The sequence below is a fragment of the Helianthus annuus genome, chromosome 8 (assembly GCF_002127325.2).
Source record: "Helianthus annuus cultivar XRQ/B chromosome 8, HanXRQr2.0-SUNRISE, whole genome shotgun sequence".
Taxonomy (NCBI): domain Eukaryota; kingdom Viridiplantae; phylum Streptophyta; class Magnoliopsida; order Asterales; family Asteraceae; genus Helianthus; species Helianthus annuus.
Window position 1 is genome coordinate 148,249,717 of NC_035440.2, and position 144,179 is coordinate 148,393,895.

A 144,179-nucleotide genomic window follows, 5' to 3' on the forward strand; every position below is an offset into this window, starting at 1 on the left:
GGAAATTTTCAACTCCAATGAAATGGTAAAAATGATCTGTCAACTCCCAAGTAGCCGAGTGGCAAGGTTCAGTGCGTTGAATATTTTGATTGGCGAGAATACACCGAATGAATACAAACGAATCTGGTGTATTCTTGCTTTGATTTGTAGTTGCATCAGGAATATGTAAATGACAAGTCAACAAAAGTTTATGTATTTTGCGTGGAACGGTTGTCCATGATTAGCACAAGCTACAAGTTTGTAATGACACCACCAGGTGTCGCAATGACATAATTTCATAATAGTGGTGATTGAACGAATTCACCGTGTTTGAGATCAGATGAAGGTGTATCGAAACAATATGAAGATTTGACTTATGCCATGTTACAGAGTTTCCAATTAAATACGGAATATCAAAGAACCACTGTTTCCAATCGAAGATGAAATGTAATAAGCATCGCAAGGCATTTGATTGACAACGAAGAAATCGTTAGGAGGTACATTGTGCTTATGGAATGAATATATGTACCATTGTCTTAACACACAATTGTGTTGAGGCCGCTTTGATTGTGAAGATCGCAAATGGATTGTTAACAACTTCATAGGGAATTGAATTCTTATACGAAGTGAGTAACCAAATTAGCGCAAGCTTCAATTTTGTGAAAATATCACCGCAAGGTATCGAAATAGATCAAACGTTTTAGTGGAGTCGTAGACCAACCAAATCTACTACGACTCGAAACAAAAGAATCTTTGCCAGAGTATTAGAATATGATGCTCTCAATACATCATATGGCGCCTTAAATCAAATATATGAACTGGATAAGTTCAAGCAATTGAACTTGGTTTCAACGTAACTCGACAATAAACATATGTATCAACAAGGGAATCTTGGCAGGGTAGTAAACATGTAACTTGAAGGAAAACGGTTTCGAGAACATGTGTTGACTTGATAACAAAAGAGTCAACAATGACAAGAATGTAGCTCATTCGAATCACAAACCAGTGTTTAGATTTAGGTACGTAATATCGGAGCTTTAATGAAACGTTTATTCGAAATGGAACCGCATGCGTAGCAAAAGGTGCATGTGTGGCAAATAAGTTTCCAAGAAAATGGAGCAATGTGTGTTTGCTATATTGAAGAAACGACCAAGTATTCGAAACAAACATGTGTTCGCTCTCAGCGAAAGAAATCAACGTGATGCAACTACTTTGAGAGGAGCAGAAACGCAATATCTACTCGTTAGGAGTAAGAGTGAAGACTTCAACGGAAGCAAATTTAAGTACGAAATGACAAGTTTGTCAAGTTGGTAACGTTTGATTGAGTTGACAGATATGGTTCCTAGATTGTAAGGCCTCTAGTTCCTCCGGATTCCGCACCATGTGTGGATCCGACTTATACATTGTGTAGGAGGCAGCATTTTGTTTATGTCTAAGCACAATCATTGTCCCACAATTTCATCCTGGTATATTCCCTGAATTTCTCTGCTGACGATGTTTGATCGTCGATCAGTCGTATAGTAGTAGTTGGATCATCATAGTCAGTTGTGTAAGAAGTTCATTAGTCTTCAGCAAAAGCCATCGACTCTGGTATGTTAGCCCGTTCGGCTCCTGATCATTTGGAAGTTACTCGTCCTTTCTTTTGGCGAGCAGAACTGCGGTTATCCAAAACAAAAGTTTTGGTCTGTTATCTTCCTTCTCTATCAACCACTGAGGTTGCACTGTCAATCCTTGCATCTCCGAAGGTGTTAGTCGCTCGAGGTGCCTTGGGCTACAGGCACGTGGCCTGGAAATCAGATTTATGCAAAAATTCGACTTGTCGTCGAGGAGATTACTCTGGCAAGTCCTCGAGGAAGACTTCAGGGTATACTCCGATCACGGGGGTATCGTTAAGTTTTAGTTCTTCGGCTCCCTTGTCCCCGACATGAGCCAGGAAGTAACACATCCTTCCCACAACAACTTTCTTGCCATATGTAATTCGTGATCGGTGGTGGCGTATCCTGCTTCGTGTGTCACAATCATTCCTTCATCCGTCCTCGAGGTGCGGATATCAACCTCCGCTCGATCGTTTGCCAACTAATACCTCCATTTACCACGTTGAAGCTTCCCAACTCAACTGGCATTAGATCTAGCGTAAACTTACGCCCTCCAGGTTCTATTGTGCCGATTCCAGTTACTGCATTGGCTTCCACTAGCTTCCCCTAAGCTAGCTCTAATGGGTACTGGAATAACTACTCACTTGCTACTTAAACCAATTATACTCTCAAACTCTAGAAGTGTGAATCGTACAATTTGTTACAGTATCAAGTAGTACAGACGCATAACGTTGGGTACTATGGAACGTACCGATTTCCATGCTTGAATCCCTGGCGTGTCTCCCTAGCTTCGGTGGGGAGCTTTTCACCCGTGTGCCTGATTGTTTTTAGGGCAATATTTTCTTAAATGCTTTTTGCTTCCACAGTTAAAACAACCTTGAGTACGTTTCGGTTTATCGCTCATTCTACTTTGACAATTGCCATTGTCGTTGTCTTCTTCGTAATCCTCACTACCGTCTTGGTCCCCATTACTATGTTCAGCATTTTGCCAACAAGTCTCCTTGACATGTCCCACCTTGCCACAGTTACCACAATTTCCATATTTGCATCGCCCGACATGATAACGTAAACAATTGTCGCACTTAGGTAGGATACCCTTGTAATCCTTTCCCTTTTTGGCCTTCTTCTTGTTACTCACCTAAGTAACCATCTTAAAATTTGCGAACTTCCTCTTGTTATCCCCAGATGCCTTTATAGTAGTCTCCTTTTTCTCCTCCGTAGTGGAAAACTCTCCTCGTCTAACTGCTTCTTCTGTGAGTGCTATGCTTATGTTGATAGCCTCGGTGATCGTTGACGATTTTGATGCTGTTACCAGGCTTAGAATCTGAGGCGCCAATCCCCTTATGAATTGTTCAATTCTCTTAAACTCTGGTGTCCCCAGGAGTAAGGCAACTTGTGATAATTCGTTAAATCTCTGCACATACTCCGCTATCTTTGGTCCTTCCACTTTCAAGTTCCACAGTTCTGTCTCCAATCTCTGGACTTCTACCCTCGAGCAATATCTTTCACGCATCAGACTCTTCAGTTCATCCCACGTCACAGCATACGCAGCGGTCTCGCCCATTGTTCGAATTTGATGGTTCCACCATGACAGAGCCTCATCCAACAACAGTCCAGTTATGTACTTGACTTGATGTTCGTGGTCACATTTGCTTAATCGTAGAACTGAATCTGTCTTTTCAACCCAGCGTACGAAGGCTAAGGCACCCCCGGTGCCGTCAAACTCTCGAGGTTTGTGGTCCAAGAACTGCTTGTAGGTGCAGCCGTTGGGGGGGTTATTTCCTGAGGTACCTCCACTGCAATCGGAGCGATGGGCCTCGTACCGTGCGATGGCCTGTAAGAGGTGCTCTCGCATTTCCGCCTCTGTTGTAGGTAGAGGGTGGTTGATATTGGTGTTTCCTTGAGTCGACATCTTCCTAGAAGAAGGTCGGTTAGGTCAGGTCTTGTGAAGGATGCGAGCACATTGGTCTTTATTCAACGAATAAGACCTTCTAGGTGTATTACATATACGTATATACGCAGTCGTGATACATTCAGCCACATATTATCTTATGTATTGTACATCTTGTAAATAGGAAGGTAGCAAGTAAGCATGTAGCATTATAGTTATCGCACAAATACGTAGATCAACAGCGTGCTTAGTGGGGACATAGCGGCGGAGTTTTCGTTAGTCATTAGTCATAAGTATTGCCGCGTGTTTAAAGATGATCGGCTTTTATTATCCTCCGGCCATAATCATAGTGTCTTTTAAGGCGCATCACAGCAGAAAGCACACAGGGTCACCCTACCCTTGTCCAGCAAGTATATTAGTGCATCAAAATTACATAGTCAGAAGTGGTACCCAAAAGCCTCCAAAATCCCGGCTTATCATTAGCGTATTTACTCAAGTGTAATGCAATTTGCATAATCCAGAAACCAACTATACTGGTTACTGAGGTGGAGGAGGAAAGAAAAATAAATTGTCGTCATGCGTGAATCCCTCCTCGAGCTAGGTTATACGTTAAAGTAACTAGCTGATCTGTTGCTTGATAGTAAGGAAACGAGCTTCGGCATCCCGGGAACGATGTACTAGTAACGGTCAAGTGCGCAAAAGGGGATCTTGAGGTATGTGGCGGATCAGTGCATGCTGGCGAAAGGCAGAGTGGAGGACGTGGTGTTTCACTGAAACTTTTTGGACAATATGCTGTCTTGTGATGTAGACGCTTAACTCCTGTTTTTGGTTATGTTATGTTTTGTATCTGTAGTTGCCGATCGTGGTGTCAGCTCACGTTCCAACATTCTGCGGTTCATATCCTTAAACTGTAGCTGATGTTACAGGAGCAACTTATCCAGTGTGTGTTCTTCATAATGCGAGAAATGGTAAGGGTTTATAGTTAGCATAGTACGTTTATAGGGACCACTGAATCGGCTTATCAAGCGTTGTAGGGGTGAATGTAGCAAGCGGTGCGGCCTGGAGCATCTCTACGAGGCGCGGGTATATCCTGACGGGAAGTGTTAGGCATGATGGCGCAACGGGTGTTGATCCTCACAAGGGAAAACGAACCTCTTCACAAATGAGGGGGGGCTGCCTGATGCAGGTAGTTATAAGGGGTGCAATGTCTGGCAGTCTAAAAAGAAACAGGATCGTGATCACGTAAAGGTGTAGGTTCAGCGGGTGCAACATCAACTGACTCCAATGGTGTAGTAACTGGCTTGGGTGCAGGCTCCGGGCCATGTGACGGTGTGGCGAGCATCAGTGGTGAGTGTGGGAACAAAAAGTGCATCCATAGGAACTGAAACAGGGGCTGAAACAGGAGTCACAGGAAACTCGAAAGGTAACCATTGTCATCGACTATCCACCCACTTCGGGTGTGCGCGTATCGAGGATCAACTTGGGTTGCAAGAGGCGCATGATTGAACTGTGCAGGCACAGAGTCAGGAAAAGGGGCAATAACAGGATTAGCAGGAATATCAGCAATGTGAAGGGCATTAATATGAGCATCAACAGCATGCTCATCCTCCAACAGTGGAGCAAGAATAGGATGATCATCGATAGTTACATCATTAATCGAGGATCAGCAGCGGGTACGTCAGCATGAATAGGGTCATGCTCAAATACGGGGTCTGGAGCAACTACTGGCTCGGGGTCATCGAACGCCGTCTTAAATCAAATGCATGGTCAATGGGATCAACTGGGCCGACTGGGCCAATCGGGTACTCCATAGGCTGATCCAGTGGTATAAACTCGATCTCCTGATCTGGGTCGAATCCTGGGGGAAAGACAGGATCGGAATTCTCCTCAACATCGTGATCGAAAGCAAAGCTAGGAGCAAGGGCAACAGAGGATGCTCTATCAGGATCTGATTCATGAGAAAAATGCTGCGCACTCTGAGTGTGGGATGATACGGAGGCCACAGACTCGAAAGAGTCCGGGACGGGTGAGTGAGCAGGTGACTCCTCAGTGGGAGCATCTGCGAGCAACAAAAGATCACCAGCAGCTAGAAGGGCCTCGCCCTGAACATCATTCTTTAGGGGCTCGTCATCAAACAGATCGACGTCGTCATCAGTGTCGGCGACGAGAAGTATATCGTAAGCAGGATAAACGGCCAAAGGTATGGGGGCAGGGATTTCTACGGGTGGTCTGTCCACGGCCAAAGGGCAATCAGCGAGCTCGGCGGCAGCACTGGGTAGCGAGAGGAGCTGGAAATCATCCGCATCCGTGCTGGTGGTATCCGAAGTGTGCACCTCACTTTCTGTTATAATCTCATCGTTCTTCACGATTGCTAAAGGATCCAAGGTGTCCGTTACTTCAGTATCTGAAGACGAGGCTGTGCCGTCTTGTAACACAAACACACACACATGCACAAATAATCAATCACATAGTCAAATATACGTATTAGTCACCAGTTAAACATTCAAATAATTCTCCTAGTCCCACTAGCCTCCCAGTCTCCTAGACTGATATTCCTAGTCCCACTAGCTTCCCAGACTCCTAGACTGATACTCCTAGTCCCACTAGCCAAATTCTCCCAGCCTTTAAGACTGCTCTATCATCTACCCCGATCTCTTAGATTGAGCCTCGGCCTCCAAGACCGAGCCTCAGCCTCCAAGACTGAGCCTGCTCTTCCTAGTCTCACTAACCATCTACCTCGATCTCTTAGATCGAGCCTCGGCCTCCAAGACCGAGCCTCAGCCTCCAAGACTGAGCCTACTCTTCCTAGTCTCACTAGCCACCTACCTCGATCTCTTAGATCGAGCCTCGACCTCCAAGACCGAGCCTCAGCCTCCAAGACTGACCCTAAAATAAAATAAATAAAATGTGCTCAACATTTGTTTGTAAAAACGTTTTGGATCTGGACTTAAGTGGTATGCAGTAAAAATGTTTTCGTGAGAGCCCTAGTGATCATAGTCTAGACTCGAGAAGGAATCCTAGTTCGCTATGATCAGGGCTCTGATACCAAGCTGTCACACCCTGGCTTTGCGGAAGCGTGATTAAGTTGGTGTGACTTCTTAATACCATAGCTTAACCATAACAAGCTATATGAATTTAAAAACCATGCAAGATCATCCATAAATTAAGTTTGAAAAGTAAAATACCATAACATTGTCTCAACGGAAACACATCCTAACAACATAAACAATGTTCAACAGACACGAACATCAACATGACATAAACACAGTTTAAGAACTGTGACTCGTCCAGGAAAAAGTCACATCCCTTAAACTTGGATGACCTCGTAACTAGTGCAGCGGGAAAACGTGCCATACCATGCCAGATCTTTTAATTCTCTGAAATACATGTAAGTTGAAAAATCAACAATAATGTTGAGCGAGTTCATGCGTAAGTGAGTAAATAAACCTTTGTGTGTATAAAAAAATCCTGGTATGTAGCAAATAAGGAAAAAGAGATCACCAATGGTTTGCAAGGCCATTGACATATGTGAAGTGCAAGTAGGAAGACTCAAACCTAGTAGAATTTGCGATGGGTACACAGTCACCACCTGGTCCATTAGGCGGGCTCAGGGGTTGGGCTCGCTACACCCAGATAGATCTACCGCTACTGTCCCTTGGTCCTACCTTGAGGATTAATGGCCTCAAGTTTCCGCCTACCCAATTCACATGATCTAAATAATAACCCTCCTTACGCTAACCATACCATGTATAAAGTATTCGTAATCAAAGTAACATGTATTTCACCCCCGTAGTTTAGAAAACTGAAAACAGTTAAGAGAAAAGGGGGGCATGAACTCACAGCGGTGCGTCTCTACCAAGTATGTCTCCAAGTCAAGCAGCTGTGCAACGACCTACATGTACTAACTCTATTAGACGGACGGCCGTGCCTTAGCTTTATGGTTTCAGTTTTGGGAAATAGTTAGACAACTATTTCGTGTTTACATTCTGTGCATACTTGGTAATTATTTTCCTTCCCAAGGATGGGGGATTTAATACATGTGCGTTCAAAATATATTATTAAGTCTCACTTAATATATATTTATCTCTAATTCCAAAATATAAATATTTTTCTCAAAAATATTATATTTTCTATTATATAAGATTTTCCCAAAACAATACCTTAACAAAAATACGTGTTCATAAATATTTCTGTAAAATGCGTAAGTTACGTTTTAACGATCGAGTGGTAATAATAATTACCGGTCTCGAGTAATACATATTGATTTCGAGTTATCTTCACAACCGGTTTCAAGTCATCTTCATTCACGGTTTCGAGTCCACTCCACTTATCGCAATCACGGTTTCGACTTCACAAAGGTCTCGACTCACGGCTCAATTGGTCTCGAGTCATCAACATTTGATCTTCATCTCGAGTCATTCGCAGTCACGTTTTCAAGTCGCAACCATCGGTTTTGAGTCCCATATCCTCTGATTTCGTGTTTCAACCACGTTCCGACTCGCAACCTCGTTCCGACTGGCAACCATCCCCACTGCTCATCATCAACATCATCAGTTCACCGTTCACCTTTTCATCCTGTTCAACCGTCAACCTGTTACTCGTACACCATAGTCTCCATTAAAACCTGCAACAACCGAGTTCCGACTAACCTCCATTCACCGATCAGTACGTTCACTCTCGTCGGATCACGATATTGAGTTCGGGTTTTCTACACCGCACAACCGTCATCGTCTTCATTACAGGTTTCGAGTTTACATAAAGGTTTCGAGTTGCAGGTTATGTTAGAAATAACCCGTTGATGTGGCCTTACGGATCATTTAGTAACATTACCAATGTGACATAACTAGTCCCCGACAATTACTTGATGGTAGTAATTGTTATTATTGATTAGTTTAAGTGGCAATTATGATTTCCCTTTAGGTACTTTTAATAGAGAATGTAAAGAGTTTTCATAACCGATCACTATTCATGATCATCATTCATTTTGATATTATATATATATTTGATCATAAGAGATGAATAACTCTATAAGAACACCAATACTAAAATTCTCTCTAAGGTGATCCATCAACCCAAGGTACCATAACGGGAATCATGACCTTATCTTCGTCTTCAAAGATGACCACTCCCACAAGTAAGTGTCTCTAACTTGGTATCTATATTTACGTTATGATTGAATAAACATGATTAGGTTATATATTAAATGATGATCCGAGCTACCACAACATAGATCGGGTCCAAATATTTCGATTAATATATAACCTAGTCATGTTTATTCAATCATAACGTAAATATAGATACCAAGATAGAGACACTTACTTGTGGGAGTGGTCATCTTTGAAGACGAAGATAAGGTCATGATTCCCGTTATGGTACCTTGGGTTGATGGATCACCTTAGAGAGAATTTTAGTATTGGTGTTTTTATAGAGTTATTCATCTCTTATGATCAAATATATATATAATATCAAAATGAATGATGATCATGAATAGTGATCGGTTATGAAAACTCTTTACATTCTCTATTAAAGGTACCTAAAGAGAAATCATAATTGCCACTTAAACTAATCAATAATAACAATTACTACCATCAAGTAATTGTCGGGGACTAGTTATGTCACATTGGTAATGTTACTAAATGATCCGTAAGGCCACATCAACGGGTTATTTCTAACATAACCTGCAACTCGAAACCTTTATGTAAACTCGAAACCTGTAATGAAGACGATGACGGTTGTGCGGTGTAGAAAACCCGAACTCAATATCGTGATCCGACGAGAGTGAACGTACTGATCGGTGAATGGAGGTTAGTCGGAACTCGGTTGTTGCAGGTTTTAATGGAGACTATGGTGTGCGAGTAACAGGTTGACGGTTGAACAGGATGAAAAGGTGAACGGTGAACTGATGATGTTGATGATGAGCAGTGGAGATGGTTGCCAGTCGGAACGAGGTTGCGAGTCGGAACGTGGTTGAAACACGAAATCAGAGGATATGGGACTCGAAACCAATGGTTGCGACTTGAAAACGTGACTGCGAATGACTCGAGATGAAGATCAAATGTTGATGACTCGAGACCAATTGAGCCGTGAGTCGAGACCTTTGTGAAGTCGAAACCATGATTGCGATAAGTGGAGTGGACTCGAAACCGTGAATGAAGATGACTCGAAACCTATTGTGTCGAAACCGGTTGTGAAGATAACTCGAAATCAATATGTATTACTCGAGACCGGTTATGATGATGGAGGTTGCGACTGGTACTGTTTCCTTCCAAAGTGATGATTGAAGAGTCGAGACCTCAATTGTAAAGTTGTGAGATGATGACGTTAAACAATCAGATCATTTAGATAATGATGAATAAGGAAGAGTTGTTGTATATTATAATAATTTTATGGAAAGTTTCAATAACTCAACAACTCTCCACTGAAAACTTTGGAAAATTTTGAAAATCAAGATATTTTCGGGAAAACAAAAAGATTACGTCCATTCTTTAAACAACCTTTTTCCAAATTTAAACACCAAAATATACTAATTTTCAAGAAAACCAGATGAATACGATGAAGAACGCGAAGAACACAATGAACAAAAATTTCAAATCTTGAATATTTAATATCACACCGAGCCTAGAAAAAAGGTTCTAATGGCTCTGATACCACTTGTAAGTCCCGTATAACCGGATCTTTCAATGATATCAAACCTAATCTTGTGAGAGTGCGGAATCCAATCACAAGATGATTCAAGATAAACTGAAAACGATAAATAACAACACCAAAATCACTTTTTAACTCACACACGTTTCTATTACTTGAACAAGCAAAAACGTCTGGTATGAGTACACCACTACAAATCGCCTCCCCTTCTCTGATTCTCTAGAATTGTGTAACTGAGGCTCCAAAGGTTCTACAAGTTCAAACCTAAAAACAAGTTAGAAACTTGTTTATATACTAACTCAAGCCCAATTCCCTACATGGGCTCCCCTTGGGCCTGCTTGGCCCACATGGCCTAAAGCTTGGCCCAAGTGACCTATAAAGGTCCAAAACCTAATATAAACTAACCCGGTAAGGCCCAGTTCGAAACCATAACCCGTTGTGTTAATTTGATGCGTCAGTCTCACACTTTAGGGCCTAACACCATTCGCACCCCCGCCATCCAATACCAGTGGGTATTGAAGGAGGTCCTAGTAAGCTTGACCCAGGTCCTTGCAGGATCTATACACTGAACAAGGCAAGAACCTTACCAAACCATTCCCTTAACCCCCGACCAGGTAGCCAACATATCTCCATATAGACCGTGGAGATATGAATGGTGTAAATCTTTTATTTTATATAGACAGTAAAATAACGCCAAGACACCACAGACAAATGACAATGAAGTTTCTCCTTCAACATAAGAAACTAGTTATTAAAGTCATTAATACATAACCAATAAAAAGTGCGAAAAGATTAAAAATAAAAAGTATTTCACTAAATGCTTGTCTTCACCAAGTGATATAAAAGACTTAGGCAAACATGGCCTTTGATTGTCAAGAAATCTTACTATCAATCTTGGATCCCGAGACTACTACACACACTCTATGATGGATGATGGATGATGGTGGTGGATGATGGTGTTGTGGTGGTGGTGGAGTGTGGGTGAAGTGGGAGAGAGGTGGTTTGTCAAGGGATGCCTTTGAAGTGAACCAAGCACCCCTATTTATAGCATGCACAGAAGCCCGGACACAACCCCATGTCCATTGGGCACGGCCCCGTGTCCACCCACTTTCTCTTTGTTCATTAATTGCAGTTTGTCCGCATTAGTTGACCACACCCCCGTATCCGCTGGGCATGACCCCGTGTGCAGAAGCGTATCTGTACTATCAAGATTTGCTTGGATTCTGTGAATCTTAGCGTTGACCACAGCCCCGTGTCCGCTGCGCACGCCCCCGTATAGGGAAATAGAAGCATCTACAACTTTGTCTTTTCTGCGGATACTTGGGCACGCCCCCCGTGTCCATTGGGCACGAGGCGTGTTCAGCCTTCTGAAGTTTTGTTTTGCTTGGAAAGATGCTGTCGAGGGGTCGGGCATGCCACCTTTATTCCTTTTCTTGTATTTATGCTAGATTTTGCTGTGTTTTTGCTTCTTTTGTTCATTTAAGCTCTTTTAACCCTGAAAATACAAAAGGAAGACAAAAGCACACTTTTTCCAACATTAGTACTAAAAAGGGTTAGTTTTATGCCTCATTTGATGTAATTTATAATAGTAGGCATTAACCCTTATATGTATACATTCTATACATTAAAATGGTTTTGACACTGCTGAGCTTACTGCTGATTTGCTCAAATATGAAGAAGAAGGCTGGATCAAGGTGTTTGCTTTCAATAATACTCGTGTAGTTGATTATGTAGATAGGCGCCAAAGGACTAATATAATTGAAAACAACAAGTGGCTGATAACAAGCATTTGGGGGGGGGGATATGGTTGAAGTTGATCTGAGCAATAAAGTTTTGAAATACCTAAAATTAGTTATGTTTTTCGAGTACTGAACAACGAAACACAAAGACTGACGGATTCAAAAGATTATGGTTATCAAAACACCTCCATTCACCGGTAATTATTATTACCACTCTTACTCGTACACCATAGTCTCCATTAAAACCTGCAACAACCGAGTTCCGACTAACCTCCATTCACCGATCAGTACGTTCACTCTCGTTGGATCACGATATTGAGTTCGGGTTTTCTACACCGCACAACCGTCATCGTCTTCATTACAGGTTTCGAGTTTACATAAAGGTTTCGAGTTGCAGGTTATGTTAGAAATAACCTGTTGATGTGGCCTTACGGATCATTTAGTAACATTACCAATGTGACACAACTAGTCCCCGACAATTACTATGCATTAACAGTACCAGTCGCAACCTCCATCATCATAACCGGTCTCGAGTAATACATATTGATTTCGAGTTATCTTCACAACCGGTTTCGACACAATAGGTTTCGAGTCATCTTCATTCACGGTTTTGAGTCCACACCACTTATCGCAATCACGGTTTTGATAAAACCTGCAACAACCGAGTTCCGACTAACCTCCATTCACCGATCAGTACGTTCACTCTAAAATTAGTAAAAATAAAATAAATAATGTTAGGTTGCTTTTGTACTTTGAAAACAAAAAACTTTGAAGATGATTGAGTAGATGGATGAAGGCGGTAATGATGAAAGCAGATTCCCAACGTAAGGCAAAAATATTTATTTTATATACCCAATGAAGGCGGTAATGATTAAATAGATGGTGAGACTAACTTACTGTTAAAGAATATGATGCGACGATGATTAGGCTTTTAATGCAAAACATTTCAAAAATAAGTTTTCATGTGAAAACTACAAAATTAAATATCAATAAACCCAAAGGACAAATTTTAAACCTAAAAAAAAACAGGTTATCATAATTACAATTAACCTCTTCATTTACCATAAGACACATTTTAAACACTATAAATGATTATTTACCATTATCCGCATCTCAAAACTTCAACAATTGTCTTTTAAAATGGTTCAAAACCATTTTAATGTATAGAATGTATACATTGAAAGCAAACACCTTGATCCACCTCTTCAACTTTATGTATTAAAAGATGCATAAAGTTTGGAATTTTGATGTATAGAATGTATACATATAAGATGCATACACTTCTGCAGACTCCGATGATTTGAAGCAGCACTTTATCAAGCAAGTTGAGGATTAAGTATATGAGGATAGGGCTACTCTTCAAAAGCTGAAGAGGTGTTTTGATGGACTGCATCTTGGTCTATTCACGAGAGACCAGGTTTCCAGAAACCTGATGGTGATGCCTTCAACTTCCATGGAGTTAATGGCAATGCTCAAAGATATACATCGAGAGGTTCAGTACTCGATGGAGTTGAAGCTAAAATTTCTTAATTTTTGCTGTTAGATTCTTAAATTTCTTGGTGTTGTTGTTAGATTTTAAAGTTTCGTTGTTCAGTACTCGATGTAATTGTTGATCTTTTAATGTCATAAATAAACTTTAATCCTATTAATCTTTGTGGAGCATTTTATTTTTACTAATTTTAGGGTGCATAAATATCAGTGTAACACAACGAAACACAACGAAACACGAAGACGATGATTGTGGTTAAGAGTCGTGTTTTTCGTTATGTAATGACTGACGGATGTGTCTAGTCTTGTTTGCTTTTGTTTGTTGGTGTAACTCTAGAATGGCATGTCATTCTAGAGAACATGGGATTGCTCTTTTCCTCACTTGTTTTATTGGTTTGCTGATATAAAATTCACCGGGGTAACCCTTTACCCAAAAAAAACATGAACACAGGGCGCATTCGTTCATTTATGTTCGTGAACGTTTAGTAAGATGTTCGTTTGTGTTCGATAGTTTGTTAGTGTTTTTAGCTTTTATATTTTATTTAAATACTTCAAAATTCCAATAAATAAAATATTTAATAAGTGTCATTGTATTATATATTTTGTTCATGAACGTTTGTTTGTGTTCGTTTGTTACCGTTTGTGTTCATGAACATTAGTTTATGCTTATTTATGTTCATCATCGTTCGTTTCCATTTGTTGCCTAAAATTAACAAAACAAACACAAACGAACATGAACAAGTTCATTTCCTTAACAAACAAACATGAACATAAAATCTCGTTCGGTAAGCGTTCATAAACAGTTCATGAACACATATATTTCTTAACAAACGAACACGAACAAGGACTTGTTCGTGTTCGTTCGGTTCGTTTGTGTGCCACCTGTGTCACTACAACCATCATACAAATACCAAACCAATGAAACATTGTAATTCATATTTGGGATTTGTATAAATATGTGTATCATTTGCACATATCAATTCTCGTTCGATTTCGAGCTCTAAATCGCTTTCTAGAAAGTTATACGTGAACTAATGCGTAAACGTAATCGGTTTAACGCGACAAACACTCCGGAACAGTGATATATGCTTAACATACCTTAAATAACCTTTACATAACTTAGAAATAAGTTTTAAAGGCTTTGGTATGGCAAAATCAAGTTTATTCGCTTACAGGGACTAATTTTGGCAAACTGCGAAAGTATGCCGATTCGTACTGAACGGACATTCCGGAACTTGATCATAAGTTATTGAATACCCTAAATATCCTTTACATAGCTTAGAAATAGGCTTCGAGGGGTTCGGTATGCTAAAATAAACTTTTAGATCAAACAGGAACTAAAAGCGTCAAAAAGTGCATAAGTTTGCATTTTCGCGCATATCTTACGTTCTGAACATATCCAGACGTCCAAAAATTTATCTAATCATTAAAATATTTTATTTTAGTGATTGGCATGATAAAATTCCATTCATCGCGTAATTTGGATCGTTTTTCGCGTTCGTTCGTGTTTCGTCGTAATTAACCGAACAACGAAACCGTACGACCAAACGAACCGACATCCGACACATTTTCAAGCATGTTTCATGTCCCTTATTCTTAGGAATCATTGTAGAGCCTTGAAAATGGCTTAACGGGCCTTAAACGTGCCAAAAATGCATCGAAAAGCAAGTTTTGAACCTGTAGGGACCTAAACTGTAAATCTGCCAAACTTGGCTTACACGGGGCGCGTAAGCTGAAGCCTCTGCTTCCCCGGGGCGCGTGAGAACAGCAGATCAGCAAAACTCAGTTTTCAAAACAGCAGCTGGTATCCAAGCTTTTGCACATGGTTTATTCAATCTATGGGCTTGTTTTGGACACCCATAGTATTCCAAATCAGTGGGTACACATGGAGGGCTAAGATTGAAGCTCGTTTTACGAGAAACGCTAACGGTGGCCTGAAATCTATAAATACACACCTCCATTCATTCCAATCCTCACACTTTGATCTGAATTCACTTTAAGTTGGGGTTCAAAACCTCATACCTGAGTATATTTAGATCAAATCTCCATTGCTTGGACCTCTTGTAAGTATTCTTTCGTGTTTTTATGCGTTTTTAAGCACGAAAGTCAAACTGCGTTTGACTTTCTGCTTTGACCAGTCTTTGGTCAACACGAAGTTCGTTTGAACTTCGCAACGTGAGCGTAATCATGATGATTATAGTCCTAGCAACTATACCTACTGATTACCACGTTGATTAGGTGTAGTGACGAGTCATAGTTTCGGTCAAAATGCGTATTTATGCGTATTTTGTAACCAAACTATTCTTGGGTATCAAAACCGTTTGTTTTGATATCAAAACCTGTTTCTAACTTAGTTAAACATGTTTCAACATGTTTAGCTCGTCACTTTTAGTTTAGTGCTTGTATAGAGTCGTAAGTCAAGCGGTCTAAACACCCGCTTAGACTTTCGAACTCGACCCGTTTGGTCGATCATTAGGATCCGAGCAAGCATGTTTAGTGACCATAGATGTATAGGGAATAACCTTCCGAGGTTATACCTTATGGTCACTTAGGTTTAATTAGTTGTATGATAGGTAGTTTATATGCCTTAGGTAAATGACCAAAATGCCCTTTTTATGCATAATTGGTATTTAAGCATATGTAACCCAAACTTTTGTCACTTAACTGATTATGCAACATATTTAAACACGTTTAGGCATATCATACTTGTCATAGGACTAGTTAGGCGTTCCGAACACGTTTTACGCAAACGACGCGTTAAAGTAGCGTAAGCTACCTAAACGAGTCGTAATGGGTCGTAAGCACTTAGGATAGGTTTCGTTTTAGAATGTAGGCTTTGTTAAACCATATTACATGAGTTCTTATGCTCTTTTGGTTTACGAAACCTCATTTTATCCGATCTTCCGATTTAGGTCCGGTTTATTTACATAGTAACCTATATTAGGTGCCGTTTGATTCCGTGATCCCTCTAGCTTTGCTTGGTTGTTGTTCAAGACTTCTAAGCATCCTCAAGTGAGTACATAGTCCCCTCTTTTACTATTTTCTAATGTTTTGGGGTGAAACATGTGTGCTTAATTGTTATTTTCATGATTTCAAAGTATAAATTGATTATACATGCTAGTACATATCTTTTGACAAATTGTATGATTATCTATGGTTTAAACACAAATTTTCAAAGATTATAAAATTAATTGTTGGGTTGTACTTATTTTATACATTCACTAAACCGATTGGTAGTATGATATAGCGCTATAGGATTAGACACCCCATTCCTGTTGTATGGAATGTCAGAAACCAAATTTTATCCAAATAGAAGTTGCCTTTGTGGTATTTCTATAGTCTCTAAGGTGTAGTTTGATACACTAAGGTTTGAATGAATTCTAAATCACATTTTCTTTTGTATATTTTGATATACTTCCAAAGTATAGTTTGATATGCTCCCATATGTGATATTATTTACCAAAGTATAATTTGATATACTATGTACAAATCCAACATATTTTTTGTTATTTACTATAACATAGTTGATATGTTATTTATAAAACCAAAGCATAGTCAGATATGTTATTTACAAAACCAAAGTATACTTATGATATACTACCTAAAACTATTATTTTAACAACTAAAGTATATTTGATATACTATCTGTTTAACTATTTTGGAACTAAAATATATTTTAATATATTACCTATCTGACTTTCTTAAAACCAAAGTATATTTTTATATACTACAAACCTTTTTATCAAAACATTGTTTTACAAACAACATATTTTATACAAACTCATTTTTACTTGATTATTCATTTCATTATGCATTATTCATTTATATCATCTGATTTCTTATCACTTTTTGTATGAAATATAAAAGAAAATATTTTAAGGCTCATGACTACTTTTGTTAAACTTTTTCTTTAAACTTATAAGTCATGAATCCTGTTTAAATTAAACATATGTATCTAACAGGCATTTTATGCTGACGTACCTATTTTCATATGTGTTTCAGGTGCTGCTATGTGATGATTATTTGATGCATGCTATACATAGGATGGACTCGTGCCTTAGCGACTTTAAAACTTGAAAGACAATATTTGTATTTATCTGATTTGTAATAAAACAATGAGTTCAATAATTCAATAAAACGAAACTATTTAATCCATGGTTGTGAAACAATGATTCTGTTACGACACTCCCTGACGTTTCCGCCATGATTTGTTGTATTACGTGGTCGGGGTGTGACAGTTTGCAGCCCTAGTCTCGATAAATAAAGCTCCTTTCGGACCATTGTAGTTGTCAACATGTTAGAGGTATTTCAAAACTTTATTGCTCAGATCAACTTCAACCATATCCCCCCCAAATGCTTGTTATCAGCCACTTGTTGTTTTCAATTATATTAGTCCTTTGGCGCCTATCTACATAATCAACTACACGAGTATTATTGAAAGCAAACACCTTGATCCAGCCTTCTTCTTCATATTTGAGCAAATCAGCAGTAAGCTCAGCAGACTTTCCAACAACAATCAAGTGCAGCTTCTTTGTGATGGTCAAAAAATGCCCTTGGCAAGGATTGACTCCGATACTCTCGGGAAAATGAAGCATTCTGAAAGTCTCAGAAAGAACATCGAAAGCAACTATGTTCCTCTCACCTGGTGGATACCAATAATTTGAAACCATGAAATATATGGTTTTACCGGAATAAATTCCGGGAGACCATGAATAAGTTGCTTGAACCATAATTATTTATGCTCAAGAAATTTATTGTTCTCCATGACTCACGACGTCGTGAGTAAACACGAGAAGTAACCACATTACGGTAAAATCTGATGTGAAGCACTTTCAGATCATTGGATTCATCAAAATACATTCCACTTGTATCAGAGTTTCGATCGTGACTATTAATAAAGTAGTCGTCAGACAAAAACTTATAGCGCCTGGTTGTTGGATTCCAAAGGATCAGCTCACAGCAAATCCGTTCATTGCAAACTAACAACAACCCATTAAATGACGATAGAATACGTAAGAAGGTAGGGTGGACACTGTTAGGAAAACTTATGGTTTTGCTTGTAACGACATCCAAATTACCAGCTACTATGTTGTCAACGACAATTGATGTGTCTTTAAAGGAGAGTAGTTTCTTTTATGGTGAATTTCCAATTCGGCGAGAATGCATCATCTCAAATGAATGACTTGACAGTTCCCTATGAAAATTTTTGGAAAGACATTTCAAACGACCAATAACTTCTGTAGGAGCCTTGTGAAAATTTCATCAACGATCATTTGAAACCCAATGTTTTCCATTTTATGATCTATACGTTTTACAATAAAAAATACAACAAATAAAATATAATTGTATATGTAAATGTTTATAAATAAGAAATAAGAACATTACTATATATAAATATACAAAAAATTTAAAAAGCAAACATCATATTTGCAACTACAAAACCGATCATAATTTTGATGAACAGAGTAACTACAATGAGAGTTAAAACAAAGAATTTTAGGATTAGATAACATACATTTTTGTGGAAGTAAAATTTTAATAAATATTCTGGATTAACTTTAGGATTCATAATTTGATTTTAAAATCTCAAGAGAATCATAAAAAAGAGACATTTTTACAGATGTCAAGTGAGACTAACTTACTGTTAAAGAATATAATGCGACGATGCTTCGGTTTGTGTCTTGATTTTGCGGTGAACAAATGTGTGTTTGAAAGCCTAAGTAATGATATTGATAAACAAAAAACTTTGAAGATGATTGAGTAGATGGATGAAGGCGGTAATGATGAAAGCAGATTCCCAACGTAAGGCAAAAATATTTATTTTATATACCCAATGAAGGCGGTAATGATTAAATAGATGGTGAGACTAACTTACTGTTAAAGAATATGATGCGACGATGGTTAGGCTTTTAATGCAAAACATTTCAAAAATAAGTTTTCATGTGAAAACTACAAAATTAAATATCAATAAACCCAAAGGACAAATTTTAAACCTTAAAAAAAAAAACAGGTTATCATAATTACAATTAACCTCTTCATTTACCATAAGACGCATTTTAAACACTATAAATGATTATTTACCATTATCCGCATCTCAAAACTTCAACAATTGTCTTTTAAAATTTTCACATTTGTTGACTTACGAAACATCTGTTCAGGCACAATTCAACATCCACATAATCTAAATCAAACTCAGAGACAATGAGAAGAATGCTTTCATTATCATGCTTTTATAAAGATTGCAATTACATCTAATAGCCTAACAAACTCCCTACATCTACTATTAGCCTAAGCACTATTACATTGAAAACCTCTGTTGAGCAGCATCTACTGAATATCATCTACTGTTCTTTAACATCTGTTGACCCATAGCAGACCTTTGCTTCTTTAAACTCTCTTTAGACTTTGTCTTCATCAACGGGTGATCACTTCAAATAGATGTTCTCTTTGGGCAAAATTTACCTTTGACAAACACTTAGAGTAGCAGATATTGAGTATTTGTAATTGACGGGAGGAAATTCTTCAAAAAACTATTGACTTACCAAACATCTGTTCAGACATAATCTAAATCAATGATATTATTTAGTGAAATATCTTATAGCCCGAATGTCAGATTTCAATTCACTGTAGGTTAAACAATCTAGCAGGAAAAAACGTGGACGTTTTAACATAAACTTGTAAAATTATATTTAAAAACAACAACTTTTAATGCAAAACATCTAATAGCCTAACAAACTCCCTACATCTGCTATTAGCCTAAGCATTATTACGTTAAAAACCTCTGTTGAGCAGGATCTACTGAATATCATCTGTTGTTCTTTAAGATCTATTGACCCATAGCAGACCTTTGCTTCTTCAAACTTTCTTCAGACTATGTCTTCATCAGCAGAGGATCACCTCAAACAGATGTTCTCTTTGGGCAGAGTTTACCTCTGACAGACATTTAGAAGAGCAGATATTGTGTATTTTTAATTGAGAGGAAATTCTTCAAAAAACTATTGACTTACCAAATAATAAAAAAATAATAAAATTTCAAACCTATGGCATAAAAAAATAATTAAAAAATCTCTTCATTTAAAGACCAACAATATTCTACACAGTAAACACATTTCTCTACAACTTCAGCAGACATGGATGGTGGGAACCTCTATTAGGCAACAACAGATGTTGGCAACAGTAGCAAGTCAACGGCCGTTAGATTAGCAGAGGATCACTTCAAACAGATGTTCTCTTTGAGCAGACTTTACCTTTGACAGACATTTAAAGTAATAGATGTTGAGTATTTGTAATTGAGAGGAGGAAATTCTTCAAAAAACTGTTGACTTACCAAATAATAAGAAAATAATAAAATTTCAAACCTCTGGCATAAAAAAAATCTCTTCATTTAAAGACCAACAATACTCTACATGGCAAACACATACTTCTACCACTTCAGCGGACACGGATGTTGGGAACCTATGTTAGGCAACAACAGATGTTGGCAACAGTGGCAAGTCAACAGTCGTTAGATTAAACAGAACTTATGAGAACAGACAACACCCTTCAGCAGTGGATGACTTTTTAGCCAAACAGAGGTTTAAAAAACAGATAGATATCAACAGACCTTTTAGCTGCTTTTTAAGAATGGACTTTTGATGTTTTGAATACATTATAATGCTTTCATCATCAACAGATGATGATTTCGAGCAGATGTTCTCTTTTGGCTAACTTTAACTTTGACAGATCTATACAGTAACAGAAATTGATTCTTCGTAATTCTTCAAAAAATTTTTCAAGCACAATTCAACATCAACATAATCTAAATCAAACTCAGAGACAATTTCACATCTACACCAATATCGATCTGCAATACTCAGATGAAAAATCACATAATAATACTTATGCACCCTAAAATTAGTAAAAATAAAATGCTCCACAAAGATTAATAGGATTAAAGTTTATTTATGACATTAAAAGATCAACAATTACATCGAGTACTGAACAACGAAACTTTAAAATCTAACAACAACACCAAGAAATTTAAGAATCTAACAGCAAAAATTAAGAAATTTTAGCTTCAACTCCATCGAGTACTGAACCTCTCGATGTATATCTTTGAGCATCGCCATTAACTCCACGGAAGTTGAAGGCATCACCATCAGGTTTCTGGAAACCTGGTCTCTCGTGAATAGACCAAGATGCAGTCCATCAAAACACCTCTTCAGCTTTTGAAGAGTAGCCCTATCCTCATATACTTAATCCTCAACTTGCTTGATAAAGTGCTGCTTCAAATCATCGGAGTCTGCAGAAGTGTATGCACTTTATATGTATACATTCTATACATCAAAATTCCAAACTTTATGCATCTTTTAATACAAAAAAGGCAAGAAAAACAAACTGAATCTACTTATATATCTTATTAAATAAAATCTTATCTTACAGTAGAAGCAGGTACTTTCTTGCGTTTAGTAGGAACCACTGTAGATTCTACATCATCATCATCTGCCCAAATCATTCATAATCATCATTTAGTCATAACTCAGATTAATTTCACTGTACATTTAATAATATTTCTTTATATTTAATTTATATTAAGTGTTTAAACTTTCTTTGTATTTAATTTAATACCATCAATATCCATATTAACATATTCTAAAACCATTTGGCTCCACAAATGCTTCTACCACTGGTCGCTCGAAGAAAACAGAGCTGAAATATATCAACAATTTAAAATAAAAATTATCAACATTATCAACAGTTTAAAAAAATCCACAAACCTAAAATAACCCGCAGATGATTGTATGAATTTCAAACAACTGTGATTAGACTGAAATATAAAGCGAGAATTAGAGTAGATCAGTTCAAAATTTAAAATTTCAAAATTACAAAAAAAAACATACTTTCAACGATGTTGGAACAATGATGCTGGAACAATTATGTGAAGCACAAAGATCTATAATCGGAGAGTTTCTTGCAGCAGAAGCAGAGAGTTTCTTACATTTGGTAGGAACAAATGTAGAACAATCATCATCATCATCTGCTCAAATCATTCACAATCATTATTTAGTCATAACTCAGATAAAAAACAATTACGAAAAATCAAAAACAAAAACAAAAAAAAAATTATATTACATTACCATCATCAAGGCAAACGACATATCCCCAAAATTTGTTCTGAAAGTGGGTCACAGAGAGCTTCGGTTTTATCTTTTTCTTTATGAACAAATGTCGTGTATTGAGAAGACGGAATTTGAGGGAGAGATATATTGGAAGTGTGGTTTGTAAATACAAAAGCAGAGAACATGAGAGTTTAAATATGAAGAGGGAAATGAGAAAAAAAACCTTTATATAAGAAGATGATTGACAGAAGTGAGTGAGTGACATGCATTAATTGCAAATTACGTATTCCCAGGCATTTTGAATTTGAAATTACCGGCAATTTCAAAACATCTGCTGATATGTGCGCATCCCAAAGGACCTTCAACCTCTGTTGGCTTTAAAGTATAGATATGGGCAGAGGTTTTGGATGGCAGGCGTTTATATAGATTTTAAATGATTTTATATATTAAGACTTATGATGCAGTAATGACATAAGAAAAAAACATTGTTGGACAGCATCTCTGGCTGCCACATCAGCTTTTCTTATGTCACTCAGATTTCTCCTTTTATAGAAAGTATAGATAGATTATAATAAATACGAATTTTTCATCTCTTTATTTATAGATAGACTCCTAAATTGAGGGTAATTTGGTCTTTTAAATACTATTTATTTTTAGCCCTTAAATATATTACATTTAAATCCCTGAGTTTTAACATAAGAAAAGCTGAGGTGGCAGCCATAGAGGCTGTCCAACAATGTCTTTCTTATGTTATCATTGCATCATAAATTTTAATATATAAAATCACTTTAAAATACATTTAAACCTCTGCCCATATTCATCTATACAAAATTCAAACTTCTGCCATCAAAACCTCTGCCCAGATTCAAAATTCAAAATTCTGGCTCCAGATTCAAAATTCAAACCATATACATATATAACATACATGATTCTAGCTTCACATTCAAATTTCAATTCATCTCTCTCACTCATATCCACGAGCAATCTCTCACTCTCTCTCAAATGCAGAGCTCCCATGATTCTGCCGGTTAATCTCCGATTACAGATCTTTGTTCGAACATTTTCTAATTCTGTTTACATATCATCGTTCCAACATCGTCGTTCCAACGAAGCTTCCAATCACACATCAACATTTCAACATCGTTGTTGCAACATAATTGTTCCAACATCGTTGAAAGTTGCATGTGCTACCTTCTTTGATGGGAGAGTTGCATGTTAGGTTTGTGGCTTATTTTTTTATCTGTAGTTATACTTATTTAATTTGATTATGAAGAAACAAGTGTTGATAATGTTGATATTTTTTATTAACACTCATAATTTAGAATATGTTAATATGGATATTGATAGTATCTATACTTTCTATAAAAGGAGAAATCCCGATGACATAAGAAAAACTAATGTGGCACCCATAGAGGCTGTCCAATAATGTTTTTCTTATGTCATTATTGCATCATAAAGCTTAATATTAAAACACTTTAAAATTCAAAGATCTGGCCCACATTCAATTTCAAAGGTCTGCCCACATACAAAAGCGTAAAGGTCTGCCAACATACAACTTTTAAAACTCTGCTCCACATTCAAAATTCAACATCTGCCATCACCTTAAAATACATTCCTTCAGTAGAGGTTTCATTGAAATGGAGGGTAATTTGAAATTTAAAATTTATAGGGATATGTAATTTGCATTTAATGCGATCAGAGCTTCAATTCTTTTCTCTCAAATATCTAGAGAGTCCCATCTTTCAAAATTCAAATCCAAACCCAAACTCTTCATTCCTCCCAAAATCTGATTGTCTTGAATCTATTCAACTACGATTTAGTTCCTCGATTTTGTACTAATGATGATGAATTATGTGTAAATTCAGGTTTATGGTGCTCGAGATCACTTCTATAATTAACTCCAACAAGATCGAAGACCATCATTCTCATCCTCCACTACAAAACTGAGAGACTAAATGAGAGAGAAACCTTGTGTTAGGTTTATAACAAATCCCCAAATTAGGGTTCCAAGTTTCTCGACAAATCTATTCAATTACCTTCATATCTCTCTTCTAATCCTCTAAATTTTATCTTTGCAGGTTCACTTCTCAATGTCGCCCGTTAAAGGTTCGAATCATCATCCAATCCAACAGAGCACAGGTACTGGCTTCAATAATCAGTAAGCTCAAATTCTCTAAACAATCAAATAGGCCGACTCAGCTTTTGACTCTTCGACTTACCTCTGTTTTCTCTCTATCTTCCGATCGATTTTGAGTAATTTACAGGTCACAAAGTCTTCTAGTGAAATCGAAGGCATGATTCTGAGTCTTCTCAACAATTATCACCAATCAGAAAACTATTTGGTTCTTGCTGCTATTCTTCCGTGAGTAATGTAACAATTCTCACTAAAATTAATACTTAGTAGGTTAATTATCTATTAAGGAAACCCTAATTGAGAAACCCAAGCAATTCTGCATAAACCCTAAAATTTTCATAACAATCGGAATCAGGATCAGGGCCCCTAAAACTCAGGGGGGGTAAAACCCGGCTGATAATTATCACAAAATTCGTTGTCGAAATTTCAAATTCACAAACAGTTAACTCAGCAAAGCTACTGGACACGAAACCAACCTAGGCTAGGATGTAGACCCGTCGCGCCACGCGACGCGCGCAAGGGAACCTTTCGCGTGGCGCGAAGGGGGGCATTTTTCAGATATAAATAGGGGATGTTGGCACTTGAAGTTTGCTGTTAGTTCGACGTCCAAACTCAATTTCTATGTTGCGTTAAAACAGAAACAATACACAACACACAATTCACGAATCACTGTTGCAAAACAGGGTAATAACTCGATCGCTATTACGATACAATGTCCGATCGATTGAAACTATCCAACGATTGTTTGAGTGCTGCTCAAATTGGGTTTATACTTTATCATTCATCGTGATTTCGACTTGAATGTTTGAGTGTTGTCCGAATTCGGGCTATACTCTGTCATTCGTTGTGAATCTGTTGAATTGTTAAGTATCGCAATTGTAAATCGTTGTGAGGGTTTAATCTCGTGAATTGTCGTAACTGCTGTATTAGTTACTAACCCCGTTTGTGTGCATTGTTGTTTAAATTAGGTTAAACAAAGGCTAATCAGTAGGCTTATACTCTGCTTGTTAAATCTGCAATGTGAGTCATTCTCTTTTTATCAACTGTTTTACAAAACTCCAAATTATTTTCAAAATTATAATTACAGGGATTGAGTCTATGTAATCACCAAATTTTAGCCGGTATGTGGGGTTTTGTATACATTATTTATTTCCCGTCACCATTGGACAACGTGTTAGCCAAGGGGTGATCTGACCACAGTCACAGACACCATTTGCACAACGAGATAGCCAATGGGTAGTCGAGTGACAAATACTATGGGTAGTTGGTTGATATCAGAAACGTTGTAATCACCCTTAATACTGTAAATTATAACAAATGTGTCGTTTTCAGTAAACTGAATGATTCCCTCAGTATTTCCCTGCTGACAAAACATTTTTCAAACATGTTTCAGGTGATCTATTGTGATCTAAGGAAAGTGCCGTGAAGCACTACAAGCTTAGAGATGTGGCTCAATGTAAATTAATAAAAGAAACATGTTTTGTAAAAATAAAGATTTCCCAGTGAAATCACCTTATTGTAAATTATGGGGTTTTACCCCTAAATTATATAAATGGGCAGTTTTAATATCAAAAGATCCTTTATTAAAAAGACTTCCGATGTCGCCTAAATTAAATACCACGGGATTTCCTGCCTCGCGGCTCTGGACCGGGTCAAACCGGGGCCGAGGGTCGTGACAGGAAAAGGTGGTATCAGAGCCACTGATTTAAGCTTACTACTGATTTTAGCCTATTAAAGTAATTGAGAAATACTTAGGAATTTCTAAATTGCCATTTTGTGAATATGTGTTTTATTAATTGATTAATTGTTACAGTATGGGTAAACAAAGACTTTCTGCCATCTACCACAAATTAGATACTGCACCCAAAGAAAAAGGAACCTCTTCCTCCAAATACCCAGCAAATCTGGAAGAAGGGATTTTTGTCCGTAAGGCACAATATGAGAATCCTCTTACCCCAGAGAAAAGAAATTCGATTATTAGGAAAAGTCAGAAACCCCAACTCAAGAAAGTGAGGTTTAATCCAGAAATTCAGGAAATAAGCACTAATCCACCTTGGGAAGACAAATTAGATGAAAAATGGGCAAATCTTTATATGCTAGCTACCGTAGTAGAGAATGCAAACCTCTAAATTACCAATAAGTCTGATCTAGCATTAGCACTCCTATTTAGAACCCTACTCCTCTGTAAATAAACAAATAAATCCTAGTGTATTTTAAATTTTCTGTTATCCTTTGTAAAACTAGTCTTTCGATATGCAATAAAACTAAATGTTTGTTTAGATTTCCTTATAAGATTTTAACTTAGCATTTTTGTGCATTCTGCATATATGCTAAATGGCATGAGTGAGCTATCTGAAGCATTTCAGATTCTCAATCTATACCCAGTACCAATCGAAGTCTCTCACGATTTTACTGGTTATTTTGCTGACGTGGAGGAACCCCTGGAATTTCAAGCTCCACCTCCAGAAAAAGCAAAGCCTAAGAAAAGAAGAAGATATGTAGGATGGAGGAAGTACGCAGAAGGAGGCCAGCCACTAGGAAACTCCCCAAAGTAGAAAACCCTATAGACAAAGGAAAAGGAATCGAAACTAGAGAGAGTTCTAAGCCAGCAGAGATAGAAATCAGGGAAAATTCTAAACAAAAAGGAATAGAAATTGGAGAGAGTTCTAAACAGACTGAAGAAATCACATTTCAAGACGAAATAGACCGTCTACTGGCAAATTGTGATGTCATTAGCCCTATCAACAATAATCTGTACCCTTATCCGGCCGAAATCCAACTTCCAGTAAATCTGGAACCAGCTATTCCGGACCCTCTAATCCACACTCGACCTTTAGGCGAAATGGAAGAGTGGTGGACGAATGACTGGCAATTTCAAAACATGATCAATAGTCCTTATACCTTCCTTCCTCAATTTGATCCAAAACCTATCCCCAATCCTCCAATAAGCAACGAAAACTTAGCCGAACTTCGTCAGTTCGGAGAAGAGCTGATAGGTACAGGGAATAGGATCCGGGAAATGGGGGAACAAATCTCCTGGAAATACGACGAAAGGGAGCGTCGTTACTAAACTGCCAGTTGACCAAAGAATAGTGGGGTTGGGAAGTATGTCTGTATCATAACAGTAATAGTAAAATATAACTCTGTAAAATGGGAAATAAAACATTGTAAGATAAACAGTGTATATGGATGCCTATATAATCTATAAAACAAAATTAAAGTCAAGACATCGATGATTTTGGTTATATATGTGTTGTAAGATTTTATGTGTTTATGTGTAATTGTTTTGTTATATCTAACTATTAAGTATTTGACACTAATAATTTACACTTATACTAATTACCAGATGGAAAACGTGAATAACGAACCAGTTAATGAAGTAAATCAATCTGAGCAAAATCAGGAAAACCAATATATGACTAGGCAAGATATCGAGAATATAGTTGCTCAAGGGATAGCCAATGCTATTCCAGCAATTATGGCTGCTGCTCAGAAACCTGTTGAACCACAACAAATTATTCCTAGTAAGCGTACTCCGGAAGATAATGACAGTAACAGCATAAATGGAGGAGGCAATCATAACGATAATAATCCACAACAGGCTCCACTTCCTAAGAAAATGAAAGCTGCAACGCCTGGTTGCACTTACAAAGAATTTCTTGCTTGTAAACCCATTGAATTTGCAGGCAATGAAGGAGCAACTGCAGTACTGCGTTGATTAGAGAAAATCGAAGCAGTAATAGCAATAAGTAAGTGTGCCGAAGAAGATCAGGTCATGTATGCGTCAAATTTGTTCAAAGAAGGGGCGCTAGAGTGGTGGAACACAGTATTACAAGCAAAAGGAAGAAGGATGGCCTATGCTATGAACTGGGAAGAGTTTAAGAATCTTGTAGAAAGAAAATATTGTCCTGAATATGAAAATGAACAAATGGCGAATAAGTTCCTAAGCCATCGTATGGTGGGCGTAGAGTGTCGTGGTTATACTTCGACATTCTTTGAATATGCTAGAGTGGTACCAACGCTGGCTTCGCCAGAACCGGTACTCATTTCTCGTTATATTTGGGGACTAATTAGTGAAATCCGTAACATCGTTAAGGCTGCAAGACCACGCACTATTGACGATGCTGTGGAATTAGCTAACACCCTAACCGATGAATTGGTACGCACAAGAGATGAAACTAGGAAGAAGGAATTAGCTCAGAAAATTACCCAAGGATTTCGTATGGGTAATAACAACAAGTTCAAGAAAAGGGGTATCGGGCAATCTTCCACTCCGCCTTTCTGCAGGAATTGCAGAAAGAAACATTTTGGAAAATGCCATGAAATTTGTAATTTTTGCAAGGCTATAGGGCATCGTGAGGAAGATTGTAGGAGAAAGACCAAAATCTGCTATAGCTGCGGGGAAGCTGGGCATTTCAAACCCGAATGCCCTAAATTGGTTCAACCAGCAGATAACAAAGGTAAACCAGCTGACGGAGCTACTAAGAAGAATGCCAGAGCATTCCAGCTGACCACCCAAGAAGAAAAACTCATCCCAGATGTGATAGCTGGTACGTTCTTAGTTCATGATGTGTTTGCAAAAGTATTATTTGACTCTGGTGCAAACCAAAGTTTTATCAATACTTCATTCTGCCAAGCTCTTAATTTACCCTTAACCACCCTTAGGCAGATTTTTACAGTCGAAATAGCAGATGGGAATTCTGTTAACGTAAATAAGGTTTTGCAAGAAGGAAAGATAGAACTATTAGGCCATAAGTTTTCTGCAAACCTGTTACCTATGAAATTAGCCGGATTTGATGTGGTATTAGGAATGGATTGGTTGGTAGCCAATCATGCTCGAATCCTATGTGATAAGAATTCCGTACCCCCACAGGAGAGGAAATTTTAGGAGATAGACCTCGAAAGCCACTGAAATTCATTTCAGTAATGAAGTTGGCTAGTTATTCAAGAAAACAAGAAATGGTGTATATGATTTCCATAATCATTAACACTAAAAGTAAGGAACTTCAGGACATCCCTGTAGTCTCAGAATACCCAGATGTCTTTCCAGAAGAATTACCTGGGTTACCACCCGATAGAGAAGTAGAGTTTAGAATTCATCTAATTCCTGGTACTACACCAATAGCCAAGGCACCTTATCAATTAGCACCCACCGAAATGCTAGAACTGAAAAAGCAGCTAGATGAATTACTAATCAAAGGATTTATACAACCTAGTTCATCCCCTTGGGGAGCACCAGTGTTGTTTGTGAAAAAGAAAGATGGATCGATGAGGATATGTATCGATTATAGGGAACTAAATAAGGTTACAATTAAGAATCGATACCCATTACCTAGGATTGACGATCTTTTTGATCAACTTCAAGGCGCTAGGTATTTTTCTAAGATAGACCTAAGATCCGGATATCACCAGCTGAAAGTACAAGAAGAAGACATACCTAAAACTGCTTTCAGAACTAGGTATGGCCATTATGAGTTTACAGTCATGCCCTTTGGACTAACAAATGCTCCAGCAGCATTTATGGACATGATGAATCGGATCTGTAAACCATACTTGGATAAATTTGTAATCGTTTTCATCGACGATATACTTATTTACTCCAAAAGTCAGGAAGAACATTGTAAGCACCTGCATGCACTCCTAACTTTGTTAAGAAAGGAAAAGCTTTACGCCAAATTCGCAAAATGTGAATTTTGGTTGCAAGAAGTGGTCTTAGGACACATGGTGAATCACAAAGGAATTCACGTAGATCCTGCTAAAATAGAAGCAATCACCAAATGGAAGGTCCCGCAAACAGCTATGGAAATTAGAAGTTTTCTAGGCTTAGTTGGATACTATAGACGATTTATTAAGGATTTCTCTAAGATAGCTATACCTTTAACTAAGTTGACCTGTAAGGCCGTTAAGTTTGAATGGGGACCTAGACAAGAAGAAGCTTTTAAGATTTTAAAGCACAGATTGACGAATGCTCCAATTTTAGTCTTACCCAAAGGAACAGAAGATTTTGAAGTATATTGTGATGCTTCAAAATTTGGATTCAGATGTGTGTTGATGCAACGCAAAAAGGTAATTGCGTATGCCTCCAGGCAATTGAAAAAGCACGAAGAGAATTATACTACTCGTGACTTAGAATTAGGAGCCATAATTTTTGCCCTTAAGATCTGGAGACATTATCTGTATGGAAGTAAGTTTACTGTTTATACAGATCATAAAAGTTTAAAGTACATATTTGGGCAAAAAGAATTAAATATGAGGCAAAGAAGATGGATGGAAATCCTAAGTGATTACGACTGTGATATTCAATATCACGAAGGAAAGGCAAACGTAGTAGCAGATGCCTTAAGTCGTAAATATCATGAAAAGTCAAAGCGAGTCGATGCTCTTAGATTAAATCTACAAGTAGATTTAATGGAACAATTGAAGAAAGTTCAGGAAACAGCAATCAAGGACGATGCTGAAGGAATGAAAGGTTACATAAAAGAACTAGAGCAAGGAAATGATGGAATTTGGAGATTCCACAAGAAACGAATTTGGGTACCGAAGTAGGGAGAATTAAGAAATAAGATTTTAGAAGAAGCTCATAAATCTAGATATACCCTGCACCCAGGAAACAATAAGATGTACCAAGATTTAAGAAATAATTTCTGGTGGATAGGAATGAAAAAAGATATAGCTGAATACGTATCTAAATGTCTTACTTGTTCACAAGTTAAGGTAGAACATCAGAAACCTTCAGGATTATTACAACAATTAGAAATGCCTGTATGGAAATGGGAACTCATAACAATGGATTTTGTTACTAAGTTACCCAAAACCAGAAAAGGTAATGATGCGATTTGGGTAATTGTGGATCGATTAACCAAATCAGCTCATTTTCTACCAATAAAGGAAACCTTTAGCATGGAAAGGCTAGCCAAGCTGTACGTAGATGAAGTAGTATCTTTACATGGAGTCCCACTCTCCATTGTATCGGATAGGGATAGTCGTTTCACTTCCCATTTCTGGACTAGTTTCCAGGAAGCAATGGGAATCCGACTCAATTTAAGTACTGCATATCATCCTCAAACAGACGGACAAAGTGAAAGGACGATACAAACCCTGGAAGACATGCTCCGAGCATGTGTAATCGATTTTGGTGGTAATTGGGATAACCACTTACCCTTAATTGAATTCTCCTATAACAATAGTTATCATTCAAGCATCTAAGCTGCCCCATTCGAAGCACTGTATAGACGCAAGTGCAGAACTCCAGTTTGTTGGGCAGAAATAGGAGAAAGTCAATTATCAGGTCCAGAAATTGTACAAGAAACCACATACAAGATAACTCAAATCAAAGAAAGACTGAAGACTGCTAGAGATCGCCAGAAAAGCTATGCAGACAATCGCCGCAAGCCACTGGAATTTCAAGTTGGAGACAAAGTACTTTTGAAAGTCTCTCCTTGGAAAGGAGTGGTACGATTTGGTAAGAAAGGAAAACTGAGTCCAAGATACGTAGGACCATTTCCAGTAATGCAATGAATAGGACCAGTTGCTTATCGATTACAACTACCAGAAGGGCTAGCTGGAGCACATGATGTGTTTCATGTATCCAATCTCAAGAAATGTTTATCAGACGAATCCCTGGTAGTACCTCTTCAAGATGTAGAGGTAAATGAAAAGTTAAAATTTGTAGAGAAACCACTACAGATAGAAGATAGAAAAGTCAAGTTTCTCAAACACAAGCGACTAGTGCTAGTCAAAGTCAAATGGGATTCAAAGAGAGGACCAGAATATACTTGGGAGCTGGAATCAGAAATGAAGCGGAAATATCCTCACTTATTCCAGTAAATCTCGAGGACGAGATTTTTCTTAAGGTGGGGAGGATGTAATAACTCTCACTAAAATTAATACTTAGTAAGTTAATCATCTATTAAGGAAACCCTAATTGAGAAACCCAAGCAATTCTGCATAAACCCTAAAATTTTCATAAAAATCGGAATCAGGATCAGGGCCCCTAAAACTCAGGGGGGGGGGGTAAAACCTAGCTGATAATTATCACAATAATTCGTTGTCTAAATTTCAAATTCACAAACAGTTAACTCAGCAAAGCTACTGGACACGAAACCAACCTAGGCTAGGAAGTAGACCCGTCGCGCCACACGACGCGCGCAAGGGAACCTTTCGCGTGGCGCGAAGGGGGGCATTTTTCAGATATAAATAGGGGATGTTGGCACTTGAAGTTTGCTGTTAGTTCGACGTCCAAACTCAATTTCTACGTTGAGTTATAACAGAAATAGTACACAACACACAATTCACGAATCACTGCTGCCGCAAAACAGGGTAATAACTCGATCGCTATTACGATACAACGTCCGATCGATTGAAACTATCCAACGATTGTTTGAGTGCTGCTCAAATTGGGTTTATACTTTATCATTCATCGTGATTTCGACTTAAATATTTGAGTGCTGTCTGAATTCGGGCTATACTCTGTCATTCGTTGTGAATCCCCTGAATTGTTAAGTATCGTACTTGTAAATCGTTGTGAGGGTTTAATCTCGTGAATTGTCGTAACTGTTGTATTAGTTACTAACCCCGTTTGTGTGCATTGTTGTTTAAATTAGGTTAAACAAAGGCTAATCAGTAGGCTTATACTCTGCTCGTTAAATCTGCAATGTGAGTCATTCTCTTTTTATCAACTGTTACAAAACTCCAAATTATTTTCAAAGTTATAATTACAGGGATTGAGTCTATGTAATCACCAAATTACAGCCGGTATGTGGGGTTTTGTATACATTACTTATTTCCCGTCACCATTGGACAACGTGTTAGCCAAGGGGTGATCTGACCACAGTCACAGACACCATTTGGACAACGAGATAGCCAATGGGTAGTCGAGTGACAAATACTGTGGGTAGTTGGTTGATATCAGAAACATTGTAATCACCCTTAATACTGTAAATTATAACAAATGTGTCGTTTTCAGTAAACTGAATGATTCACTCAGTATTTCCCTGCTGATAAAACCTTTTTCAAACATGTTTCAGGTGATCTATTGTGATCCAAGGAAAGTGCCGTGAAGCACTACAAGCTTAGAGATGTGGCTCAATGTAAATTAATAAACGAAACATGTTTTGTAAAAAATAAAGATTTCCCAGTGAAATCACCTTATTGTAAATTATGGGGTTTTACCCCTAAATTATATAAATGGGCAGTTTTAATATCAAAAAATCCTTTATTAAAAAGACTTCCGCTGTTGCCTAAATTAAATACCACGGGATTTCCTGCCTCGTGGCTCTGGACCGGGTCAAACCGGGGCCGAGGGTCGTGACAAGTAATTTGTTTTCCAGCACTCTTAATTTGAATTTAATTGTTATTTGATACATCTCATGAAGGTTTTAATTTTGTAGTATTATGTTGCTGTTATGATAATAATTATGAATCAAGGGAGCTAGGGTGTGTGTTTTGTGGATTATGAATAATTATTACTTTAGGTTATGATTTACTGATACACTTTACAGTTAGTTTTAAGATTTGATGGATGGATAGAATATTTTGGAGTGTTAAAATTAAAGTTAATGACAGGAATCAACTGCAGCTATCGTTTCATCTTCTGCAGGTTCGATCATCATTTCTCTACCTGCAATCTAATTCTGGTTATTCCTTAATGTAGCAATCTGCTATTCAAACGTTGCATCAAGGCGTTCAGCCTCACCATCTGTTATCGTGATTGGTGGTGGCTTTGCTGGCATATCTGCTGCTCGTGCACTTCATGATGCTTCATTTCAGGTACACTAAACTCTAAAGAACATACTTACTTCAGTAATTCTGATAATAGTATTTTTAGTGTCATAAGAATAAAAAATAACCACCTATTTTCATTGATGTCATGCCTTTTCAGGTTGTTGTACTTGAATCGCGTAACAGAATTGGCGGTCGCATTCGTACCGATTACTCATTTGGTTTTCCCGTGGACTTAGGTGCAACATGGTGAGAATTATTTGACTGATTGATGCAGTACAAAAGTATATAAAATCTCCTTACATGTTTATATCAACTCTCATACTCTTCTACGACATCAATGGGAGATGGAATCACAACCAACCATGTAAGAACTTCTGGTGCCGCACTTGAGTCTCTTATGATCTGAACAACATCCATATCAATTATTATTTCGTACTCCTTCAGTTCCAGTTTTATCATCCAAGTTACGATTTTTTATGTTCTGAAATAACTGTTTAGCTGGTTTTGTTGAACTTTTTGGGCCAAACCGCTAACTACTGTTTCAAACACAAACAAAATCAAACCAGCTAGGCTGGTTGCTGGGAAGCTTGACGATTTGAATTTTTTTTTTGGTTTTTTTAAATAATTAGGTGTAACACCCCGAAAATATAAATGGTATATTATAAATTAAAAGTCGGTAGTGGCCACAACTAGAAATAATTAACCTAGTCGGTCATGAAATCTAAAAATAATGAGGAAATTAGTATTCAAACCCTTTATAAAAACTTGAGGAAAGTTGAGGGGCTAAACATGAAAAACTGGAAACTTGTTTTAATTAAATAAAACATTTCACCAAAACACACACACTAAGTGTGTGTTCTGGTCGAGACGTCCACAGGAGCCAAGGAGCTCTCTTACTCAAAACCCTAACTTGCTCAAATTGATCAAATCAAGAAAGCAATTCAAGTTTAAATAAAAAACCGAGCTCAAATTAGTGATCACCCGAGTGAAGGGATCACAAGGTATGTCGAATTTCATCTTCTAGTTACATCTAGAGTTCTTGATGAACATATGAAATCGAGAATTGAACTTGAATGTTTGATGTTTGGGTAAAACTAGGATGAGACCATGATTAGGAACGAACCCTAGTCGATACATTGATGAATTGGGGTTCATAATAATGAAAATCATAATCACCTACCTAGATGTTAAATGGGTTTTGTAGGGTGAAGATGAACACTAGAATTTCAATTATAAAGTGAGTAATATTGATTTCCATGAAGTAAATCTATATGTTATTATGCATGCTAGGCATAAAGAACTTGAAAATTTTGTTTAATCTTGGCCAAATAGTTAGTCATGAACTTGATGGCGGATTTTGTAAAACGATGCCCATTAGGTGTTTGTTAAAATGCCTAAAAGAAAGTTAAAATATTAAATTTCGAACAAAAACGCATATTCGAATGTTATGGCGAATTATGCGTTATATGATATGGTTAGAGTTCTAAACGAGTCGTTGGTTAAACTCTATAGGCAAAAGGAGTTGAATCCTCAAGCGGACAAGTCGGAGTGGATACGCGCTTTTAGGAGAAGCACTAAAGGTACGTAACTATGGTTTCGTTACATTATGCTTGAACATTGATCGTAGTTTAGTTGACTTCGAATTAGCATTATATGTGAATGTGGTATGTTGTTGAAGTGAAGAAACTCACTAGACAAACAAACGGGTCAAATTTATGTTATAAAATGGTTGTGCTAAAAGTGACTTGAATGTCACATTATGAATGAGTATTATGAAAGCGTAAGCGTATAAACGGACACGCAAAATCTGATGTAAATGACCCCTTGGTATTGGGTCAAAAGTTCAAAACTTTAACTTGGAAATGGTTTAAAAATGCATGCTTGAATCATTGAAATTAAGTATGGCGTTCATTACGTGCGCAAACCGTAGTTTGGGAGTGAAACGCTAATGAATTATAAGCCCGAGAATGGGTAAAAATGTTTAAAATCAATTGTGTATAGCAAACATGTAGTATACTTAGATACTAAACGGGTCGAATAATCAAAAAAGTGCATTATAGGATTTTAGTCTATAAATTTGATTTTGATGCAAGCAATATGATAAACGGATCTGTATTTTAATTACGGACGTGTAGGAAAAAGAATCACTTAAAACAGACTGGTAGATAAAAAGTTATGGCCTTTGAAAGTTTGATTTTGGTTAAAAATTGGAGCTGGGCAGAATATGCAGGTCCAGATAAGAACCTACTGGAAATTGATCTCCCCCGCGGCACGCGAAGGGAAACCCACATCCGGGCGCGACACGCGGGCGCTGTCGCGGCCCGCGAAATATTTAAGGTAGTCTCTCGCGGGGCGCGAGAGACGTAAAACCGTAAAATTATTTTTATTTTTGTTTATTTGATGTTGGAACTTATTTATACTTGTTTCTATGCTATTAAAACTAACTTTTAAGTTGGTTTTGATATTAGGTGATGATAGTATGCTTCCGGATGGCGATCAAGCAACGGACAAGAACCGAACACACATCCGAACAAAGCTTCCGCGTTAATTCATTTTGTTTTAGTTAAATGTGAAACATGTAAACACCTGATGCTACATTTTGAATGTTTTAAACTAGTACGGATGTTAACTCGAATACTTTAATCATGAATGAACGTTAACTTAACAAAGTTTTTGCAAGGTCGTATTTTTATATAAAATGCGTATTTAGTATTAAAATCGTGTTAATTTGAGACGGGCCTTACATTAGGTTGCATAAAAGGTCTTAAAATGATAAAGATGTTTCATGAATATAATGCATGTTCCAAAACTATGAAAGAAAAACAATAGCTAAACGGCCAGTTCAGCTTTAGATGACCAGTTCCAAGTTGCAACTATCGGTCAGACCAATAACTGTGAACTGAGCCTACTTGCTTATTAAACTTTTTGTGGAGTTAACAAGTATAATAAGTTAATTATGTCGGTGCGAGTATGGGTTGGTGTTTATAACAACTTACTAGAATCTCTTCATCAAGATAAGAAATCATTAACATCCTCTCAAAAGCCCCATCTGCAAAATCAGACATAATGCATTAAAAACTCACTTAAAGGAATAGTGAGACCACTAGAAAGAGTAGTAGAAACAGCATCCTTAACTGGGCCCAGAAGTTATTGCATGGTATTAACCGCCTGGCCCAAAACACCTTTTAGCTGCTGCGGGATCGACCCTTCATCTAAGTTAGGGTTTCAAGCACTCCTTCGGTATATTCTTCCTTAATTCTAAGTGGTTAACTATGCATTATAAGTTAACAAGCTGCTCAAGACTCTTCAACCAAGTCTCCCAGATCAGTTTCGCTTGCTTTCGTGGTTTCTTATCTCTATCTTGTTAAAAAATGGTTCCAAAAGTGATTGTTTTTTATCGATAATACAGCTCCCAAAAAGGAAGCTTTGCAACCAAACATGCAAACTCAAAATTCAAAAGCCCACCAGCCATGACTAAAGCTGGTGAGGTCCAGTCGAGCTTAGGAACAGAGCATCCAAGCTGTATAAAGATGGTCAAAGGACTTACTGACACAACATATTGGATGGTAACGTTATATTGTTATTGTATTCTTAACAACTTGTAGAGTTGCAGCTTTTTAGCTAAAAAAAAGTTTTATAATTGATCTGTTTTGGATGGCAGGGTTTTCCACTGTGGTTTGGGAAGTTGTTTTTACCAAAAGTTGATTCTAAAATGGTGATTGAAGATGAATACGGGGAGATTCATCATGTTAAATACAATGCTAAGAAGAGCGGGATGAGTGCAGGATGGAATAAGTTTGCAGCTGGATATAGCTTGCTTGATGGAAATGTTTTGGTCTTTCATTTGGTCGAACCTTACATATTCAAGGTACTTTTTTTCTATGGTTGTGTTCACATGATGAACATAAATAACACCAGTTCTTATTAGCAGCGTGTACGTTATTCTCATATAAATACGGATAATCTAACAAGCTGAACTGTTTCTGTTGCTAAAGGCATACATATGTAATTCTAAATTTCTAATTTGTAGGTCTATATAGTTAGGGAAAATGATCCGAAGAGAGAAGATGAGACTATTGCACGTTTAAATTTGGAGGTGCACACTGAACAAACGACTACAGGTCTGTTTTAGATGGTGCTATGATTGTTGATCCGTTTATAATTATTTCTTATTTTTTAAAATCATACAGAAACCGATACACCATCTCCTACAACAAATTTTGAACTTTGGAAATCAGATTTGGTTCAGGCTTAAAATGCCAGTTGAAACGGCTTTAAAGGATGCAAATCTTTCGCTTAAAGATATTGTTGTTGTTTATAGTGAAGGTAGGTTTACCGGAGTTTTTAAACGGAATTGGTAACGGAGTGGAGACATATGCAGAAAAGTTTGACGCTGAATTTGGAGATATGAAGAATTTGTTGGTTGCTCGATCTATGAAACTAAAGAAGCTCAATGTTGGAGCCGATCCGAAAGTTTGCAAACATGTAAGTGAATATGTTATATGTTATCAGTTTCGTGATTTGAAATGTAGATTTGATGTTTGTATCGGTTTGGTGTGTTTTCGGTTTCGGTATACCACTGTTTTGGGTTAAAAAGATGTTAGAAACAATGTTTTGGGTGCAAACAAATGTTAGACAATAAAACAGTGTTTGAAACCACTGTTGGGTTAAAACAATGTTTTGTGGAGAAAAAATGAAACCACTGTTTTGGGTTAAAACAGATATTAGAAACAATGCTTTGGGTTAAAACATATGTTAGAAAATAAAACAGTGTATGAAACCACTGTTGGGTTAAAACAGTGTTTTGAAACCACTTTTGAACCACTAAAAGAGTGGTTTACTCTTTTAAACAGATTCGTTCATTCTGATCAACAATTTCTATGGAAACATAATTTCACAGATTCCGTTCAATTCAAACACATTAACCAAAATGATCATCGTTTAATGTTGAGGAATCATTGGACTGCTACAGGAAGCAAGATTACGACTGCTGCAACTCACAATGTTAAGGTTTTTTAATTATTTATACTTATCCCTTTTCCTTTTCCTATTAATAATAAAAAGAACCATGTTAGAGTTGAAATTTAAGGGTTAACTGTGAATTAAACTCTTTTACATCGTTCTTATGGACTTATGCTATGTTTGTTTGTCAGCCTGTTACACTTGAGCTCGGTGGAAATAGTCCAATAGTTGTGTTTAACGATGTTGACATTGATAAAGGTGTGTTTAATTGATTTATACATCATAAATTTTGATTATCATGCCTTTCACATTTTTAATATTGCATTTAATGGAGAACACATATGATAATAACTTTTTTGTCTTCTGTTAAAATAGTTGTAGTGCAACTTCTCACAAGAAACATGTTGATAAATAGGAACAGTTTTTTTAGAGCTATGGAAGCTGAGCCTCTGCCTGATGAGAAAAAGAACAAGTGGAGAAGAGAGATGGATTGGTTACTTTCTCCAACTAACTACATGGTTCAGTTAGTTCCAGCTAAGCAATGCATGCCCGATGGCCGGACAATAGAAATAATGACACAAAAGGCTCGCGAAGATGTGCATCTCAATCTTCCAGCATTACAAAAGTTAGACGCCATGCTTCTTGTAGGTGATCTCATCACTCGCATTATAATTATTCTAAATTTTTAACAAAATGGTAGTGTTGGTCTAAAGTTATTTAGTGTAAATAAACAAAACCTTGACAGGAAACACTGAATTCAATGATGGAGATGGAGTTTTCGTATGATGAAGGTGGCAGCCGAGTAGAAGGAAGAAGCAAAAGATGGTGGCTTCCAACCCCACAAGTGTCGGTTAGTGGTCTTTCGGATGGTCAACGGAAGAAACTGCTTACCAAGCCAAATTGGTTCTTCAGAATTTTTAAGCCGCGAAATCGGTTAATGAGGCTATCTAGCTTGAAATGCCGATACCAAAAGCCATCAATGACGTGTTTCCTAAGGTAAAGCCTTATACAACGCTACGTGTGTTGGTGTTTTTTCTCCATTAAACGTTATTCATTGTTTTCGCTTCTACAGGAAAGGAAAGCCTTGGTGAGGATATGTATAGGATACTGAACAGAGCCTCCACAACATCATGTGACATGTGCGACTCACTGAGTTTAAAATCTGAAAACAGTGCCCAGGATGCCATTAACAGATTAGATGCAGCAATATATGCATGGAGAGACAAGATTGAGGAACATGACAGGGGTAAATCACCAGCAAGAACATCATGGTCATGCCAGGATCATGTTGCCGAACTCGACAAGATCGAGTTGTTAATAAGCAGAGCCGAAAGCCTTGCACAGGAAATTAAAATCCGATATCCAGACCTCCCTCAAAAGTTTCTAGATATCATGAAAATCCAAAATGCCAGATTGAGAAAAATTTTAAATTCTCATATCGTATGCATGTAACACCCCGTGTTTCGAAAGTCAAAGTTAAAGTCAAGATTGAAGTCAAAGGAAGAAAAGATTGCTAATTGCGATCTATCACCCCTTGCTCAATCCCTCTTTTGACTTCTTTGACTTAAAGTAGTCTAGTTTATCGTTTACGTTAGTTGTATTATGTGGAGTATCTATTAATAATCGAAGTTTATTCGCTATTTATCACATGATTAATCGCTTTATCGCTTATCGCAATCGCGCTCGCAACTCGAAATACGCATATTGGTTACTATTATACGTGTGTGTGTGCCTTACGTCTTACTTATGCATGTTTATTTATGTTATGTGTGGAAATCAATCGAATCGCAAATCGAAACGCAATCGAACTCAATCGAAATCGAATTATGATAATTAGTGGAGAAGAGATAGCTCAAGATATGAATAGTTGGGATTAAAAGTAATTTGAATAGGAAACTCTATCGCATTCGCATCGCTCGAAATCGAAAACAAAATATCAAAAATCGTCGCGCCGCATACTCGAACCAGATGCCAGCCGGCCGGATTGCCATCCGACCGGGCTGCCATCCGGTCGAGATGCCATCCGACTGGGCTGTCACCCGGGTGAGATGTCATCCGACCGACCCACCCTTTCCTCTTTTGGAATCCTATAAATACCCATGTCACTTTCATCCTTTCTACTTTTGGAAACTCTCTGACCGAATAACCCGTGCTCCTCACCTTTTCTTTGATTTCTCTCGATTCCGGTAAGATCTCGTCCTAAATTTTGTACTTTCTTAATCTACACGCACTCCTACACCTTTCTATCTTTTAAATCTTAACTTTTAACCGTGAAATCACTAGATTTGAGGTGTTCTAGGATGATGTCATCATGGTGTTCTTATGAACTTCATGTTTTGGCTTCAAACCACCAAGAACAACTTAGATCCAACCGATTTTCACACAAATAAACAAAGATCTTGCATCGATCTGAACATATTCATGGTGAAAAAGGATTGAAAGATGGTTTCTAACCTTCTTTCAACTCCTTTACACTCAATGCACTCAAAACCGATAGAATCGGATCTCATTCTAACCTCTACTCGTTCTTAGTGATGTGTTGGCTCAAGATCTGGATTCTATCCACGAGACCACCGATTTCGGGATAATCAAGAACGACCATCTTGAACCGGTTAACTGGTTGAACTTGGGTGATTCCTGTTCGGTCAGGTTACCGGGTTCGAGATGGGGTTCTATTGGTTACCACGTTGTCAAAGCGTCTCGATAAAACTACAAGCAATCAAAACGACCAAGTGAAAGATGAACTGAACGACCAGCACGGAGTGCTATCCGACCAGACAGCCATCCGAGCGACTGGCCATCCGAACGGCTGACACTTTAGGTCCCACACTTAACCAACTTTTTTTAAAGTTTGAGTATTGAACGAATTGATGTCCGATCGGACTACCATCCGACCGGATTACTCTTCGGATCATGAGATACTTGACTTTAACATTTAATCTATTTTTCAAACATGTTCAAAATAAGGATGCCACCCGACCGGACTGCTGTCCGATCGAGTGACGACCAGCTGTGGACTTGTTCTCACTAAAGTGTCAACCTGTCGGATTGCCGACCGGTCGGACGACCGTCCGATCGACCGACCGACCGACCTGAAGGGTAGAGATACTTCAATGTTTTCGAATGCTACAACAAAAACTTCAAAAGTCAAACCATCATACACAAACACATCCTTCTCAAAGGAAGAAACAATCCACTCGAACAGTCATCCGATCGGACTACGGTCCGACCGGACAACTGTCCGACCGGATTGTCACTACACGACCAGCTGTCTGATCGGATTACCATCCGACCGAACAACTATAAGACCCACAAACACATGTAACGTTTTACGCGTTTCTTATCGTTATGCTATCGTTCTAATCAGGCTAACCCCACTCTCAAGCACTCCCTTCAATCCATCAACCGTTGTGAGTATACTCGATCCCTTTTTGCTTTCGCACTTTTAGGTGTTACATACGTTACTTATACTAAATCACAATCGATCACACTACGCGATACTTTAAACGCTAACTGTTATCGCATGTTATACGTGACTTATTGAATGCTTATTTGTTATGTTTACACATGGAATGCTGTCTCCCTGCCTTAGCACCGATAGTACTATAGTTTGGACTCAGCACCCGTTCGCACGGGGGTTGTTAAAGACAATTATTTACATGGATTATAGTGGTGATCATGTATTACGAACGGCCTCGGGCAGTCAACCCGCAGTCATTGGTATCGATAGGTTCATGTCGATAACTAACATGCTTCGTTTCACTCAGTGTACGTGCTGGTTATGCGTAAACTATTTCGAACTGTATATGCTATTATCAAACTTGTATACTCGCCATTACACTATGTGTATTGACTTTTATTTTAACATATGTGACATGTGCTTAAGGTGTCTATTTGCTTGGAAATCAAGGCTAGGAAAGAGTCTTAGTTACCAACAAATAGTTGTCTGTACTTATTTAAATCTGAGTGGTCGGAACATGTTTATTGTTTTGGAGATATCGAAGTCTGTAATAACTTTGTTACTTGATGGGTTACGGTATGGGACGTGATAATTAAACTATCTGGTAAATTAGTTGTTATGGAATTTCTCTTAAACAATCTGTTTCGCTCAGTGTCGCGCCCCGATGTTTCCGCCATCTGTTGGGGTGTGACAGATTGGTATCAGAGCCATAACTATAGGGAATTAGGTAAGACTCGACCTAGTCCGGGCCGATGTCTTAGAGACCTAGTCTATAGTTAGGAACCAACAGACCGACTTGTACAAACCCTTAAAGGTTTGGTACAAGCTTATGCGATATATCTCGCCATTCTCGCTTACACTACACTATCACCGCACAATTATTCAAAACCAACGAGTAATTTGATCGAGATTAGGTGTGAAAACCGCAAACTCTCAATTAAATTGCTTATCGATCTGTATTTATCTATAAACGCGAGAATTCGCGTTGAATCAGGAGTGACATCCATACTTTAACGCAGAATTTCGTCGCTATTTTAACAAAAATCAGGAACCAGGTTGTTAAGCCAGGGTTGAAACCCGAACCTTGACGACCTATTCCGCTCCATTTTGCTTTACAAAACTCTCACCAAAGTCTCGACGGACTCCAACGACCTGAAGTCACTAAATGACCAAAGGAATGCGTGCCGAACGCCCAAGAATCGAGGCAGAAGCACGATCCTAAAAGTCATAATGTGTACAACAAGCCCTTGAGAATAGTCAAATCACTTTGGATAGTCAATGTCTAATAGCCGCAGACAATCTATTTCTTGATTTTTAGGTGTTTCGATTCTGAGCCCGCAACTGCTGACTCTGATAATTCGTCGATTTTATGTGTTTTTATGTGTATTTACCTGCTTATGTGCTTAAATTTTGGAGAATCATTCGATTTTTGCTTCTGCTTCGATCGATGCGCACGACTCGCACTGCACTTCTATCCCAAAACGCTGACAAGTCGCTACAATATGGACGAACTTATGCTATGCTATACTATACTACTCGATATGTTACGCGCGATCGCTATATTCGAACGACCCGCGAACTTTGAATGATAGGCTTCTGTATTCTAACTGCCTCTGTGATTACAGGTGTATGTGCTTTTGTGTTTCTGTGTTCTATGTGCTTATGTGTATATGTGCATACGTGCCTCTATGTGAATCTGTGATTATGTGCCAATGTGTTTATGTGATACATGTCTTATTGTGCTCTTAAGCTTTAGATAGAAGTAGACGTGTGATGTGAGATTCGGTTATGATGTGTCTGAGACCTATGACGATGTCTGTTGCAGACAATGTCAAATGGACCATCATCAGGACCTCGATTCGCGCGACTCACTCGCCAAGAAAAGAGGGACAAACGTCTTGCTGCCATCCTCGCTAAACAAGTGGCCAAGGCTGTGAGTGAAATTTACAAGAACGTTAGCAAATCGTCTGAGGAGTCTAGAACTGACGCTCCTAAAGTTGCTCCCAAGACTGCTTTCAGCTTCAAGCAATTCAAGGCATACGGACCGAAGGAATTCACAGGAGAAGATGGCCCAACAGCTATGTTCCAATGGTTCGATTCCATCGAAGTCACTCTTCGCCAGAGCGAATGTCCTGAAAATCTTCGTACCCTAAACGCTACCGGCGTCTTCCAGTCCCACGCATTAGACTGGTGGACGGCCGAGAGAAACAAACGCGGAAATGATACAGCTTATGAGCTGACTTGGGAAGAGTTGAAGGCCATCATGATGGATGAATTCTTCCCTCCCCATGAACGCCAAAAGCTGGAGGACGAGTTCTGGAATATCAAACAGAAAGAAGGTGACAACGCTGTCCTGACTGCTCGCTTTAAGCAGCTCAGCATCATCTGCCCCGATCAAGTCAAGACGCCAGACATGGCAATCAAGAAGTACATCCGAGCTTTACCCGACTGTGTTGCAGATTTTGTGCACGCCGCGAAAACAGCATCGATCGAAGAAACTTACTTGCTTGCCGCCGAAATCAACAACAAGCGAGTAAAAGCTGGTTTTTGGGATAAGCCTTCAAAGTCTCTGCATCAAGTTACCACCGCACCAACCGCCAAAACCGCCACCGCTCAACCGTCAAAGTCCTCACGCCGCAGGAAGAAGAACAACAACATCAGCTCCAGCAACAAGAACTGTGCTGTCACTACCAATGCTGCTCCACTGCAAGCCGTACCGGCTCAGCAGCAGTCTCATCACCGTCCAGCACTAGTTACATATGCGCCGCCAGCAAAGCGTGAATACACAGGCCCCCACCCTGCTTGCCCGACATGCTCATATCATCATCCGGTGGGTCTTGCCTGTCGTTTCTGCGCTCACTGCAATATGTACGGTCATGTTACTGCTAACTGCCGTACTGGTCCTTGTCAAGCCCCAGCTCAAGCCACTGCTCATCAAGCTCTGCTCCCAGCCCCGCAAGGCCAACAAGCGGCTCAGGCACCCGCGATCAATGCCCGAGTCTGCTTCGCATGTGGTGATCCTAACCACTTTGCGAACATGTGCCTGAACAGGGTTGTGAAACAAGAACCCCAGCAGCAGCAGCAACAAGCCGCACGCGCCAGAACCTTCAACATCAATGCGCGCCAAGCCCAGACTGACAACAACGTGGTCAATGGTACGTTCCTTGTGAATGGTATTTATGCTTCGTTTTGTTTGATACTGGAGCCGATAACTGCTTTGTATCGTTTGAATTCGAGAAGCTCCTTAGTCGTAAGCGCTCCCAACTCTCATCGACGTTCGATGTTGAAGTCGCTACCGAAAGAACTGTCGTCGTTAATTCTGTTCTCCGTGATTGTACTCTTGAGCTCAACAATCACATCTTCCCAATCGACCTTATTCCGATGCAACTCGGAAGTTTTGACATCATAGTAGGCATGGACTTTCTTCGCGAAAACTATGCTGAAGTTGTGTGCTTCGATAAGATGATTCGATTTTCGCTCGCGAATGGTGATTTATTATGTGTATATGGTGAAACTGCTTCGAAAGGCCTCAAGCTCATGTCGTGTGTCCAAGCTAGCAAGTATCTCCGCAAGGAATACAGAGCTTTCTTGGCTAACATTGTAGTAGCGGAGAAGGAAAAGAAAGGAAAGACAGAAGTGAAAGACGTTCCTGTGGTTCGTGAATTTCCTGATGTGTTCCCTGACGACCTTCCCGGTTTGCCGCCAAGTCGTGATATCGAATTTCGAATCGACCTCATTCCTGGATCCAACCCTGTTGCCAAATTGCGCCGTTCGAAATGAGTGAACTCTCAAACCAACTCCAGGAATTACTTGAGAAAGGCTTTATTCGCCCGAGCACCTCTCCTTGGGGCGCGCCAGTCCTCTTCATTAAAAAGAAGGATGGGTCGTTCAGGATGTGCATCGACTATCGGGGGTTGAATAAGTTAACTATCAAGAACCGCTACCCCCTGCCCTGAATTGACGATTTGTTTGATCAACTGCAAGGTGCTACGTGTTTCTCGAAGATCGATCTACGCTCAGGCTATCATCAACTACTCATTCAGGAGGAAGATATACCCAAAACCGCTTTTCGCACTCGTTACGGCCACTATGAGTTCGTTGTTATGCCTTTTGGTCTAACCAACGCACCCATGGTTTTCATGGATCTGATGAATCGCGTGTGTAAGCCATTTCTAGACCGTTTCGTCATCGTGTTCATCGACGATGTCTTGATCTATTCCAAATCGAAAGCCGAACACGCGCAACATCTACGTTTGGTTCTCGAGCTACTCCAGGGGAATCAACTCTATGCCAAGTTCTCCAAGTGTGAATTCTGGCTAGAGGAGGTTCAGTTTCTGGGTCACATCGTCAATAGTCAAGGTATTCATGTCGATCCCACGAAGATTGAAGCAGTTAAGAGTTGGATTACGCCGAACAACCCGTCTGAAGTCCGTTTTTTTCTCGGATTAGCAGGCTATTATCGACGATTTATCGAAGGATTCTCTAAAATCGCTGTGTCGCTTACCGCTTTTACGCATAAAGACAAGCCTTTTGTTTGGGGAACCGAACAAGAGTCTGCTTTCCAAACCCTCAAGCACATGCTTTTCAATGCTCCTGTTCTCACATTGCCCGACGGAAACGATGACTTCATTGTCTACTGTGATGCTTCCAACCTTGGCCTTGGTTGTGTTCTTATGCAACGAGACAAGGTTATAGCTTACGCATCTTGTCAGCTCAAAATCCACGAGAAGAACTATACAACCCATGATCTCGAGCTAGGCACGGTTGTCTTTGCGTTAAAGATTTGGCGACACTACCTGTATGGTACCAAGTGCACGATCTTCACCGATCACAGGAGTCAACAACACATCTTTGATCAGAAAGAACTTAATACGCGTCAACGCCGATGGGTAGAACTTCTCAACAATTACGACTATGAGATTCGTTACCACCCAGGCAAAGCAAATGTCGTAGCCGACGCTCTCAGCAGACGGAGTTATTTGCTCAGCATTCGTAATATCCAAGCCCAGCACGATCTCGAAACCCTCATCCGCGAAGCCCAGCACGCCTGTTTCAATGAACGCACTCTGAAGAAGGAAAGAATCTATCATGATGGAGCTCAACTTGTAAGTAAATCGAACGGGATCTTCCATTTTCTGAACCGAATTTGGCTCCCTAAGTGGACCGAATTTCGACAGATTTTGATGGACGAAGCCCACAAATCCCGATACTCTATTCATCCCGGTGCCGACAAAATGTACCGGGATCTTCGCTACAAGTACTGGAGGCCGGGCATGAAAAGGGATATTGCTCTCTACGTTGGGAAATGCCTGACCTATGCAAGGGTCAAGGCTGAACATCAAAGACCCTCTGGCTTACTCGAACAACCACCGATCCCTATGTGGAAGTGGGAGAGTATAGCTATGGACTTCATAACAAAGCTTCCGCACACGTCATCAGGTCACGATAGCATTTGGGTTGTTGTTGATCATTTGACCAAATCTGCTCACTTTTTGCCAATACGGGAAGACTACAAGTGTGACAACCCGAAACCTAGAACCTTCGTTGTGTCTTGATGCGATATACTTGTACGTTATGTGATTAGTTGAATGATTAAACTTAATGATAACGTGAACTTTTATGTGCTTTGTTTTGTGTGCATTGTATGTATATATGTATGTGTGTTATTGTGAACCGAGAACCCGACACGAAACAACAAGGACCCGACTCGAGACCATGTGGTCTCGAGTGAACCATAACCATTAGGCCGGTTTGGGCCTTTGGCCGGTTGGGCCATTGGGCCGAAAACCCTTAGCCGAAACCCATAGGGTGCACACACTTGGAACTTTGACTATAAATACACTACCTTAGTTAGTGTTACCATTTTGTTGAACATTACAACACACACTCTCCTACTTCTCTCTCTCACCTAAACTCTAGAACACAAACACACTCCATCATTCTTGGATCTTTGGACTTGGATCGGCTCACACACACACCCGGTTGGAAGCTTTTCACACACCCTCGAAACCCATAACCGGTTAGTGTTCTTAATGCTTTGTTGAATGTTAGTGTGTTCATGTTATGTTTGTAAGATGAGATTATGTGACAATATGTTAAGATGAGTTATACATAATGTTTTGAAAAGAAATCGGTTCATGAATGTTTCTTGAACTATACATAAATATTTGATGATGAAAATGGGTTCATTGTATGTTAAAAAGGGTGAATGATGATATTGGTTGCACTTGGATTAGATCCGAAAAGTTTGGGTGTTTATACTAAGAAAATCGGCTAATGAATATGTTTGTCAAGTAGGATGCATGCTAGTAAAATTGTATCTTGATAGTTGTTCATGATTTTGGGTGAATAAGTGGTTAATATGTTATGAACTTGTTGAATATGTGTTTGAATATGTGAAGAACACTTTGAATGATAGTTAAGAATGTGAAAACCCTTGTGATTTTGATCCATCTTTGACTAGTAACCTGATTAGGAAAACTGTTAGTGGAATGCTATTGGTAGTTTCCTGATTTGGGCCTGATTATAATGTACCATTAATCTGACCATATCTGCATCAACACGTGAACTTGACAACGACAGCTTACCGACTCGCAATCACCCGTTGCGACTCGCAACCACAGCGTTACAACTCGAGACTACGCGGTTGCGACTCGCAACCATAACAGGACAAGCCGAAACCACAGGTTACGAGTCCCGTTGCGACTCGAGACCTTAGCATGATGAACCGAGACTATGGTTGCGACACCGGTTGCGACTCGCAACCATCCATGATCAACACACAGCATGACTCGAGACTATGCTTGCGAGTCCGGTTGCGACTCACTTTTGGGCCTAAGTTAGTGGGCCGAATTTATGTGCTACTGTTGATGTGTTACTTGGGCCTGTTATCACAAGCCCAACTGTTTGGGCCTTACACTTAGACTGTGGATTGTGTTTGAATGTTAACTGTGAACTGTTACTGATTATACGTGATTGCCAAACGTACTGAACATTTGTGCACTACTTGGTTCGACTCTGATTATACGTGATAACCGTGATAGGACGTTATTGAATACTTGCGACTTGATTGACTTTCTGTGATTAACTGCCGAGCAAACCGAGGTGAGTTCACACCCTTTACAAAGCATGGGATTCCCTGGGTTGGGAACGGGGTTAAGGAACGTGGGTTCCTCGTCTACCTCGGGTAGGACGTCAGTGGTTCAGGAATGTGATTCCTCGTCCGGATGGACGGATAAACGTACTAGACTAAAACTCTATCACGAAGTCCCTCCTTTTTGTATCGACTAATCGCCGGGCCAATGGCGAGCGGGTCATTAGTTAGATAGCGCTATTTAGGTCTGACAAGCCTCACACCGTGCCGCAGAGGACGGGCGTGAACTAATGGATCTGGGGCACGTCAATGATGATAGACATTGATGTTTTCAGGGCACATAAACATGACTACAGTCAGCAATCGATACGGTAACGAGTCTAGTATACACATGGGGTAGCCCCCACGGCTGGAGAGCCAGATGATGTACATGGGGTAGCCCCCACGGCCGGAGTGCCGGAGTAACTGGGAATGAACTGGTCACGTTTTTAAAACTATGGGGTAACCCCCACGGCAGGATGCCAGATAAAGTAAACTGTTTTCGAAAACAACTAAAACGAACGCCCACCCGTGAACTCACTCAACTAGTTGTTGACTCGTTACTACATGCTTTGCAGGACCATAGGTACTCAGTGGGAGCTTGCATGGAGGAGGATCGTTGTGGGACAGGGATTGCTACAAGACTATGTTAAACTTGAAACTTTTGGAACTTATGTTATAACTTTAAACTTATGCTTCCGCTTGCAACTTAAACTTATTTGTTTTGGAACACCAATCGTGATGGTTAAACTTTTATAACTACTTATATGCTTGTTCAGTATGATTGGTGGCTGGATCCTGGTCAGTCACGCCTCTAGGCGGTAGTACTCCGCAGGTGGGATTTTGGGGGTGTGACAGATTGGTATCAGAGCCATTGGTTATAGTGAACTTGGTTTTAATAAAGGAGAAACGTTTTTGTTAAAACCAGACTATAACCGGTATAGCGCTCGACGGTCCACAACGACACTTCGCTCCTCATGCAAGGCTCGACGTTCTAGGTAATATGATGTATGTATATTGCCTACTTGTTAGTTGCGTAGTACACTGCTCATGGTATGCTTGATTAGTATAGCTACTGTTGTTTGAACACGTGCGTGCTTACTCTGTCCTACTATCGTGCTTTCGCGAACCTCTCTCACACGTGTTACTCTTGTTATGAAGAACCATGTCTGGACGCGTTAACATGACACAAGCCCAGTTGACGGCTTTGATCAACGAACGAGTTGCCGCAGCGCTCGCAGCTGCACACGCAGGAGGTATATCCTGCAGTCCGAAATTGTTCTAGGATCATTTGGATCCTACTCTCGTGAACCAACCTTTGTGTTAAACTCTGTCTTTTCTTTCACCTACCTTAGGTCAGGCACCGGTGTGCACTTTTAAGACCTTTATGGACTGTCGACCCACGACTTTTAGCGGCACTGAAGGAGCAGTAGGTCTCCTACACTGGTTTGAGAAACTGGAGTCTGTGTTCGAAATGTGCGAATGCCCTGAAGCGCGCAGGGTGAAGTATGCTACTGGTACTCTCGAGGGTTTGGCCCTCACGTGGTGGAATGCTCAGGTGCAGATGTTAGGGTTGGTTGCTGCCAACGCCACCCCATGGGAAACTTTCAAGGAAATGATCAGGGAGGAATACTGCAGTCGTGACGACATTCACAAACTGGAAGATGAGTTCTACAATCTTAAGATGTCGGGGTCAGAAATTGAGGCATACACTAAGAGATCGCATGAGCTTGCTTTGTTGTGTCCTACTATGGTGGATCCTCCCTACAAGCGAATTGAACTCTATCTCAAGGGCTTGGTGCCAGAGATCCAAAGTCATGTGACTTCAGCGAGGTTGACTACTATCCAGCAGGTTGTACAGTTGGCTCACCGTCTTACTGACCAAGCGGTGGAGCAGAACAAGTTACCGAAGCGTATAGGTGCTGCAACTACTTCTGGTGCTTCTAGTGGGGATAAACGGAAATGGGATGGAACTTCAAGCAGGGGTTCAACTTCAGTGCAAACCCAGTCTCAGCAGAGAAAGACGGATGATCACAAGAGCCCCGGTCAGCAGTCATCTAGTGGTCAAAGTCATGGTGGATACAAGGGGAATCACCCCAAGTGCAATCGTTGTAGCCTACACCACAGTGGGCCATGCACCAGGGGCAACTGTCATCGATGCAACAAGCCTGGTCATGTTGCAAAGGATTGCAGAAGCGCATACCCCGTCAACCAGAATCGTCAGCAACCTCAGCAGAACCAGCGACAGCAGCAGGGTAACAACAAAGGGTGCTTTCAGTGTGGAGCTGAAGGCCACTTCAAGAAGGATTGTCCCCAACTGAACCAGAACAACAACAATCAGGGGAATGGTAACAATGGGAACAACAACAACAATGGTGCTAGGGGACGTGTGTTCGTGATTGGTCAAGGTGAAGCAAGGAATGATCCCAACGTGGTGACGGGTAAGTTCCTTCTCGACGACTTTTATGTTACAGTCTTATTTGATTCGGGTGCCGATACTAGCTATGTGTCACTAGAAGTTAGTAAGATGCTTAAGCGTATTCCTACACCCCTGAGCGACAAGCACACCGTAGAGCTAGCTAATGGTAAGAGTTTGGAAGCCTCGCACGTAGTCAAGGGTTGCCAGCTTATTCTCGCTAATCAGACCTTCGCTATCGATCTTATTCCTATTGTCTTGGGTAGTTTCGACGTTGTCATTGGGATGGATTGGTTATCCCAACACCGAGCAGAGATTCTTTGCAACGAGAAGATCGTTCGTATTCCTGGTCTAGGTAATGAACCTCTCATGATTCGTGGCGACAAGAGAAGTGCTGTTGAGAACATTATCTCTCTTCTTAAAGCCCAGAAATGCTTACGAAAGGGCCACACTGCGATTTTGGCTCTAGTTACTGACACCACAGAAAAAGAGAAGAAGCTAGAGGATTTTCCGGTTGTACGCGACTATCCTGAGGTATTCCCTGAGGAATTACCTGGTCTTCCGCCCCATCGCCAAGTCGAGTTTCAGATTGATCTAGCTCCTGGAGCCGCGCCTGTAGCCCGTGCACCTTATCGTTTAGCGCCATCAGAGTTGGAAGAACTCTCCACGCAACTACAAGAACTCTTGGATAAGGGTTTTATTCGTCCTAGCTCATCGCCTTGGGGAGCTCCAGTGTTATTTGTGAAGAAGAAGGATGGTACCTTCAGAATGTGTATCGACTATCGCGAACTCAACAAGGTGACTGTGAAGAATCGTTATCCTCTACCGCGTATTGACGACTTGTTCGACCAGTTGCAGGGGTCGAGCTACTACTCAAAGATCGATTTGAGATCGGGATATCACCAGCTGAGAGTTCGGGAAGAGGATGTCTCTAAGACGGCCTTTAGGACTCGATATGGGCACTATGAGTTTTTGGTCATGCCGTTTGGGCTGACGAACGCACCGGCAGTTTTTATGGATTTGATGAATCGAGTGTGCAAACCGTACCTGGACAAGTTTGTTATAGTCTTCATCGACGACATCCTGATCTATTCTAAGAGTAAAGAAGAGCACGAACAGCATCTACGACTTATTTTGGAACTCCTTCGGAAGGAACAGCTTTACGCAAAATTCTCGAAATGCGACTTCTGGCTTCGTGAAGTCCATTTCCTAGGGCATGTGGTGAACAAGGATGGGATTCACGTTGATCCATCCAAAGTGGAATCTATTAAGAACTGGCCTGCGCCTCGCACACCAAAGGAAATTCGCCAATTTTTGGGATTGGCAGGATATTACAGGAGATTCATTAAGGATTTTTCTAAGATCGCGCAGCCTCTCACCTTACTAACGCAGAAAGGCGTTGTTTATCATTGGGGAAATGCACAAGAGTTAGCTTTTCAGCATCTAAAGGATAGACTTTGCAGTGCACCTATCCTTTCACTGCCAGAAGGCACAGACGATTTTGTGGTTTACTGTGATGCATCAATTCAAGGTCTTGGTTGTGTATTGATGCAACGAGATAAAGTCATAGCTTACGCCTCACGACAACTTAAAGTTCACGAGAAGAACTACACGACACATGATTTAGAGCTGGGAGCGGTTGTTTTCGCACTTAAGTTATGGCGGCATTACCTTTACGGAACCAAGTGCGCCATCTACACCGACCACAGAAGTTTAGAACACATATTCAAACAGAAGGAACTGAATATGCGGCAGCGACGATGGGTCGAGCTGCTGAATGATTACGAGTGCTCTATCAGGTATCACCCGGGCAAGGCCAATGTAGTGGCGGACGCCCTGAGTCGAAAGGACACTACGCCTAAGCGTGTAAGAGCTTTACAACTCACGATACATTCTAGTCTACCTTCGCAAATACGAGCTGCTCAGATAGAAGCACTGAAACCAGAAAACGTTAGAGCAGAAGCTCTACGCGGGTCAAGGCAACGCTTAGAACAGAAGGAAGACGGTGCTTATTATGTAACAGGACGCATTTGGGTCCCGCACTATGGCGATTTACGGGAACTTGTGATGGATGAAGCGCACAAATCTCGCTACTCGGTACACCCTGGTTCGGACAAGATGTACCACGATATTAAAACTACGTATTGGTGGCCTAGCATGAAGGCCCACATAGCAACTTACGTCAGCAAGTGTTTGACTTGTGCGCGAGTCAAGACGGAATATCAGAAACCTTCAGGCCTACTTCAGCAACCAGAGATACCACAATGGAAATGGGAGCAAATTTCCATGGATTTCGTTACTGGCCTACCTAGATCCCAGCGCGGAAACGATACTATCTGGGTGATCGTGGATCGACTCACGAAATCCGCACATTTCTTGGCAATCAAGGAGACGGATAAGTTCTCCACTCTGGCGGAAATATACCTCAAGGAAGTTGTTTCGAGGCACGGGGTGCCCACTTCTATTATCTCTGATCGAGATGCACGTTTTACTTCGGAACTGTGGCAGGCAATGCACAAGTCTTTTGGCTCACGTCTAGATATGAGCACAGCGTATCACCCACAGACGGACGGGCAGTCCGAGCGAACTATTCAGACCTTAGAAGACATGCTTCGTGCATGTGTAATCGACTTTGGCAACAGCTGGGAAAGGCATCTGCCACTCGTGGAATTCTCGTATAATAACAGCTACCACACCAGCATTAAAGCTGCTCCGTTTGAGGCATTGTACGGACGTAAATGCCGGTCACCCCTCTGTTGGGCAGAGGTGGGGGATAGTCAGATCACTGGTCCAGAACATGTGGTAGACACTACTGAGCGGATTGCTCAAATACGACAACGCATGGCGGCCGCTCGTGACCGTCAGAAGGCATACGCCGATAAGGGCAGGAAACCACTTGAGCTCCAGGTTGGGGAGCGGGTATTACTCAAAGTTTCACCCTGGAAGGGTGTGGTTCGTTTTGGTAAACGAGGGAAACTCAACCCACGGTACGTTGGACCTTTTGAGATTCTTGAGAAAATAGGCAAGGTGGCCTACCGACTGAAATTACCAACAGAACTCGGTGCAGTTCACAACGTTTTCCATGTGTCGAATCTGAAGAAGTGTCTGTCAGATGAGACGCACGTAGTTCCTCTGAAGGAACTTACGATCGACGAACAGTTGAAATTCGTCGAAGAACCTGTCGAGATCACGGACCGGGATGTTAAGGTCCTCAAGAACACTAGAATACCTCTTGTTCGAGTTCGTTGGAACTCACGTCGCGGCCCAGAGTTTACCTGGGAGCGCGAAGATCGGATGAAACAAAAGTATCCCCAACTGTTTGAGAACAGTACAAACGCTACTGAGGCTGAAGCTACGGAATTTCGGGACGAAATTCCAGATCAACGGGGGGTGGATGTGACACCCCAGGATAACCGGGAAAACCTTGCAACCTAACTAGCTTCCTCAGTGAGTGCCGTCAAATTTCGGGACGAAATTTCTTTCAACTTGGGGATGATGTGACAACCCGAAACCTAGAACCTTCGTTGTGTCTTGATGCGATATACTTGTACGTTATGTGATTAGTTGAATGATTAAACTTAATGATAACGTGAACTTTTATGTGCTTTGTTTTGTGTGCATTGTATGTATATATGTATGTGTGTTATTGTGAACCGAGAACCCGACACGAAACAACAAGGACCCGACTCGAGACCATGTGGTCTCGAGTGAACCATAACCATTAGGCCGGTTTGGGCCTTTGGCCGGTTGGGCCATTGGGCCGAAAACCCTTAGCCGAAACCCATAGGGTGCACACACTTGGAACTTTGACTATAAATACACTACCTTAGTTAGTGTTACCATTTTGTTGAACATTACAACACACACTCTCCTACTTCTCTCTCTCACCTAAACTCTAGAACACAAACACACTCCATCATTCTTGGATCTTTGGACTTGGATCGGCTCACACACACACCCGGTTGGAAGCTTTTCACACACCCTCGAAACCCATAACCGGTTAGTGTTCTTAATGCTTTGTTGAATGTTAGTGTGTTCATGTTATGTTTGTAAGATGAGATTATGTGACAATATGTTAAGATGAGTTATACATAATGTTTTGAAAAGAAATCGGTTCATGAATGTTTCTTGAACTATACATAAATATTTGATGATGAAAATGGGTTCATTGTATGTTAAAAAGGGTGAATGATGATATTGGTTGCACTTGGATTAGATCCGAAAAGTTTGGGTGTTTATACTAAGAAAATCGGCTAATGAATATGTTTGTCAAGTAGGATGCATGCTAGTAAAATTGTATCTTGATAGTTGTTCATGATTTTGGGTGAATAAGTGGTTAATATGTTATGAACTTGTTGAATATGTGTTTGAATATGTGAAGAACACTTTGAATGATAGTTAAGAATGTGAAAACCCTTGTGATTTTGATCCATCTTTGACTAGTAACCTGATTAGGAAAACTGTTAGTGGAATGCTATTGGTAGTTTCCTGATTTGGGCCTGATTATAATGTACCATTAATCTGACCATATCTGCATCAACACGTGAACTTGACAACGACAGCTTACCGACTCGCAATCACCCGTTGCGACTCGCAACCACAGCGTTACAACTCGAGACTACGCGGTTGCGACTCGCAACCATAACAGGACAAGCCGAAACCACAGGTTACGAGTCCCGTTGCGACTCGAGACCTTAGCATGATGAACCGAGACTATGGTTGCGACACCGGTTGCGACTCGCAACCATCCATGATCAACACACAGCATGACTCGAGACTATGCTTGCGAGTCCGGTTGCGACTCACTTTTGGGCCTAAGTTAGTGGGCCGAATTTATGTGCTACTGTTGATGTGTTACTTGGGCCTGTTATCACAAGCCCAACTGTTTGGGCCTTACACTTAGACTGTGGATTGTGTTTGAATGTTAACTGTGAACTGTTACTGATTATACGTGATTGCCAAACGTACTGAACATTTGTGCACTACTTGGTTCGACTCTGATTATACGTGATAACCGTGATAGGACGTTATTGAATACTTGCGACTTGATTGACTTTCTGTGATTAACTGCCGAGCAAACCGAGGTGAGTTCACACCCTTTACAAAGCATGGGATTCCCTGGGTTGGGAACGGGGTTAAGGAACGTGGGTTCCTCGTCTACCTCGGGTAGGACGTCAGTGGTTCAGGAATGTGATTCCTCGTCCGGATGGACGGATAAACGTACTAGACTAAAACTCTATCACGAAGTCCCTCCTTTTTGTATCGACTAATCGCCGGGCCAATGGCGAGCGGGTCATTAGTTAGATAGCGCTATTTAGGTCTGACAAGCCTCACACCGTGCCGCAGAGGACGGGCGTGAACTAATGGATCTGGGGCACGTCAATGATGATAGACATTGATGTTTTCAGGGCACATAAACATGACTACAGTCAGCAATCGATACGGTAACGAGTCTAGTATACACATGGGGTAGCCCCCACGGCTGGAGAGCCAGATGATGTACATGGGGTAGCCCCCACGGCCGGAGTGCCGGAGTAACTGGGAATGAACTGGTCACGTTTTTAAAACTATGGGGTAACCCCCACGGCAGGATGCCAGATAAAGTAAACTGTTTTCGAAAACAACTAAAACGAACGCCCACCCGTGAACTCACTCAACTAGTTGTTGACTCGTTACTACATGCTTTGCAGGACCATAGGTACTCAGTGGGAGCTTGCATGGAGGAGGATCGTTGTGGGACAGGGATTGCTACAAGACTATGTTAAACTTGAAACTTTTGGAACTTATGTTATAACTTTAAACTTATGCTTCCGCTTGCAACTTAAACTTATTTGTTTTGGAACACCAATCGTGATGGTTAAACTTTTATAACTACTTATATGCTTGTTCAGTATGATTGGTGGCTGGATCCTGGTCAGTCACGCCTCTAGGCGGTAGTACTCCGCAGGTGGGATTTTGGGGGTGTGACAACAAGGTAGAACGATTAACCCGAATCTACACTGATAAGATCATTTGTAATCATGGTACGCCTCGCGACATCATCTCTGACCGTGACGCTCGGTTTACCTCGCGATTGTGGGAAACGTTTCAAGCGGCTCTCGGTACTACGCTTAACCTAAGTACCGCATTCCATCCTCAAATCGACGGCCAGACTGAAAGAACGATCCGTACTCTTGAAGACATGCTCCGTTCGTGTGTCATAGACTTCGGTGGTAATTGGGATAAATACCTGCCGTTAGTCGAATTCTCGTATAACAACAGTTATTGTCACACCCCCAAAAATCCACACGCGGAGTACCACCGCTTGGAGGCGTGACATGACCAGGATCAAGCCACCAATCATATCGAACATGTAATTAATGTCAAGTATAATAAATGTAAACCAATCATTCAATACGATTGATGTTCCAACAAAACATAGTTTAAGTAGCGGAAGCGTAACAATGAGAATCCAATGTATGTAAATAGTTCAAGTGTTGTAAGTGTAACATAACATCCACGATCCAAGCTCCACAACGACCTGCTCCTCCCTGTGCAAGCTCCATATGTACCTAATGTCCTGCAAGGCATGCAGCAGAGAGTCAACAACTAGTTGAGCGAGTTCACAGTTAACAGTTCAGTAATAGTATAGTGTGAGTAGTAGTATGTTCGTTCGTTATGTCATGTATCGTATTAGATTCCATCGCGGCCTCCCAGGCAGGTATGCGAAGATATTAGGGGATGTTCCTCCCAAGTGCTCTAGACTAGGTTTATCTGTATCGCGGCCTCCCAGGCAGGTGTGCGAAGATTTGTAAATTTCAGTTCGCGGCCTTCCAAAGGCAGGTGTGCGAAGTCAGTCTTAATATCGCGGCCAACCCTTGGCAGGTGTGCGAAGATCAGTTCAATAAGTGTTACTAGTCTAGTCGTAGTTCTATCGTTAGGTTCTATCAACTGAGTATGTACAATAAAGTAATCCAATCCCATTCCCACCCTGGGAACCCCATGCCTTGGCTGTGTGAACTCACCTTGGTTTGCTCGGTATGCTAAAGGAATACACACGCTCACAGTTAATCAATCACGACCTATAGTACGCACGTATGTATAATCAGTTAACTCGTAAAGATTCACATGCCATTTATGTCACGAAGTGTGTCTAAGCAATTATCATGTATTACATAAGCAATTAATCAAAACCATGCAAATCCATGCATCACACGAGGGCTGTCTCAGTTTATTCGAATGATATTAACCATTAGCATGTCTAACGACGTTTAACAGGTTTAACGAGGTTCCACACTTGACGAGATATACGCACTTAGCATAGAGAACACGCGCAACAGAATCACTCAGAATTAATTAGCGTTATCACACATACATAACATAATTACATTGTTTAATAGTGTTAGCAAATTAACATATTTGTCAAGTTAACAGAGTTAATAAATTTTCACAAAGTTACTGGGCCATAATACAAAACTAAACTACATGTGCCGAATACCCATGTTAATAAAGTTCAGTCATTATATCACATGTAAATGGTTGGGCAACATCACTAAGCCCAAAACTCGGACAGGCTTGACGGCCCAATACTCGGACAACACCACCAAAAGTCGGACCAAGGGCTTGTTCCTCTTAAAACTCGGACAAGGGTGTGGAGGGCATAAAACTCGGACCACATGACAATCCATAAAGATCGAACTGTGGTTTATATGAAAAAGTCGGATTATGCTTATCATGTATAAAGGTCGGACTCCCCTATATTTCATTAAAGCAAAAGTCGGACCAATGGTCCCCCTTTAAAACTCGGACCCCCCCTAAATAATAAGCCACCGCCAAACCTTATTGGCCCAACCAATGGCACATAATAATTTGGTCATCATGTGCGGCCCTCTCACAAATCTTAGTAGTTACCTCATGAAATTTACTTTGACAAAAAAAAGAATTTCTTAATCACCCTACATGTCCTCATGTATGCTACTGACATTGTTCTTGTAACCTGTGCACCCCTAGATACCTTTACTAAGCCGCCAATTTACATGCAATACTCCATGAAATCTCATGCAATTCAAAGCATACTGGCCGACAAATTATTAACCACCTCATGATGTTATTGGACCAAATAGTTTGATGGGTTTGACTAAAGTTATGATGAATAAAGTTATGATCTGTGAACTCATTGTACTTATAAAATCATGTGTACTTCATAGGGAAATAAATATTCACCATCATTATGTCTAGGGTTTTCACAAGTTACAACCATTCCTATGATCCTACAGCAACAATATTCATATTCAATTCAAAACAAATGAATGTTAACTATAGACTAACCGATTCAAAGGATGGTCCAAGGATTGTGTGTGCGGCGATAAAGCTTCAGGAGGTGGAACTGCCGTCGGTTACACAAGATATCGAGAGAGATAGGAGGTGTGATTAGGGTTTATGTCGAATACTCAATACGCGTGCAGGTTATAACTAAACTCTATGTAATCGATACTGGGCCAAGCCCACTGTTATTTTCGTTGGCCTCATGGTGGACAAAAACACATAAAGTGTTTTCATCCAAAAGTGTTTTCGTGAGGAGAGGGATTTCGTTAACTAACTTTATGACACATATAATTTTAGAATAGTAGGTGGGTGTTTCGGGTATTAGACAAAGTTCCATTTTGTTAATTATACAACCATATCGATACAAAACATATATTAACGTACTCACTTATAAGTTACATCGTATATATATCATAACAACCACAATACGATTTAACATATTATAAACGTGTACCGTTGTGAAACAAACAAGCCGTTTAAACAAACAACATAAACAATTACGTGCAATTAAATGCGAAGATGTAAACTCCGAAACTCGAGTTGTCACATTATCCCCAACTTGAAAGAAATTTCGTCCCGAAATTTAGCATGCGGTTACTGAGGAAGCTAGTTAAGTTGTATCGTTTACTGATTTCCTGGGGTGTCACATCATCCCCCCGTTGATTTGGAATTTCGTCCCGAAATTCAGTAGTAGTAGCTTCAGCCTCAGTAGTGGTTGCATTGGTTTCGAATAACTGGGGGTACTTTTCTGTCATCTGGTCTTCGCGTTCCCAGGTGTACTCTGGGCCACGTCGGGAGTTCCAACGAACTTGAACAAGAGGGATTCTCTTGCTTTTGAGGACCTTAACGTCCCGGTCCGTGATTTCAACTGGTTCCTCGACGAACTGCAACCGCTCGTCGATAGTGAGTTCCTTAAAAGGAATTATGAGGGTCTCATCTGACAGGCACTTCTTCAGATTCGACACGTGAAATACATTGTGAACTGCACCGAGTTCAGCTGGTAGGTTTAGTCTGTAGGCTACTAGGCCTATTCTTTCAGTGATTTCGAACGGTCCAACATACCGTGGATTAAGTTTGCCTCGTTTACCAAATCGAACCACACCCTTCCAGGGTGAGACTTTAAGTAAGACCCGGTCCCCGACCTGAAATTCCAATGGCTTCTTACGCTTATCCGCGTAGGCTTTCTGACGGTCGCGTGCTGCCGCCATGCGTTGTCGTATCTGTGCAAATCTTTTCTGTGGCGTCCACTACAATCTCTGGACCCGTAATCTGACTATCCCCCACCTCTGCCCAACAGAGAGGTGACCGGCATTTACGTCCGTACAATGCCTCGAATGGAGCGGCTTGTATGCTGGTGTGATAACTGTTATTATACGAAAATCCCACCAAAGGGAGATGTTTTTCCCAGCCGTTGCCGAAATCGATAACACATGCCCGAAGCATGTCTTCAAGAGTCTGGATCGTTCGCTCAGACTGCCCATCCGTCTGAGGATGATATGCTGTGCTCATGTCTAACCTTGAGCCGAAAGATTTGTGCATTGCTTGCCACAGCTCTGACGTGAATCGTGCATCCCGATCCGAAATGATGGATATGGGCACCCCGTGCCTTGAAACAACTTCTTTAAGATAGATATCTGCGAGAGTGGAGAACTTATCCGTTTCCTTTATAGCCAGGAAGTGTGCAGACTTGGTGAGTCGATCCACGATCACCCATATCGTATCGTTCCCACGCTGGGATCTAGGTAAGCCCGTAACAAAATCCATGGAAATTTCTTCCCATTTCCACTGTGGTATCCTGGGTTGTTGAAGTAGACCTGTGGGTTTCTGATATTCAACCTTGACTCTCGCACAGGTCAAACACTTGCCGACGTAAGTGGCGATGTGGGCCTTCATGCTTGGCCACCAATAAGTAGTTCTGATGTCGTGGTACATTTTGTCCGACCCTGGATGTACCGAGTAGCGAGACTTGTGTGCCTCGTCCATCACAAGCTCTCGTAAACCGCCATAAAGTGGGACCCAAATACGCCCCGTTACATAGTAGGCGCCGTCTTCCTTTTGTTCCATTCGTTGCCTTGGACCGCGTAAGGCTTCAGCCATGACGTTTTCGGGTTTCAATGCTTCTATCTGAGCAGCTCGTATCTGTGCAGGAAGACTGGACTGAATAGTAAGCTGTAGCGCTCGCACGCGCTTAGGTAGGGTGTCCTTTCGACTGAGGGCGTCAGCCACAACATTGGCCTTGCCTGGATGATACTTGATGGTGCATTCATAGTCGTTCAGTAGTTCAACCCATCTCCGTTGACGCATGTTCAAATCCTTTTGCTTAAGAATATGCTCGAGACTCCTGTGATCGGTGTAAATCGTGCACCTGGTACCATACAGGTAGTGCCGCCATATCTTAAGCGCGAAAACAACAGCTCCCAGCTCTAAATCGTGCGTCGTGTAGTTCCGTTCATGAATCTTGAGTTGCCGCGAAGCGTAAGCAATAACCTTATCCCGTTGCATCAATACGCAACCAAGACCCTGTATCGATGCGTCACAATAAACCACGAAGTCATCTGTGCCCTCCGGCAATGAGAGAATAGGTGCACTGCAAAGCCTATCCTTTAGGTACTGGAAAGCGGTCTCTTGGGAATCTCCCCAACGGTAGGTGACACCTTTCTGTGTCAGCATAGTAAGCGGCTGCGTGATCTTCGAAAAGTCTTTAATGAATCGTCTGTAATACCCCGCCAAACCCAAGAATTGGCGTATTTCCGTTGGTGTACGCGGTGCAGGCCAGTTCCTGATCGAATCTACCTTGGATGGATCGACATGGATCCCATCCCTGTTCACCACATGGCCTAGAAAGTGGACTTCACGAAGCCAGAAGTCGCATTTAGAAAACTTTGCGTGCAGTTGCTCCCTTCGAAGGAGTTCCAAGATAAGGCGTAAGTGCTGCTCGTGTTCCTCCTGACTCTTGGAGTAGATCAGAATGTCGTCGATGAAGACAATGACGAACTTGTCAAGATAGGGTTTGCACACCTTGTTCATAAGATCCATGAAAACTGCAGGCGCGTTCGTAAGCCCGAATGGCATGACAAGAAACTCGTAGTGACCGTAGCGAGTTCTGAATGCTGTCTTGGAGACGTCCTCATCCCGGACTCTCAGCTGATGGTAACCTGACCTTAGATCAATCTTGGAGTAGTAACTCGACCCTTGCAACTGGTCGAATAAGTTGTCAACGCGTGGAAGCGGATAACGGTTCTTCACTTTGACCTCGTTCAGTTCACGGTAATCAATTTCACATCCTGAAGGTGCCATTCTTCTTTTTCACCGATAATTGGTATCCAATAGTTCTTGTAGCTCCCCAAGGTGAAGAGATAGGTCGGATAAATCCCTTATCCAAGATTTCTTATAGCTGCGTCGATAGTTCTTCCGATTCTGATGGAGCTAAGCGATACGGTGCTCGAGCTATGGGTGCTGCTCCTGGAGCGAGCTCGATTTGAAATTCGTCCTGACGATGAGGCGGTAGACCAGGTAAATCTTTAGGAAACACCTGAGGAAAGTCGCGTACTACTGGTATATCTTCTAATCCTTTCTCTCGTTGATACGTCAGTAACGAGAGCCAAAATTGCGGTGTGACTCTTCCGTAAACATTTCTGAGCCTTCAAGAAAGAGGTGATGCCAACCACAGCACCACACTTGTCGCCTTGAACTTCGAGAGGTTCTTGACCAGAACGAGGAATGCGAACAATCTTCCCTTTGCATAGGATTTCTGCTTGCTGTTGCTGCTGGCGATTCCGATTTGCAGGCCGTGGGCTCCTAAGTCCTTAGCTTCATGGCCCATCTTGAGACACCTCTGGCAACGTCCCTCGTTGCACTAACCACCGCGGTGTCTGTTGCATTAGTTACACATTGGGTGAATTCCCCGATATCCACCCTGCTCCTGACCACCAGAAGTTGGCTGACTCGGCTCTGGTGATCAATATTCTTGCGCTGCTGCTGTGTTTGAGACCGAACGGTAGCTGAATCCTTGCTGGAAAACCCATCCCATGTCCGCTTGTTGTCACTAGGAGTAGCGGGAGTAGCAGAAGTGGTAGCGGTAGTAATAGCGCTGATACAACTAGGCAGCCTGTTCTGTTCCACTGCCTGATCCATGAGGTGATGAGCAAGACGCTGAATGTCTTGGATATTGTCGCGGTTAGCCGATGTAGCATGGCTCTGAGTCTCTGAGGCTAGACCCTTGAGGTACAATTCAATACGCTTGCTTGAAGGGTCCACCATGGTTGGACACAAGATGGCCAGTTCGTTCGACCGTTACGTATAAGCTTCAATCGCTGACCCCGTCATTTTCAAATGGTAAAGCTCCACTTCCAACTTGTGGATGTCATCACACGTGCAGTATTCCCTTTTAATGTGTTCTTTGAATTCGTTCTAGGGAGTGGCATTAGCAGCTGCCAACCCTAGTATCTGTACCTGTGCGTTCCACCAGGTTAGCGCGATTACTTCCAAAGTACCAGTGGCGTACTTAACCCTGCGAGCCTCAGGGCATTCATACATCTCGAATACTGACTCGAGCTTCCCAAATCAATGGAGTAGTCCCACTGCTCCTTCTGTGCCACTGAATGTGCTTGGACGATGGTCCATGAAGTTCTTGAATGTGCAGACAGGTTGCTGTGCGCTCTGACCCGTTGCGCGAGAAAGATAGGTCAAGGTTAAGCGCGAGAGTTGGGTCACGAGAGTAGGATCTAACATCCTAGAATAGGTTTGGAATAGCAGGTTATACCTCCTGCTTGTGCGGCTGCAAGCGCCGCAGAAACTTGTTCGCTAATGAGAGCCGTCAACCGGGCTTGAGTCATGTTAACACGTCCAGACATGATCGAGCAGTAAAGGTAGCATAAGTATGAATGGCTCGCGAGTAGTGCGATGACAGAAAAGTGTAGGCACATAGGTGTTCTTAAGCAGTAACAAGTAGTGAGCAAAGTAATGTAAGCATACTACGAGAAAAGTTCTATGCAATTCTAGCATGTAGGCAATAAACATAAACCTTATTACCTAGGATGTTGAGTCTTGCACGTGGAGCGAAGCGTCGTTGTGGATCGTTGAGAGCACTGTTCTGGTTATAGTCTGGTTTTAATAAAACGTTTTCCCATATTAAAACCGAGTTCTCTATAACCAATGGCTCTGATACCAATCTGTCACACCCCCAAAAATCCACACGCGGAGTACCACCGCTTGGAGGCGTGACATGACCAGGATCAAGCCACCAATCATATCGAACATGTAATTAATGTCAAGTATAATAAATGTAAACCAATCATTCAATACGATTGATGTTCCAACAAAACATAGTTTAAGTAGCGGAAGCGTAACAATGAGAATCCAATGTATGTAAATAGTTCAAGTGTTGTAAGTGTAACATAACATCCACGATCCAAGCTCCACAACGACCTGCTCCTCCCTGTGCAAGCTCCATATGTACCTAATGTCCTGCAAGGCATGCAGCAGAGAGTCAACAACTAGTTGAGCGAGTTCACAGTTAACAGTTCAGTAATAGTATAGTGTGAGTAGTAGTATGTTCGTTCGTTATGTCATGTATCGTATTAGTTTCCATCGCGGCCTCCCAGGCAGGTATGCGAAGATATTAGGGGATGTTCCTCCCAAGTGCTCTAGACTAGGTTTATCTGTATCGCGGCCTCCCAGGCAGGTGTACGAAGATTTGTAAATTTCAGTTCGCGGCCTTCCAAAGGCAGGTGAGCGAAGTCAGTCTTAATATCACGGCCAACCCTTGGCAGGTGTGCGAAGATCAGTTCAATAAGTGTTACTAGTCTAGTCGTAGTTCTATCGTTAGGTTCTATCAACTGAGTATGTACAATAAAGTAATCCAATCCCATTCCCACCCTGGGAACCCCATGCCTTGGCTGTGTGAACTCACCTTGGTTTGCTCGGTATGCTAAAGGAATACACACGCTCACAGTTAATCAATCACGACCTATAGTACGCACGTATGTATAATCAGTTAACTCGTAAAGATTCACATGCCATTTATGTCACGAAGTGTGTCTAAGCAATTATCATGTATTACATAAGCAATTAATCAAAACCATGCAAATCCATGCATCACACGAGGGCTGTCTCAGTTTATTCGAATGATATTAACCATTAGCATGTCTAACGACGTTTAACAGGTTTAACGAGGTTCCACACTTGACGAGATATACGCACTTAGCATAGAGAACACGCGCAACAGAATCACTCAGAATTAATTAGCGTTATCACACATACATAACATAATTACATTGTTTAATAGTGTTAGCAAATTAACATATTTGTCAAGTTAACAGAGTTAATAAATTTTCACAAAGTTACTGGGCCATAATACAAAACTAAACTACATGTGCCGAATACCCATGTTAATAAAGTTCAGTCATTATATCACATGTAAATGGTTGGGCAACATCACTAAGCCCAAAACTCGGACAGGCTTGACGGCCCAATACTCGGACAACACCACCAAAAGTCGGACCAAGGGCTTGTTCCTCTTAAAACTCGGACAAGGGTGTGGAGGGCATAAAACTCGGACCACATGACAATCCATAAAGATCGAACTGTGGTTTATATGAAAAAGTCGGATTATGCTTATCATGTATAAAGGTCGGACTCCCCTATATTTCATTAAAGCAAAAGTCGGACCAATGGTCCCCCTTTAAAACTCGGACCCCCCCCCCTAAATAATAAGCCACCGCCAAACCTTATTGGCCCAACCAATGGCACATAATAATTTGGTCATCATGTGCGGCCCTCTCACAAATCTTAGTAGTTACCTCATGAAATTTACTTTGACAAAAAAAAGAATTTCTTAATCACCCTACATGTCCTCATGTATGCTACTGACATTGTTCTTGTAACCTGTGCACCCCTAGATACCTTTACTAAGCCGCCAATTTACATGCAATACTCCATGAAATCTCATGCAATTCAAAGCATACTGGCCGACAAATTATTAACCACCTCATGATGTTATTGGACCAAATAGTTTGATGGGTTTGACTAAAGTTATGATGAATAAAGTTATGATTTGTGAACTCATTGTACTTATAAAATCATGTGTACTTCATAGGGAAATAAATATTCACCATCATTATGTCTAGGGTTTTCACAAGTTACAACCATTCCTATGATCCTACAGCAACAATATTCATATTCAATTCAAAACAAATAAATGTTAACTATAGACTAACCGATTCAAAGGATGGTCCAAGGATTGTGTGTGCGGCGATAAAGCTTCAGGAGGTGGAACTGCCGTCGGTTACACAAGATATCGAGAGAGATAGGAGGTGTGATTAGGGTTTATGTCGAATACTCAATACGCGTGCAGGTTATAACTAAACTCTATGTAATCGATACTGGGCCAAGCCCACTGTTATTTTCGTTGGCCTCATGGTGGACAAAAACACATAAAGTGTTTTCATCCAAAAGTGTTTTCGTGAGGAGAGGGATTTCGTTAACTAACTTTATGACACATATAATTTTAGAATAGTAGGTGGGTGTTTCGGGTATTAGACAAAGTTCCATTTTGTTAATTATACAACCATATCGATACAAAACATATATTAACGTACTCACTTATAAGTTACATCGTATATATATCATAACAACTACAATACGATTTAACGTATTATAAACGTGTACCGTTGTGAAATAAACAAGCCGTTTAAACAAACAACATAAACAATTACGTGCAATTAAATGCGAAGATGTAAACTCGGAAACTCGAGTTGTCACAGTTATCATACCAGCATACAAATGGCACCCTTCGAGGCTTTATACGGAAGAAGATGTCGATCGCCTATTGTATGGCATGAAATCGGTCACTCGCAATTAACCGGTCCTGAGCTATTACAAGAAACGACTGACAAAGTCCTCCAAATTCGAGACAACTTGTTGAAAGCTCGAAGTCGACAGAAAAGTTACGCCGATAGACGACGCAAACCCCTTGAATTTGACGTTGGCAACTACGTACTCCTAAAGGTATCACCTTGGAAGGGTGTGGTCAGATTCGGCAAGAAAGGGAAACTAGCGCCTCGATATGTTGGACCTTTTAAGATTCTAGAAAGGATCGGAAAAGTCGCCTACAGACTCGAAATACCAGAGGAACTTAGTAATGTCTACCCGACTTTCCATGTGAAAGTCCGATGGGAAGGCAAACGAGGCGCAGAGTTCACTTGGGAACTCGAAAGCGACATGAAGGCGAAGTACCCGCAGTTGTTTGTTACGGCTTCGGCCTAATTTCGGGACGAAATTCCCTAAACAAGGGGAGGCTGTAACACCCCGTGTTTCGAAAGTCAAAGTCAAAGTCAAGATTGAAGTCAAAGGAAGAAAAGATTGCTAATTGCGATCTGTCACTCCTTGCTCAATCCCTGTTTTGACTTCTTTGACTTAAAGTAGTCTAGTTTATCGTTTACGTTAGTTGTATTATGTGGAGTATCTATTAATAATCGAAGTTTATTCGCTATTTATCGCATGATTAATTGCTTTATCGTTTATCGCAATCGCGCTCGCAACTCGAAATACGCATATTGGTTACTGTTATACGGGTGTGTGTGCCTTACGTGTTACTTGTGCATGTTTATTTATGTTATGTGTGGACATCAATCTAATCGCAAATCAAAACGCAATTGAACTCAATCGAAATCGAATTATGATAATTAGTGGAGAAGAGATAGCGCAAGATATGAATAGTTGGGATTAAAAGTAATTTGAATAGGAAACTCTATCGCATTCGCATCGCTCGAAATCGAAATCAAAATATCAAAAATCGTCGCGCCGCATACTCGAACCAGATGCCAGCCGGCCGGATTGCCATCCGGTTGAGATGCCATCCGACCGGGCTGTCACCCGGGTGAGATGTCATCCGACCGACCCACCCTTTCCTCTTTTGGAATCCTATCAATACCCATGTCACTTTCATCCTTTCTACTTTTGGAAACTCTCTGACCGAACAGCCCGTGCTCCTCACATTTTCTTCGATTTCTCACAATTCCGGTAAGATCTCATCCTAAATCTTGTACTTTCTTAATCTACACGCACTCCTACACCTTTCTATCTTTTAAATCTTAACTTTTAACCGTGAAATCACTAGATTTGAGGTGTTCTCGGATGATGTCATCATGGTGTTCTTATGAACTTCATGTTTTGGCTTCAAACCACCAAGAACAACTTAGATCCAACCGATTTTCACACAAACAAATAAAGATCTTGCATAGATCTGAACATATTCATGGTGAAAAAGGATTGAAAGATGGTTTCTAACCTTCTTTCAACTCCTTTACACTCAATGCACTCAAAACCGATAGAATCGGATCTCATTCTAACCTCTACTCGTTCTTAGTGATGTGTTGGCTCAAGATCTGGATCCTATCCACGAGACCACCGATTTCGGGATAATCAAGAACGACCGTCTTGAACCGGTTAACTGGTTGAACTTGGGTGATTCCTGTTCGGTCAGGTTACCGGGGTCGAGATGGGGTTCTATTGGTTACCACGTTGTCAAAGCGTCTCGATAAAACTACAAGCAATCAAAACGGCCAAGTGAAAGACGAACGGAACGACCAGCACGGAGTGCTATCCGACCGGACTACTGTCCGACCGGACGGCCATCAGAGCGACTGGCCATCCGAACGGCTGACACTTTGGGTCCCACACTTAACCAACTTTATTTAAAGTTTGAGTATTGAACGAATTGCTATCCGATCGGACTACCATCCGACCGGATTACTCTTCGGATCATGAGATACTTGACTTTAACATTTAATCGATTTTTCAAACATGTTTAATAAGGATGCCACCCGATCAGACTGTTGTCCGATCGAGTGACGACCAGCTGTGGACTTGTTCTCACTAAAGTGTCAACCTGTCGGATTGCCGACCGATCGGACGACCGTGCGATCGACCGACCTGAAGGGTAGGGAAACTTCAATGTTTTCAAATGCTACAACAAAAACTTCAAAAGTCAAACCATCATACACAACACATCCTTCTCAAAGGAAGAAACAATCCACTCGAACAGTCATCCGATCGGACTACCGTCCGACCGGACCACTGTCCGACCGGATTGTCACTACACGACCGGCTGTCCGATTGTCCGATCGGATTACCATCCGACCGAACAGCTATCCGACCCACAAACACATGTAACGTTTTACGCGTTTCTTATCGTTGTGCTATCGTTCTAATCAGGCTAACCCTACACTCAAGCGCTCCCTTCAATCCATCAACCGTTGTGAGTATACTCGATCCCTTTTTGCTTTCGCACTTTTGGGTGTTACATACGTTACTTATACTAAATCACAATGGATCACACTACGCAATACTTTAAACGCTAACCATTATCGCATGTTATACTTGACTTAATGAATGCTTGTTTGTTATGTTTACACATGAAATGTTGTCTACCTGCCTTAACAATGATAGTACTATAGTTTGGACTCAGCACCTGTTCGCACGGGGGTTGTTAAGGACAATTATTTGCATGGCTTACAGTGGTGATCATGTATTACGAACTGCCTTGGGCAGTCAACCCGCAGTCATTGGTATCGATAGGTTCATGTCGATAACTAACATGCTTCGTTTCACTCAGTGTACGTGTTGGTTATGCGTAAACTATTTCGAACTCTATATGCTATTATCAAACTTGTATACTCGCCTTTACACTATGTGTATTGACTTTTATTTTAACGTATGTGACAGGTGCTTAAGGTGTCTATTTGCTTGGAAATCAAGGCTAGGAAAGAGTCTTAGTTACCAACAAATAGTTGTTTGTACTTATTTAAATCTGAGTGGTCGGAACATGTTTATTGTTTTTGAGATATCGAAGTCTGTAATAACTTTGTTACTTGATGGGTTACGGTATGGGACGTGATAATTAAACTATCTGGTAAATTAGTTGTTATGGAATTTCTCTTGAACAATCTGTTTCGCTCAGTGCCACGCCCCGATGTTTCCGCCATCGGTTGGGGTGTGACAATGCATTTTGATTCAAACGAAAAAACAGTTAAGGAACTTATTTTTATTTCAGGATGTCACTCATGCAATCATAGAAGCTTATTCTTGTGTTCTCGGAAACTTGGCATTCAGCATACTAACAAGGATCGGGGACATCTCTCAAGAGGACGTTTTAAGTGATCCTGATTCGCCAATGGCAACAAATAGCACCCCGGGGCCCGGGATCTTGGATATATCTAGATTATCATTCATTGTTTAATAAAATGTGTTATGCATGGTTTTCTAAAAACCACCCGTGTTTGCGCACGGGTCTTACCGCTAGTTAAGTAAAATATAAAGAAAGATTAAACACTGAAATATGCATAAAATATTACACACTACAATTAACACTTGCTAGGATTTCGTAGACTCTCGCCTTCTTCCATGCGAATTCATTCTTTCTTTTGTTTTGCAGATCGACTAGCATGTCGCAGATTTTCTGATCTTGTTTTAGCAGTTGTGTGATAAACTCTTCTGCATTGTTCTTGAAATCTGATGGAGGAGAGTGGAGGACTTCATCAAGCAATCTGATGCTGCTCCAGGTTTTCTTGTAATTATTATCATTGATGATGTTGACTTTTCTGTTTAGTTCTTCATCTGCTCTCTTTTCTTCGAGTGACCATATAGAGAATTGCGTCTTAACATTGTTGGTGTCTGACCAGTGGTAGAAGCATATGTTTGCCATCTAGAGTAGTGTTGGTTTTGCTGATTTTAATTTTTTTTTTTACAGACAGTTTTTTCAAAGATAATTCTTGATGTTTTGAATCAAACTAATCATCAGTCTTTTATAGTGTTTAAAATGCGTCTTTATGGTAAACGTAAAGGTTAATCGTAATTATGATAACCTATTTTTTTTTAAGGTTTAAAATTTGTCATTTGGGTTTCTTGATATTTGATTTTATAGTTTTCCCATGAAATGTGAGTGCATAAGTCTATTGCTTACGTTAATCATACATCGTAGCTAAACAGATATGACAAGACATGGTGTAAAAGAGGTTAAACATGATAAGCATGACAAAGGCAATCCGCACGGATGGACTCAATCTAGGTCCGCATGAACCTATGTTGCGCAGTTTTAGGGTTTGTTCATTAGTGGGTTCGTGCGTAGGGACTAGATCCGCACAAGGTTGATCCGTGCGCACAGTTGATCCACTCCAACATTGTGCATCCGCACAAGATCAGTTGGTCCACATGAAGTCTCCATCCGTAGGTTTAGTATATGTGAACCTGCATCTACTATAAATAGATGTCTTGTGTTCATTTGTAACGAGAACTTTGTGTGACAGAGAGGGGAAACTCTGTTCGTTTCTTTTCACGGTGTTGTACTTTCATATCATCAATAGAAAACAACTTATAATTAGCTTGTTCTTGTCTGATCCACTCTCGTACTTGGATTCCGCACACGATATGAGACCTACGCAGTCAACAGTGTATCGTAATCGATCCTAACATGCACGTTCAAGTTGTATCAGAGTAGGAGATTGATTAGAAGGACTGAAGATACAAGAATCAATCTGAATTCAAGCAAATCAGAGCTGATTTCATCAAATTCTACTCATTCTTCTTCTACTCATCTTCTACACTTCTTTTTCAAGTTTAAAACACGAATTCACGTCGAATTCACGGTTAAAATTGGCTGATTTTGCAACATGTTATGCGAAATCATGTTTTAAACAATCCTTCAAAGTTTCAGATCGAAATTCAAACAAAATCATCGAAATTTTTTGAAAAAGCATCAAATTTGAAAACATGTGTTTGCTAAAAATGTACGTGCGGATCAAGATTGATTCACACAGATCCACATAAGGTCCGATCGCACGATCAACTAAATAAATTTTCAAAAATCTGGTTTCTAAGTTCGCACGGACCAAAAGTAGTCCATCCGCACGAACCAACAAACCACATCCGCACGAATCAGGATTTCTGAGTTGTTTGTTTTTCAAAATTCGTTTAAGTGTTTGCTTGTTTATTTGCAGGTGATTTTCAAGAATTTCAAATCATGGAAGAGGAGTTTTATAACGAATTTTACAACGCGTTCACATCCGAAACTACACCCACATCAAAGAACATATCTAATGCTATTTCAGAAAGTTTGAAATATGATAATGTGTATGGAACTAATCAAAGACCATTGAAACTTATGAAAATAGAAGATTATAACTAGAGGAAAGATAGATTTATTAATTGGGTGAAAGCATATGCTCATGAGTGTTGGTTCTTGTTGGAATTCGGATATAAAAAACCTTTAAATGATAAACATGAAGAAATTCTATTTGAAAACTTAGAAAAGGAAGATAAAAAAGTATTTTCTGATGAACAAAGATTGATTGCCTTGATACAACAGTCAATTAGGGATAATATTTTTTTCGTTTCTCCAACATAATGAATCGTCAAAATCCATTTGGGAAGCACTGAGAGTAAAAGCTAAAGGTGGAAAGGAAATAAAGAAAAGCAAAATATCATTGCTGAAGAAAGAATTCGATCTTTTCAACTGTCTGAAGGGTGAGAATGTCCGACAAATGATCGAAAGATTCTGTCATTTGAAAATTGAACTTGAAAGATTCGGTATCAAGAAAGACATAGAAGAAATCATCGACAAAATTATTGAGGCATTACCACGTGTAGATGATTGGCAGACATTTGTCATGATATTGAAAAAAGATGCAAAGTTTGATGAAATCACTTTGGACACGTTGATTGAAAAGCTTGAGGGACATGAGCTAGAGCTTCAAAAACAAAATAAAATGAGCAGCTCAAACTATCAGCAAAATGTGAATCTTTATTACAGAGGAAACATGTTATCAAATGATTAGTCGTCGAAGATTGGAACTGCTTATAGTGCTGAAAGCTCAAAAGATTCACCAAAAGGTAGTTCTTCAAGTTATGATTCTGGATATCATTCCTCTTCAGCATCAGACAAAGCAAATCCTAATGTGATTCAATGCAACATCGCCCTGAATATGAAAAACTCTCAGAGTATGAATGCTGACTCTGCCAAGCAACAAATGATCTTTTTAGCATCAATTCTTGAATCGTATGAAAGTCTGGTGGCGGGTAGAATTGGAAACCTGGAAATGACCAAGGAAGACTACAACCAGATCGATCCAGAAGAGATGAAGTTTATTGACATCAGGAGGGCATAGAGATTCGTGGAGATTCGTGGAGATTACCGGAAGGCAATGTCTTGAAGGTCCAAATATGAAACTTGGATTCGACAAATCCAAGATTACATGCTTCAGATGCAAGCAGAAAGGACACTTCAAGAGAGGGTGCTCAAATCGGGAGGTGAATGAAAATGTCAATCCATTCCATGACGATTATTACCAAAAGGCAATCTATCATCGCACCAATGAAAAACCGCCAAAGTTGAATAAACAACAGATTGACGAAGGGTCTTCAAGAGAAAGAAAGAAAGCTTTGGTGGTTACTCAAGATAATGAGGATTTCAATTGGAATAAATACATTCCAAAAGAAAAACATGCATTGGTTGCTGAAGTAAAACCTGTTCAAGTCAGAGAGAAAACTATGAGAGAAAGACTCATTGCGGATATCAAATTGAATGAAATGTCTGCAGCTTTTGAAGAAGCTAAATGAGCAGGTAGATGGGATGAAAAGAGAAAATGTTACACAGATCCTCAAGGAAATCCGGTAGTGGATTCAAAGAGTGTAGATTATAATGCACTTCTTGATGTCATTCCTACTGCTGGAGAACTGTACACGAAGAAATTTGGGGATAAAAATTATGTTGCAAACATGGAGAAGCGAATAAGAGAAGTGATGCTTGCGAGTTTGAAGAAGAAAAAGGAAGAAGCTATTGAAGAAAATGTTGAGAAGATGGTGGAGGAGTTGAAGAAGACGGCAGAAGAGGCCAGTGATGAAAGTCAGGAGAAGATTGATGAGAATCAAAAGAAGACGACAGAAGAAGCTGAGGTACTAGATCAAACTGAGGTAAAAAATCAAACTGGATTATACTATGTAATTAAACTTGTATACTCGCCAACTTTTTGTTGACCATTATTTTAATACATGTTGCAGGAAACTAGTTGATGCCGATGAAGAATATTATTTTGGGTGGATTAGGAACACACCTAGATTTAAATTTATGTAACTTGTTTCATGTCGTTTCGTTATTTGCTACTTGTTGTATTTTTCTTTCAAGATAATTTAATATCATTTTAGTATCAATGAAATTGGTGTTATCTAAATATTGTCACACTTAGTAGTTATGAAGTCTCTTTCAATCTCGTTTTCATCTCATTCCGATATTTCCGCCATCGGTTGGAGTGTGACACCTTTTGTTTCCATTGCTAGTTGGAGTGTGACACTAAAATCTATTGCAAAAACCTTTTGTCCGAAAATTGTTAGCGATGAAATGATTTGGGACAACCCAAGTTAGACGCAAATAGCTTTTTAGCGACCTATTTACGACTGTATTTACTACCCATTTTAATAGAATTCTAAAACCATAAACGTATGATCCAGATATCAATATTGATATGTGTCTTATATCAAAAAAAATAATCCTATAACAAGCTCAACTTATTACCATCACCCGTATTTCTTACCCAAACGTGTGTTTGCTATAACACGCGCGATCTATTAGAAGTCTTAGCTTCTTTCTAAGAACCGCAAGCTGAGTTTGCAATTCCGAAAACTCAGTCTTCATAATCCTTTCGGCATCTTGAATAACTTCCTCGTTTACGCCTTCTTTTGATAATCTCGCTCTTAACAATTCAGTGGAAACCGTAATTTCATTGCTCATAGTAAGCATCAGTTCCTTGTTAGACATTCGCGGGAACATCTGCTTCGTGGCCTTCAAGGCTTCCATCCATTCCGTTTGATCTTCCGGACTGTTTGCCCGCAAATGCAGCCTTGTTGTGCCTGTAAATATTGAAAACCTTCTGTCATCTGATCTACTTTCCCGAATTGATGATACCTATAATTTGACAACCAAAATAATGAATCTGATCATAACAACATTAATTCCTTTGAGAACCTTTTTATTTGTAGGTGTTATAGGAAATTAAGAACTAGAAGTGTACTTTTTGAAGATGTCTAAATATTGATGTTTTTTCTTTACAGTAATTATTTAACGTATACTTTAATTTGATTTTCTCTAATAATACATCACTTCTAATATATATCTTTTTTTATAAAATTCTAAATACACCGTTTTCTTTATAAAAAATTCAGCATTCATATATAAATTTTATTGAAAACTAAGTTGTATTCAAAATAAATAATTTTTCTAACAAAAAAACATTGTGTATCTAGATTTTGAATACAACTGGGTAATAATAAATTTATATATCCTCAAGAGGATATACTAGTGATTAAGTGGTGTTTTTTCACAACCAAAGATTGAGAGTTTAATTATTGTAGAATGCAACTTATGAGTGTATTTATCCTAGAAGATCTAGGTTTTGCTGTTGAAAAAGTTTGATAAAATTTATATCGCAACCTCGAAAAAAAACTGTGAATGTGTATCTAGGTTTTTATGAAAAACATATATTTGGAGTCATAAGAGAATCAAATTGTAAAGAGTTCAATATTTACATATCCTGATTCGCTCTCCCAGTAAGCGGATTTGGTGAGTAGCCTATAAACCAAACATCTTAAAAAACATCACAGAAACTCTTATTAATTTCCAAGAACACCAACAAATATAAAAGTAATCTTAGTTTGAATGGGGACTTAACCAACCTTGAGGTGAAGTTCGCCCAGTGGCCTCCGGTGGTGTGGCAAACAACTACCGATCACCCGAGATCCTTTATCGGTTTCCTTTGAAACGATAATTTTGTGGAGACCATGAATCTTATAATATGAAAGCACACCATCTTGTAACACAAACCATCTTGGTTTCCAGCCTTTGCCACAATTCACCCACTTTTCCAAGATCCCGGATACCCTTGTTGATGCTGCGACATTAGGAAGGACATGGTGGTTGTTGACGGAGTGGGGAGGAAGAGGAGGCATGATACGGACAAATTCTTTCTATTTTGATTGGGAGACAAAATAGGAGAAATGGAATACGTTTGTCTAGGCGAAATAATAGTTAATATTACCATACATTGCAATTTCTAAAGAATACGTGGTCCTAAATCACTCGTATTTGGTCATTTGGGTTAGTAAATCTATCCTATGACAAATCTAGAATTCCTACGATTGAGGTCAGCTTTTTTTTTTTTTCTGTGCGTGAGGTTACATATATAATAATAAATTATGGTTCGTAACAATGAACTTAATAGTTACGTTGAGTTTTTAGGTAACATGTCTATAAAAAGGTAATGTATCATTTAGTAACTTTTTAAAGAGAATAACTGATGTATTTAATCGTATTCAATAATTTTAAATGCTTTTCACTTTGTTTCTCACCTAGAATGTTTTTTTTTTTTTTTTTTCCAATTACGTATAAATCAGACCAGCCGGCATTCAAAATTCTCGAGGGTTGAATCGGAAATTCAAAACTAAAATTCGAATTCGACTTGAATCAAATTTCAAGTTTTTGAGTTTGATTCAAATATTGAACACCCTTTCCTTTAACTATACAATAGCCCACCAATGTTTCAAATTATTTCTCATCAAAGGATATGGTGTGTAATATACTTCTTCTGTGTGTGATGCTATGTTTGGGGTCCACACTAACACAGTTGCTACTATCAAACTATGTAGACTTGACGAGCATAACAACACAACAACCAAGGAAGTAATATTCAACCTCATTCACACATACGCCACTTTTGTGCGTGACTTGCCTAACGACATATTTTTGTGTATGGAAATTGTATCCATTAACAGAAAAAATACAGCGGACGAGTGTGCATGCTAGAGTGATTGATCCATCACTTGAGTCGACTGGCAACTGACCATTCTGTAAAGGCTCGTTGGCATATTATAAATTGTTAAAATTTCACTGTGCTGACGGATTAGTGTCTTCTTTTACCCTTGTCTTTGTAAATACCATGTTATTCGTCACCATTTATGTGAAACCGTCAACATCATTTTCTATTCGGATTAGAAGCTTGAACTAGACGATGACTAGTAGAGTGCCTTTGTTCAACATGGTTCCACCACATGTAATAACCAGGCAGAAAACCATTTTCTTCTTCACATATTCAGTTTCCTTATATAATTTATTTTTGCCTTTCAACATATATTTCAAAAAATGCACAAATTTAAAGAAGCCTTTCATTCTATCGATAAACTTAATGCTAAGATACCGGTATATGCCATTTTTTTCTATTCATCTATACGCTGATTGTGAATGTTGACATAAGGGGGAGGGGGTGGTGATCACTCATCACTCATAACATCCAATCAAGTTCCGCCATGTCATCAACCATTATTCCATCACTCACAACTTTTTTTTAGTGGAAATGCTCATCACTCACAACACCCAACAATAAACCCTCACACCCCCTCACATCGTTCCATCACGCGTGAAATATATCACGGAAATTGAAATCCACGCGTGGAATTTGAGCAGTGGCGGTGGTTTGTTTGCATGTATCACGCGTGAAAGTTGTTTATCACGGGGAGATTTTCTCCCACCCCGGGTCCCCTAACCATTTTGTACAACAAAAGTCATATAGATAACATACCTTATCTCACTATAATAAATTTCTACGGCAGAATCAAGTTTTACAACATATATACATATAAATTACATACGCATACATACATAGGTAGGTACACATGCATACAAGTTACATACACATTCATACAAATAGATTAACATCAACAAAAAAATGGCTGTACTACACTAGATTAACAAAAATAAGCCCTTATTATGAACAAAAATCCATACATAAATAGCATCAATACAAGTTTGTTGGGCCTCAATGGGCTTTAAAATGTGGTAATAGTTTGGAGTTTTTTTCCAAATGGTGATTTGAAAAATATTTACCAAAATAGGTAAAAGGAAAAAATCTTTATTTTGGAAATAAAAATAGGTTAAAAACCCATTCGTAAGCGACGTTTCAGTATTCTAGTTCTAGACGATTTCATTAGAACGATTTTATCAAGTTCGATCTCCTCCATCAACGATTTCCTCAGGTTCGATACTATTTGTTTATCTCCATTAATTGTATCGTAAGCTTTTTGTTTTCTTTTTCTTCCACGATTCCTTAGTATATGCATTATCTCCATCAAAGATTTTTGTTTTATCAATGTTTTTTTTTTTTTTGTCTTTCTTCATGATTTTGTTTTTATCTTCATGATATGTGGTGTTTGGTTTTTGTTTTTTATCTTGTTCCACGATATATGTTGTTTGCTAATTTTTGGTTTTATCTCCATGACTTGTGCTAATTTGCTATTTGCTTCATATTAACAACTATACTATTTTTTTTAACTAGAATGCATCAGGTTAACGCAGTAACCGAATTGATTCAAAACGAGGATTTTAACAAAATGTCTCAATTTGCGGTTGTGAACAATGATGATGTGAATGATGCGTTAGAAGAAGACGAAATTGGAGATGGAATTGATATGGATGATGAGTTTGAAGAAGATGGAATTGGAGATGAAACATCAAATGGTAACGTTCACGTACCTTCAACTTATACTAGTTTAGAGGAAACTAATTTGAATATTGATGAAAATTGGAAGACAACATATTCCCAGAGTAAAAATGATTTTACTAGCGAGCTAGGAAAAGACTCTTTCAATGACAAGGAAGAATTTACTAGGCTTGTCAAGTTGCATAGTATCAAAACGCATAAACATTTTGAGGTTGTTGAATCAAAACCAACCACTTGGTATATAAAATGTAAGTTACATGATCAAGGATGCAAATGGCACCTTCGTGCAAGTAAACGTAAACGTAGTGGTTCTTTCGAAATCATAAAGTATACTGGTCCACACACTTGTTTGCATAGTATGATTACTCAAGACCATCCAAATCTAGATGCAACCTTGATCGCTCAAGAAATCCAACATCTTATAAAGGAGCAACCTTCTATTAGTATTGCCACTTTAAAAGCTGAGATAATTGATAAATTAAGCTACACTCCTTCGTACAAGAAGGTTTGGGTAGGAAAACAGAAGGCAATTGAACAAGTCTTTGGGAATTGGGAAGAATCTTTTACCATTTTACCCAAATTTTTATATGCACTACAAAAGTTCAATCCAGGGACTATCGTGGAATGGTGTGTAATGAGAAAGACCAATCAAGTGGAATTCAGACGTGTTTTTTGGGCATTTGATCCTTCTATCAAGGGTTTTAAGCATTGTCGACCGGTTATTAGCATTGATGCTACACATTTGTATGGAAAGTATAAAGGCAAGATGATGATTGCAATGGGAGTTGATGGTAATAATCAAATATTGCCACTTGCATTTGCTATCGTAGAAAATGAATCTTAGTCAAGTTGGAATTGGTTTCTTTCTCATGTCAAGAAACATGTGGTGAAAGATAGCGAAGGGATATGTTTAATATCTGATCGTCATGCTGGAATCTTAAAGGTGGTTAATGAGAAAGGATCTCCGTGGTCAGAACCGTGTGGTTTCCACAGGTATAACTTATATAAATTCATCATGTTGGTTTGAACTTTTTTTTCATGTTAATAATATTCATCATGTTAATTTTTCATAGGTATTGCTTAAGGCATTTCATAAACAATTTTAATGATAAATTTCGCAACTCACAATTAAAAGCTTTAGCTTATCGTGCTCGGAGTCAGAATCAAATTAGAAAGTTCAATGCCATAATGGAATAAATTGGGACGATAAATAAACAAGCTCGCAAGTGGCTCGAGGGACATGCATTCGATAAATGGACACTTGCACATGATGGTGGAAAGCAATACAGGTTGCTGACTACAAATTTGTCAGAAATTTTTAACAGTGTACTTAAAGGTTCGTTTCTTACCAATTACAGCGTGTGTTCATGTCACACCCCGATATTCACACGTTTCACCGGTGGGCCCGGTGGGGGAGTATCGTGACGTAGTTGGTAACATTACAGTCAAACAACACAATATTTAAATGCACAGCGGAAGCAAAAGATAGTTATATTTCAACCAAATATAATTTGTAATATCAAGTATCACAAACAGTTGAAAAATAATCCACAGGGGGATCAAAAATAAATAGGAAATATTGTTCAACAGTTGACATCCAAGCTTGCGAGACTTATTGTGGACGCTAGGAGAAAGCCAGCCTAGTTCGCATAGTACCTGCACTTAACCTTTTTGGAAAAATACGTCAGTTTACACTGGTAAATACATTCAACTGACACTTTTGAAAAAGGTTTAACAAAATTGATTTGAATGCACGTGGCACAAACTTTTATAACTTGGGATAATTATTTGAATATAATACTTGTAAACGAATTACATGTTTCTTATGCGTTCAGTAGCCCGATCCGTAGACCGGGTTAAAGATCAATAGACACACCACATTATTTATTCATGTACGCCTACACCCCGTGCTCAAGTCGTGGCCATCTCGTAAGATGATGCCAAGGATATCCGGGACATGGTCATTAACCCCCCAAAGGCTTTAAGCAAACAAAACATTTCAAAACAAAGCATATCAATGATTTAACATGTATTCGATTAAAGATTCAATGCTGGACCAAGCGGTATTCTATATACCGTACCCCAAGCCCGTATAAGGGAAATTAAGTTAAAAGTATTTACCTTTGCAAGTATCAATCACAAATAGCAAGTGCGGGTAGCTTTTACCGGGTCTCCTATTCTGGAACGAAGGTTTATAATAACCTATTAGAATCCTAACGGGTCTTTAATTAAGCCTAAGCTTAGACCAGTTAGTTTTAACGAAAGATACGGTTCGAATGCACGATTAGGCGAAGACCGGAATAGAATGTGTTTTAGTCCCGACAAGTTTAAAGACTTGTATAATACGGGTGAACTAAACACCTTCTGGATTTTGAGATAAAAACGATAAGGTTTGACCCGTTTCGGCTAATTTATGTAAACTAGTTACATAAATCGAACCGAACGCGTAGGAAGCGTAACGGGTAACCATGAGAGTCCTATACATGTTTCCTAAGTCAATATGCTCTAAATATGTTGTGATATCAGTAGGATACCTTCCATTATGCCCAAAACGAGTTTAATCACAATATACGCCCCGTAGGGGTATTTTGGTCATTTTAAAGATTATAAAAGCGATTTCCGCGTTAAACAGGAAATCTGAGTTTTCTGATCAGGTTATAAAGTTCAAAATACTTTATTTATTATTTAAAACCAGTAGCAATTGGATTGGCGTCAAAATACTACGTAGAACTCGTTTTATGTCCGAAAAGGGTATAATCGGTATTTACCGAATCAAGGTCATAACCTTAGGTTATGAGCAGGTTAAAAATAATTAAAAATCTTTAAAAATCCCGAAATATTATATTACATCAGTGTGTAAAAGGTTTGGTGTCGAAATTTTGGTTTAGATAGGCTTTATGCTAAGTGCGCCGTTTAATTAACAAAAGTATTCTTGAATGCGCTATTTAGCATAACTCCTATTCTAGACCTCTAACTGACATGAAATTTTAGGGACATGTTTATAAATCAGTAGCAAAGATTTTTGCTCTCTCACATTCCCAAAATTCTCGTTTTATGATCAAAAGGGCATTATGGTCAACTTTTAAGCTTTTAACGGAAACTTGTAAACGAAGCGGACAATCAATGAAACAGTCACAGAGGGTTATATTATCATGTAACCTGATCCTAAGGAAGTCCTAAGGCATTTCTAAACTCTACTAAAACGGGTCAGAACTAAAGTCAAAGCAAAAGTCAAAGTTTTGCGACTTTCGATTCCGAACCGGGTCAAAACAGAAAATTGTCGGATCAAACAAGCTTAGACCAGTTCTTATACTTATTATCAAGTTATATGAGTGATAAAATATGTTACATGCCTTCTACATTGTTAATTATGCGTTAAATCGAAAACTAGCATTCTGTTGACTTTTTCTAAGCAACTTTGACCCGATATTTGAACTAGTTAGAGTGGGAATCAGATGGTGCCCTTTTAAGGGTCTAATGCCCACATGATTACCAACTTATAACTACCTTAGGTTCGACTAATCACTGGACCATTATTGATTAATCGTTAAGTCAACCGTTAATTACGATAGTTTGACTTTTAAGCTAAAACTAAGCAAAAACTTAACTAAGAAAGGTTAAGCATACTTACTGAAGTCTAATGCACGACCAGAGAGGCTTAGAGAAGGCTCTTGAGCTCCAGAGATGATCAGAAATGCAGAAATGAGGTGTGATCAAAATGGTTGCACTCATTAGCCTTATATAGTGATCTTTGATGCATAAGATCATGACAACTAGGTCTACTAGTGTACCCAGATCATTTACAAGTGCCCCTAAGGCCTAGGAACAGTTTAGGGGTCGCCCATGCTGAGCAATAATGGTTTTAAGTCGGTTAAAAGGCTGAACAGTGCTGCTGTGCGATTTTTTTGTATCTGGGCGTCTCACGCGGCCCGCGTAAGATCTTAACAAGGCTTACGCGGCCCGCCTGAATCTTTCTGACAGAAATCAAATCTTTCTTTTACCGACGCGGCCCGCATAAGCCCTTGCTAACTCTTACGCGGCCCGCCTGAGACCTGCTGTAAGATTTTCAAATCTTTTCAATTATTACAGCTTGGCTCTTGGCTTTTCGGAGGGGTAACTTTGCATTATGAGCCCTTCTTATTTACGTATAAGGGCCTCGAGACTTTTACCCATTTTGTTAAGTCCTCGGTTACTTTGTTACTACTCGAAAAGTCATAACTTTCAATGTTGACGCTTTTAACCCCTCATGTACGAATTCGATCATAACTTTCTCATTTTATAACGAAACTTTATGAAATTTATATCGTGCATTCTAGTGAGCATTATTTACCGTTACAAAGCCTCGGGTTTGCTAAAGGGTCACTCAGAGGTATAACTTAAACATGTCGACACATTTAACCCCTGTAGTTTGTAATTCCTCACTTTCTTCCACATTTAGTTCCGTATGATCCATGATTCATTCGTTTGAAGGTACGAGCATCATGTAGGGTTACTGTAAAGTATATTTATCCCCTATTGACATTTTTAACCCTTGAATTCACATACTTTCAACGTTTGTCAACTTTAGTCCCTCTATGGTATTCATTAACACGTTCAAGCTTATGACACGTGTCAATACATTATAGGACGTAAATTTTCGAGGTGTTACATCCTCTCCCCCTTAAAAGAAATCTCGACCTTGAGATTTACTGAAACAAATGAGGGTACTTTTCTTTCATCGTGGATTCTACCTCCCACGTGTACTCGGGACTCTACGGGCATCCCATCTTACCTTTACAATAGGTACATGCTTCCTTCGAAGCTTCTTAACCTGTCGATCCTCGATTGACACAAGTTTTTCAACAAACTTTAGGCACTCGTCTATGTGTACATCTGTGTGGTATGACTAGTGATTCGTCAGCGAAACACTTCCTCAGATTACAGATGTGAAATACATTGTGAATACCACTGAGCTCTTCAGGTAAGTTTAACTTATAGGCAACTGATCTGACACGTTCGATGATCTCGAAGGGTCCTATGTATCTCGGGCTTAACTTACCTTTCTTACCAAATCGCATAACTCCCTTCCAGGGTGATACTTTAAGCAGTACCTTGTCACCTACCTCGAAGTTAAAAGGTTTACGCATCAAATCTGCGTAGCTTTTCTGCCGATCTCGGGCAGCTTTCAGACGGTCACGAATCTGGACAATCTTGTCCGTCATTTCAAAGACTATTTCTGGTCCTGACAGTTGGACATCTCCAACTTCCGCCCAACAAACGGGCGTTCTGCACTTCCTACCATACAAGGCCTCAAAAGGCGCAACCTTAATGCTGGTATGGTAGCTATTGTTGTACAAGAACTCGATTAATGGCAGGCGGTTATCCCAACTACCACCTAAGTCAATCACACATGCACGAAGCATGTCTTCCAAAGTTTGGATTGTACGCTCACTCTGGCCATCCGTCTGAGGATGGTAAGCTGCACTGAAATTTAAGCGCGTGCCCAAAGATTGTTTGAAACTTTTCCAAAAATGAGATGTGTACCTAGTATCTCTGTCAGAGATAATAGACACAGGTACACCATGTAGAGATATAATCTTGTCTACGTACAATTGGGCTAACATGTCGGAGCTATAAGTCTCCTTAATGGGTAGTAAATGTGCTGACTTAGTCAACCTATCAACTATCACCCATATCGTATCATTTCCTTTCCTTGTCCTTGGCAACTTGGTGATAAAATCCATTGTCACCATTTCCCACTTCCATGTGGGAAGTTCAGGCTGCTGTAGCAAACCTGACGGCTTCTGATGTTCAGCTTTGACTTGCGCACATGTCAAACATTTAGCTACATAGGTAGCTATAGACTTCTTCAAGCCTATCCACCAAAAGTTTGCCTTCAAATCCTGGTACATCTTGTCAGCTCCAGGATGAACGGAGTATTTGGAACTGTGGGCTTCCTGGAGGATAACATCTCGAAGTCCTCCATAAATTGGAACCCATATTCGTCCATTTAACCTTAAAATTCCGTCCTTGCCACAGGATAACTGTTCCTGAGTTACTCCTAGCTTTTCATTAGGGTAGTTAGCTTCCAGCACGGCTTCCTTCTGTGCAGCTAACAACCTTTCATTCAAACTATTCTTTATCTCAATGCTCTTGGCATTGATTCTTATAGGCTTTACCCTTTCCTTTCGACTCAGGGCATCGGCGACTACATTCGCCTTGCCAGGATGGTATCTTATTTCACAATCGTAATCATTCAAAGTTTCCATCCATCGTCGCTGCCTCATGTTTAAATCCTTCTGGTTGAACAGGTGCTGGAGGCTCTTGTGATCAGAATAGATCACACATTTGATGCCATATAAATAGTGCCTCCATAGCTTCAGTGCAAATACAACGGCACCCAACTCCAAGTCATGGGTGGTGTAATTCTTTTCATGCACCTTCAACTGACGTGAAGCATAGGCAATAACCTTGCTTTTCTGCATAAGCACACATCCCATCTCGGTGTGTGATGCATCACAGTATACCACAAACTCCTCTATTCCATCAGGCAATGTCAACACCGGTGCATTGCTTAGCTTCTGCTTAAGGATATCAAAGGCTTCTTGTTGCTTAGGACCCCAGTTAAACTTAATATTCTTTCTAGTCAGGGAAGTTAGGGGTGCAGCGATCCTTGAAAAATTTTCAATAAAACGCCTGTAATATCCTGCCAGTCCCAAGAAGCTGCGGATTTCTGTGGGCGTCTTCGGCTCTTGCCAATTCATGACAGTTTCCACTTTAGTGGGATCCACTTGGATACCACGCTCACTAACCATATGTCCAAGGAATTGGACTTCTCGAAGCCAGAATTCACATTTAGAGAATTTTGCATAGAGCTTCTCCTGTTGAAGTAGTGAGAGAATACATCGAAGATGCTTCTCATGATCAGCTTGATTCTTTGAATAAATCAGAATGCCGTCTATGAAGACAATAACAAATTTGTCCAAGTATGGTTTGCAGACACGGTTCATGAGATCCATAAATGCCGCTGGTGCATTAGTGAGCCCAAAAGGCATCACTAGGAACTCGTAATGCCCATAACGAGTCCTAAATGCAGTCTTGTGTACGTCTTCATCTCTAACCTTCAGTTGGTGATAGCCTGACCTCAGATCGATCTTAGAGAAATAACTTGCCCCTTGAAGTTGATCGAACAGATCGTCGATCCTGGGTAATGGATATCTATTCTTGATAGTGACCTTGTGAAGCTCACGGTAATCAATGCACAAACGCATCGATCCATCCTTCTTCTTGACAAATAAGATTGGTGCTCCCCAAGGAGACGAACTAGGTCTAATGAAACCTTTGGCTAGCAATTCATCCAGTTGTGTTCTCAATTCTTTCATCTCTGTTGGTGCTAATCTGTAAGGTGCTCTAGCAACAGGCGCTGCTCCAGGAATAATGTCAATTCTGAATTCTACTTGTCTATCTGGTGGTAATCCAGGTAGTTCTTCAGGAAAAACTTCAGGGTATTCAGAAATGACGGGGATATCCTCAATCTTGGGTTTCGGCTCATCGATAGTTACTTGTGCCATGTAGATGATACAACCCTTCTTCAAACACTAAGAAGCCTTGAGCATAGATACTTGCTCCGGCAGTCCATACCGGGTATCTCCCTGAATGGTAAGTGACTCACCAGACGGAGTCTTGAGCACTACTTGCTTCTTATTACAGACAATCTGGGCCTGGTTATGAGATAACCAGTCCATGCCTAAAACTATGTCGAAACCGGCTAACTTCAAAGGAAGTAGGGACAACGGAAAAGAGTGGTCCTTAATGGATATGAAACATCCATCTAATATGGTTGAGGCGGTTTCTAAGGTGCCATCTGCTAACTCCACCTCATACTTCACACTTAGGGTTTTAACATGTAAATTCAGCAATTTACAAAAGTTATTATCTACGAAAGATTTATCAGCTCCTGAATCAAATAACACTCTCGCATAAACATCATTTATAAGGAAGGTACCTGTGATCACATTGTCGTCCTGCACAGCTTCCTTTGCATCCATTCTGAAGACCCTAGCATTGGTCTTCTTCCCCTTATCAGCTTTCTTTGCATATTTTGGGCAATTTGTCTTAATGTGCCCCTTTTCGTTGCAACTGTAGCATGTTGCGTCTTTCAGCTTCTTGCACTCTAGGGTTTTATGTTCCGTGGATTTGCAAATCCCGCAAGGCCTTGTCTGAGATTGGGATCTCGAGTCAAGTCTGCATTTCCCAAAGTGATATTTCTGACAAGTCTTACACTTGGGCTTATCTCCAGATTGATGCCCATCTTTCTTTGAACTAAACCCCTTCCTATGGTCATTGTTTCCTCGGTGCTTCTTATTTGATCGACGCGAGTTGTCATCATCATCATCATGCTTCCTTTTCTCGGCATCATTGTTCCTCAGCGATCTCCGCCTGACCGCGTCCAGCGTGAGGGATAAGGATATATCAACTACTGACCTGAATGTAGCTGGCTGAGAGACTTTCACACTTGCCTTAATCTCTGGAGCTAAGCCCCCTATGAAACGAGCTATTCTTTTGGGTTCCGGGGTCACCAGATAAGGAACCAACCTTGACATCGTGTTAAAGCTCGTAAGGTAAGCTTGGCAATCCAGATTCTTCATCACTAACGACAGAAAATCCGACTCAATCTTCTCTACCTCATGCTGAGGGCAGTAGTTCTCTCGGATGAGGGCAACAAATTGTTCCCATGACATACAATACAGTGGAGCCTTCCCAGTAGCCTGAATAAATGATCTCCACCAGGCTAAGGCCTCACCTTTGAACGATTGAGACACATACTTTACCACATCCTTTTCAGCGCACCCGCTAATATTAACCACTGTGTCCATCTCATCCAACCGAGTCATGCAGTCAATTGCTCCTTTCTCCCCAGTGAAATCCCGGGGTTTGCATGAAACAAAGTATTTGTAGGAGCAACCCTTATCACGGGGTCCTTGCTTTAGCATGATACCTTGAGATGGGACACTATGATGGTTTGAAGAGTGACGATCGTCATCATCTTTCTTTGGTTCTTCCTTCTTGGAGGGAGGCTTGCTATGCGCCCCAGAATGAGTCTTGGGCTTAGAATGCGGTGCTGATAGGGTCCTACTCCGCGTACCACTCGATTCGCTATACTACCTATCCAAGGCTTTTGCAACAACATTGTCAATCAACGCTTGCAGTTCAGCACCCGCTATATTAATTCGGGCATCATTCTGATTCTCCTTTGGGTGACTATTTATTTCATCCGAGTCAGCCATTTTATCTTGAACTGCTACATAAGATAGTGACAAAAATTATTTGGGAGTTTATTATGGAATTGCCCTTTTTGGCAATTCATTAACCATGGTAAACATAGACCATATTGGGTTAATTTGTTACTCACATTTATTTAGGATTCTAATATAACTTATCCTAATTATAAACAATATTGTTAGTGGCACAAAAGCCTAGTCACAGGGACGTTCTAAATTATAAGCCATGATTTCAGAGAATCAAGGCATGAAGGTTTGAACATAGTTCTTTTACCTTTTCTTGACAGGGAGTCATAGACTACTATTGTCTTTTGTCTTATATGACAATGAGTATGGCCCGTAGGCACTACACCACTAATGGATGCTTGATATGTGATCATCTTAATTGATGATTTAAACCCATGATTTATAGATCATTAACTCAGGGTTAGGAATCCCTTGAAGGATCCTTGTATAAGAATGACGTGTGTGACTTTTTAACGAATCATGTCTGCCAGGAGTGTTAACATGTCTACAGAGGTTAACAAGAATTTGAATCTTTTAACCAGGTCTTACCATCTTGGCCAGGTCTTATAATGACACGAAGGCTAGGGTATACCGTTAAGATTCTTTGGTTAATATATGATAGGCAGATTATTTTAAAAGGAATGATTTTGATTTATCTATTTCATATATAATGTACATAATTGACAAAATGAATTTTATAAACTTAACATTCCATTAAACATAAAAAGGATTACACACTGCCCTAAACGGGACTTTTAATAGACGAATTACCCACACAGAGGTTAAACTAGAAAACAAGTCCACGCAGGGACCAATTACTATGATAGGTGTCCTCGTAGGGACTGAAAAGGCAAGTCTACATAGGGACTGAAAGATAAGTCCACGCAGGGACTGAAAGACAAGTCCACGCATGGACTGAATACACAATAAATGTCCACGCAGGGACTTGATTGAAATAGTAAATACAATAATACATATAGAGATTTAATGATCCCTCTTCTTCTTTCCTTTCAACAGGTTTTCCAGGCCCTTAAGGAATCCACGGTTGTTCTTACGTTCTTCTTCAAAATCTCGTTCCACCCTGTTCAAACGGTGGAGGATTTCTTCCTGCTCCGGTGGGGAAAAACGTGGCTGCTGCGAAAGGTGCTGAGCCGGAGGTCTAGCAGGTACTGGATACCCATGAGTTGAGTATCCCATTCCCCAAGGAGTTCCATAAGGTCCTTCGAGATGAAGGGCGTTGTAGTTTGCCGCCGCTTCTATGTATGGGTCGACACCAATATAGTTGTAGTGAGTGTGAGCTGGCTGCTCAAATGGGTTGTATGCTGTGGAACCGGCGTATGTAGGTATCGGGTTATCATAACCAAATGGTGGCGGAGGTGGTGCAACTGGTGCAGAATTCACCTCTGCAGCTGGGTTAGAAGGTCCACCCATTTGTGGGTCTTCGTGCAGTGGCGGATAATGACTGCCACTGGAGTGTCGAGGGGTGCTAAAGTGAAAATCCCCTCTTCGTGCGGATATTCGTGCGCCTGTTCTCCTACGCCTTGGAGGATCCGGAGGTGCTTGATGAACTGGCGGCGGTGGAGGCGGTGGCATGACTGCCACGAAACGCGAATCCTCGGAGAGATCCTGCTGCTGCTGTTGTTGTTGCTGCTCATGAGGCGATAAATGGTGAGAGGGTGTAAAGTACCACTCACACTGGTTGAATCTTGCTTGGTAACTGTCTGGACCCTATCCATGGAAGGATGATCCATCAGAGACTTCAATAGGGTGCGTGGGAGTACCGCGTGCAGGCTCGACGGGGTCCGTGTCCTCGTCCATGTCCATCGCATTGTCTTCTGAGAAATGGTCCTCCGGTCCCAATGGGTTAAAACCCACTGGCTCTTGGATAAAGTTTGCCGGGTTGAACCGGCCCTGAAAGACAGGAGTAGGGTCGCCAAAAGAACGGTGCGAAACGGAACGCTGGAGAGGTATGAATGAAGGTTGAGGGTTATCGGGCTCGTTTTCCGAGTTCGGCCCAAAAGAGTGACAGTAAGAAGGTGTTGAACTGTGCGAGATAGACCGTATAGCGGTCTTAAAAAGGTTCCTCCTGTTTCTCTGAGGATCGCCACTCATTGTGCTGGAAGGAGCTCGCATGTGTGAAGGTCCGGCCTCGTGATCGTTGTGGGTAGTGATTGGCCCTTTGCCTCTTCCTCCTCTTCTGATTCTTGGTGGCATATTTCCTGCTCAAACAAGTGATATAAAATAACAAACAATAAAGGACAAACTAAAGCAACAAATTTGGATTTGTCCTAAGTTCTTAGTGTCACACCCCCAAATTCCACCTGCGGATAACACCCGCTTCGAGGGCGTGACTGACCAGGATCCAGCCACCAATTATACTGAGCATTTAATTAAAAGTAGCAATATTTAATATCCGAAGTAATTAACAACATTAGAGTTTGGATTCGGTAATTAGTTTAACAAAACAGCGGAAGCATAAACCAAAATAGTTTTAAAGACAGTTCATTGATCAAAACAGTTATCCCAACACACGGGTTTGACGAACACTACACATCCCCAAGCAGCAGCTCCTGAATCATTGGTTACCTGCAAAGCATGCAGTAAGGGGGGTCAACAATAATGCTGAGTGAGTTCACTAGTTGTCCAGTTTTAATTACCAAAAACTCGTTTCACCGGTTAATTTACCCGTTTATACATGCCCTGGGGAGCTACCCCAAAAGTTAGCGACTAAACTGTTTTTCCAATACCGAACACTAGGTAACCGTTGCGTATCCGCAGGATGCCCCGATGTCAATGTTCTATCATCATTGACGGATGCCTGAGTCTATTAGTTCACGACCGATCCCAAACCAGGGCACGGTGTGAGGCTGGTAAACACCTAAATAGCGCTATCAACTAATAACCCGCTCGCCTAACCCGGCGACTAATCGGTATTTGTAGTAGGGACTTGAGTGATAGAGTTTCGTTTAGTGCCGTTAGTTGCAATCCGTATAAACAGTAATTAACCAAAAGGTTTCCCAATACCCGGGAAGGAAAAGTAAGTTTTGTTCCCAATAACTAGGGAAGGTATGTAAATGGTATCCCCTTTTACCAGGGGATAGGATTGTCCAAAAGGTTTCCCAATACCAGGGAAGGAAAAGTAGGTTTTGTTCCCATAACTAGGGAAGGTATGTAAATGGTATCCCCTTTTACCAGGGGATAGGGTTGCTAGTCTCGTGTCCCAAACCACCGGGACGCATGCTTTTAAGTTGTGAACTCACCTTGGGTTGCTCGGTAGGTTTAGGTTACTTGGTCAAACACGCTGGTCACCACGTCCTAACATGGTTACCGGTATAGGTCAGATTCGGTGTACAAGCATTCACGTAAAAACACACAACTGGCACGTAACATGCAAAACAATACAAACAGTCATGGAGTTATTGGGCCGGCCCTAACATTCACGCATTCAAACAGAACACAGTGACACATAGTCCATTTAACAGATAGCCCATGATACACATAATGGCCCAATAACCAAAGTGATCAGCCCACTCGCAACCAGATGGTCTCGAGTCGTAACCAGGAGATCTCGGCTTGTCACGTTATGGTTGCGAGTCGCAACCGTGTGGTCTCGAGTCATCATGCTGTGGTTGCGAGTCGCAACCGTCGTAGCCTCGAGTCGTAATCATGAGGTTTCGAGTTATCATGCTATGATTGCGAGTCGCAACTACGTGGTCTCGAGTTGTCTTGCCTTGGTTGCGAGTCGCAACGACGCGGTTGCGAGTCGTGAGCTGTCCCTATCACATACACGTGATGATGCAGATGCAACAGTCCGAATTTGTACCATGTATTCAGACCCAGATTAGGAAACAACCAATAATATTTCACTAACACTTTTCCTAATCTGCCCATGTACAACAATAGATCAAACATTACCCTTTTAAAATCTTCAAACCACATTCAAACAAGTTCATCTTACATTCATAGTTTTCTAGGGTTTTCATGTCACATATAACCATATTTTATGAACAAAAATCATATGTTTATAACAAGATTATCATGGCAAGAACAAAGAAACATGCATTACATGGCCGAAATCTTAAGTTCAACATCAACATTTTGCAAGAAACAAAGAAGTATAGTTTGGTTGGCCATGAACTCTCTTAGACTACCATTTCTAGTTATTTTAAGCATGTTTAGCAAATATTCATACACAAGGTTTAACACACATAATCCAACTTCACAAATCACCCAAAAATCATGTGTAACAATTTTAACTAACCATCTTCTAGTTTATAAACATTCTACTCATCAAGCATTCAAAGCATCTTCCACACAAAATAGGACACTAACCGGTTAGAAGAAGGAGGAGGATGAGCCGAAAGAAAGGAAGGAAATGAGAGAAGATGAAGCGTCCGAGTGATAGTCTTGACCGAGTTTCTTTTCCGGGATCCTTGCTTGAACCGAAAAGAGAAGAAGAGTGGTGTTGTTGTTGAAGGTTTCTAGTTGAGAGAAAAAAAATAGGAGGAGTGTATGTTTGTGTGTTTGTGTAAAGTGAAGGAAAGTGGGGAGGGTGGGGTATATATACCAAGGGATGTTTCGGTTTGGGCTTGGGGTTTCGGCCCAAGCCGGTTACGGCCCAAAGGCCCACTCGCAACCGCCCGGTTGCGAGTCATGGTCACAAATCACTCGAGACCTCATGGTCTCGAGTCGGGTTCCTTGTTCTCGGGTTGGGTTCTCGGCTCACATATATCACATACATATATTCATACTAATGCATACATAACAAAGCACATATTACATAAAGATTCACGTTATCATTAAGTTTGGTCAGTCACTAGTCACATAATGTACAAACAAGTTACATCACGACACAACGAAAGGTTCTAGATTTCGGGTTGTCACATCATCCCCAAGTTGAAAGAAATTTCGTCCCGAAATTTGATGGCACTCACTGAGGAAGCTAGTCAAGTTGTAAGGTTTTCCCGGTTATCCTGGGGTGTCACATCCACCCCCCGTTGATCTGGAATTTCGTCCCGAAATTCCGTAGCTTCAGCCTCAGTAGCGTTTGTACTGTTCTCAAATAGTTGGGGATATTTTGTTTCATCCGATCTTCGCGCTCCCAGGTGAACTCTGGGCCGCGACGTGAGTTCCAACGAACTCGAACAAGAGGTATTCTAGTGCTCTTGAGGACCTTAACATCCTGGTCCGTGATTTCGACAGGTTCTTCGACGAATTTCAACTGTTCGTCGATCGTGAGTTCCTTCAGAGGAACTACGTGCGTCTCATCTGACAGACACTTCTTCAGATTCGACACATGGAAAACATTGTGAACTGCACCGAGTTCTGCGGGTAAGTTCAGTCTGTAGGCCACCTTGCCTATTTTCTCAAGGATTTCGAAAGGTCCAACGTACCGTGGGTTGAGTTTGCCTCGTTTACCAAAACGAACCACACCCTTCCAGGGTGAAACTTTGAGTGATACCCGCTCCCCAACCTGGAGCTCAAGTGGTTTCCTGCCCTTGTCGGCGTAGGCCTTCTGACGGTCACGAGCGGCCGCCACTCGTTGTCGTATTTGAGCAATCCGATCAGTAGTGTCTACCACGTGTTCTGGACCAGTGATTTGACTATCCCCCACCTCTGCCCAACAAAGAGGTGACCGGCATTTACGTCCGTACAATGCCTCAAACGGAGCAGCTTTAATGCTGGTGTGGTAGCTGTTATTATACGAGAATTCCACGAGTGGCAGATGCCCTTCCCAGCTGTTGCCAAAGTCGTTTACACAAGCGCGAAGCATGTCTTCTGATGTTTGAATAGTGCGTTCGGACTGCCCGTCCGTTTGTGGGTGATACGCTGTGCTCATATCTAAACGTGAACCAAAAGACTTGTGCATTGCTTGCCACAGTTCCGAAGTAAAACGTGCATCTCGATCAGAGATGATAGAGGTGGGCACCCCGTGCCTTGAAACAACTTCCTTGAGGTATATCTTCGCCAGAGTGGAGAATTTATCTGTTGTCTTTGATTGCCAAGAAGTGTGCGGATTTCGTGAGTCGATCCACAATCACCCAGATAGTATCGTTTCCGCGCTGTGATCTAGGTAGGTCAGTAACGAAATCCATGGAAATTTGCTCCCATTTCCATTGTGGTATCTCTGGTTGTTGGAGTAGGCCTGAGGGTTTCTGATGTTCCGTCTTGACTCGCGCACAAGCCAAACACTTGCTGACGTAAGTTGCTATGTGGGCCTTCATGCTAGGCCACCCATACGTAGTCTTAATATCGTGGTACATCTTGTCCGAACCAGGGTGCACTGAGTAGCGAGATTTGTGCGCTTCATCCATCGCCAGTTCTCGTAAGTCGCCATAGAGTGGGACCCAAATGCGTCCTGTTACATAATAAGCACCGTCTTCCTCCTGTTCTAAGCGTTGCCTTGACCCGCGTAGGGCTTCAGCTCTAACGTTCTCTGGTTTCAGTGCTTCTATCTGAGCAGCTCGTATTTGCGAAGGTAGACTAGAATGGATCGTGAGTTGTAAAGCTCTTACGCGCTTAGGCGTAGTGTCCTTCCGACTGAGGGCGTCTGCCACTACATTGGCCTTGCCCGGGTGATACCTGATAGAGCACTCGTAATCATTCAGCAGTCCGACCCATCGTCGCTGTCGCATATTCAGTTCCTTCTGCTTGAATATGTGTTCTAAACTTCTGTGGTCGGTGTAGATGACGCACTTGGTTCCGTATAGGTAATGCCGTCATAACCTAAGTGCGAAGATCACTGCTCCCAGTTCCAAATCAAGCGTTATGTAGTTCCTTTCGTGCGTCCTAAGTTGTCGAGAAGCGTAAGCAATAACCTTCTCGCGTCACATCCGTGTGTACTGGGATCCTGATTCGAAGCATCATGGTATACCGCTAGATCACCCGTACCTTAGGGTGATGATGATGCTCAGTGCATTACAAAGTTGGGATTCGAAAGCCGAAAAGACGTCCTCCTGTTTTGGTCTTTCACGAACACAACACCCTGCTGTGCCAACGAGACTATCTAGTGGGACCAGGAAACTCCTGTATCCTCGAAGGGATCTTTGATGTTGATCAGTTCCTAACAAAATGGATCTTAGCGAGATCCATGTGTATTCCCACTTCGTTGTTTGATAAAGAGAAGATGTGTACTTCCCGAATCCTGAAGTCATACTTAGGTAGACTTCGCACGTAGACGCTCCTCCCCTAGAAGCTCTACAATGGAATACCAGTGTTGTTCAAGTTGCCCCTTTCTCCTAGAAGTGATTCATACGTACTAGATAAACACAGTTGCAGTGTGATCCATAAAGCAGCTGGTGGGTTGTTCACCCCAAAGGGTCATGGAATAATTCATCCGGTGTCTCCTGGAAATGGCCTTATTGCGTTCACTATGCCGTTTTTAGGAACATCCTCCCTTTGGACTTCCATCTGATGTTAGTTCGTTCGCTACTCAATCTTCACATAGGAGCATGACCCATGTAACTGGTCAACAGGTTGTCAATACGGGATCGAGACAAACGGTTATGGGCTGTCACCTTGACGAGTTCTTAATAGTCAGTATACACACGAAAAGGCCCATCTTCCCTAGGATAAGTGGGACTCCCCCAAAGCGAAGAACTAGACCCTACAAAACTCCTGTCCAACGGTTCCTATAGTTGCTGTGATAGATCTTGCGACCTTCCTGGCGCTAAATGGTAAAAGTACAAGTAATCAGGGCTGCCTCAGACGTGAGATCAAACTGAGATTCCGCCTAACAAATTTTCGAAAGAAAAACTGAATGTTCCTCGGATAGCACGCCGAGAGAAACAACGAACAACTGGTGGATCCTCGATCCACTTTTCCTTAGCCTTAACATCCGTAGCGGTTGCTAACAAAGCGGAGTAATCCCTCTGTAGACACTCCTGGCCTTCACAGCTGAAATGGCGCTAACTATTGAACCACTCTGATGCTTTAGAACAAATGCCGATTCTCCACACAAAGTTTTCTCCTTACTGGGTATATTCGCGTGATTCCTGGGTAACCAATTCATACTAACTACTGCGTTGTAACCATCGAGGGTGGTAGAAGGAAGGTCGACATCGGACACTCGTCCCACAAGGTCGTGCTTACATCCTAACGAACTTTTGAGATTCTATTTGACTTGCCATCAGTCGATTCCACATCTGGTTCGGTTTCAAGAAGTATCAGGGTCAAGCAGAATAGAGATGAAGCAAACAACTACCCATACAAGCTACCATGTTGCTACTATGCCTGGCGTCGCCTGCGCCAATCCTAGTGCCCTTCCACGAGCATCATTTCCAATGTTGTTGTTACGGTTGCGAGGATTCCCATTACTATCATCATTCCCCTGGTTGTTGACCTTGATGTTGTCGCGACTGTTGTTTCTGATGCCGTTGCTCGAATTGGTGCGCTACGATCCTTCACATGACAAGTCCATCTTGTCACGTTTCCGTGCCGCGTCCCAAGGTGTACTTATTGAGCTGGCCGTTACGCATTTCCGCACCATTGTCATTTGTCATCGCTTTTGGCCCGACTGATTCGTAAGGGCTGGCTCCCATGAGCCGCTGACTAGGGTTAAGGATTCGAGTGGAGTCAATTCGCTGATGTTCGTTGTTGGTGACTAGGGTCGTTCAAATGCTGAAGCCAGTAAGGCACTACGTCTACCCTCTTGACTGAGTAATGCACGGTATGTTGGGATAGTGTTGCAGAAGTGATCGCACTTCGGGATTTAAGACGTCAACACGTTAAGTTCCAGCAAGCGAAGAAAGGTGAGAAGGATATAGACCAATCATTGTCGTTTCAACATCCATCCCGGGGATGTTCGTACAAGCACCTAATGTTCTACACAGTTCGCTAGGCGGTCATGTGGGTGTTCAGGTAATACTCGATAGCATCGAGGTTCGAAAGGGGTGCAGTGAGAAGTGAAAAGATCGTGTTCGAGTAGGAGACAATCACTGCTACGGCTCTTATGGACAGTTGTGTTTCTCATCATACAATTAACGAAACGGAACCCCTTTTTCACTTGTTAAGCCTCACTGGGACTCACATCCACCCCACTATATTATTATGTGTGCACCCACAATAATATTGTGATTTGCATGTTCATCTCAGCTCCTCTTAACTCATGTCAAATGGTTCCCCACACTCGAGTAGATTTCAAAGAGTATCAAGTAGTGTAAGTCATGGAGGTTTAGGGAATTACCACCCTATCAATCACATGAATTCATATTGGTGTGCTAACGTGCAATCACATGCAATATCGTATGCGGGCGTTCACTAGTTAGGCATACTAGTACGTATAGCGAAACAGGAAACATAAAGTAAGCAAACAAGTAAACACTGGTCCGAGCTATGAGGTCAAAAATGTTGAGCCTTGTACTTGGAGTGTAGTGTCGTCACGAGTCACGGGTTATAGTCTGGTTTTCTCCAAAAAGATTTTCCCCTTTTTAAAACCAAGTTCACTATAACCAATGGCTCTGATACCAATCTGTCACACCCCCAAATTCCACCTGCGGATAACACCCGCTTCGAGGGCGTGACTGACCAGGATCCAGCCACCAATTATACTGAGCATTTAATTAAAAGTAGCAATATTTAATATCCGAAGTAATTAACAACATTAGAGTTTGGATTCGGTAATTAGTTTAACAAAACAGCGGAAGCATAAACCAAAATAGTTTTAAAGACAGTTCATTGATCAAAACAGTTATCCCAACACACGGGTTTGACGAACACTACACATCCCCAAGCAGCAGCTCCTGAATCATTGGTTACCTGCAAAGCATGCAGTAAGGGGGGTCAACAATAATGCTGAGTGAGTTCACTAGTTGTCCAGTTTTAATTACCAAAAACTCGTTTCACCGGTTAATTTACCCGTTTATACATGCCCTGGGGAGCTACCCCAAAAGTTAGCGACTAAACTGTTTTTCCAATACCGAACACTAGGTAACCGTTGCGTATCCGCAGGATGCCCCGATGTCAATGTTCTATCATCATTGACGGATGCCTGAGTCTATTAGTTCACGACCGATCCCAAACCAGGGCACGGTGTGAGGCTGGTAAACACCTAAATAGCGCTATCAACTAATAACCCGCTCGCCTAACCCGGCGACTAATCGGTATTTGTAGTAGGGACTTGAGTGATAGAGTTTCGTTTAGTGCCGTTAGTTGCAATCCGTATAAACAGTAATTAACCAAAAGGTTTCCCAATACCCGGGAAGGAAAAGTAAGTTTTGTTCCCAATAACTAGGGAAGGTATGTAAATGGTATCCCCTTTTACCAGGGGATAGGATTGTCCAAAAGGTTTCCCAATACCAGGGAAGGAAAAGTAGGTTTTGTTCCCATAACTAGGGAAGGTATGTAAATGGTATCCCCTTTTACCAGGGGATAGGGTTGCTAGTCTCGTGTCCCAAACCACCGGGACGCATGCTTTTAAGTTGTGAACTCACCTTGGGTTGCTCGGTAGGTTTAGGTTACTTGGTCAAACACGCTGGTCACCACGTCCTAACATGGTTACCGGTATAGGTCAGATTCGGTGTACAAGCATTCACGTAAAAACACACAACTGGCACGTAACATGCAAAACAATACAAACAGTCATGGAGTTATTGGGCCGGCCCTAACATTCACGCATTCAAACAGAACACAGTGACACATAGTCCATTTAACAGATAGCCCATGATACACATAATGGCCCAATAACCAAAGTGATCAGCCCACTCGCAACCAGATGGTCTCGAGTCGTAACCAGGAGATCTCGGCTTGTCACGTTATGGTTGCGAGTCGCAACCGTGTGGTCTCGAGTCATCATGCTGTGGTTGCGAGTCGCAACCGTCGTAGCCTCGAGTCGTAATCATGAGGTTTCGAGTTATCATGCTATGATTGCGAGTCGCAACTACGTGGTCTCGAGTTGTCTTGCCTTGGTTGCGAGTCGCAACGACGCGGTTGCGAGTCGTGAGCTGTCCCTATCACATACACGTGATGATGCAGATGCAACAGTCCGAATTTGTACCATGTATTCAGACCCAGATTAGGAAACAACCAATAATATTTCACTAACACTTTTCCTAATCTGCCCATGTACAACAATAGATCAAACATTACCCTTTTAAAATCTTCAAACCACATTCAAACAAGTTCATCTTACATTCATAGTTTTCTAGGGTTTTCATGTCACATATAACCATATTTTATGAACAAAAATCATATGTTTATAACAAGATTATCATGGCAAGAACAAAGAAACATGCATTACATGGCCGAAATCTTAAGTTCAACATCAACATTTTGCAAGAAACAAAGAAGTATAGTTTGGTTGGCCATGAACTCTCTTAGAATACCATTTCTAGTTATTTTAAGCATGTTTAGCAAATATTCATACACAAGGTTTAACACACATAATCCAACTTCACAAATCACCCAAAAATCATGTGTAACAATTTTAACTAACCATCTTCTAGTTTATAAACATTCTACTCATCAAGCATTCAAAGCATCTTCCACACAAAATAGGACACTAACCGGTTAGAAGAAGAAGGAGGATGAGCCGAAAGAAAGGAAGGAAATGAGAGAAGATGAAGCGTCCGAGTGATAGTCTTGACCGAGTTTCTTTTCCGGGATCCTTGCTTGAACCGAAAAGAGAAGAAGAGTGGTGTTGTTGTTGAAGGTTTCTAGTTGAGAGAAAAAAAATAGGAGGAGTGTATGTTTGTGTGTTTGTGTAAAGTGAAGGAAAGTGGGGAGGGTGGGGTATATATACCAAGGGATGTTTCGGTTTGGGCTTGGGGTTTCGGCCCAAGCCGGTTACGGCCCAAAGGCCCACTCGCAACCGCCCGGTTGCGAGTCATGGTCACAAATCACTCGAGACCTCATGGTCTCGAGTCGGGTTCCTTGTTCTCGGGTTGGGTTCTCGGCTCACATATATCACATACATATATTCATACTAATGCATACATAACAAAGCACATATTACATAAAGATTCACGTTATCATTAAGTTTGGTCAGTCACTAGTCACATAATGTACAAACAAGTTACATCACGACACAACGAAAGGTTCTAGATTTCGGGTTGTCACACTTAGCTAGACTCGAGTATGTGCAATTGTGTCATTGAGATTAAACACATAAGGCTAGTGTTTAATTCACTCAACGTTGGCTCTGATACCAACCTGTCACACCCCGATATTCACACGTTTCACCGATGGGCCCGGTGGGGGAGTATCGTGACGTAGTTGGTAACATTACAGTCAAACAACACAATATTTAAATGCACAGCGGAAGCAAAAGATAGATATATTTCAACCGAATATAATTTGTAATATCAAGTATCACAAACTGTTGAAAAATAATCCACAGGGGGATCAAAAATAAATAGGAAATATTGTTCAACAGTTGACATCCAAGCTTGCGAGACTTATTGTGGACGCTAGGAGAAAGCCAGTCTAGTTCTCATAGTACCTGCACTTAACCTTTTTGGGAAAATACATCAGTTTACACTGGTAAATACATTCAACTGACACTTTTGAAAAAGGTTTAATAAAATTGATTTGAATGCACGTGGCACAAACTTTTATAACTTGGGATAATTATTTGAATATAATACTTGTAAACGAATTACATGTTTCTTATGCGTTCAGTAGCCCGATCCGTAGACCGGGTTAAAGATCAATAGACACACCACATTATTTATTCATTTATGCATCAACGGGTGTACGCCTACACCCCGTGCTCAAGTCGTGGCCATCTCGTAAGATGATGCCAAGGATATCCGGGACATGGTCATTAACCCCCCAAAGGCTTTAAGCAAACAAAACATTTCAAAACAAAGCATATCAATGATTTAACCTCTATTCGATTAAAGATTTAATGTTGGACCAAGCGGTATTCTATATACCGTACCCCAAGCCCGTATAAGGGAAATTAAGTTAAAAGTATTTACCTTTGCAAGTATCAATCACAAATAGCAAGTGCGGGTAGCTTTTACTGGGTCTCTTATTCTGGAACAAAGGTTTATAATAACCTATTAGAATCCTAACGGGTCTTTAATTAAGCCTAAGCTTAGACCGGTTCGTTTTAACGAAAGATACGGTTCGAACGCATGATTAGGCGAAGACCGGAATAGAATGTGTTTTAGTCCCGACAAGTTTAAAGACTTGTATAATATGGGTGAACTAAACACCTTCTGGATTTTGAGATAAAAACGATAAGGTTTGACCCGTTTCGGCTAATTTATGTAAACTAGTTACATAAACCGAACCGAACGCGTAGGAAGCGTAACGGGTAACCATGAGAGTCCTATACAGGTTTCCTAAGTCAATATGCTCTAAATAGATGCTCTAAATAGGTTGTGATATCAGTAGGATATCTTCCATTATGCCCAAAACGAGTTTAATCACAATATACGCCCCGTAGGGGTATTTTGGTCATTTTTAAGATTATAAAAGCGATTTCCGCGTTAAACAGGAAATCTGAGTTTTCTGATCAGGTTATAAAGTTCAAAATACTTTATTTATTATTTAAAATCAGTAGCAATTGGATTGGCGTCAAAATACTATCTAGAACTCGTTTTATGTCCGAAAAGGGTATAATCGGTATTTACCGAATCAAGGTCATAACCTTAGGTTATGAGCAGGTTAAAAATAATTAAAAATCTTTAAAAATCCCGAAATATTATATTACATCAGTGTGTAAAAGGTTTGGTGTCGAAATTTGGGTTTAGATAGGCTTTATGCTAAGTGCGCCGTTTAATTAACAAAAGTATTCTTGAATGCGCTATTTATCATAACTCCTATTCTAGACCTCTAACTGACATGAAATTTTAGGGACATGTTTATAAATCAGTAGAAAAGATTTTTGCTCTCTCACATTCCCAAAATTCTCGTTTTATGATCAAAAGGACATTATGATCAACTTTTAAGCTTTTAACGGAAACTTGTAAACGAAGCGGACAATCAATGAACCAGTCACAGAGGGTTATACTATCATGTAACCTGGTCCTAAGGAAGTCCTAAGGCATTTCTAAACTCTACTAAAACGGGTCAGAACTGAAGTCAAAGCAAAAATCAAAGTTTTGCGACTTTCGATTCCGAACCGGGTCAAAACAGAAAATTGTCGGATCAAACAAGCTTAGACCAGTTCTTATACTTATTATCAAGTTATATGAGTGATAAAATATGTTACATGCCTTCTACATTGTTAATTATGCGTTAAATCGAAAATTAGCATTATGTTGACTTTTTCTAAGCAACTTTAACCCGATATTTGAACTAGTTAGAGTGGGAATCAGAGGGTGCCCTTTTAAGGGTTTAATGCCCACATGATTACCAACTTATAACTACCTTTGGTTCGACTAATCACTGGACCATTATTGATTAATCGTTAAGTCAACCGTTAATTACGGTGGTTTGACTTTTAAGCTAAAACTAAGCAAAAACTTAACTAAGAAAGGTTAAGCATACTTACTGAAGTCTAATGCACGACCAGAGAGGCTTAGAGAAGGCTCTTGAGCTCCAGAGATGATCAGAAATGCAGAAATGAGGTGTGATCAAAATGGTTGCACTCATTGGCCTTATATAGTGATCTTTGATGCATAAGATCATGACAACTAGGTCTACTAGTGTACCCAGATCATTTACAAGTGCCCCTAAGGCCTAGGAACAGTTTAGGGGTCGCCCATGCTGAGCAATAATGGTTTTAAGTCAGTTAATAGGCTGAACAATGCTGCTGTGCGATTTTTCTGTATCTGGGCGTCTCACGCGGCCCGCGTAAGATCTTAACAAGGCTTACGCGGCCCGCCTGAATCTTTCTGACAGAAATCAAATCTTTCTACTACCGACGCAGCCCGCATAAGCCCTTGCTAACTCTTACGCGGCCCGCCTGAGACCTGCTGTAAGATTTTCAAATCTTTTCAATTATTACAGCTTGGCTCTTGGCTTTTCGGAGGGGTAACTTTGCATTATGAGCCCTTCTTATTTACGTATAAGGGCCTCGAGACTTTTACCCATTTTGTTAAGTCCTCGGTTACTTTGTTACTACTCGAAAAGTCATAACTTTCAATGTTGACGCTTTTAACCCCTCATGTACGAATTCGATCATAACTTTCTCATTTTATAACGAAACCTTATGAAATTTATATCATGCATTCTAGTGAGCATAATTTACCATTACAAAGCCTCGGGTTTGCTAAAGGGTCACTCAGAGGTATAACTTAAACATGTCGACACATTTAACCCCTGTAGTTTGTAATTCCTCACTTTCTTCCACATTTAGTTCCGCATGATCCATGATTCATTCGTTTGAAGGTACGAGCATCATGTAGGGTTACTGTAAAGTATATTTATCCCCTGTTGACATTTTTAACCCTTGAATTCACATACTTTCAACGTTTGTCAACTTTAGTCCCTCTATGGTATTCATTAACACGTTCAAGCTTATGACACGTGTCAATACATTATAGGACGTAAATTTTCGAGGTGTTACAGTTCAGCTTACATTTTATAGGTTGGTTAACTATTTTGATGTGAGACGCCCTATGGGACTTAATACTCAAGCTAATGGAGATGCCTATACACCTCATGTTTTGGCAAAACAAGCAGCTTCAATGTCAAAAGCCGGGGCACATTCTTTAAGATCTTTTAACCGGTAGAAAGGAATATTTGAGGTAATAACTCAAAAAGGGAAAAATGTTCAAGTAGTTAATTTGGAGGAAAAAACTTGCACATGTGGTAAGTGGGAGATATATAAGTATCCGTGTTCATATGTTTTGAGTACATGTGCCAAACTTCCATTGAACACTTAGCAATATGTTCATAAGTGTTACTCAATTGTAGAATATTGTGCTACCTGGTCATCCGAGTTTATCCCGCTTCCTCATGAAGCATATTGGCCACAATCACCATCTATTAGAAAATTACTCCCCAATTCGGATCTAAAACGGGATAAAAAGGGCCGCCCTCGTTCAACAAGACTACGAAATGGAATGGACATCAAAGAAGGCAAAAAAACTAACCTTTGTGGAGTTTGTAGACAACGTGGCCATAATCGAGCAAGATGTCCCTCTAAGCCTAAAAGAATGGATGCCTAAATAGGTCGAGTTGTTTTAATATATTTATTTTAATTTGTGTTTAATTTTGGGACCGCTAGCTAGTTGACTTTATTCGTCGTTTTTATTTTTGTTTGTATTTGACATGAACGGGTCAAGTTTTAAAGATTGTTTTGCTTTTTTTATGTTTCTTAGTTCACTTGTTTTTAATTTAGTTTTAGATGTTTGTTCAGTTACTTTTGGCTTTTAAATATCCATGCGATCAAGTTTTTGTTTTTTTTTTCTAGTTGCATAAAATTAAGGACATAAGTTAGTTTAATCATGAAGAAAATTTATATTGAGTGAACTGAATAAAAAAAAATAATAATCTGTTAATTGAATGATAAATAAAAAGAAAAGAGTTACAAATATATTAGTTAAAATAAGTAAATAAAAAACACCTATTTTTGTAAATATTTTTCAAATCACCCATTTTGGTAAATAATTTTTCCACCTCCACCCATTTGGGAAAAAACTCCTTAGTTTGTGTTACTCAAAACCACATCAGATTATAAAAGTAATCTAGTTATGATACATGTCTCTGATTACTTGTACAATTTTGGTTGTTAATATGTCTTGTCGTGTGTTGATGGGTTAATTTATGTTACACAAAACAAAACAACCTTAAGTTATAACAAGTCATGCTGGGCCTTATGATACATGTCTTTGAATTATGATTACTTGTACACTTTTAGATCTGAATGTCTAGATAGTATACATATAATATAATTACTTTATACTAAATATTACATATCGGGCAAAGTGAATATGTGGCTGTTTCACATCTAACCTTATATGTAAAACCATCCAAAACTACGTAGTTTTACTAAAAATCCTTTGAAACTTTAATTCCTAAATTATCTTTAACTAAAATTTATCTACATCTTTTTAGTTAGGAAAGCAATCATCCTCCCCAACTGTTGGTGCAGTTGTCTGTCGACTACATCTTAGTTCGAGTCTTAGGTTAGGGCTGTTTGTATTATGCACGGAAATCGAGAAATCATGTTTTAGACATGGTTCCGCTTATGTGTCATAGGTAGAGGTTCCGCTTGAATGTCATCATATAGTTCCGCTTATCTGTCATGTAGGTTCGCTTATATGGACATGTCCATATGTCACACCCTGGCTTTGCGGAAGCGTGGTTAATTTGGTGTGACTTCTTAATACCATAGCTTAACCATAACAAGCTATATGAATTTAAAATCATGCAAAGTCATCCATTGAAAATAAAATTGTCAAACATTGTCTAAATGGGTAAACACCCAACAACCATTACTTGTCTTAAACAGTACAACTACTACCATAATGCAAACATAAATAAACATGGTTCAGGGGCTATGGCTTGTCCAGGAAAGAGCCATAAGCCTTGAACCCGGATGACTCTGAGTCTAAATGCAGCGGGAAATCCTGCTAAACCGTGCCAGATCCTTAATTCCCTGAAATACATGCAAGTTGAAAAATCAACAATAATGTTGAGCGAGTTCATGCGAAAGTGAGTAAATAAACCTTTATCTTTATCAAAAACCCTGGTATGTAGCAAATAAGGAAAAAAAAGAGATCACCAATGGTTTGCAAGGCCATTGATATGTGTAAATGCAAGTAGGAAGGCTCAAACCTAGCAAATTTATGTGTCGGGAACAAAGTCATCCCAAGGTCCGTTCTGCTGGACCTGGGACTGGGCTCGCTACACCCAAATAGATCTACCGCTCCTGCCCCTCGGTCCTACCCTGAGGATTAATGACCTCAAGTTTCCGCCTACCCATTCACATGATCTAAGTAACCCTCCTTACGCTAACCATACCATGTATGACATATCCATAATCATTGTAACATGTATTTCACCCCCGCAGTTTATAAAACTGAAAACAGTTAAGAGAAAAGGGGGACATGAACTCACAGTGAACGCGTCACAAAATCAAGCAATCCAATATCCAGGTGCTGTGCAACGACCTACATGTGCTAATTCTATTAGACGGATGGCCGTGCTTTAGCTTCATAGTTTACATTTTTGGGAAACAGTTAGTCAACCGTTTCGTATATATATTTGATACGCATTCTCCTTCCCAAGGATGGGGGAATTAAATACATGTATACTTATATTATTTTATTAAGTCCCACTTAATATATTTTATTTCTTATTTCAAAATATATTCATTTTTCTCAAAAATAATATATTTCCTTTTTCTCATAATATTTTCCCAAAATAATATATTGACAACATACGCGCTTATGAATACTTCTGAATAAAGCGTAAGTTACGTTTTGGTGATTAAGTGGTAATGATAATTACCGTTGTATCTTATATTCTCGACGTATAAGCGTTTGTATTATTTCGGGCTTGACAAGGTTAGTAAATATTATTTTTACTCTAAAAATAATATTTATATATCTTCACAAAATAATCATAAACAGTGAGGTGACAAGATATATTTACCGAATGAATATTTATCACTTTTAGTTTTGTGAAAATCCCACTTCCGATTATTTATAAATAAAGTTGTGGCGAAATATATTTTTGAAAACATGTCAAAGTAGTCTAACACTTGTAAATAATTCTAAGTGTTAGATTTTTAGAAAATTTCGCCAGAGTTTCCCCTGTAACTGGAGGTGGCCACGCTTTTAAGCGTATCATTTTCTTTTATAAAATCATCTCAACAATTTGTCAATTCAACCGAGTCATTTTTCCACTCTTCGAATAGAAGACTAGTATGTAAAACCGCGTTGTTTCATGAACTTGTAGTTTTTACAAAAACTACGGTGTAGATCTCGTTATTTTTAGTGGATCTATTCATAACATAGCTTAGTCTTGCAAAAACCTCGTTTTTGGAACAAATCACTTCTTACAACTTCCCGACAATTTTTGTAAACATTGTTATTTTGTCGGATCTTTTATTCTACAAGTGTTTCTACACTTGTAGTTTATAGAAATCGTATTTGTTAACACTTTATCCATTTTTATAAAAACATGATTTTCTCGACACCCGGTCCTACGAATATACCACTTGTACATACGTAGATCGGCTTGTTTTAAATACTATTTTTCATGTTAAAACACTTTTATACAAGTTCATGTTTCTCGTGTGGTGGAGTTTCACCTTTTAACCCTTGAACCGCTGGCATCTAGTGTATGCCAAAATTCGAGACCTTAACAAAGTCGGGTTAAACGATGATAAGAGCCACCACATCATAGATCGGGCCATTTTAATCAACATGTTCAAATACTACGACATTTACACGCGTTTTGAGCTTTTATCCAACGATATACACGTTTTAGTAAACTTTAAAGTTCCATTAAGCGGGTTACCGACATTCAACCGACAAATATCCTTTTAACCACTTTAGACATGACCAAAAATGAGTTTTAAACGTTATACCTCTAGCTCGGGGCTAGGGAAGAAACTAGTCGAAAACTGCGTGGATAATAGCAAACGGTAGAGGTCCTCCGCGTTCCGTTTGTTCCGAGCTCCGTTGTACGTAACCACCAACACTTGAGTATACTTGGAATGTCAAGACTTGAACCGAAAAACGGATGGGTGGTGGTGCTAGTGTTCGGCCGAGAGGGAGAGCAAGGGAGGGAGAGAGAGTGAAGGTGAGGTGTGTGTGTGTTTAGGTGTGAGAGGTGAGGGTTATTTATAGAAAAATGTGCCTCGTTCCTCGCGTAATCTAATTAAATATTATAAAGGACGTACTCTCCCGGTCCCACTAGTTGGCCGATTCCATTGAGTTGTAATGGTACTCGGTTCGTTTCCAAACGTTCAGTTACGGTTCAGTTTGGTTAAGTGCGTTAAGTGCGAGGTCTAACCCCGTTAGTTGCTTTAGTGCATTAAAAGCGGGTGTTAGGGTAATCAGGGACCCTAACTGGCTCAGAAAAGTACTAATATTAATTTTGGCAATATTTTTATGTTCCGGGTATTGTCCGGTTGTTCGGTCGGATAGTAATTCGTTAAAGTGCTTAAGATATCCGTTAAGCGTCATAAATAATATTTTTAGCGACACAATTTATTCTGCAAAGTGTCGGGAATAATTCCTCATATTTTGGCACTTTATTAATTAGCTAGAAGCTAGTGTGTTGATAGAAGTGCTGTGTTCCGTGCTTAAAGTATGTTTTAGGCACATCCAAATCTCTATATCTTATTCCTAGAGACGTAATCATACAACCCTTGTATCCCTACACACACTATGGGTGTAGTAAAATAATTTTGGCTCATTCAGGCCTTTAGAGGCAGTGTTTGCCTGATGCTGGCTATATCAGCATGTTCACTGTGTATCCATTTAGTGCTACTGTGCTTTTTGTGCATCAAGTTTGTCACTAGGGTTCAGCATGTAAATAATGTAGTGACGGAAATCAAAGTATGATGCAGATATGTACAATTATCAGAAATCAAGTAGCAGTTTATCAGCAAACTCAGTAAAGCACAGTGATTAGGCAACAATTAATAATTAATTAAGTCGTACGGATACCTGGTTTAGAGAGGGTTGTCACATTCTCCCCCCGTTAAATAAATTTCGTCCCGAAATTTAGGTTCTGCTTGAAGAAGCAGGGTTCTTAGGAAACAGGTGGGGGTATTTCTCTTTCATTCGGTCTTCACGCTCCCAGGTGAATTCAGGACCATGTCTAGCATTCCAGCGAACTTTGACGAGCTTGACACTGCTCCGGCGGGTCTTGTTAACTTTCCAATCTGTGACCTCAACAGGTTCTTCAACGAAGTGGAGCGTGTCATCAATATGAATCTCGTCGGTAGGAATGGCAACGTTAATTTGAGTTGGACTCCTCTTTAGATTGGATACATGAAATGTATCGTGAACGTTATTCAGCTCGGCAGGTAGATCCAACTTGTATGCTACTGTTCCAATTCTTTCCAAAACCTTGAAAGGACCAATGTAGCGTGGATTCAACTTCCCACGCTTCCCAAAGCGTGCTACACCCTTCCAGGGTGATACCTTCAACAAAACCATATCCCCAACCTCGAACTCTTGAGGTTTCCTTTTCAGATCTGCATAGGTCTTCTGGCGATCACGAGCCGCGCTAATGCGATCTCGGATTTGCGCGATCTTATCTGTAGTTTCCTGAACTACATCGGGACCTACCAATTGTCTATCACCTGCGTCAGACCAACAGAGCGGCGACCTGCACTTGCGCCCATATAAAGCTTCGAATGGCGCGGCACCAATACTGGTGTGGTAGCTGTTGTTGTATGAAAACTCAACCAGGGGTAAATGCTTATCCCAGCTACCGCCTAAATCCATCACACATGCTCTCAGCATGTCTTCCAATGTCTGAATCGTCCGCTCACTTTGGCCGTCGGTCTGCGGGTGAAACGCGGTGCTCATATTCAGCTTCGAGCCAAAAGCTTCCTGGAAGGATTGCCATATCCTCGATACGAACCTTCCATCTCTATCGGATATAATCGAGAGAGGTACTCCATGGCGAGTGACAATTTCTCTCATGTAAATCTCCGCTAATTTGCTTGTATGATCCTTTTCGCGGATAGGCAAGAAGTGTGCTGACTTCGTCAAGCGATCCACTATCACCCAGATAGTGTCATGGCCCTTAGGCGTTCTTGGCAACTTCGTAATGAAATCCATGGATATTTCTTCCCACTTCCATTGGGGAATTTTTGGTTGCTGCAGAAGTCCCGAAGGCTTCTGGTATTCCGCCTTAACCTTAGCGCAAGTCAAACATTGGCTCACATAAATAGCAACATCGCCTTTCATCCTAGGCCACCAATAATAATCCTTAAGATCTTGGTACATCTTATCCGCTCCCGGGTGGATAGAGTACCGTGACTTGTGAGCTTCATCAAAAATAACCTCTCTTAAATCACCAAACAAAGGAACCCAAATCCTTTTCTCAAAACATAACGTTCCTTCCTTGTTTGGAACCAATATCTTCTCCATCCCACGGAGATATTCTTTCTCAAGGTTTCCCTCCTTGAGAGCTTCTTTTTGCGCTGCTCGAATGCGTGAGGAAAGATCGGTTTGGATAATCATTTCCATAGCCCTAACCCTTATGGGCTTGATTCTCTCCTTGCGACTTAGGGCATCGGCGACCACATTCGCCTTCCCTGGATGATACTTGATCTCGCAGTCGTAATCGTTCAGCAACTCAACCCATCGCCTTTGCCTCATATTCAACTCCTTCTGGTTGAATATATGCTGGAGGCTTTTGTGATCTGTAAAGATCGTACACTTCGTACCGTAAAGGTAGTGTCTCCAAATCTTCAAAGCAAAAACCACTGCGCCTAGCTCCAAATCATGCGTGGTATAGTTCTTTTCGTGCACCTTCAGTTGGCGTGATGCGTAGGCGATAACCTTTTGACGTTGCATCAACACACAACCCAATCCTTGACGCGAAGCGTCGCAGTATACCACAAAATCGTCGGTACCTTCCGGTAGAGCTAAGATTGGCGCGTTACAAAGCTTATCCTTTAACAACTGAAATGCTTCATCCTGTTTGATTCCCCAATCAAACTTTTTATCCTTTTGCGTGAGGAGCGTCAATGGCTGAGCGATCTTTGAAAAATCCTCAATAAATCTTCGATAATAGCCAGCCAAACCCAAGAATTGCCGGATCTCGGTTGGCGTCTTTGGCGCTTCCCAATTCTTGATCGCCTCGATCTTGGTTGGATCCACATGAATTCCACTTTCATTTACCACGTGCCCAAGGAATTGCACGTCTCTCAGCCAAAACTCACACTTAGAAAATTTGGCATACAACTGCTCTTTCTTCAGTAGCTCTAAGATAGCTCTGAGGTGTTGCTCGTGCTCTGCCTTCGACCTTGAGTAGATCAAGATGTCGTCGATGAACACAATCACGAACTTATCCAGATACGGCTTACAAACTCGGTTCATCAAATCCATGAACACTGCAGGTGCGTTTGTTAAACCAAACGGCATGACAAGGAACTCGTAGTGCCCATAACGAGTTCTGAAGGCTGTCTTCGGGATACTTTCCTCCTGTATCCGAAGCTGATGATATCCAGATCGAAGATCGATCTTGGAGTAGAAACTTGAACCTTGAAGTTGGTCAAACAGATCATCAATCCTTGGCAAAGGATACCTATTCTTGATCGTCAGCTTGTTCAATTCTCTGTAGTCAATGCACATACGGAAACTACCATCCTTCTTCTTGACAAACAAAACTGGAGCTCCCCAAGGCGAGAAGCTTGGTCGAATAAAACCCTTATCTAACAACTCTTGAAGTTGTGTTGATAGCTCTTGCATTTCAGACGGGGCAAGTCTATAAGGTGCCTTAGCCACAGGCGCGGCGCCTGGAACTAAGTCGATGCGAAACTCCACTTGCCTCTGAGGCGGCAAGCCAGGCAAGTCTTCTGGAAAGACTTCCGGATACTCCCTTACGACAGGGATGTCTTCGATCTTCGGCTCAGCAGCCTTTTTATCCACAATGTGTGCTAGAAAAGCAACACACCCTTTCTTTAAACACTTCCTTGCTTTCAGACAGCTAATAATCCGCAACGGCGTCTCACGCTTCTCTCCATGAACAACAATGGTCTCACCATCGTCGGTCGGAATACGGATAATCTTCTCGCGACAAACAATCTCTGCTCTGTTACTTGCTAACCAATCCATCCCTACTACCACGTCGAAGCTTCCCAACTGGACTGGTAGTAGATCGAGAGCAAACTCACGCTCTCCTAACTCGATTACGCAATCTCTAATTACTTCATTGGCTTCTACTAACTTCCCATTTGCTAGCTCGATCGAATAAGGAATATCTAACTTACTAGCGGCTAAACCAAGCATGTTCTTAAATTCTAGCGATACGAAGCTATAATCGGCACCAGTATCAAACAAAACAGACGCATAGCGTTGGTTTACAGGGAACGTACCAGTAACAACATTGGGATCCTGGCGCGCTTCCCTGGCCTCCATGTTGAAAACTCTTCCACGAGCTTGGTTCAATTCCGGGCAGTTCCTCTTGAAGTGCCCTTGATCTCCACAATTAAAACATCCGGGCCTCTGCCCGTTTCCACCATTGTTCCCAGCTTGGTGGTTTCCCTGGTTTCGGTTCACGGTGCCTGCTTGGTTAGCACGGTTTCCATCTCCACCCTGATTTCCTTGTGGGCGGTTCCCAGCACCACCACGGTTGTTTCTATTTCCATTTCCTCCCTGACCTCCCCGGCCAGCATTTGCCCAACAAGTCTCCTTCAGGTGGCCAACCTTTCCACATGCTTCACAAACTTTCAACCCACAACGACCGGAGTGATGTTTTTGACATGAGTTGCACTTGGGCTGTGCACCCATGTATCCCCTGCTCTTCTTTCTACCACCAACTGAATCTTGAGCTGGTGCATTCGATTCTCCCTTCTTAACCACCGTCCCGGTGCTTTGCTTGAAGCTCGAAAACTTCCGCTTGCTACCACCAGAGGACTCCACATGAGTCTCCTTTTTCCTGGGTTCAATCTCATCGAACTTGTTTAACCGAATCGCTTCTTCAGTTAAAGCCACACTCAGATCAATGGCTTCTGTGATGGTTGCAGGTTTGGAAGAAGTCACCATACTGATTATCTGAGGAGCCAATCCCCAGATGAAGCGCTCAACCCTCTTAAACTCTGGTGTGACCATATAAGGTACCACGTGAGACAGATCGTGGAATCTCTGAACATATTCCGCTATCTTCGACCCTTCCATCTTTAGGTGCCAAAACTCGGTTTCAAGCTTTTGAATCTCCGCGCGAGAGCAGTACTTCTTTCGCATAAGCTCTTTCAATTCGGCCCAAGACAGGGCGTAGGCGGCAGCTTCGCCTAGAGTTTGCACTTGAAGGTTCCACCAAGATAGGGCTCCATCTAGAAACAGCCCTGAAATGTAAGTGACCTGCTGGTCGATCGCACATTTGCTCATACGGATGGTGGAATCAGTCTTCTCTGCCCAACGAACGAAGGCAACAGCACCACCCGTGCCGTCGAAGTTTGTGGGCTTACAGTCCAGAAACTGCTTGAAGGTGCACCCTGCACATTCGTTTCAATATAGGAACTACATTAGCAATTGCTACAGGAATCCAATTAGACCATGGTACGTCTTAAAGACTTAGGGTTACCATGAGGGGGATTCTGGTTGCCGTTGATGTTCGTGTTGCTTCCGCTTGGTCCTTCCTGCGAGGCAGCATACTGAGCAATCGCGGCAGCAATGACTTCTTGCAGTTCTTCAGGAGTAGTGGGCATCGGCTGCGGTTGACGTCTTGGTGCCATTTTCTAAAGATGCGTACGTCGATTAGGCCATAGAAATCATACGTATATAGTAATAGTAATAGCATATAACATCTCATGTTATTAATATATCACACACAACATCCCATGTCCAACATCCCATGTCCAACATCCCATGTCCCAACACAAAAATAATCAATCAAGTAAATCAGATATGATGAGAATGCGGCGATTGCATATATATCAAGACCATAAGCATAGTAAGTGTGTTAGTACATCCATCAATCACATAGGGGTTACATCACCCCTGTACAAAATACATCATATCAGTGTTACATACAATCAATACATCACATGTATCAACAAAAATCTGTGTAGTCAAATGGTCTTCAAAAGCTGTGCATAACAATCGCGGCTGTCTCACCGGTGTCTACCCTGGTAACGTCGATAAGCTCTAGACGGGTGGTGGTGGTGGAGGAGGGGGAAAAAGAGGATAATGCAAGCGGCGAAAGAGAAGCCAGTCCTCCTCCAGGGCCTGCTGGGTGCGGATCACGGATGCAATCTGCTGCTCTAGGATCGAAAGTCGAGCAGCAATGTCAGGAGGAAAAGACCGAAATGGCTGAGCAGATGAGGATGACGGACCATGACATGAATAAGGAGGCATCTGAGCTCTCTCGAGCTCCTGCAAACGCTGAGAATGGGAATCATGCTGAAGAACAAATGACATCAATAGGTCCTCTAGGGTATGCCCCATATGAGGTGGATCAACGGGTGGCATAACGGGTAGCGAAGACCAGAAAGAAGGCTCGCTGACAGTGCCAAAAGGCATAACAGGAAAAAATGGAGTGGATGCTGAAACAGGAGATATCTGAGGCATGACAGGTAATGGCATCGGTACATGGCCAAATGGATGGGCGGAAGAGCCCTCTCCAGGCCCCGCTGGAGGTATGAATGAAGGAATCTGAAACGAGAACTCAGGATGGTGAGCATCAGTGCGGTGAGGAGGAAGCGGCGGAACATCCTCGTCAGCCGGTATCCAACCGTGCTGAGCCTCCTCGTCAGGGGGATCCATGTGCTCTGCAAACAGAGCATGCTCGGGCTCAATAGGTAAGGGATCAACAGGAGCTAAAACAGGATCAACGTGAGCAACAACAGGATCAATATGATCGACATGAGGGTCAACTGGAACGTCAGCGATCGGAGGGTCAACAAGAGGATCAACAACATGGTCAGCATCTAACAAAGGTATATCATCAACAGGAAAATCGCCAAGTGGCTGACCCGCCAAAATAGGATCAACAGGAACATCAGCATGCGCCAAACCATGCTCATGTGCGGGATCGAAAGCAGCGGCCTGCTCTGGAGCTACTGCAGGCTCGGGATCGACAAACGCCATATCGAAGTCAAAGTCCGGATCGATAGGATCAAAAGGGTCGGCGGGGTCAACGGGGTCCTCTACAGGCTGGTCCATATGAACGAACTCAATATCACGGTCTGGATCGAATCCAGGGGGAAATACAGGGTCAGAATCCTCGATATCGTCATGCTCAAAAACAAAGCTCGGCATAGGGGCGGCAGATGACGCCTGGTCAGGATCCGAGTCATGTACGAAAAGCTGCGTGCTCGCCACATGTGATGGAGCAGATGCCACAGACTCAAAGGAGTCTGGAGCTGGAGAATGAACAGGCGAGTCTCCGACAGGAGCACCGGCGATCATCAAAAGACCGCCAGCGGGCAAAAGAGCTGGGTCAGGAACCTCGTCCTCGTATAGCTCATCATCGAAAAGATCAATATCGCCACCAGCCTCGGCATCAAGCATAAGCTCATAAGCTGGGTAGGATGCAAGAGGAATCGGGGCGGGAATCACAGCGAGAGGAAGATCCGCAGCAGGACCACCAACGATGGGCTCATCGACGCCGTCAGGTAGTGCGAATGGCTGAAAGTCGTCGTCGTCTGTACTAGTATAATCCGAGGTATGCACCTCGTGCTCTGATGACATAATCTCGTCTGACTCCATGGGTCGGGGTCCAGTAGTGTCCGAGTCTCCAGTATCTGAGGTGTCCATGAGTCTGTAATACAATCACGAGTATGCACAAATATCAGCAAATCAGGTAATCACACAAGTTACCACATAATAATCACATATTCCTCCTAGTCCCACTAGCCTCCCAGCCTCCCAGACTGTTCTTCCTAGTCCCACTAGCCAACTTTTCCCAGCCTCCCAGACTGACTCCCTAGTCCCACTAGCAAACATTTCCCAGCCTCCCAGACTGACTCCCTAGTCCCACTAGACAACTACCTCGATCCGTTAGATCGAGCCTCGGCCTCCCAGACCGAGCCTCAGTCTCTTAGACCGAGCCTCAGCCTCCCAGACTGAGCCTAAAAATAATAAAATATGCTCAACATTTGTTTATAAAAAGTTTTGGATCTGGACTTAAGTGGTATGCAGAAAAATGTTTTCGTGAGAGCCCTAGTGATCATAGTCTAGACTCAAGAAAGAATCCTAGTTCGCTATGATCAGAGCTCTGATACCAAGCTGTCACACCCTGGCTTTGTGGAAGCGTGGTTAATTTGGTGTGACTTCTTAATACCATAGCTTAACCATAACAAGCTATATGAATTTAAAATCATGCAAAGTCATCCATTGAAAATAAAATTGTCAAACATTGTCTAAATGGGTAAACACCCAACAACCATTACTTGTCTTAAACAGTACAACTACTACCATAATGCAAACATAAATAAACATGGTTCAGGGGCTATGGCTTGTCCAGGAAAGAGCCATAAGCCTTGAACCCGGATGACTCTGAGTCTAAATGCAGCGGGAAATCCTGCTAAACCGTGCCAGATCCTTAATTCCCTGAAATACATGCAAGTTGAAAAATCAACAATAATGTTGAGCGAGTTCATGCGAAAGTGAGTAAATAAACCTTTATCTTTATCAAAAACCCTGGTATGTAGCAAATAAGGAAAAAAAAGAGATCACCAATGGTTTGCAAGGCCATTGATATGTGTAAATGCAAGTAGGAAGGCTCAAACCTAGCAAATTTATGCGTCGGGAACAAAGTCATCCCAAGGTCCGTTCTGCTGGACCTGGGACTGGGCTCGCTACACCCAAATAGATCTACCGCTCCTGCCCCTCGGTCCTACCCTGAGGATTAATGACCTCAAGTTTCCGCCTACCCATTCACATGATCTAAGTAACCCTCCTTACGCTAACCATACCATGTATGACATATCCATAATCATTGTAACATGTATTTCACCCCCGCAGTTTATAAAACTGAAAACAGTTAAGAGAAAAGGGGGACATGAACTCACAGTGAACGCGTCACAAAATCAAGCAATCCAATATCCAGGTGCTGTGCAACGACCTACATGTGCTAATTCTATTAGACGGATGGCCGTGCTTTAGCTTCATAGTTTACATTTTTGGGAAACAGTTAGTCAACCGTTTCGTATATATATTTGATACGCATTCTCCTTCCCAAGGATGGGGGAATTAAATACATGTATACTTATATTATTTTATTAAGTCCCACTTAATATATTTTATTTCTTATTTCAAAATATATTCATTTTTCTCAAAAATAATATATTTCCTTTTTCTCATAATATTTTCCCAAAATAATATATTGACAACATACGCGCTTATGAATACTTCTGAATAAAGCGTAAGTTACGTTTTGGTGATTAAGTGGTAATGATAATTACCGTTGTATCTTATATTCTCGACGTATAAGCGTTTGTATTATTTCGGGCTTGACAAGGTTAGTAAATATTATTTTTACTCTAAAAATAATATTTATATATCTTCACAAAATAATCATAAACAGTGAGGTGACAAGATATATTTACCGAATGAATATTTATCACTTTTAGTTTTGTGAAAATCCCACTTCCGATTATTTATAAATAAAGTTGTGGCGAAATATATTTTTGAAAACATGTCAAAGTAGTCTAACACTTGTAAATAATTCTAAGTGTTAGATTTTTAGAAAATTTCGCCAGAGTTTCCCCTGTAACTGGAGGTGGCCACGCTTTTAAGCGTATCATTTTCTTTTATAAAATCATCTCAACAATTTGTCAATTCAACCGAGTCATTTTTCCACTCTTCGAATAGAAGACTAGTATGTAAAACCGCGTTGTTTCATGAACTTGTAGTTTTTACAAAAACTACGGTGTAGATCTCGTTATTTTTAGTGGATCTATTCATAACATAGCTTAGTCTTGCAAAAACCTCGTTTTTGGAACAAATCACTTCTTACAACTTCCCGACAATTTTTGTAAACATTGTTATTTTGTCGGATCTTTTATTCTACAAGTGTTTCTACACTTGTAGTTTATAGAAATCGTATTTGTTAACACTTTATCCATTTTTATAAAAACATGATTTTCTCGACACCCGGTCCTACGAATATACCACTTGTACATACGTAGATCGGCTTGTTTTAAATACTATTTTTCATGTTAAAACACTTTTATACAAGTTCATGTTTCTCGTGTGGTGGAGTTTCACCTTTTAACCCTTGAACCGCTGGCATCTAGTGTATGCCAAAATTCGAGACCTTAACAAAGTCGGGTTAAACGATGATAAGAGCCACCACATCATAGATCGGGCCATTTTAATCAACATGTTCAAATACTACGACATTTACACGCGTTTTGAGCTTTTATCCAACGATATACACGTTTTAGTAAACTTTAAAGTTCCATTAAGCGGGTTACCGACATTCAACCGACAAATATCCTTTTAACCACTTTAGACATGACCAAAAATGAGTTTTAAACGTTATACCTCTAGCTCGGGGCTAGGGAAGAAACTAGTCGAAAACTGCGTGGATAATAGCAAACGGTAGAGGTCCTCCGCGTTCCGTTTGTTCCGAGCTCCGTTGTACGTAACCACCAACACTTGAGTATACTTGGAATGTCAAGACTTGAACCGAAAAACGGATGGGTGGTGGTGCTAGTGTTCGGCCGAGAGGGAGAGCAAGGGAGGGAGAGAGAGTGAAGGTGAGGTGTGTGTGTGTTTAGGTGTGAGAGGTGAGGGTTATTTATAGAAAAATGTGCCTCGTTCCTCGCGTAATCTAATTAAATATTATAAAGGACGTACTCTCCCGGTCCCACTAGTTGGCCGATTCCATTGAGTTGTAATGGTACTCGGTTCGTTTCCAAACGTTCAGTTACGGTTCAGTTTGGTTAAGTGCGTTAAGTGCGAGGTCTAACCCCGTTAGTTGCTTTAGTGCATTAAAAGCGGGTGTTAGGGTAATCAGGGACCCTAACTGGCTCAGAAAAGTACTAATATTAATTTTGGCAATATTTTTATGTTCCGGGTATTGTCCGGTTGTTCGGTCGGATAGTAATTCGTTAAAGTGCTTAAGATATCCGTTAAGCGTCATAAATAATATTTTTAGCGACACAATTTATTCTGCAAAGTGTCGGGAATAATTCCTCATATTTTGGCACTTTATTAATTAGCTAGAAGCTAGTGTGTTGATAGAAGTGCTGTGTTCCGTGCTTAAAGTATGTTTTAGGCACATCCAAATCTCTATATCTTATTCCTAGAGACGTAATCATACAACCCTTGTATCCCTACACACACTATGGGTGTAGTAAAATAATTTTGGCTCATTCAGGCCTTTAGAGGCAGTGTTTGCCTGATGCTGGCTATATCAGCATGTTCACTGTGTATCCATTTAGTGCTACTGTGCTTTTTGTGCATCAAGTTTGTCACTAGGGTTCAGCATGTAAATAATGTAGTGACGGAAATCAAAGTATGATGCAGATATGTACAATTATCAGAAATCAAGTAGCAGTTTATCAGCAAACTCAGTAAAGCACAGTGATTAGGCAACAATTAATAATTAATTAAGTCGTACGGATACCTGGTTTAGAGAGGGTTGTCACACCATATAAGCGAAACCCCATGCCTATATATAGGTGGTCTTATAAGCGGAACCAAGTAGCAGTTGTGTGGTGTAACGGCGAAGCCCTGCCAGTTTGTCTCCAGATCTTGTAAATTGTTAGCAGATTAATAAAAGAGATGTTAAAGTGTGAAATCAAGCTAAACAAAGACTGAATCAATGAATTCCGTCTCTGATTCAGTCTGAGCACTCTTCTGATCGACTCATCAGGTCGTCTAACGTTCCTACATGTGGTATCAGAGCTCAGGAGGAAGAGTTCTTACCGTTTAGTTCGTTTTCGCTCAAAAATTCTGATTTCTACACCTTCTTTCATCAGTTCAGAGAGTTTTACCAGTTAAAATTGGATCAAATTTTCACAGATTGTGTGTTATTGGACATAGACAAACCCTTGAAAGTTTTGGACCAAAATACGGACTAAAAATGGATCAAACTATCTTTGGACTAGGTTCCGCTTATTCGGACAGCAGGTAGTTTCGCTTTTATGACCAACTAGTTCCGCTTGTACGTCAACAAAATCAGGTAGTTTCGCTCCAAATGTCAAGTGGTTCCGCTTGAAAGGTTCGCTTCAAGTGACAAGTTGGAGTTTCACTTGTAAGGTTTCGCTTGAAAGGTTCGCTTCAAGTGACAAGTTGGAGTTTCGCTTGTAGAGTTCCGCTTGTGAGGTTCCGCTTCAAGGGTCATTTGTTGAAGTTCCGCTTGAGGGTTCGCTTGAACAGACATTGTTGTTCCGCTTATACGTACATCAAAGTTTCGCTTGTCTGTTCTTTGAAGTTTCGCTTATCAGGACACCTCAAGGTTTCGCTTATAGTGCAACATTTGGGATTTCGCTTTTGTGACATTTTGAGTGGAAGATTTGTCGGGTTTATTTGAACGATGGCAGAAATGTTTGATGAAAAGGAAAATGAGTTTGTTGAAAGGTTAAATAGATTTGGTTGGTATCATACGAGTCTGTATGACCAAGATGATAAGAATATTTGGACTCTTAGACTTGAAAGGTTTGCTTGTCAACAGAATGAGAGCTTGAAAGAGATGAAAAAAAGATTTGATTACTTGATGGACAAGTTAAAATCATTTGGAATAAATTTGACAAATACTGAAAAGATATAAAAGTTGGAAGACACTTTACCTGCCGAATGGGATGATGTTCTAAAGAAATTAAAACAAAAGCCTAAATTCTCGAAATTACATCCATCTGATTTCATCAATAAACTTCAAAAACATAGTTATGAAAATTCCGATAAGAAGAAAATATTGATGAATAAAATCAAAGAGCATCTAGATGAACTGAATTTGGGAAATCTAGATAAAATCAATTTGGATATAATTACTGAGATTAATAAAAGAATTTGTATATGTTTTGCTGCAAAACATGAAGTATGATTATAAGAGAGGATGTTATATTGATGAAAATTTAAACCCTCTTGATTTTGTTAAAATTGTTTGTGCATGAACATACAAGATAGAGAAAAAGGCAAATGTTGAAGAATCTGTAGAGTTTGGATCCTCAAGTTGTGAATCAGTGTGCTCTAAGTGTGACAACTTTAAGACTGACAATGACAAACTCTTGAAGAATGCGGAAAATTTGACATCGGAAGTCAAGAAGTTGAACGATGAAAAGCAAACTGATGAAAAACAGATTCTTGTTTTGCAAGAAAAATGTGTAAAGCTGAAATATGAAAATGACAAACTGTTAAGTAATTTTAAAAGTTTGACATTGGAAAACCAGAAGTTGAAAGATAAGATGAATGTTGTTGAAATAGAGAAACTAAAAGCTGAGAAAGAATTTCAAAGTCAAATAAAAATTCTTGAAGATGGGAGAAATGTTTTTAGTCAAAACAACATTGAAAAGCAAAAAATGATAAATTCCCATCTTCAGAAAATTATTAAACTTGAAAAAGAAGGTGAATGCACTAGAAAGAAAATTGAAGAGTTAGAAAAAGACTTTGAAAGTCAAAAGAAATCGTCAGAAAATGAAGATTTCTGGATAAAACTGGAGAACCAAAATCTGAAAGCTAATGAGACAAAATTTCAAGAACAGATAAAAGTTTTGGAAAATGAAAAGTCTGTTCTTGAAAACATGAAGAATGAGAATGAAATATCAATCAAGTCTCATCTTGAAAGATATCTCAGCTTGAAAATGAAGCTGAAAATTCAAAGAACAAGATCGATGAACTTGAGAAGAAATTGATAGGTTTTGTGACTGCATCAGACAGTTTGAATTTTCCCTGTCCAAAACCGATCAATTCCATTCCAATAAGTGACAATGTCACAAACTTTGACAATGTCAAAGTTGTAGATTGTGATGAGAAATCCGATGATGTAAAAGAAAAGTTTCAGAAAACTGTTTTTCAATCGACCGAAAAAGGAGAATGCTCTAAGCAAAAACCTTTGAAGAAGAAAGTGGAACAGAAAAAAAAAGATAAAAATTTGAAAAATGTTCAAAAAGATAATAAAAGTTCATCAGATCGATCATCCAATCGCAATGAAAAATTACAAAAAGTAAAAAATGAAAACTCAAAAATTGTTGGTAATAAGTGGTGCAGGTCGGACCACAGTGCTCAAAAGCCAAATCCAGCGAACATGAGGAAGGAATATCACCAAGCCAGACAATGTTATGATCTGAGCGTTTGGTGTAAAGGTGGTACATGGTATGATAACAGAATGTGTTATGAGACGAAAAGATGCTATAACTGCCAAATCAAAGGTCACATTGCCAGAGAATGCCCAAGGAAATCGAATGACAGATTGAGGGATAATTCTCAGAAAGTGGCAAAGATTCCAGTCAAAGTCAAGCCCCATGAACAGAAGGTTCTAAAACCTAAAGTTCAAGAACAGACAATTCAAGAAAAGAAAGTTAAACTTTCACAGGGGCAGAAAGACAGACTGAGGAAGAAGAGGAAGAAGGCTAGAGAGTATCTCGAGAAGATCTTGTCCTCGGGTTCATCCGTTGGTAAGAATAAGAGTTCTGTTGAATCGACTTCCTCGATTGCAAAGTCAAGCAAGACGGTTTCATCAGATACAAATTTGAGGATAAAAGAGACAAAGGAGAAAAAGGAAGTTGTCGGCGATGAATCTGGCTCATCACAGTCAGACAAGCCACGTTCAGGCAATGATTCTGGTTCATCAAAGCCAGAGGAGCCAGTTGTTGAGGTAAAATCTGAGAATTCAGGTTTAACAATGGATGATGAAAATTTTCCACCATTGTTGAACAAGAATTCGAAATCACCCAAGGACAGTCAGGCTTGGGTGAATCTGTTTAAATGAAAAAACCTGACTTACCGGAGTTCCCAGGTTGGTAAGCGTGGAACATGAATCGGCACATTTCTTGAGAAATTTCACTCTGGTGATTTTTCGCCTTACATGTGGTAAATCAGGGACATTAAGTTGTACTTGATTTTCTACATGTGATGTTTGAGATCTAAAATTGAAATTGTAAAATATGTCATGTAAATGAAGAAAACAATGTGATGAAGTAACCCCGAACTTACAAGTGTTTGGTAAAACAAACTAACTTTTTCGGAAAAACCATTTTGATTAAAACAAACTTAAGTGTTTTGAAATCATAATGGGAAAATAGTTTGTTGTGAGGGGGAGTTCTGATTGTTTACGCCAAGTGGATGGCGAATTGAAGCGATTCGATATCATGTTGTCAAACTTTGTACAGTTTGTTTCAAATTTTCCTAGAAAATCAAAATTGAAACATATTTTGATTTTAAGGGGAGTAAAATTTTTAAAAAATTAGAAAATTTGAAAATGTCAAAAACATTGAAAAACTTAAAAAAAAATGAGTTTTAGTGCGAATAAGGGGAAATGATAGTACATCAGCTAGACTGGCACAGTACGCTAAAGATTTGTAATGTATAAATGCAATTAAGCAGTCTCGCTAAAGATGTGTCGATAGGTTTTCACAGAATTAGTAGATCAATTTGGGATATAAACATAACTTTAACTTGCGTCTATGTGGGGAACATCTCCAGGATATATAGGTAACCCCTGAAATCCTGTTTGAAGGGTCCCGTATTCTGAGATACTAGGTCTTTGTGTTCAGTGATATCTGGGGTATTATCCCGGGACTTCTGCTGTATGGAAATACTGACCTAGTCCCCGGATAATACTTTCTGCAAAAGCTTTGAAATATAAGCTCGCCCTCAACATGCTGATGAAACAATAAAATTGATAGTCGCTGCTGTTTAAAACAAAAGATCCTCTAAAAGGGACACACCTAAAAGTCGAAGCCTCTGTTGGTGCAGTTGTCTGTCGACTACATCTTAGTTCGAGTCTTAGGTTAGGGCTGTTTGTATTATGCACGGAAATCGAGAAATCATGTTTTAGACATGGTTCCGCTTATGTGTCATAGGTAGAGGTTCCGCTTGAATGTCATCATATAGTTCCGCTTATCTGTCATGTAGGTTCGCTTATATGGACATGCCCATATAAGCGAAACCCCATTCCTATATATAGGTGGTCTTATAAGCGGAACCAAGTAGCAGTTGTGTGGTGTAACGGCGAAGCCCTGCCAGTTTGTCTCCAGATCTTGTAAATTGTTAGCAGATTAATAAAAGAGACGTTAAAGTGTGAAATCAAGCTAAACAAAGACTGAATCAATGAATTCCACCTCTGATTCAGTCTGGGCACTCTTCTGATCGACTCATCAGGTCGTCTAACGATCCTACACCAACAAATACGTAAAACTTAGTTCAGCAACATCCAAGAAATTCGTTCGACCTTGTTTGGCAATCATCATCTTCAACAATTCCAATCCTATTAACATCGAATCTCCAACCACTCGCAATTGATTTCGATCCAGATTTCCAATTAGTCGTTGATGGAGGTAAACTGATATGACATGTAATGCGATTGTTGTTATTTAGAGGTTTACATACAATTACTTTCCAACAACGACAATTGATTAATTTGAATTTGTATACGTTCAATATCAGTTGCTTAAGTATATGTATTGTAACTAAGCATCATATAAATTACTTCCCAGAAATCATACACTTTGATTCAAAATTTCTATATTAAATGTAACATCCGTCAAAAAGGGTTTCCAAAATTCGACCCGTTTTGAAATCCGAATCCCAACTTTGGAACCTCGAAAATTTTTCTTTCATGAATTTAAATTAACGATGAGAGATTTTATCTAGTTATTTATTTATTATCAATATAGTTATTTATTTAATTAATTTAAAAGTTTATTCTTTTTGTTTTTTTTTATTAACCTAGCTAGTTCCGTTAAGTTTTAAAAAAAATAAATTAAGTTAAAGGAGTTAACCTAGTTAGTAAACCAAGTTTATTTACCAAGTTAATTAAATTAGTTAATTTAAAGGTTGATATCTATGATAGTTAAATTATAACTTGGTTAAGTATAATGGATTGTTAACTATTTAATGAATAACATATAACTCAGTTAGTTCGGTTAAGGCAACTTCAGGGGCAAAAGGGTAACATTTTTCTTACTTAAAAACAAAAAGAAAGTGGACCGCAGGGTTTGAACCCGGGTCTACCCGCCCACCAGGTAACAGCTTAACCAGTGGACCACCACCTTCACATCGGATGGATAAAGAAACGTATAATATTTATAACTTCGTTGCGTTGAACTTTCTTTTTGAACAATTGCCGCCAACTGTTAACAGCAAAATCAATTGTTTCCTTCTCTTATATCCTGATTTCTCGATTCCGCTACCGAATATAACCCAGAGACAGTGGACTAAAAGATTTATACTTTCCTTTTTCTTGTTTGCTAATTTTGCGAGAATTATAATCAATTTCCGCGTTTCCTTTTTTGGACTCAATCACGAATCAGTTTCCAAATATTACGAGTCTTTTGAAGACTATAAAAGCAGAGCCATTCACCACGGTTTTACCCACACGATCTGTTTCGAAACATCTCGATACATCCTCTCACCCTCATCCCTGTTTTAAAACCACGCACACTCACAACATCTTTCGAACAACCTTGCCGGAGTAAACTAGTCTCGCCGGAGAAGAACTCATAGCGTCGGAGGACGCAGACGTCGCCAGAACCGAAACCCGACTAGACGTGTCTCGGTATAACTTCTTGTGTTTTCTATTTGCTTTCGTTTTCTCGTTTGATCTTTGATTGAAACTTTATCGTTTACGACATTAATATTCAGTTACATATTCTTTAAAGACTATATTTTTACTGTATAATAGGCGACATTAATATAAGTACTTTGCGTACAATTTTTGTTTACAAGTATAATAACTGAAAGATAAACATACAAGTATTTTACTTCATATTTTAATAGTGATATCGAGTTACTGTGAAGTAACTATGAATAAATCAAATAAGCATGATTTCAACAATAAGCAAGAGTAGTCCAAATAAAACAAGCTAATATTTTTTCCCTTTCTTTTATTTTAAATCCATTCTTTCTTTTTTCTAAATCATAAGTTAACAGTTTTTTTTTCTTTTTTTATATTTATTATTAGGGTGGAGATACAATAGAAAGTTTATTTGGCTAGGAAGGATAGGAAATGATCTTGACCATCCATTAAGGTGCTGTTTGTTTTTTCAGAGGTAAAATGTCTGCAGTCTGCGAACCACATCTGCAGACATCTGCAGCTGAAGAGGTGGACCAAACCTCTGCAGTCTGCAAGAAGAAGACTATTTGTTTTTTAACTTCTGCAAAGATCTGTTGAAAATTCACAAACTCATTTCTCAACCCAGCTTTTAGTTATGAGTAGAAAAATCAACTTAACAGTTCGAATTTGATAAACTCTGCATCAAGAACCATTTTGTGAAAGCAATTTTCAAATCATTTTACCATCAGCTTTTTTTTTGTAATTTTGGTGATGTCTATAACAAATACTGGTATTGTTGAGTTTGAACAAAACCAATAATAAACAATTATAATCACAAAAAAAAAAAAAAATACTAAAATCTGTACAAATTAAATTTCATTATCATTAATAAAAACTAAAAATAAACAATTTCTAATCACAAAAAAATAAAAACTAAAATCTAAACATATTATAGTAAATCAACAGTTAACAAAAGCTCAAACAAAATCAAAATCAATATAAGCATACAACATAAAACAATCAACTAATTTATCAAAAACTAAATAAAATTAAGTACAAAATGAACTAAAAAACCAGATCAAAACACCCACCTTCTTTTCACCTAAAAAGCTCCTGATCTCAATTGCCGTATTATTATTCGTAATACTAGCGTTAATCGGAAAATGGGCATACACAAACCGTAGGGAAGAAGAAGGTGGTGGTGTGGGAGGAGAGGTGGTGGTGGTGGTGGCGGCTGGTGTGGGAGGAGAGGTTGTGGTGGTGGTGTGGGAGGAGAGGTGGTGGCGGCGGTGGTGGCGGTGGTGTGGGAGGAGAGGTTGTGGCGGTGGTGTGGGAGGAGAGGTGGTGGCGGCGGCAGGGAAGAAGAAGGCTGGTGGAGGAGAGGTGTGGAGGAGGGATTAGGGTTTTCTTGAAGAAGAGCTGTGTTTTGTGATGTTAGAAAAAATGTAGAAGAGGTTAGAAGAGGAAGGTCCATGTCTACACCAAAGAGAGGTCAGGCAGACCTTTTTAAGTGATATGTCTTCAAGAAAACAAACAATCTGCAGACTCAAACGTCTGCGCGTGGTCTGCGTGACGCAGACATAAGAGGAGAAGAAGAGCTTTTCAAGAAAAACAAACACCCCCTAAGTTAATTAAGGGCTAAGATTAAATCAGGGAAATTGAAAAGAAGAAAAGAGGCGCGTAAGTTTGTTCAAGGGCATTCTAGTCAATCCAAGCCAATAGTTTCTCTCTCCTCCAATCCCCCCCCCCCATTTTTTAAACGTTAATAACTCTTTCATACGACATTATTTTTTTATAAAAATTGCACCAAAAAACGAGCGTTTTTTATCTTTAAAACGAGTATACTATTGCTATATTTAAAAAAAAATTTAAAACCCAGTTGCGTAAAACGCAATAGAAAAACCACCAGTTACGTAAAACGCAATGAAAAAAAAACCTAAAAATGACATTTTTCTAAAATGCAATGCACCAAAAACACAAAGAAATGACTTATTTGTAAAACGCAATGGCCAGAAAACACACAGAAATGTCTTATTTGTAAAACGCAATGGCCAGAAAACACATAAAAATGTGTTTTACCTAAAACGCAATGCACCAAAAACACAAAGAAATGTCTTATATGTAAAACGCAATGGCCAGAAAACACTTAAAAATGACTCATTCTAAAACGCAATGGACTGAAAACACCTAAAAAATGTGTTTTACCTAAAACGCAATGACTAAAAACACTTAAAAATGTGTTTTTTTTCTAAAACGCAATAGGCAGAAACCACATAAAACTCTCTTATTTCTAAAACGCAATGGACACATAAAACTGTCTGTCACTGTGAACTGTCTGAATTGTCTACGATTTGCTGTCTTCGAAATGAGCCAATTTATAGAAAATTAATTTTTCTGATGCGTTTTTAGTACAACAACCCCAGCCAGGGGCTCTGCCCCTTGGACCCCGTCAGGGGCTGCCGCCCCTGGGACCCCGCTACCGGGGGCTGCCGCCCCCGGACCCCCGCAAAGATCGTAAAACACAATGAATAAATCAAAAACCCAGATCGTGAAAATGAAATTAAAGAATTTCTTACATGGATCAAATCCGATTTCTTCATCAATTGACGAAATTTGAATGATAGAAACACTTATCAACGCTCGAATCGAACAAATCGAGTGATTATCTCCAAAATCACCGGAAAAACGATATTTTTTTATGAAATTAAACTGGGTTTTTTTTTCAAAAAAAGCTGAAGAACACGTTGATCGGGTTCTGAATCATTGATTGGTGATGAAAATCGCACTATAATGTAGTGATTATTGAGATAGAAATTGAAGAAATAGTTGAAGATGGTGGGTTTTGAAAATGGTGGGTTTTTGAATTTACTGGGTTTTGAAAAATGAAGAAGAAGGAGTTGGATTGACTAAAATACCCTTTCTCTTTATTTCAAAATTTGCCACATGTCATAATCCTATGGCTTCCTATCCTTCCTAGCGAAAATTAACTTCCTATTTGATCTTTTCCCTTTATTATTAATTCATTTTTCTTATATAATAAGAACTTCCTATTTGATCTTTTCCCTTTATTATTAATCAATTATAATAACCAAATGCTTTAATTTGTAAACCTTAAAAATTAGGAATTATCTAACTTGTAGAAATTAACTAGATCGTTTACGTGTGATACTTTCATATCTAGGATAATCGCTTTGTTCGTTCTCTTGGATTATTCTCCAATCTTTACTCGTGCATTACTTACAAGAAATCGCAACGCAACCAATGTGAGTATACTCGATCCCATTTTCGTTTTAAACACATTTGGGTGCAACATGTATTCCATATTCAAATTACACAACACTTGAGTTTTATCACACTCTATCCACATTTAAACATGAAACGATTTGATGCGTGTAACCCCACATTCTATGCAACTTGAACGATATTTGAATGCAACTTCAACACTCTTTGAGTGCAACTTCATTATATGCAACTTGAACGATATTTGTATGCAACTTCAACACTCTTTGAGTGCAACTTCATTATATGCAACTTGAACAATATTTATATGCAACTTCAACACTCTTTGAGTGCAACTTCATTATATGCAACTTGAATGATATTTGAATGCAACTTCAACACTCTTTGAGTGCAACTTCATTATATGCAACTTGAACGATATTTGAATGCAACTTCAACACTCTTTGAGTGCAACTTCATTTGGATGCAACTTGAACGATATTTGAAAACAACTTGAACGATGTTGAAAAGTGGTAGCTAGTGTCATCGTCTTCATGTTGGATATTGAGCAACTTCAAAACTTGTTTTATTCTACTATGCTATGTATCAAACTTGTATACTCGCCAACTTTTTGTTGATTTTATTTTAATACATGTTGCAGGTTGATTAGTACAAGACTCAAGAAACAAGCTAGGATGGCTTTAGTTACCCATTTTAGCAATTAAACAATGTTTGAATTTATGTTTACTATTTGAAACAATGTATTATTCTTTAGTTTTAATAAAATGAATTAATTCATATTGTCACATTTAGTGTTATGTTGTTTTGAGCAATTTGTTCGTCTCATCCCGATGTTTCCGCCATCGGTTGGGGTGTGACACAACGGTTTTCAAATCACATCTAATTGAAGATATTGACGCGAACGGGTATTTGGCCAACAATAACAACCCGGACGTTGAAACAGAGAAAATAAATTATGTAGACATAGATTATGGGTTTGAGAAAGAAGAAGCCAATGATGTAATGGGAATGATTTTTGATTCTCCCGATGATGCATATGATTTCTACAATCGCTATGCGTTTTTACATGGATTTGGAATACGTATTTCTTCGTTTTTTAAAAATAAGACCACAAACGAGCCTTATCGAAGGAAATTCGTGTGTAACAAAGAGGGTTTTAAAGACATGAAGTGCAATAGTTCTAATGGAAATGTTAAGAAACGTCGTAGAGAATTAAGGACCGGATGTGAAGCATATATTCAGATTTCAAAAAATAAAGAAGGGAAATGGTTTGTGGATCGATTTAACGACTCACATAATCATGAGTTAACTGTTACCGCTCAGTCTCATGGAAAGTTTCACCGCTCAATGGCATGCAAAGCCCTAGTGTCGGAACTTGGTCAATCCGGGTTGAATCCTTGTCAAATCAAGAAGGTTGTAAATACCATGAAAGATTCAAATGAAAATGATGTCTCATCAAAGCAATGTGCAGATATCTTAGCAGATCAGCGGAAACAATATAAAGGTAAGGAATTTTACAGGCTTATTAAACATTTTCAAGATAAACTAATAGAAGACTAGGATCCTAATCTTTATTTTGTTGTGGATTTATTTGACGACGGGTCTCCAAGAAATATTTTTTGGGCTGACAGTAGATCAAGAGACTCATATGTAAAATTTGGGGACGTTGTTGTGTTTGATGTCACGTATATGACCAACAAATTTAAGATGCCATTTGCTCCTTTTGTCGGGGTGAATCATCATGGTCAGTCCATACTTTTTGGTGGTGCACTATTAGAAAATGAGAAACAAGATACTTTTGAATGGTTATTTCAAAATTTCTTAAAATGCATGTTTGACAAGTATCCATCAGCAATAATTACGGATCAAGAAAAAGCTATTGGCAATGCAATTAAAAGCGTTTTTCCAAAAACTCGACATCGATATTGTTCATGGCATATTAAGAAACATGAGATTGAACATCTTCGAGCACTTAAAGCATGTTGTAGTGACTTTCAAGAATTACACAAGCAATGGGTAAAGATTAATACGGTTGAGGAGTTTGAAACTCGATGGGAACTATTACGTGAAAAATATAATTTTGAAAGTGGCGATTGGATAACGGAGATGTATAACCAACGTAAATATTGGGCTAAAGCCTTCTTGAAGGAATGTTTTTTTGCTGGCATGACATCAAGTGGAAGAAGCGAGAGTATTCATTCATTTTTTGATGGATTTATGAACTCAAAGACCATGTTAAATGAGTTCGTAAGCCAGTATGATAAAGCTGTTGAGACTCGAAGGGCTGCCGAAGAAGATGAAGACTTCAAGACTATGGACTCCAAGCCAGTTCTTTCTTCTATTAATAGAGGCAAAAGCAAGTTCACGTTACACTAGGAAGCTCAAAGACCATGAAGACTTCAAAAAAGAATGGACCGAAGCTACCTTGAACTTGACTCATGAGAAAATAAGCAAGAATTCAGAAGAAATCAAATATAAGGTTGGATAATTGGATGTTGATAAAACATACTGGAGAAATGTTAATTTTCGTCTCTCTGAGAAGATAGATGTCACATGTTCATGTGCAAAGTTTGAAACATACGGGATATTATGCAAACATATCTTATATATCTTGAAGAAGAGACACGTTGAAACCCTTCATGATCATTATATTTTACCTAGGTGGACACTTGATGCTAGGTATAAGTCGGATAATTGCACTATTGGGCTTGAAGACATACATAATGGAAATGAAGTCAGCGCGTTATCTTTATGGTGTGTTCAATCAAATTTTAGAAAAGCTGTCAAACAAGCAAGAGACTTCCCATCTGAGATAAAGAAACTAGATACCATCTTGTTAAAGTTTCTAGAAGAGCAAAGTATTCGAACAAAGCCGAAATAGTTTGATACGAATCCACAAGATTCTAATGTGGGAAGTTCGCAAGTAAACTTGATGCCTCAAATTTCTATTCGTGATCCAGTAGTTCATACTAATACTAAAGGTCGTCCTAGACGTGCAACTAGAATCAAATCTTCTCTAGAAGCGCCAAAAAAAATTGTTCTTACTGCAAGAAACCTGGTCATTATATCAGCGGATGTCAAAAAAAGAAGGTATGTTTTTATATTTATTAATAATTACTGGTTGTCAATGTAATACTTTTTTAACAGGTAGAAATTATGCTATAACACTAATATTTATTTTCAGGCAGATAAGGCGGCATTACAAGAAAAGGAAGGATAACATGAGATTGTGTAGGTCGTAGCTTGTCCAATGTATTCAAAAGGTAGAAATTTTCTTATTTAGCTTGTTAGATTTGAAGACGTTACAATGTTTAGATACACTAATGAAAATGAGATATGTTGCTGTCTTTTGATCAATTTTGGGTTAATTATATGTTGTGATGTGCCAAAATATATGTCAAATTAAAGTTAAACGGGTCAAAAAATAGTATTGTAAAATGAAACGGGTCAAACGTGCGAAAGTGTGGCGAATTAAAGTTAACCGGGTAAAAAATAGCATCGTAAAAAGAAACGGGTCAAACGTGCGAAAGTTTGGCAAATTAAAGTTGACCGGGTCAAAAAATAGCATCGTAAAAAGAAACAGGTCAGACGTGCGAAAGTATGACGAATTAAAGTTAAACGGGTCAAAAAATACCATCATAAAATGAAACGGGTCAAACATGCGAAAGTATGGCGAATTAAAGTTAAACGGGTCAAAAAATAGTATTGTAAAAAGAAACGGGTCAAACGTGCGAAAGTATGGCACCCAGTATACTCTTGAGCTAAACAATTGCACATAACACTTTTATAGTTTGTGGTGTTCCTAATTATTTGTCTACCTGACAGTAACATTCTTTCTGTCTAATTAGGTTAACATCTTGTTATATTTTCGTGATGATAAAAGAACATTTGGATATAAACATGATTAGCAGCTGCGATGATTGTAACCACCGTATTGAACATCATACGAGTCGCACAAAGAAAATTATTCTATTTATTATATAATATGGTTGGGCTACATTCAATCAAAACAGTGACATACATAAATAAAGCTAAGTTGCATTGCAAGCCTTAGGACTACATTCAATCAAAACATTGACATAATCTAGGGTGACGGTACAAGAGACTCCCCGTATTTTGTTTTTTGGTGTTTTATCCCAGCTACTTGCTTGTTTTGTACTATTCTTGTTTTTAATTACAAATAATTCCTTGTTTTGTACTCTTCTTGTAGATAGATCAAGCCGAAATTACGGCTAAAAATATTAACAAAAGTATATCACTATAGAATCGATAAACTACAGAAAAACCAGTGCCAACATATCACGAATAAGAAAACTAACTTAAGTATTATACAATATATCACGAGACGACTAATAAACTAACGGTAAATGAGTATCCTATTGTAAATCACCACTCCCGCTGCATCGCGCGGGTAAATGGCTAGTTAATTAAGGTGCTGTTTGTTTTTCCTGAAAAGCTCTGCGCAGGCAGACCACGCGCAGACATTGTAACGCACAGACTGTTTGTTTTCCGAAGACGTTTCATTAAAAAACGTCTGCGCGAGCTCTTATTGATGCAGACTTAGCCCAGCCACTTGTAAAATTTTCTAAGATCTGCATTGCAGAGGGTTGAACATCACCACCCACCACCACCATCCATCACCACCACCATCCATCACCACCACCATTCACCACCACCGTCCACCACTGTCCATCACCACCACCACCGGCCACCGTCCACACCACCACCTACCACCACCACCATACGTACACCACCACCAGTTTATTTTAAAAGTCTCCATAGTTAAAAAAACAAATAATGTTTTTATTTTTATTACAGACTATAGAAGTGGTTAAAAAACAAAGGGCACCTAAGAAAAGCCTATCGTGTTTTCATGGGTTTGAGCATAAATTACAAGATATGACTCCTCATAGAGCCTAAAAGGTTCATCGAATTTGTAGCGCACCCGACCCAGCCAGCCAGCCAGCCAGCCATCCGTTGTGTTTGTGCTCAGACAATCGGAGAGCCATGGATGAGCTTGAATTTCAACGAGTTCTTCATCTTTTTCCCGTCGTTCGTACTCGCGATTATAATGTACATCTCTCACTATTTCAATTTCTAAATATGATATATGTGTGCCCTATTGTTCAAATCCCTAGATACGTTCTATTTCTTTTTCGCCACGGGGAATCAAATCATATGTATCTCAAAAACTCATAAAAATTGAACTTGTTGACGAATAATTTCGATAGGAAGTTGTTGTTGACTGATTTGAATCAATTTTCCCAATCGAATATTTGAGATGTAAAATTGTGGGTTACAAATTAGGGCATGGATTTAGTTCAAGTGATTATTGATTGACTTAATTCGTATAATTAGAAATTGTTATGGCTTATATTCTAGCTAGCTGTAGATTTGTGTGGTTGTTTTGTTTAAGCATTCATTCTAGAATATGATTACATTAAGGTAGCGTTCGCTTCATGGAATGGAATGGAATGGAATTAGGAAGTTTTTCTTTGTAAAATTGATCTTGGTTGGGGGAGGGAGGAATTTGAAATCCCATGAATTTCTTTAATCAATGAAATTTGTGACTATTTCAACATTCCATTCCATTCCTTCATTCGAGTGAAGGATTTCTAAGGAATGTTGAAATAGTCACAAATTTCATTGATTAAAGAAATTCATGGGATTTCAAATTCCTCCCTCCCCCAACCAAGATCAATTTTACAAAGAAAAACTTCCTAATTCCATTCCTTTCCATTCCATGAAACGAACGCTACCTAAAGGCAAAACTCAGCAATTGAATTTGATAGTGAGAAAGAATACATTATAGTAGTAAAGGGAAAATGTCGCAGAATAGTAACCAACTTTTAAAAGTGTCACTCGTATCGTTTTTGTCCCAATTAAATAACTTAAAATTCAAATCGAGCCATGTCCTTTTTTCCATGTGTCAAGAAAAAAATGGAGATAAAATTAAAAACACTTTAATTACATTAAAAATTAAAAAAACAAGTTAAAATCCACGTCATCACTCGACGTTAGCATCAAATAAAAGGGAAAAAATAAACAAAAATCCACATAATCACGGTTACCTATGAAATGGATGAAAAACCCCTTAATTTTAATGAAAAATGAATGTTGAGTGACCTGATTGGAACACTTTTGAAATTTGAGTGACCTAATTGGAACACTTTTAAAACTTGGTTACTATTCTACAAAGTTATCTCGTAAAGGGAAAATGTCGCAGAATAGAACTGAACTGAAAAAAGTATGTATTTGTTGCTCGACAAGTAACTTCTACATGGTTTAATATAAGTTTTACTACTATGAGTCTATGACTGTCGATCATTGATCCTTTTAGTGGTGATCATACATGTTCTTTGTAGTTTACTAGTTCATTTTTAAGCTGGTGACAGCAAACCATTCACAGCTATCATTTACGGGGAGAATTTGTATATTGGGATGTTAATTGATTTACGTGTCGAACTTGTGTATGTTACTAAGGAGAAGTTTTATAAATAATGTGCAAAAAGTGGACATGTGGAAAAATTAAACGGATAATAAAAGACCCTCTTTGCCATATGGGGTTCAATCTGGTATATGAACAACTGCGTTTAAAAAAGTGCGCTTAAAGCGAGCGCTGAAGCGCTGGAAAAAACGCTTTTTTGGGTCTGAAGCGTTACATTACGTGAAGCGAGCTTTAAGCGGCGAAGCGATGAAGTTGTGAAGCGACGCTCCAGCCAATCAGATCACCATTTGGGCCATTTTTTAAGCCCAACAGTCTTTACAAGGTACATATCGACCTTATATCGACGATATAGCGACTTCCTATGTGAAATCCGGCGACAAATTCCGGCGACGGAGTTGCTTTCAGCCGGAAACCAGGAAGAAGGGGGAAGAAGAAGAAGAGAGATGCTGAGAGCGGCTGCGTATCTGTCTTTTAGGGTTTTTATAAGTTAAGGTTTTTAAACATTTAACCCCTCTATCTTTCATTAGTTTACATTCAGTCCCTGAAACTTCTAACTTTTTAATTAAAAAGTGTAAAGATAGTTTGTCTATTTAAACATTTAACCCCCTCTATCTTCAGTAGTTTACATTTGGTCCTTAAACTTTTTAATTTATGCATAAAGTACAAAATTAACATTACAAAATACATATATATAATATGGATAGCTATTTTTTATACATATATATAAAATTAACATTATATATAATATGGAGCGCTTCGTATACGTGAAGCTCTCGCTTCGCGCTTGAAGCTTCGCTTAAAGCTTTTGGAACCAAAACGCTTCGGAGCGCTTCGCGCTTTTTTAAACCAAGATGAACAAGATTTATATGTTTTGGCTGTCATAAGATGGTTTCGTCTTCTTGGGGAAAGTACCCAACTCATGCCCAGAAACTTTTTTGTGGTCATTTCACAATTGGCATTCACCATAACATGGTATTCGTTGTGTTAATTATTTTGCTTTTTTGGATGAAATGTCCACTACATGTGTTATTTTTTATATTTCATTAAGAGTGCTTATACATGCTTGTAACTAATGTTGCAATTTTATTTAGGCCGAGTCTGAAGTTCAAAGGCAATTAACCACTCAGGCATCACGCAGGGTATGCTATTTTTATCATATCTTATTTGGAATTTGTCGTCATTTTCCAGATTTTTCATTCTAACATTTTTTTACTTTTGATAGATAAGAGAGCGTATGAATTCTCAAATTGATGGGAGTGCAAGGGACAAGGTTATTGGAGGTATTGATGGACAAGGTAATCAGATTTCTAGTTACTATTTTAAATCTTGATATGCATAATATATAACTTTGTTGGGATTTCATGTAAACTATAAAATAACAGATAATAACATCCAAATTTGATTTTTGAAACAATTAAATTACTATAAGTAAAATGTCTATTCTTACCATCTGAGTTTGTAATCTCTATTGCAACTATGTCTCTAGAATATGTGGAAAATGGTCTTCACAGAATGAATGATCTTGTTTTGTAGAGTTATTTAATTCTTTCTCTATTGCTATTTTATAGATGCGTTTTGGGAGAAGCTAAAAGTTGCTGCTGCTAAGAAGGTACGGTTATTTGTTTCTATTATGGTTCTATGCCTTCTTTACATTTTTTCAACAAGTGGGAAATTATAGGAAGGAAGCCCAAAATAATTTTTGTATCTGTAACCGATCAAATCAATTTTATTTGGCAATATGGTTTGATTTATTGTTTAAAGACATCATGATCCATTAAAAATTATGAGAATCTTAATAGAAAAGATAGAATAAAAAAATGACTTAATAGTAAGGGTAAATTACACTTTTCGTTCTTTATGTTTGTATCGGATTGCAATGGATGTCCTTTAACTTCAATAACTACAGTCACAATCCTTTGGTACTAACCCAGTCAAGTTAAACAGTTAAGTCTGATCATGTGCAAGGCACATGAGGGAATTTCAGTCATTTTACATTACCCTTTTATTTAAAAGTATATTTATAAATAAAACCCTATCCTTTTGTCATTGTTCTTCTCCACTTGCCACCACCACTACCACCACTATTATTGTCACCTTTTAGTCTCTCACCTCTCTCCCTCCCTTTCTCTAACACCGGAACCCACCACCACTATTATAGTCACACATGCACTTTCACTCTCTTCTAAAATCCCATTTACCACCCAACACCAACACCATCATCACTACCGCCTAACCACATATCTCCGTCAACAATTAGCAAGTTCTGATGTATCCTCCACCCTCACTCAAAATCTATAACCAGCGCCTCTTAAAAAGTGAGACAATAATCGATATCAAATGAGAAATCTTTTTTTTTTTTTTTGATAGTTGTAAACTGTTTCGAGGGAATCATTCCCGTTAATCCCCTCGATCAAACATTCCAGACAACAACTACACCTAAACCAAACCATTTCAATCCAACTCTCCAAACAAACACTTGAGCACACATCCCCAATCAAAATCACGAGTACGCTGGCGACCGTTGCACGGTAAGGACACACCTTGTTTCACACATGGTTTTAAAAAACGTTTGAGGCGTGCGCCTCAAGGCGCGCCTCGAGGTGAAACGACCAAAAAACGAATCTGAGGCGCGCCTGATGGTGTTTTTAATGTATATGCGCCTCAGAGGGGCTGAGGCGCTAAGAAAACTGCGCCTCAGGGGATTTTGATAGTTGTTTTTGATGTTTTTGACTTTTTGTGTCAATTTCAAGCATTTCATGTCTTTTTTAAGTGTGTTTTTGATGATTTTGATGAATCTGATGATGAAATTAGTTAGTATTATTATTTTTATAATATATATAATTTTTATATTTATTTATTAATACCGCCTTGGCTTTGCGCCTCGTGAGGCGAAGTGAAAACGCCTCGAAACTCGTTTCCGTTCTTTTAAACCTTGGTTTCACACATACAGTTTGTTGTCGTTAAGTTGTTAAAGGACGGGAACAACAGCGCAGAACACGAACTGGCAGAATGGTCGCCCACATAAACAACCTAACAACCTCCCTCCGCAACGGTCGCTGAAGAACACGAAACACGAACCGGCAGAACGGTCGCCGGCATGGGTGTGGCGTGGAGGAGATCGTTGGAGAGGAAGGGGTGGGGTAGGGCAGTGTTGGTGGCGGCTGGTGTGGAGAAAGAGAGAAGAGGTTTATTGGGTGTGTGAGAAAGAGATATAAAAGAGGGGGGGTAGAATAAAACTTGGTTCAAAAGTTTAGTTTAATTACACAAATAGTCCCTAAAAGAGTAAAATGATGGTTGTACCCTTACATGGGGTCCATGTGACACCATCCAATATTAAAAATAAATTGGGTTAGTGCTAAAGGACCTAAGGTTTAACGGGTTTTCCAAATAAAAGATTGTAACTGTAATTATTGAAGTTAAAAGGCATCCATTGCAATCAGATACAAACATAAAGGACGAAAGTGTAATTTACCCTAATAGTAGTAATTTATGTATGAATTATGATATTTTAATATTTTTTAAGCGTTTTTATCTGTATCATAGATCTAATATGGCACAACTTTGGACCTGTAAGCAAGGGGCTTTACTCGCCTTATGCTATAGTCACCCACCGATGATGCCTTATGGGAACTTAGCATTTTATGTGAGGATTTTTGGTATGACTTTGTTTTGCGTTAGTATAACCAACCACATCTTTTGCGTTATGCTTTTAGCAAAAATAAATCCAAACACATTTTTTGTCTGAGCTTGTCAAATGTTTGACTTGATATCTATAGTACCATTCCTAGTTCTGGAATGTTCTTTTCTAAATAAATTGGAGACTCTGCTATAAAGGTTAGCTTCTTCATCTATGATCTGTTAGGTTTCAATCCACGCTAGCACTTTCACAGATCAGTAGCGTCATAAAAACCCCTTGATTGTATTTACATTCTTGCCCCTTTTTAGTTAAATTTGTTAGTTTGACATTAAAACAACCCAAACCAATCACCAAAATTTCACAATGTCTGCTCATATTGCAGGTTGGTAATGCTGACGCTGAGGGGTTCGTGAAGGCGTTCCAACATGTTTACAGGAAACTTGTGTGTACCCGTCTCATCTTTTAAATCCGATGCCTATTTTATGTTATGAAATATTTAATTATCTCTGTTATTTTCAGGTTTTCGAGGAGTTATCTTTAACTGCTGCTCGACGTTTTGTTAATTCGTCGTAAGATTTGACATCGCTTGTTTTTATCGCAATTCTCTTTTATGCTTGCCATGTAAACCTGTAATTGTGAGTTTATACATCACATATCATTCGAGTTTGATTGATACATTGGCATAGATTGACAACATTAGTCTTTGAAGATGATCATGGACATGCTTAAGGTGGCATGGCAACTCATTAAATAGTCGTGTTTTTAACCTGGTTCGTGTTGTGGGGTTGAGCAATTTAAGTAAAAACATACATTTAATAACTTGTATACATTCATTTAACCATGATTAGAACCCAACCCCTATGACTCATTCAGATAAATGAATTACATTACAAGATGTTAAAATATATCCCTGGCGTTCTCTTAGGCTTTAGTTAGTATGGGAGTGATAGGCGACCCAGTTTGTATCTTAAAAATACATGAGTGAATTTACTAAAAACATGTTTAAAATTACAAGAAAATGAAAACTTTGAACGATTCTCTTTTATAACTTTGCATATGTTAACGCCAATATTCAATAGTTGAATACCCTCAGGGCCAGTAGTCATTCCCCCCCACCCTTCTCCCTCTTCTCTCCAACACCCTAAGTATTATGACTCTCACCCTCAGCCACCCCATACCTGACGACGGGGGTAGCCCAAAGGCAAATAAAAACACTAATATGCAAAGAGCTTAAAAGGTTGAAAGGTTCATTGGATGAAAAGCTGAATAATGAGTGAATCGAGGAACAGTAACTAGTCATGTCCACCAACTCATCTCACCAACTCACGCTCACCAACTCACACAGTCAGAGCAGGTCTGTACAGGCACATCCTATTAACCAGGGGTCCAAAGCCTTGAACCCCAAAAGGGGAAACCCTCCATAAGCAAACAGGTTCCACTAGTATAATCCATACCATTTCGAGAGATGTCTTCCACTATAAGAAGACAGCTCGAAGACACTTCCTGGACATTCCAAAAAAGCAGAGATTCCTTAATCTCTTGTCATTCAAGAGTTCTTTGTCACCTCCAAAGTACTCTTCATCAGATTCATCTCATTTGCTCTCTTTTCTGGATTCGAGCTAGTCTCGAAGAAGGAACTTCAAAGCAAATATCTCAATCATACTAGTGAACCTCCTTCCACGTTTTGCAAACGTGGAGGGACCCCGCGACCTGCGTTAGGCAAAACTGAACCCTTCAGCCCTTTTGCCTGACCAGTTAAGCTACCATCCTTGGTCCTGTGTTTGTTGCATCAACAAGTTGGCGCCCACCGTGGGGCTACGCCGCTATTTCTCCTCAGAAGAGACCTGGTACGTGTAGCTCCTTTCGTTCAAAATCACCATGTCAGAAAGTGGATCTCCGGGGGAGGTGAACCAGGTTCCTAACACCTCTACCCCGGGAAGTGGCCAAGCTCGCACAACAGTAACAACGCCTTTTTCAACTCCGGGGAGTACACCCGAGTTCCTCACCTTTAACACACCAACCCCATCCAGATCTGGAGCTCCGTCTCCCAACGTTGGTGTGTCTGACACTCCTACACGCGTTGAACTTACCCCCGAGGGGGTCGCTAATAACTTCCTTGAGTTAAGATCACTCCTTAACCAACATGTGAACAGAGAAAGGGAAAAAGGTGTAAGGATCCGTCTCGATTACGACGAACCTGAACCAACGTTGTCTCCTGGGCCACCTCTACCACCCTTTGTTACAAGAGGTGAGGCCGGTCCCAGCAACCCTTCAAACTTTCATCCTTATTTGTCTACTATGACAAACCCAACTGTCCATCCTGTTCTTTCTTCCCAACCAACCGCTAGTGGTACTCCTCTGGGACACGAGTTAACCCTCGACCAACTCCTACAATCCCCAGTGACTAGTTGTCCCACTTCTCTGAATACCACATGGGAGCAAGCCCTGTCCGTGCTCCCTTTAGCACGAAGTGCTGTTGCCAACACCCCTCTTGGGGTAAGTTGCTCGGTTGGTCCTGGAAGCCTTCAAGGTTTCAATTTCGTGCCCAATGTGATGTCTCAGATGATGGCCCACTTCCCTTGGCAGCACTTCATCAATCAAGTGCTGGCCGCTCAGGGAAACCAAGGCAATAATAACAACGGAGGCACGAGACCTGAAGAGGACTTGGCTAAACCTTACAAGCCAAGCAACCTTTCATGCTTTTCAAGACAGATAGCTGATTATGACTTCCAGTCAAAAATCAAAATGCCTGCCCACATCAAAACGTATGATGGGACCGAAGATCCAGAAGATCATCTTCAAATCTTCACTGGTGCTGCTCGAATAGAAAAATGGTCGAATGCTGAATGTTGCCTAATGTTCATGCAAACCCTCATTGGGTCAGCAAGAATTTGGTTCAACGATCTTCCTGCTCAAAGCATTCGAAGCTTTGATGATCTCAGCAGAGGTTTCCTGGCAAACTTCTCCCAACAAAGGAGATACGTCAAAGACGCGACTGTAATCTTCCAAATAAAACAACGAGATGATGAGAGCCTACGAGCATTCATTGAACGGTACAAGAAAGAAGGGTTAACCTACGTGGGGGCTGATGAGAAAATGAGGGTTGCCGGTTTTATGAACGCCATAACCTCTAAGTATCTCACACGAGACTTCAACAAATCTCTACCCAAAACCTTGGAAGAAGCCCTTGAAAGAGCCGAGGCTCACATCCGAGGAGAAGAAGCTGTTGACATCAAGGAACAAAGGAAAAGGGGTTCTGGCTGGCGAAGTAGCAGTCCAGCCAGAAAAAGAGGTAACTTCAACTCTTACGACAGACGCCCAAAGGGTTCAGACCCTCGAAGGGTTGAAGGGCGTAACCCTTCAAGCAGAGATAAAAACATGAGTTTCACTCCTCTCACCAAAACCCCTCAGGAGATCCTGGCAACGGAAGAGGTCAAGCAAAACTTCAGACCTCCCAGGCCTCTTCCCAAAAGTCGAAAAAACGAGAACTCCACTCAGTTCTGTGAATTCCATGAAGAAAAGGGACATCACACCAATGATTGCTTCCAGCTGAAAAAGAGAATTGAAGAGGCCGTCAAATCGGGAGAACTTGCCCACTTGGTAAAAGGAGTTCGAGACAAGATGGCTGAAAGCAAAGGCAAGGAAGTAAACATGGTGTACTCTGATGACAAGGCCCCTTACAAGAAACAGCGCTTGGAAGCTTGGGAGCTTCAGTGTGTCTGCTTCCCCCCAACGGAGAAGGACCCACTGCCTGGCCCTCTTGTGGTCGAAGCCCTCGTGGGGACCTTACAAACATGCAAAGCATACATAGACACAGGAGCAGCCACTGAAATCATGTTCGAAAAGTTCTTTAACCGATTAAGCAATGAGGAGCGTTCAAGGCTTCAACCCTCCGGGACTTCTATAAAAGGTATCGCTGATATAACCTTGAAGCCTTTGGGCCAAATAACTCTTAACGTATGTTTCAGGGAAGGTTTAAAGGAAAGGACTCGATCGCTAACCTTCGTGGTTATCAACATCCCTTCCAACTATGATGTGATCATAGGGAGGCCCGGACAATGTGCATTTTACATGGCTGTATCTATTGGCCATGGCACTGTCAAGTTCCCCACCGAGAGAGGGATTGCAACCCTCCAACCCTCTCAGGAAGCCTACCTGATCGAAGGAGAAAGTCCCGATGACGAGAAAGACAAGCAGGGGTTAGTCATCAACCCTAAGTACCCCGAACAGCGGATAAGGGTCAACCCCAACCTTTCTCAAGAAACTCTTTCATACCTTGAAAAGTTG

The 144,179-nt window shown here is 40.0% G+C and overlaps 2 protein-coding genes, 2 long non-coding RNA genes and 1 pseudogene across 4 annotated transcripts; 4 read left to right on the top strand and 1 right to left on the bottom strand.

Annotated features, from left to right (window-relative positions):
• Positions 1–34,682: 34,682 nt before the first annotated feature.
• Positions 34,683–37,558, bottom strand: LOC110871496. The gene is made up of 3 exons (XR_002553788.2): positions 37,376–37,558; positions 37,289–37,341; positions 34,683–34,694 (listed from the first exon to the last, which is right to left on the bottom strand). It is a non-coding gene; the product is annotated as an uncharacterized LOC110871496 (long non-coding RNA).
• On the top strand, positions 35,154–36,952 carry LOC110871497. Its single transcript, XR_002553789.2, has 3 exons — positions 35,154–35,293; positions 35,805–35,872; positions 36,761–36,952. It is a non-coding gene; the product is annotated as an uncharacterized LOC110871497 (long non-coding RNA).
• A 204-nt stretch (positions 37,559–37,762) lies between the features above and the next one.
• Positions 37,763–71,805, top strand: LOC110870610 (annotated as a pseudogene).
• Positions 71,806–79,940: 8,135 nt separating this feature from the next.
• On the top strand, positions 79,941–80,948 carry LOC110870611. Its single transcript, XM_022119795.1, has one exon. It carries the CDS (start codon positions 79,941–79,943, stop codon positions 80,946–80,948), a length of 1,008 nt encoding a protein of 335 aa, XP_021975487.1.
• A 53,728-nt stretch (positions 80,949–134,676) lies between these two features.
• LOC110895855 lies at positions 134,677–140,660 on the top strand. The gene is made up of 6 exons (XM_022143217.2): positions 134,677–134,880; positions 137,347–137,394; positions 137,478–137,550; positions 137,824–137,864; positions 140,275–140,334; positions 140,412–140,660. The coding sequence occupies exons 1-6, from the start codon at positions 134,815–134,817 to the stop codon at positions 140,463–140,465; spliced, it is 342 nt and encodes a 113-aa protein (XP_021998909.1). The 5' UTR covers positions 134,677–134,814; the 3' UTR covers positions 140,466–140,660.
• Positions 140,661–144,179: the final 3,519 nt, after the last annotated feature.

What these genes read in the sequence shown, in the direction of transcription:
- LOC110870611 (XM_022119795.1), top strand. Translation starts at nt 79,941, where the DNA reads ATGCATCAGGTTAACGCAGTAACCGAATTGATTCAAAACGAGGATTTT.
- LOC110895855 (XM_022143217.2), top strand. Translation starts at nt 134,815, where the DNA reads ATGGATGAGCTTGAATTTCAACGAGTTCTTCATCTTTTTCCCGTCGTT. An exon ending in TGGAGGTATTGATGGACAAG is followed by an intron (nt 137,551 to 137,823) that starts GTAATCAGATTT and finishes GCTATTTTATAG; the next exon opens with ATGCGTTTTGGGAGAAGCTA. An exon ending in AAGTTGCTGCTGCTAAGAAG is followed by an intron (nt 137,865 to 140,274) that starts GTACGGTTATTT and finishes CTCATATTGCAG; the next exon opens with GTTGGTAATGCTGACGCTGA.